Below are 131,993 nucleotides of genomic sequence, written 5' to 3'. Positions count from 1 at the left end.
TTGCATGGTACTTTTCTAAACAATATTTGAAACATGTGTTGTGTAACGTCTATTTCAATAGTGTTCTTTCGTGGATACTGGTTACTTTGATTTTTCTAGTAAAAATTGAAAGTTTTCACTGCTAAGGCAAATAATCGAGTTAAATTAGAGTTGACCCATTTGCAAATTTTCCTTTATTTGAATTAGCATTGTCCCTTTAATAATAATATTATTATTATTATAATTGGGACCAAATTTTAAATCAAAATCTAGGCAAAATCATTGGAACCGAATTTGAAATAGAAAAGGTAAATGAGAAGATTGGAAGAATTTAATGGAAGCGATATCAAACATTATATATATTTTTTCCAAAGTGTATCTCCAAATGCGAGATTATGTTTTCAATAAAAAATATAAAATTTGTTTTGAAGGACATAATGTAGTTAGTCTAGGGGTGAACAACGAGTCGATCTTTAAAGCTCGGCTCGTGAAGAAGTTCGATCTGAGTCATTTACTTAACTAGTCGAGCTCGAGTTCATGAGTCGACTCGTTTAAATAATCGAGTTGAGTTTAAGCTCAATACATAACTGCCAAGTCGAGCTCGAGCCTTAATCGAGTTTGTCGAGCCTTAATCAAGAAGTCGATATCTGCAAACGAGTTTACGAATTTGTCGAATCGTAATCGAGTCGAGCTCAACACGTAACCATGAATATCGATTCTATTCAAACGAGTTTGTCGAACTGTAATCGAGTTGAGTTCGAGTTCGACACGTAACGATGAATATCAATTATATTCAAACGAGTTTGTCGATCCTTAATCGAGTCGAACTCGAGCTCAACAAGTAACTGCAGAGTCGAGCTCGAGCTACTTCTGTCGAGCTATTCTCAAGCTCAAAGTCAAGTTCAGCTCGAGGTTTCATTAGTCGAGTTGAGTTCAAGTCGACTGAACTCGAGCTCGACTCGGCTTGTGTTCACGAGATGGCAGAACAAGATTCAACGCGTCATCTATTGAATTTTCATGGTTACTATTGGTCGGAATTACAAACAAACAATGAATGTGCGATCCTTACTTATGGATATCGCTCTTCTACTCTTGTCTTCAAGGAGCCCCTGAACCAGTAAATAAGAAGGAAAGAGAAAGAGGCTTCTTTCCTAAAAAAAGGAAAAACGTAAAACTTTTGTCATTCATCGTGCACTGACTTAACAAAATCTAAGCCTTATTATGGTATTAATAAAAGGTCGGTCCGTGATCGGGTATTTCTGGAAATCAATTTTCGCCGAAATCGAAGAAAGGGCTGTACGGGGCGACTGATGTGAACGGGTCCCATTGTCTATCCAAGCCTACGAGCCTAGTTGGATCGGATCGGGTATTGTTCATATTAAAACCGATAACGGATCCACCAACGACTCTTGGACCCATTTTGGATCGGACATGCGGATGGTTTGTCCCATTAAAAGAACCTTTTCGTACTGTACAAACGAGTCCTTTTCATACGTACACGGAATAAAGTCCAACTGATAATACCGATATTAATATCTGGATCCAGCCAACCAGAACCCGGATACATGGATCCAACCCGTTATAAGAAAATGTCCAATAATTGTGCACCACGCAACCCGCATCATGGGTTTAAAGTTTAAACCAATATCCGTATCGGTATGTATCGTATCGGATCGGCTTTGACATAAAGCGATACTGCTCACATTGGTTTGAAACCCGGGACGGCCATGAATATGATCGAATCATAGATTTGGCACGAAGTTTCGGACTTTGACCCTATCGGTCCAATCCGTTTCTTGACTAAATTACAGGGTTTGACAATTCAACACCGCCTGTAGGTGGCCTTGCTTGTTCACACTCCGAGGGTGTTTTGGTCATTTCGTAATGAACCGGTTCGGTATTAAATTTCATGCCAGCATTTGTGGATAGAGAACACTCACAAATATTTTTTTTTAATGTACTTATCCGGTTCGACCAGTTTGGCTGATTTAACGAATCGGTTGATTTAAAAAAAATGTTTTTTTATATTCATGTAAATATGGCATTTTTTTCATGTGCCAACCTTTGTCGAATTCTTATTAAAAAAATTGTCAATGTCTTTTTTTTTTTTATTTTTCACAGATGTTATATTGTTTCCCATCTTAGTGAGAGAAAACGTATTTCCTTTTTTTTAAAACAAAATATGATTTTTATATTCAGGATTTTTTTATTGCAATAAATCAATCAATTATTTGACCCATGTTCCATGGTCACCCAATAATTAAGGGGAAAAGGGAAAGATATATTAGTGTCAGGGCAGACCCCCAAGAATTGAGGTTTGTGTTCACCAAATACCCCTTAAATCGGCTGATACAGTGACAAATTAGTAATAAATAAATAAATAAATAAATAAATAATAAAAAATGTTATTTTAAACTTTTTTTATTAGTTTATAATGGTCTAATTTGGTTTTCTTTTTTTGTTTTTGGCTGAAAGTTTTTTAATGTAATTATAATTCCAATATATACAATCATAAATAATCCATGTCAATATTATAAAAATATGATGCTTTCGTTATACTTCAACTTGCATATTGGTACTTTTATTTTACAATACACGAAATTGATGTCTCAAAAATTTGAAATGAAAACTAACCGCATACAACTCTTGCTTGTTGATCATGTCAGTCATTCGGGGATTGAATAAATACGGTTGACAATGACTTTGTGAACTGAGCTGAGAAATTAGGGTTAGGCCACTTAGAGAGAGAAAGGTCAATAAATAATATACCCAGGCCTTATTTGACATGATCTGATAAGTCATAAGTCTCTCAACACTAAATTGACTGTTTAGAGAAAGAAAAAGACAATAATAATGAATACAATAAAAACATGGAAGTTTCTTCCATTTTTCTATAAAAATTCCAACTTGGTGGGTGCATTGGCATTCAATGGGTATGTGAGGGCTCTTTTTCCTGTTTTTTGTGGATTTTTTCGGGGTTATAGTTGACTGGGTGAGTAAGATAAATTATGCATTTAGATGTACATGAAAACTAAGTGAAAAATGAAGGCATATACAATGAAATATGCGTTTGACATTGCGCCAATCATGCCTTCTCTTTGCTTTAAGAATGTAAGGTTTTGAACCTCATATTATTATTCATTAAATCGTGAATTGTATCGAAGATCATGTGAACTCATTAAAAGTCATTCAATCAGCTTTATCATTGAATCATAATATGTGAAATCATTTTTTTATAAAGACAATAACACTTAGGCTCTGAAAAGATAACGTTATATATGCGAGAAATGAGAATGTGTATCACATTTCTTACATTGTTACATATTTTCTTTTTTGCAAGTGAAATGAGAACTAGTATTTAGTGAATCTAATATAATATGATGTGCAAATCTATTAGTTATAAAAGAATGGAAAACAAGTCACTTAAAAAATAAATATCTATCAATCTGGAACGTTTGCTTTAAGCTTGTTGAACATCATGAAAAGTCGAGATTAATGTGTGAAATGTTGTTGAAAAGTTGAAATCAGCGCAACAAATGTGTAAGTAACTGCATTATTTAATGACTGCTTCTTTCTACTACTGTGATTGCATCGCAAGCGAAGCGTGAACACCACGTATCACTGTGGTTCATACGGACCGACCAGAGATTTCTTCCACAAGACGAGCCATCAAAGCACAGCGCTTAAGACTCAAGAGCGTTCACATGGCGCAGTTACAGAGGTGCCCCTTTTGACGTAGGGGTGAAATGATGCGCCTCGTCAAGTCAATAACACGTTCGAGAGAGGGAGGGAGTCTTTTCTTTCTCTTTTTTGTTGGTGTTGTTAATGATTTAAATTTAATTTAATAGATTTTTTATTGGGAAATAATTTGGAGGAGGAGGGTGGGGGGAGAGGATGGCGTGACCTGTTTGCTTTGATTCGATTCTCTGAATGAACACCCCCCAACTGAGAAAGGAGTATTTAATTTGGCCATGCTTGCGGATTTGAGGTGGGTTGAATCGGGTAGCGCAGTTGCAGACGATGGGCGGATAGATGGTGCTGTTCCAATCGTGGGTGTCCGGCTTGCTGCACTCTGTGGTGGGCGAGAGCAGCTCCGTGATGGGGTGTTTCCCTTGTTTTGGCGCGAGGAAGGAGCAGTTCAGTGCTGGCAATGGCGAGGACGTGAGGAAGGAGCGAAACCCGTCGGTGGCATCTCAAGTTTCGAGGGCTTCTTCAGGTGGGGGCCGTTGAGATTGAGTACTTCCGGGGAATGACGATGGGTTTTAGCATTTTCGCCGAGGATCACGCTTTCTTGGGTGGAATTTTCAAATGGGTAGTGCTGAAATCGATTTCTTGTTTCTTGGTTCTTGGGTTTTAGACTTGAATTAGTTGTTTGTTTCCCCGTGTTATAGGTGGAAGTTTCAGGCTTGTAGGATTAAAATCGATTGCCTTTGGTTGGTTTCTGGTGGTTTTGTTCTGATCTTGCGTTCTTGGTTCGATCGAATTGCGTGAAAATATTGTTTTCTATCAGAGGTTGTCTGTGCAGAATGAATTTCAAATGGTTTTGTGTGTTTGATATGGATCAATGCATGGCCTGCCTGTTTGCATGGTGTTCTCATATGAATTCGAATGCATCTCTTATCGTCCATTTACGAAACTGAGTATGCGTTTTCTATGTGGATCAAAAGGACCGGAGAAAGTCAGGCCGAGACCCGCACCTGTGCCGGTAAGAGAAACTCCGGCGCCGCCCAGGGATGGCCCTGAAGTCAAAATCGCAGCTACCACCTTCACCTTTCGGGAGCTTGCAACTGCGACGAAGAATTTTAGACAGGAATGTCTTATAGGGGAAGGCGGATTTGGGAGGGTTTATAAAGGTCGCATAGAAACCACAGGCCAGGTATTCCCTGAACCGGATTGGTAATTTTTTTTCTGTCTGGTATCCTCCTTGATTAGGCATTGCATTGTTCAGAGATCAAGCATTAACATGGTTGTTTTAATTTTGATATTGGAAAAATTTTTCTTCTTCTTTTGTATTAGTTCCTTGATTGATGTCAGTGTTGGGCAGGTTGTCGCTGTAAAACAATTGGACAGGAATGGGCTGCAAGGGAACAGAGAGTTTCTGGTGGAGGTCCTCATGCTTAGCCTTTTGCATCATCCTAATCTTGTTAATTTGATCGGCTATTGTGCTGAAGGGGATCAGCGCCTTCTTGTGTACGAATTCATGCCTTTGGGGTCATTGGAAGATCATCTGCACGGTAAGACTCTCATACTTTCTTGTAAGCTTGAATGATCCTCCAAAGTCGAAAGTGTGTTACTCCTGCTGGATCTGCGCCCACACTTGGTTTTTATTTGTAATGGAATAAAAGCAGGAAATTTGGAGTAATTCTACTGCGTACAGTGTGTATTTTTTTATTAATCTTGTCAAAAGAGTTCTTTATTTTTGTTGGTTGAATCAAGTCTGCAAGCCAGTAAGACAAAGAGCTTCATTTGCTTTAAGTATTCTTTGAATTTGCCATCCTGTGGTGTGGGATAAAGATCCACCGTTTTCCTTTTTGCTGTCTTCTGAAATTTGGTCTCTTGGTGGGTAGTCTGAGATGAACTTTTTTTTTAAGTCTTACCTCTGTGTGACATAAATATGCCAGGAGAATGTCCTGTGGTTTACCTTCGCCAACCTTAAGAAAATGGTCACTTGATCTAGGCAAATTCATTTGTTGCTGTCTGCTTCAAATTACTGCAGGATTACACGGTTTATGATGAATCTAACTAAGACACAGATTGAATCTCTTATGCGTCCTCATTTGATTAGTGGTTCGGTTTCATTCCTTGACATCTTCATAAATTTCTATATCAGGGATTAAGGATCACAGTTCCATCATCTAATGCTTCTTTGTTTGCTTACGCCTTTTATTATGGTCTTCATTCACAAAGTGCAACGTCATAGTCAATGTTGTTTTTTTACATGTTTATTCTCATGAAAATGTAAGTTTCTCTGATGCTGTTTGCTATATGAGTTACCATACTCTGTTTGTTTCTTTTTCGTGCTGTTTGTATGGGATATTTAAGTTTGCTTTCACCCTTTCTAGATCATTTGAATGTGAATTAGATATGTGTGCTTTCTACATCTACAAAACTAGCGACAAGATAAGCAGGTTGTCTTTCTTCCTCTTCTACTTTTTCTTTTTTAATTGAAAATAATCTTCTTTACAAATTTACATGAGACTTCAGAAGTTTGAGGCTGGACAACTTTTTTTGTAGTTACTGGAATTTTTGTTTGGCTATCTGGAAGAAAGAAGCTGAGGAAGCTAACTTGAGTCCATGACCATCTTGATTGGAGATAAAGTATGATTCCTAAACAATTCAATTGTTACAACCTAGTTTTGAAATGTCACTGCAGTTTAAAAAATATTTGTAGCTCGTGGAGATTACAATTTGCAAATCTTTCCAAATAAAGTAGACCTACCAGCTATTATAAATGTTAGGCTAGCAACGATGTTGCATTTTCCTTCAGGGATGTGAGTTTCAAAAGGAAACTCATGTCTGGAAGAATATGTAAGATCTGCCTCCTCCAAGATCAAAGGAACAGAGAAACATGGTGGTGGTTCATTGTGAAGAGAAAAGAGGATAAGGTGTGGTCTGTCAGGGGGTTGATGGGCTTACCGTGCGTATGGATGCTCTTCATTGCAAATGGTCAGACTGACGAAACTGATGTCTATCTTAGTGGCTGATCTGACGAATCTAAGAAACAGATGGAGGTGGCATCCTAGTTTGCAACCAGTTCTGCTGACCAAGATTGTCACAGAGTTTACTTTGTTTCTAAAGGCACCTTGAAGTTCCTGTGCTGTTGCATCTATTGTAAGACAATAGTTTGAAACTCTTATACATGTGAAATCAATATATGTGAAATCATTGAAATGATTGTGATATATTTTTTAGGGACTAAAGGCAAACAGGTGATTGAAAGAACGGATGTGCAACTCCTTTACCTGATAGTAAAACCCATTTTACTTTAGAAAGATTAACATTGCTGGAGGGCAGAGTTGGCTAAGCTAAATGATATAAGGAGGGATTATCTCAAAAATGAAATATGTAAACTTGTCCTTATCTGAACATGTCTGCACATTTGCCTTGTTAAAATGCTTCCTAAGTTTTTTTTATTCTAAAATTAAAGGGGGTTCAGTACCAAATGACATAGTAAAAGCAATGTAATGGAGTGCTAAAAATGTCTGTTCTTTTTTAAGCCTCTCTGCATTTGCTTTGCATGATGTCTGTGTTCAAGAGAACACTTGGTTGCTGAGTCATCTATGCACTTTCTTGTTGCATCCATGCACTTTCTTGTTGATTATTGTTGGCTATTTTTGTGCACTTTTGGTTTTAGTGGTAAATGTCACCTCTATGTGAATGTGCTAAGAACTTGTGTGAAAGCTGTACTGAATAATTCTGGATGTCTTTTTGCACCTTACTTTTGTGGACTCTCGCGAAGTTTGCTTCTATTGCTATGTTTTGCTTGTTAGAATTTGGTGCTCAGCATCAGGATGCCAAAATTGGTTTGCTATTTCTTTATCAACCACAATGGTTATTTTTCTTTAATTGCTTGTATTTTATCCCCTTTGTTTGTGCAGACCTTCCTCCTGACAAAGAGCCACTAGACTGGACTACGAGGATGAAAATTGCAGCTGGTGCAGCAAGAGGGTTGGAGTACCTCCATCATAAAGCAAATCCTCCTGTTATATATCGAGATTTTAAGTCATCCAACATTCTACTGGACGAGGAGTTCCATCCAAAACTATCTGACTTTGGTCTTGCAAAACTTGGTCCTACAGGAGATAAGTCCCATGTGTCCACTAGGGTGATGGGCACGTATGGTTACTGTGCTCCAGAATATGCAATGACTGGACAACTTACTGTTAAATCTGATGTCTATAGTTTTGGTGTGGTTCTGCTTGAACTAATTACTGGAAGGAGAGCATTTGATTCTACTCGGTTGCAACATGAACAGAACCTTGTTGCATGGGTAACCACTTTTACAGTTTACCTTTTTTGTTCTTTGTGTCCCCTTTTCTGTCTTGAAAACGTCTGAAATTTTTCTTGATGTTTAATTCTTGGTCCCTAGATGCTTTCGGTCCATAACTTATATTATAAAGTGACCAGAGAGTTGTGAGACACAACAATAGATGCGTGGAATGCAATTTCTGTGGCTGTAGAGGATTCAAAACCACTCCAGGAATCTTGAACAATTTCAAATGTACTAACTAAATACTCGATAACTTGGATAATTATCTCCACAAGGGATTCTACCGTCTCCCGGGCATTGTACACTTATACTTTTTTTATGATACTGGGAAGTGGTGTCTATAGGATTTGGTTTTTAGCTGATAACCATTGCTGAAAGTTTGATGTGGATTGGACCTGCTCTGATAATGATGACCAGGGTGAGACTAATATTGCCCTGCTCATGGTTCTGTCAGTTACCGAACAAAATCTCTTAGACAATTTAAAAGCAGATTGAGTATCCTACTTATGGTTGCGCCACTCCTACAGAAAATCTTTCTTGCTCTGCATAGTTATTATGTGTATCTCTCTAAAGTTCTAAACAATGAAATTCACTTATTTTGTGACCTAGCATTTGTTTCTTTTCAACTCTTGCATACTTTTGCTTTTCTTCTTTTCTACCTTACATGGTAGGGAAACCATCACAAATCTCTTTGTTTCTTCTTTGGGGAGACACTGTCGAAAATCATGTCCCTGTTTGGGCAAGTTTCCTGTTTGAGCAAATCTTGTTTGCTTAACATTTATTGTTGATTACTAGGTTGATCAAAAGCAGGTATTGTTTTTGTTCTAATCTAATGAATTTTCCATGGAGATGATTGCTATCATCAATTACTCCAACAAAGACAGTTTTTGCTCTTTTTGTTTGGATCTTCTTATTGGTTTGCTTCCACGTGAATCCTTGCTCCATTCGTGAACTCATATTTTTATCATGAGTTTAAATGTTTTTATCACTGGGTTGATGCTAGTACTGTTTTTAGAAGTGGTCTTATCTGGTTGTCTGACATTCTTGCCCTTAACAAGCATTTATACGTTCTGGTTCTCCTTGAAGTATGTTAGCCTTGGACAGTGGTCTAGGATTCACTTCCTATTCTGTTTGATCTGCACTTTCCCTGTTTGCCGTTCCTGTTTTTGCATGTCAAAGCTGGTAACTTGTCTTGGCATTTCTCTTAATATTTGTTTGTTTTTGCCAAATGTTGGAGATACTGTGCACCAGTGTTCATTGTTGATAAGTTGGTGCCTACCTTCATAATTCTCTCTATCTCTCTCTCCCTTTCTCTCTCTACATGGCACCTGAGTGAAACCAATACGAGGATGTAGAGGAAAAGTTAGGTTTGCTATGGCTGTATCCTCACTATGGGAGTCAGTTGACTGTTGGACATAGCTTTGGTTGTGGTTTTTTAAGGCCGAACAAAAAAAAAAAGAGGAAAAATAAAGGAGAATGAGTAACCAGTGGCGGTAGCCATGGGACTTCTCCTGTTGCATATGGACATTCTATTGCATCTTCTTTACTGAGTACCTTTATTATACCACTGCTCTTGCATGTATGACTTTCTTCTCTCATATGTTGTTGGAACGGAAGATGGATTTTGTCTTCATTCTGCGGATCTTAAAACAATTTTATTGCCTGTTTTAACATGTACTCCTCAATCTTCTTGCAATTTATTGCATTGACATGAGCTAAGGCGTAAGTTGAAATTAAATCTGTGTAACAAAGAAGCCATAAACACACACAGAACACATATATGTTCTTTAGTCTTAAGGTACAACTCGCTTTTCATGCTTCTTACTGTAAAATCCAAGTATGTCTTCGACTTTTACATTGTCCATTATCAACATAAGTTCTGCTTTTAGCAGTTGTATGCTTCTCTATTTTCATTACGGATATCAACAATTAGATATATTCTATTTGCAGGCACGCCCACTGTTCAACGACCGTCGAAAGTTTCCAAAAATGGCTGATCCACGACTTCAGGGCAGGTTTCCAATGCGAGGCATGTTCCAAGCAATTGCAGTGGCTGCAATGTGTCTCCATGAACAGGCAGCTACTCGTCCACTGATTGGGGATGTGGTCACGGCTTTGTCTTATCTGTCAAACCAAGCTTATGATCCTAATGCTGCTCAAGGTAGCAGGGCTGGAAGAGATAAGGATGAGAGAAGCAGAGTTGCTGGTACCGCTGAAGATAGAGGTGGAAGGATAACAAGAAGTGAAGATAGTGGTGGCTCTGGTCGCAAATTGGAATCAGATGAGTCAGGAAGGGAAGATTCTCCCAAGTTACCCAAAAACCCCAACAGGGATTTGGATAGGGAACGAGCCGTTGCGGAGGCCAAAATGTGGGGAGAAAATTGGAGAGACAAGAAAAGGATGACTTTGCAGGCAAATACTGCCAACTCTAATGAGAAGAAGATTGACGATCCAAGTCCAACAAGTGAATCATGAGTTACGGACATAAGTTTTCTTGGGTTTATCCATCATCTGCTACGTGCAGACCAAGTTATTCTATCAGGTCAATATTTCCTGTGGACATGCATATAAACAACACAGGCTTTTAAACTCCTTTCCAGGAAGGATCTGTAGTTTTTCTCCGAGTTATTCTGCTGTAGCTTCTTTTCCTCTTTGTTTTTCTTTTTCTTTTTTCTTTGGCCTTTCATGCTGTTGGAAAAGAAAAGAAGCCGAGTTAGGAGAGTGTAAAGGTTCATACAATAGCTGTACTGTAACTATCATTGTTAGTTCAGCATCTTTTGGTCTTGCTTTAGTAAAGGTAAAAAAAAAAAGGAAAATTTTTGTGGCAGCACATGAAGTTGAGGCTTTGTTTCTAACTAACTGCATGCCTGGAAAGAGTCTGGAACTTTTTCCGATTCTTCTCTATTCAAACTTTCTCCCGTCTGAATTAATGCGAGGCATGTGCCTCTCTCCCTCTCCCTCTGTCTCTCCTCTCATATGAATTGACAACCTGGATATTGAGTCTTGATGCACTCAACAGCTAAAAGAAAGACAGTCGACAGTTACCAACAAACCAGCTTCTTCATTTCCGTAGTTTCTTTCTGTTCCTGCTTGACATTGCCGATGTAGTATTTGCTTCCTTGCTTCGTTCTGTGTACTGCGTGTCACATCCTTTTCATTTACTGATAACCGTAGAACAAATTCGTTGATAAACACGCGCTCTCCTAGTTGGCTGGCAAATGTACAAAAAGAATCGGATATATTATTGCATCACAGAATGGAGGTCATGGTGGTGGAATTTCAGTGATCAACTAGGACATAATGAGAATGTAGCAGAAATTGTGAGCTTACAAGTAATCATTTAAATCATCTTTCCTCTTCTTTCCAGATTTGGCTCTCAAATAGAGGGAGCTAAGGAACTAGGTGATTCGGTGAAGCTAGTGATGTAAACAGTTAGGATCGATGTTGGGTCCGAACTTAGTTTAAATTTTATGGAATCCGATTCAGATTCAACCATGGATCTTGACCCTATTTTTCAAAACTGAACTTGGATCCCATGAACATGAAATCTGACCTTTATACGTAATAAGGTTGCATCTCTATCAAATCCTGGTCAGTTATTGTACTTGGATCTGTTTTTTGTTATAAAACTGTTTTCAACTAGCAGCGCAGATGAGGTAATTAGATATATCTGTTCCATTTACATCATGGTGATGCTTCATATCCCCTTCTTTTTCTCTTAAAATCTCACATCCGAAACCTATACTGCAGAAGAAAGAATACAGAATATGAAAGGAAAAAACCAATTAATATCAGGCAACATTTACGGAATTAAAGCTCTGCCAATCTCAGTTTTCTGCATCACCATATCAGCTGCAGAATTAATCTTCTCCATGGTTTTCACCACTTTGAATTTCATTATGGTCTTACTTTTACATCTGTCCTGTACGTTATGGTCTGCAGGAAAAATGAAAATCTAGAACCATACTCTTCTGAAAAATTAAATGATAAGTCTTTCAATTCGGAAGATTCAATACTTCACATCAAGCATTTAGTTATTTTCCTGCTAAGTTGCCGCGATTGATGCTCCCTTTACAATTTTAGTTGTTCAGGTGGCGCAGTGGGGGACTCTCTTAGAGGTGAAACAACATTATAAATCAACATGAACCTTGGCTTGCTTTAGCTAACGAGACACTGGCAAGGTGCTTGTTGAGTCTGGTCCTAGTTGTGTTTCACCTTAGGAAGGTCACCAAGGGCTGCACACAAGTCGCCCGAGCTTGGCCAGTTCGAGTTTGACTCAGCACAAAAAACTCGAGCTCGAGTTCGGCTCGAACTCGAATCAAGCTCCTTATAGCAAGCTTGAGCTTGACTCGACTACACAAAATCGAGCTCGAACTTGACTCGTTTTAACCCATTTAACTCGTTTAGGCGTTAACTCATTTAGCATTAACTCGTGTAAACATTAACTCGTTTAACTCAAGTAGACATTAACTCGTTTAACTCTGTAACTTGTGAAAATCTGTATTTATCCTAAAAGTTAAAACGGTGAACCCGTTTTGACAGTGTTATATAGAGCACTGGTTTGCAAGTCGAGTTGAGTTTCTGAAACTCGAACTCGACTCATTTATCATTTCAAGTATCTTTGTAAGCTCAAACTCGGCTCACTTATAAACGAATAGAGCACGAGCCGAATTTTTTCGAATGAGTTCGAGTCAAGCTCGAGTTGGCTCAGCTTGTTGTGCAGCCCTACCCACCAGGTGACCTGATCTGCTCCCTGAGAAGCCTGGATATGTATCTCCTTCAAGTGACTGGGATACCAGTCAAGCAAAAAAGTAGCAAAACGTGGCCGGAAGTATACACTAGCCATGTACATAATAGATATATGGCGTTTTTCTTCTAATATACACTTTTTTTTTTTATTGAGTTTGGTATTGCAAGCGATATACGGTGAAGTTCATCACACGCATGATTATGATTTATCTATGTACGTACTCTTTAACTGAGTTGTGTATGACAAATGATTATGCATGATCATACACAAAACTAATATAATGTCGGATATTATCCTTGTGATCCAGCAGGGGCAACAAATGAAGCTAAAGTGTACCGGACCTAAATGTCGTTCGTGTTGTTATGTACTTGTGCTTACAATCAATCAAACAAATTTTTATAGACATAATTATAAGTTAAATCTTATTAGATAAACCAATGTCGTGAAGGGTTTAGATATTGTTCGTTTCATTATGCACATGCAATTGCAATCCATCAAATGAATCTCTATAGATGTCAATACAAGTTAATCTCATTAGACGAATTAGAATTGTGCAAATGAAGGACTTAGATTTGGTTCACATCATTATTTACTTGTCAATACAGCCAATCAAACAAACCTCTATTGATGCAATTACAAGTTAATTTTATTTGATGAACATGATTAGGAATTGTGAAATCTGGATTTGGAAATTCCTAATGAATTGATTAATCACGCTGGGCTTAAGTAGAGGTGCGAAAAGATTGGATACGGGTCAGATCCTGTTAGATCTGAATCCAAGTTAGAATGACTACCACCTGAACCAAATCCCAGATTTGGTTTGAAATGGATTCAACAAAGCGGAGTCCAATCAGAATTACTGAACCATTTATCTTGGTTATACTTTTCAAGACATTCTTAGGCACTATAGGAAGGACGTTTACATACACCGATTATCTTTAGGCATGTTTGTTTGGGCTGGACAGAGTGGCTGTTTGCAAGAGGCGAGACTACCCCCTTTCCCTTGTTGATCTAGGGTTGCATTGGAACTTGCGTGGTTTATGGTCGATGGCGTACCCACATGTAGGCAGTTGCCCACACAAGCTCTTTAAAATTCACTATATTTTTGTATTGACAAATTTAATATTTATTTTCATACATATATAAGTACCCATTCAAATATAAATGTTTCTAAACAGGTGACCCTTCTAATTTTTCTATTTCTACCATGGTTTATGGTGCATCCTTTAACTTGAGTGTCGCACATCCATCGTTACTGGAGTTATCTTTAACCATGTTTGTTTGGGCTGGACAGAGTGTCTCAAACACACAATGGAAGAGCTCAATCTATGGTGTAAACATTCACCACATGACTGTTTGAGTGTCAGCAATACTCGGCCTATTTTTTTGGAAAAATTAAAATGCGAGTTTTGAGTCACTATCTTACCACTTTAATTCAAATCGGCCAATTTCAGGACTGTTGCTCACTCATTTTGATAAATCTAGCTAATATTGTTCACTTCATTTTTTTTTTCTTTGTAACTTTATAATGTTTTTTATATTTTAATTATATTTATTCTCATATCATGAGATGTTTAATGTGTTATATCAAGGGGTTATAAGTTTTATGTCTCTCTCTTTCTATCTCTCGCCCATTTTATATGTTGACAACAATGATATAAATAAATCCGATTTGGATTTGATATCTGACTGAACCGTTTTGAAAAATTCAAACACAAATAAAAAATTTATTATCCGATTAAGCAATCAGATTGAATTTGGATGTGAATGAAAATGAAGTTACATGTTTGGAGACATGAAATGACCAAATCACCCTTGAGAAAACCCCTCTTCTATAAAGGCAAAAAGAAAAATGGGGGCAAGACTGTATCAGTAGTTGAATATTTGCGAGCATGTAGGGTCAAAAATAGCGGCGGAAATACATGGGGGTTTGTGTGGGCTACTGCCTACACCAGCTTATCAAAATTCCAATTAAAAGACTTCAAAATTAAATTAAGATGATTTAAAAATTACATGGGTGTCACTTCAGAAATGAACTTGTGACTCTAATGCCTTTCATCTAACAAATCTTGGCTCTGCCACTGGTCAAACATATGCACACACTCTGATATAAGATTCCTTTTATGTGGGACACATAAAGGAAGCAAACACCAGATTTCAGTACTATATAAAAAAGAAGATTTGAGAATGTTAGTATGTGAACAAAGCCTCAATTGAGCTCGGATTTTTTTTTTTTGGTTGTGTTGGAAGGAAGAGGATGGGTACAGGTGTTTGATTTCAAATCTTCTTATTTGAGATCTTTAGTGATATTAGATCACCTTAAGGTAGGCCATCCTATCCCACAACTAAGCTTGGGCATCGGACCAGCCCGCCTTACCTGACACCCGAAACCCAGGCCCAGCCTGACCATTAAAACCCAAGGTCGGGCTAGCGGGCTCGATAGATTATCAGGCCGGCTTGGTGTCCTTTTTTTTCAGGCCTTGGCCAGAGTGGAGCCGAGTATCGAGTATTCAGAGGTGGCCCAGCCCGGTGCCCAGGCTTACCCACAACCAATGCCCAAAACTTATGGGTTCTTCTCTTTCTCAATCAGCCGTTAAAAAAATAAGATATTTAAAAGAAAAAAGCTCCAAGAAAAAAAAAAACCCTTGCTCTATCGTATCACTCCTACAAACCAGGCAACCTTGACTTAAATTTCTAACTCCGCCACTGCGCCGCTAAAAAAAAAAAAAAAAAAAAACAAAGGGTTGTAAGCTGAACACATGCTTTTGAACACCAACTACAGTTCGTATATTCTATTCAAAAAAGACATTGCAGGCGTCTCCACTATATTGGGACAGCAGGATTCAAGTGAAGAAGAGTCGGTCCTTCTTTTTAGTGCCCGCTTGCATTATTGCATATGATGGAATATTCATATCCAATTAACATGGGCTTACGCAATCTTCCTCCTTAGTACTGTTGCCTTTCCAAACAAACAATCGTTTCCTTATCATGGACCAACATTCTCTATTTAATTCTAGAGAGAGAGAGAGAGAGTTGTCAGGATCATCGCGTCATCGCAATGTCAAGCAAGATAATCATGAAAATGCACGTAAATCGTCCCTACCATAATGACAAGTATTGACTAACAAAATCATAGTGATGAATGTGAATAAGAGTAAGAAGCCACATCTTTTGCACCAATGTTCTCTTGATCAAGACAAATTAGCAGCTGAAATTCAGAATTCAGCACTACCAACGAGTCCTAGAACAAGAGCGAGAAAAAGAGAGAGGCTTAGAGAGAGAAAGAGCGCTAATAACAAACAATCTTACGTTGGTAGTCATAATTCAGAGAAACTAGGGGACAGTGGAGATGAAGATAATGAAAATGGTGGGCATTAACTACCAACGAGTTGTAAAACAAGAGGGAGAAAGAGAGGAAGGCACAGAGAGAGAACGAGTGCTGATAACAAAAGATCTTACGTTGGTAGTCACAATTCAGAGAAACTAAGAAACAGTGGAGATGAAGATAATGAAAATGGTGGGCATTCACTAGCAACCAGTCATAGAACAAGAGGGTGAAAGAGAGAGAGAGTTTTAGAGAGCGAAAGAGTGCTAATAACAAAAAAAATCTTACGTTTGTAGTCACAATTCAGAGAAACTAGGATACAGCGGAGATGAAGATAATGAAAATGGTGGGCACACTTTGCATTTGGAAGGCAAAGTTGAACCGAAAAGCCTCTATATCAAGGCAAGCTTTTCCCGATCTATTTGATCCCTCGAGAAAGTTATCTGCAACTAGTGCTCGATCCGCACTCACTGATTGTTTGATTATTGGAGTGCCCAGTTCTCGTAGATAAGATTGGCAGCAGAACACTCTGAATTCTATCTGCAACAGCAAAGGCACATGCATTGTTACTGATTGTCTCCTAGCGCTGAGAAGAATGAAGGTTCTTGAGCTTGGTTTAATTAATTATCATGAGATGATGCTTTGGTGACATATTAAAACACAAGAAACAGCCCGATAATCTCCCATGCTCATTGACAGAGACAGGGAGAGAGGGTGGACGCCAAACTCCTTATCAAGTGTAAAATAATGGGGAGATGATAACGTTTGGCTACTCTTTGGGCTCAAGTGTAAATCTTAGACCCCCCCATCTCTCTCTTTATATATATATATGATCATAAATCTCAGGATATAAAGATTCATATTGAACTATGATGGGAACTTCTCCTCTGTTCATTGAGGCAGTGACAGGTCGATTGTTCTAGTCGCCACGCAGCCATAAAACACTATATAAATTCATCCTTTTCTGCACATAACCATTATGTGCATCCTATGAACTACAAAAATAAGGTTGTTTCCTTTTCATATACTCTCAATTACTATGTTCAATTTTTTTCATTTTGGTTGTTTATAATGGGTTACATGGATTATACCTATTTGCACAAATACTTCTACTATTCCTCAATGTTATATATATATATATATATATATATATATATATATATGGAGAGAGAGAGAGAGAGAGAGAGAGAGAGAGAGAGAGAGATATGTCGATTTGACAGGAACAAAAGCTGGAGGTACGGGTTTATTTGAAGAAAGGACGATATCTTGATAAGGTTGAAAACCACATCGGACTGAAAATTATATATTATGACAGCTTCTTCCTAAGTTGTGTCGCCTCAATGTTGGATGTTCCATAATATATAAACAAGTAAACAACTTGTTTTGGTGTCACTCTTCATTAAATGTGTAACGATGAACAACAACCTTTTTTTTTAATATCACTTTTTATTAAGTGTGTAACAATGAACATTAATATGAGAATTAACTGTTGAGGCACTGATCGTATACTTTCCGTCCTGTTTTGTGCACTTAATGATGTAATACACACACACTCACACAGCCGGCTACCTCTGTGCCTGATGATTTTTTTTTTTATTGCTAAAAGCTTCGAAAATGTGCACTCAATCGCTGCAAATGCATCCTTTGTAGTGGGTTTTAGGGACGCAAAGTTAAAAAAAAAACTCATCCAGCCATAGAGGAACAGATTTTTTTAAATTTATGTATATTTTAAAACTCCTATTTTTTCTTCTTTGCTTATGGGGGCTCAATCAACGAGTCTTGTGACCAATAAGTTGATACACACACACACACACATAAACACATTTAAAAACTCATATTTTTTTCCTTTTTGTTTAAGGGTTGATCCATGAGGATAAATCTAATATATGTTACCTTCTTCTGAACAATAATTAAATTGATAATAAAACTTTAAGAAATAAAAATAGAAAAAAATGATAATGAAATAAAAAGTCATGAATCAAGACGACCGAGTATGGCAGATGCACTCGTGATGCAAACCACTAAACATTTAAGAAAACGCATGGGGAGATAAGTTGGCAGCCCACCATTCTCTCTTTCCATGGTAGTAATATACGACCGAACTCTAAAAACTAGAACATCAATTTTTTTTTTAAACATTTATCTCTAGCTTAGTTTTCTCATAATGAATTTAGAAGTAACTGTCAATATCTTTAAATATAAATGCTTACATTTGAAAGATTACAAATAACTATCTAATTTTGCAAAATAATTCACAGACGCATGCTTAATGAAAGAAAATAATATTGATAAGACGTTTAAAAAACTATTTAATTTTCTGTTCATATAAATATAATTTCTTTAAATTTCAACCAAGATATTTTATTGTTCTGGTAATTCATAAATCCCCTTTTGAAAACGTACAAGTTGCAAGAAGAGGCATTTAAAAATTTTTCATGATGGAGGCTAAATTATGAATGTCATTTTCAAAAAATTTATATAGCGTAATTAAATTTTTTTAAAATTTACATGTAAATAAAAAAAAAATGGTTGAAGGGGAGAGGGGGATATGTAAGCCAATATACCGGATACAAGATACCTTCGTATTTTCCGATGCAATTGGGCTGGGGTAATTCCCTTTCCATTAATAGAACAAGTATGTACTTTTATATTTCATCTTTTTAAATCAGTTTAAGATATTCTAAATAAAAATGACCATCAGTATAAATTGATACATAACGATATCAAAATCATTTTATGGATTTCTCCATTTAAGTTTGAACAGAGAAATCCTTCTTGAACAATTATGATTGGATGGAGATCCAGGTTGGAGAATATATATGTATGTATGTATGTATGTATGTATGTATGTATGTATAAAATACAAAAAAATTTGTTTAGCGTCGCGGTACATGTGTTAAGTGCAGCCGAAATGACGTGTCCCGAAAAAAAAGTGTCCCTGTGACGTGGCAGCTTTGAGCCAAACCTACCACCATACAATCCTTAAAATACCATGAAGAAGCGTATGGGCATCTAACTCAAAAGTGGGTTTTGGCCGTGGAATTGACACTAGTGGGGATGTCATTGAGTTGGTATGATCAAATTTGAAACGAAACTCATTTAATTAAATTTCAAAGAAAAAAAAAAAACCAACCACATGAAAAACATATGATCAAGGTATTTGAATTTAAAATACGAGTCTGAAACACGTGAAAATCTCACTACCTGACACCGATGCAGCTCTGAACTTTAGGAGTAAGGGTCACTCAAATTTGAGGTAAAACCGAGGCGCATCACTTGTTGGTTGAATATCAAAGAACTTGGATCAGAGTTAGAACTCTGATCTTACCCATATCAAATTATAATTCAGTTGCAATAATGATTGAATCAAAACCCAATTAAACTGAACGTGGTAAGTTATGGATCCGACACGAGTCCGAACCGTTTGCACTTATAGGTGGTGGTGCTAGGAGGGACCCAAATGCAGAACTTTTCCCTTTTTTAGTGAGTGCTTCTGCAAAAAAGATTAGGGATAAGTGCACTTTAGAATTGTGTTCCAGGTTATTGTGATCAGTCAAATTTTGATTATGTAAATGTGGTTTAGATGATTTAGCAATAGCTGGTCAAGTTATATATCGGGTCGCATTCGATGATTGAATTCAACTTTGAACATTCATTAAAGAGATGGACATAGAAAAACTTATATGTTCGAAATGTATAATATATAGCTGATGGCAAACATTGATAGATTTCAAACAGATCTTAGACATCTTTCTTTTTATCTTTCCATGATTTTACTCATAAATGCGAATCTTTTAGATGGGCTTCTGTGTATAGCTTGAGTCTATAAGTTCTCTAAGCTCAAGAAGTTCTTTAAAACTACACCCATATAGATGAACAATTGGGAGCTTGAGCTTAATTTCAAGGGCCAGCATAATCAAGGAGAGCTCTAGCCAGTAGATTGCATGCTCAATACGAGTCCCGGCCCAACTCCAGCTATTAAGCGGTGGCGGAGCCAGAAATTTTAGGTTGACGGACACTAATTTAAACGATTTTAGATTCTTAGGAGCATGAATATATATGAAAGAGAAAATCATTGAAGTTATGAATATGTAAAATCAAGGAATTATGTGGGCTGGTGTAGAGAAAATCATTGAAGTTGCCTAAAGGTATGGAAGGTTAAACTAGTGCCCCCAATAATTATAGCAAAGATGATGTAATTGTAGATATAATAGGTTAAATTAATGTGTGCTAGTCTTCCACTCCAAATGTGCTTTATCTGTTTGAAAAAAAGAAAAACCACTACTTGTTTCCTTGAGTCACTAGTATAGATCACAGGGGAGCTTGCCACTTGTACAATTGTGTCAACAGTCATTTTCTTTTTTGACTTTCTGATGTCGAGGTCATTTTGTCCATTTCAAGCGCTCAAAGGCGGGTACTAATACAATGTTTCATGATTGAGACAAATTCATGGAACACTATGTTCTGAAATTATATGAATCTAAATGAAACAATCATTGGAACATATTTATGATCCTATTGTTAGATGCCCCCAAACACTTTTATTGTGTTCGGGACCGAAACCGATAGCTTGCCTTGCCTTTCACATAATGCAATGTTAGATCACATCAAATTGACACATCATGTTTTACATGTGCTTCAAGTATAAAAAGGATGTGTATATGATCATCATGTTTGGCAGTAGGGATACTTTGTAAGTGTTTTATAAATCTACCGCCAAAATTGAGACAGATTCATTGAACTAGTTCTGGTGTTTTATGAATTTGCTTCAATCTTTGGGATAGATTTATGAGACTCTTATAAAGTGTTCCAGCTTTCAAACAACTTCTGAAGACATGGAGAGACTATAATCCCTAAAACTCGGTCATCTACGTAAGCAAACATCCTCTGAGAAATACTGGAGACAATTAATCTTGGTCAAGAAAAATGACTTCATGGTAAAGCATATTTGTTGAAAATGCTCCCAATTATTCGACAATGTTGAAAAAAGATTTATGGATTCCATAATGTTTAAAATTTATGGTTCAGATCTAGTTATAAGGTAAATTGTAAAGAAATAATGGAAATGTTAAAAATGAATGGTATACTGACACTGATCCAAAACTTTGATTGCTTGAACAATCTCTTCCTCTCTATGCACACCAACACATACAAATACAGAGACAATTCGGCCGCGTTTGATTACTACGGATCACTCATCTGCGGATTTCAAGTTCGACACAACTGCTTGACACAACTATGGAGAACAGCTATCATGGATTTGAAATTCTTTTGGATCTAAGAACCGCAGAGAATCAAATGCAAGCTTAAATTTTTGATAGTCAAAATGAAAAGTCCAGTCAACCCATAGGGACCAATATGGTGGACCATTTAGAAGAATGCTCAGGTGCTGATGCTAGCAAAAAACACAATCATTGTTAGCAATTTGCCACTATATCATTAGTGATTGCTGTCTAATCTAGTGCAACAAGGGCGGACCAACCAAATAATTTAGTGGCAGGCAAGGGGAGGCTTGATCATCAGCTTGAATGATTGATACTGGAGAATTCAATCTCTTGCAAACACCTACGGAACCTATACGGCCCAATCATTTTTTGCTATATTAGGAAGGGCTTGTGGAACAATCATGTAGAAGAAGAAGAAGAAGAAGAAGAAGAAACAAACTCATAAGGAACACAACAAAAAATTAAGTTGATGAATAAACAAACTCATAGGAAACACAAGGAATTTACAATACTTATATGTAAATGAGCTGAAATCCTCCGGCCATCTTAAGTTTTATTGGACAATGCAATGCATCAGACAGTATGCTATGAGATGTCAGAGATTTCTTTGTCCTAACATGAATGGAGAAATCCACAAATCCTTATATATATAGCTTCATGTAAACACCGTGGCTAGGCAGTGGAGTGTTTAATCTTTCACAAACCCCTATGGGACCTATGTGGCCCAAAAGTTACAGTCGATTAATGGATTGGTGAATGAGGTATTGTTAAAATGGCGGAGCCAGAAATTTCAAGCTAAAAGGCGTTGATACTTCAAATTTTAAACGTTTTAAATGGCACTAATATGTAAACAAATAAATGACTATGAACTATTAATATATATTTATTAAGATAAATTTAACCAATTCGTGTAGATCTAGATGGTAAATTGTCCAACAACCATGGTGCACTCTCCAGACTTCGAAAAAAGAAGATGATGAAGAAGAAGCGAATTCATGAAAGGAACTAGCATTAACATATAGTAAAAAAAGATGATGATGAAGATCAAGAAGTAAACCCATAAGGCAAAGGAATAAACATTAATATATAGTCTGATCACATAAAGACACATATCCAAACATCACAATCACAAAACCAAAGTGATACAAAGCTTGTTGCATGGCTGCCAAGCTCTAACCTACAATGTAAATTATTTCATACATGCATTACCAACAATATGCACCCATCCCTCCAACACCATACAAACTTCACATCCAAGCCTCCCCAACTCTTCCCCCAAAAGGAAGAAGCCAGTTCTTCAGTTTTCTCTGCATGAACCTTGGTGTGGCCATCCCAAGGGACATGCATAGCCTGATGATCTACTGGTCTAGGCCACCGCCACTGCCCTGAGTGCAGGCACTGTCACCACCTCTAGTTCTCTAATGGGATGCAGAGCAGTAACCACCTCTACTTCCCTGAGTTGAGGCTGAGCTGCAATGCTCTCAAGATCAGGAGGAGCTTCTGTCTCCGGCCGTTCCACTTCGAGGCGGACCTCAGCGAGCTTCTCGGCTTCGTCAGCCTTGGTATTGACTGGATAAACTTCTGAGCCTCCCCTCAGATTCACGGACACAGCTTGTTCAGGCAGCTTCTCGTCTGTTACAATGGGAGACTTGTTCTTGTAGTACAGATACAAGGCCATCTGGGTTGTTCCAAAGGTCAGGCCCAGAACATTTGGGAGCTGCTTTACACAAGATAGGAGAATAAACTGGCATTAGATTTGCCATCAATGACCAGTAATACACACACACACACACACACACACACACACATATATATATATATAGTTGATATATATGTGTTTGTCATGAATCAGCAGTGCATGAAACCATTGGCAATTTAATCAGAAAAGATCAAGAGAAATACTATGTTAACTGGTATTGTTATTAGATGAAAAGATCATGTTATACCTGTTCTTTACACCTTCAGTTTGTTGGTAATAAATACATAAAAAAGTTATAGTATAGTCAATCACATTTTGTGTTCACTAGTTTAAGCACTATCCTTGGAGGTCCAGAATGGGGCCGAGTTGGGCTTGGTTGCGACCTGCAAGGACAAAGCCAGCCCAGTCTGTGTGGTCAGTGGTTTCAGTGTTGCAAAACATATGCTTGGGCCTGTATTAAAACTAAGCTTGACTAGGTCTAAGCGCAAACAAATGATCAAAACCAGACCGCCTTCGGGCGGCCGGGACCCGACCTGTTCTTTGTTGATGCAAGACAGCTGTTTTAGCAATAAGAAGTTGATTAATTAAGAAAAATATCAGAAGCACACAGAATACAATCATGTTGCTTTGTGATGCAAAGGGATACCCGACAAAGATGATCTAAGCAAGTTTACATGAAAATTTGTGGTTCTATAGTTGCACAAGCAAGAGCTTCTTATAGTGATTAACGATTCTTGAGACTTAGGTCTTTCTAACGTGAAATTATTAGTATTCCTTTTACGCAGGGCACCATAAAGGCATCTTTAACAAAATTGAGGTTAATAATGAAGAAACCCCACGTTTTCTTCCTTCCTTTTTTGTTTAATAAAAAATATCATGAATATCAACATCATTTGTGGAATTGATTTGCATATAAATAGCACACATAATGTGAGAAAACTTGGTAAAGCTTCACGTCATGCACAAATGGTACACTTAATCATAAGGCTTGTAGAATTATTCAAAAGGTTGGAAAGCTAAGAGTGCTTAATTATTTTTCCTCTTGAACGTGATATTTTGTTAAATACCTTGACTAACGACTGAAAACATCATTTTCAATGACGATAAAAATGTTTTTGGACATGAAATTAAAGGGACAGCTTGTCCAATGGATACAAGTAAAGGTGGTTCTTCTTGAACTTTTTGTCTGGGACACTGACGAACATCAGCCCTTCAAGATTACGTAGAACAAACACGCACTTTCTAAAAGAGAGAGCCTTTCCACTGCATGCGGCAGTGTTCTAGAAAGGCCAAGAAAGGCACGCCCTGTTCCTGTCGTTCCAACAGGATCGAGAGCCAAACAATCTCTAGATCTGTCCCGGTGAGACCCAAAAATTTTTGACTCCTTAGGGACTAGACTCCAAGCTTAACTCATTCTAGGCCAAGTGAATAGACAAGAGAACCAGTTCACATGGACAAATTGATGCACCAAACACCTATTATTAATTGACCTCAATGGTTTGTGGCGCACTGGGTGGCAAGAGCGTCCACCTTATAAAAGGGACTTGGGTTTAAATCCTAGAGTGATCACTGCCAATGGCCAAGTATGCTCCACCTTTAGTTTAGACTGTCATAAGCCCCGAAAGGAGTGGTGGCCATAAGAGAGGGAGGTCAGTGGCATCTCTTAGGGACAGTGGAAAAAACCACTCACCTTTTCCCTTAACAAAAGAAAGAGAAAAAAAAACTAATTAATTAGTAAATCAGCTGAATATTGGCTTTCACAGATCAAATTGATCAGTTCTCAACCCTGCCAATCAAAAAAGGCTCCTACCCAAGTGAAGAAATTGAAGATTTTCCTTTTTCAAGCTTTTTTCCATTGATATTTCAATGAAAATTACTCTGTAAAAATCATAATCTTGGATCTGATAACGTCTCTTGACCTGATAACTAAGGAAATAAAATTAAAGGTCAGTTCAGTGAAGTTTTACCGCAACAAATAGATCGTTGATGAGGAGGCCGTAGACGAGCCACACACCGGCACTCAATGTGAGGAAGAAGGACAGGAAGAAAGGCATGAATTCCACGCTTTTGGTGCGTATGACCAACCTCTGCCATTAAAAAGCAAAAGCAGAAAGAAGGCATCCATTTCGTGATTTGGAAAAACAAAAGAGAAAAGGAAAAACTTCTGCAAAGAAAGATAGATGAAAAGGAAACTAAACGAAGAAAAATCAGATGGAAAAAGAAAAAGAGTAAACTTTGGTGGCAGCAGATGATCGACCTCAACCTCCTATGCTCTGCATACCTAGTGAGATATAACAGCAACTAATCATAGAAAGGCGGTTGTCTCTTTCTTCCATTCCTCTTCAAGATTTTAACAAAATTTGAGATGATACGTGGCTGTACAACCACCTTTACAGAGATGGCTTTTAGCAGGAAGATGTTACTACTTACTACCACTAATCGTTTTCTATTAACATATCTAAATACTATATATATATATAGCGACGGTTAGGTCTCTATTCACTAGCAGTCTAGCATCATTTGAATGCACGCCCTACTCCATTACGCCCCACCTAACTCCATGGTTTACAGTTGGACTTTCTTTCTTAGTTCTAGACGATGCACGTTCTGGAAACGTACAAATTGTATGAGAGAGAGAGAGAGATTTGTTTTTGTTTTGTAAAGTTGATTAAGCAAGTGGAAGAGTTTGCTTCGAGGGCTTCTAGTAGGATGAAGCGTGCTAATTCTGAAATTTGCCAAATCGAGAAGGAAGAAGAAGGAAGGCTACCATGATGGACAGGGGAGCTGCAGAGACGCTGACGGCGAAGGCAGAGCAGACAAAACCCAAGATCCTCAGCCTCTTGCCCCCACTAGCGAAGAGCTGAGATGGAACAAGAATGGAGCAGAAGGCCCCTACATTCAGCAGCAACAGCAACCTCACTGTCTTGGCCTGCAACTCCACATACCCACATTCACAATCTGCTTATACATATATATATATATGTATATAAGATAGAGGAATTGAGTACCTTTGCTTTCTTTGGTGCATAAAGGATGTACATGAAGATGTAAGCGGATTCAATAAAGCAGCCCACTATGTTGACAGAGATGAGGAGAATAGCGTTGGCCTTGAGAATGGCGTAGTAAATCCACAGCATGGCACTGAAGAGAGCCACCACGTAAGGAACAGACTGAAAGCCATCGGTGGTCTTCTTCTTGAAAATCCTGTAGAAGGTTGGCCTGCATGATCACAGTTTAATCAACGCCATTATTCCTGTTTTGCTGGTCTCATTCAGCTTCTCAAGAAACCAACTGCTACGAATTCCTAAAAGAAAGAGGAAAACAAAAAGGAAAGAAAACGAGGAGAAGAAGATGGGTAGCTTACGCTGGAGCAAGGTAGACCATGAAGGACACTGCATTGCCTGATATATGACAATTAAGAAGGAAAAAAGTTATAAAAAAAAAACACAGTAGTGAGATGCAATAGGAGGTGTTGAATTTATATAAATATAGGAGAAAAACAAGAGATGACAACAAAAAAATCGATAACAGAGGCATTAGGACATTTGTTGTTGTCAGGTTAAAGTGGGACTAGGTCTCCTACTCAAAGAGTAAAAAAAATGTATATATATATGTATGTATATATGTACCTAAGAGGCCGAAAACAAAGGCAAGAGGATGGGCGACAACCATGGCTGCGACTCGAACGGTATGAAATATGAAGCCAAACCAGAAGCCAAAAAAGCACCTTAACTAGGACTGGTTATGGCAAAAAAGGGTCACACCCTAAGAGAACACAACACCACAAACAATGCCTTTGCTGAGGGCTTTGGCTTAGTGTGTGGCTCATGCTTTGTATTTATAGGCTCTCCTAAGTGGGAGATGACAATTGTGAGATTTCTCTCTCTCTCTCTCTCTCTTAGTGATGGGGCCCATGCCAAATTTCTTTGTTTTATGCAAAAATAAGAAGATTCATAGTGGCCAACCAGAGCTCCCCACACCTGGCTTAACGCGAGGTCAGATTCAGATATTCAAGTTGAAGGAGGTCAAGAGCTCAACATATTGTCACTAAAACATAATTTGGTAGGAGTCTGCCTAACCCCGGATATTTAAAAGTTAGAAGGAAAAGAAAAAGAAAAGCACATATAGTTGTATTGGAATCATCTTGAACATGTACAGTCGGTATGTCTGATCTGGATCTGCTCCACATTTCATTGTGTGGTGCTTAGTTGGATCTCGGAGCTGGATTTGGACTCTGACAGACATGGGTAGTTTAGAGTTTGGATCCGATGTGCACCAAATAGTTTAGTGGATGCATTGTTCATGCATAATTGGATTTCGGACGCATACTTCCACATGAGATCTGGATCCGGCATGAACTGTGGTGATATTTCGGGTCTGGATCTGATCGAACATCAGAACTTACTGCATGAAACAGACATCCCCTGCATGTGTCCGAAAATCGACCACCCCACCGAGAAGATAGTACAAAGGATTTGAAACCCTAAGATTTAAGATATAAGGCATTCAACCCGCAACTTAGGTCCATAAACCATCCCTCTGCATTCATTGTCTCAAAAAAGCTTGAACTTTAGATTTTCAGATATCCTCATCGTGTGTGAAATCCAGATCCTGATCAAATTAAGCTCGGTGGATCTGGAGATGCCCTAATTTAGATGCATTTGAAGTTACTTATCACAGCTCGCTTTAAGGTTTGGCATGATCCTGGCTCCTCCCAACCATATCCAAAGCCTATGTCCATCAAGTGGATTTGAAGATCTCCTTGTAGCAAGATCCAGATCCGATGTTGACTGAATAACTTTTGCTTAGGAGCATGACATTGAACTACTCTTTTGATGATCTGTAATTCATGTGTGTAGAATCTCATAGATAGCTGCAATTTTTATCCGTGGATAAATGTCGGACCTGTTTAGGAACAGTGCTTTTCCATGGATGTTTGTTTGCAAGGGGCCATTGTAGAGTGCGGATATTTCATCCGCTCGTGACGGAGTGCAGATCAGGAAGAGAAAGTTGCGAGTGCCAAAGGAGGGAAAGACATTTTGATAATTTATTAAAAAAAAATGTCTCTATAGTCCTTTTACTTTTTTTTTTTATTTCTATCTTTGTCACAAAAGGTTTTTTTCTTTAAAATGTAAACTAAGGGTATTTTAGTCATTAACCATACTGGCACACAAAAATTCGTGCACTAGTATGACGCATATAACCAGGTTTGCAGATCTCGGGGACATTGTTCTGCAGTCTACAGTAAAATCCGTGCTTATCAAATGTCCCCATAACCAGGTATTGAACTCTTGACCGCCTTCAACTTGAAGATATGAAGTTGAACTGCCTAGTAATGGGGATGGATCTCCTAGTAGCTTGTTTGCGGGGCACTTATCTGGTCGGGCCAAGGCCGGGCTAGGCCCGATCGCTACCTGTAATCTGGGCCTAGTTCACAATTGTTAATCACACTTGCATAGAATCCAAGCACAACCTAGGCCTGGCCGGATGCCCGCAAGCCCAGTGGGTACCAAGCTAACCTGATGTCCACACCTAGACTAGTTCACTTCTGAGAGGTGCAAAAGGTTGGGGGTGATCCAATGTTAGCCCTTCTAGGGCGTTTGATTTGGATGTAAGATCTTTAAAAAATATTTATAGTTTTTAGCATAATGTTGTCAAATGGGTAGTCGTGGTTCGATTCCCACGGACATCACTCCTTGTACCAGTTGAGGTTGTGGGTATACCTTTTAATATTAAGAAGGTTCTAGATCTAATATAAATATGTGTAGTTTGTGGGCTTTTTCTCAGTTGAATGTCTATATGTTGAGCCTAAACCCAGCTTGCTGATCAAAGAAAAAAGAGAAAGAAAACACATACGTCAATACAAAATCAGGCATTAATTGCTTCTCTAAGGAACAAGTAGTGAAGAAAGGAAGCCCATTAGCCAGAATTGGAGTTATAACTGCAAGGCTCTCATAATCAAACGGTAGGTGAACTGAACTCCTCTATTTCCTTTCTCCTAAAAGATAAATCCAAAGCCTTTAATTGCTTCCTGATGTCTGTTTGCTGATAAATAAGTCTCAGTTTTGTTGTATAAACGAAGTCCAAATTATTTCCTACTTAATTTAGACTTTGAAGCTAGCTTGTCATTTTCTAGGGCTATATTTTGCTTGATGTAGGAACATATCATTAGGAAAACTACCCAATTGATAATTTTAGTTTTTCATAAAAAATCGGTCACGTTTTGGGGCAAAATTAATGCAGGTTTAAGCATTTCTCTTTTCCTTTTTACTTAGCTGGTCGTGTTTGTATAGTAAGTAACTCACTCGTAAATTTGTTTTTTCTTACTTTTTTGGACAATAGATAACCATTCTTGGGGTGAAAGACCTTGTTGTACTGCTTTAACCTGTTCTATCTATAGTTCCTTTCTAATAATGTAAAACCCAAAGCAGAAAAGCTCCTCGGGCTCTAGGACTTTACTATGCCATGCTAGCTCGATCTGCAGGATACAATGAGATTTGAACCCAAGACCAATATCCCCTTACTGCAGCCTGTCTTCAGAGTCTGCGGCTGAAGCCGAGCAGGACCTTGGAGGAGAAGGGTGACCGCCGGCACCTGTCCGGCGACTGCCTCCCCCTTATCATCAAATCAACAAGGGGTCTACATTCCGACTTCCTAGAATGAAATTCTAGGTGAGCGGAGGAGACCCACCGCCCAGCATAGAGCAGAAGTTTCTGGCCAACTCTTTATCTCTTTAAGGTACATGGCTGTTTTCAATGCATCGAAGTGTTACCCCCACTATGCTTTAACCTGCACATCGTGACCCCCTCCTTTTTTGCAGCACAAGAGGTTGATGCTTCTGACACTCGAAATGAAGATTGACTACCTACCAGCCTTCTCCTCAAGCTGTTGCACCAACCCCTTTAGGGACCTTAGTATGAAATTGGACATGAAAAGTACGAAAATTGTTACATCCATCATTTTGAAAATTGGTTTAGATTTTATACGCAGGGTCAGCCATCCCTCCCTTAAACCCAATTATTGGCACATTTCAAAGGTCCACACTCCACATTGCTATTTTGAATACCCTAAATCACATTGTCCAAGAGGTTTAGAAGCTTTGCTCTCAATTTTGGTGGTGGATGTTGGTTGTTACGAGCATTAATGGCATACCTGTTTCATGGGTTCCATCACTTGGATTAGAAAATATTTGATGAGATCGGAATTTGTGGACGGTGATGCCAGATTCCTTTAAGAATGTGATTTTGGAAGAGGACCATGCATGGTGTGTCTCTATAGGCTTTCCTGCAAATAATGTGATTAATTAAGAGAACCAATTTTCATGGAAGAAAGGATATCAGTGTCTGATGCAGACTAATTTGGAGGATCTTCAAGCCCAACAAACATTGCACTACACTCACAAAGATCTTGTATTTGTTGTGATGACTTGCTTCAGATCAGATAAAGGATCGTTCTTTGCATTTTGCAAGAGACAATTGTTTCAGATGCCAATCATCTAACAGGTTGGAATTCAAACATGATCGAATTCGATACATCAGGGGAAAAAAGCCCGAAATTAATCCCAAAACCATATTCTAACCATTTATATCCTACTATAGAACTTCTCCTGCAATAGCCGTCAACAAGGAATTAAATTTCACGAGACAGACAGCTGTGTGCGTCTGTGTTAATTGAAGCTAAAGGATCTTGGATATCGTGATGCTGCTATAAGAAAAACTTTGTTATTTCTTGAAGAATTTTTTTTTCCTAAATCAACAGCATGGGATTTCTTCCTGACCCACAAACTCCACAGGTGACTTTCGGCATGCAGACAAGAATTCTGCACAAGATTCAAAATTTTCCTCATGAAGGAGATGTACCCACACTTTCCCCTTTGTCTTTCCCACTTTCTCTTTTTAACAAAGTTTTTGCAGCCAAGAAACATTGGTAAAAATGAAAGTGGGATCACACTTTGCATCCACCAAAAAGTTCTTGCCAAGTAGGAAAGGGATTCACAAAGAACAAAGAACAGAAGAGTGCCCAATCACATTTATTGGCACAAAAAAATGGTGAAAATTACTTTGTTCTTGGTCACATGGATACTCCAATTGGGCTCCAGCACAATGTTCCCTTATAGAGTAGTCCCCTTGTGAGTTCCACAAACATTATCAAATTAATCATATCTGCATCTGCATCAATGGGACCTAAAATTCTTCTTATTTGGGTGTGTACATGAATATCTTGTCCCACAGGGAGTTGTGATCTGTCTAAAAATATGGATGAACAGATGTAAATTGCAAACAAAGAACAAAGACAAAAACGAAAGTATGATGCATACAAAAAGGAAAAAGAAGTTAACATACAATTGTCAGATAGATTGTGTGGATGAGATTGATGCCCTGAGTTCTTGATTGAGATTATATTGGTTTCAACTTTTTGAATGGAACTGTAAGCCACATCAGCAAATATCAAGGCCCCTATCCATGGCCTGAAATTTCACATATTGGAATTCCTTAACAAGGAAAAATGATCTTAGTCACTTTATTCATGCTTGTCTGCAGAAAGCATGGCTGCATTGGAAAGTTGTCCATTGCCTCAAGGGCTTGGAACAAGTCTCTAAGTTGAAAGAGGTCCACAGTTTAGTACCCAAATGTATGCCCTTTGCTGCGCAACTTGTTGGCATGTAATAGCATCGGTGCAGGGAACTTTCTTCACTGCATTCAGTGCATCATGAACATGCATCTCCTGGTTTGGCAAACATGCATATACAAAAAGCTTGGTGGTTTTCCTTGTCTTTGAGAAAAGAATAGCCCAATTGCCCACTGATTTGTCAGCATTTTTATACCCCACCATCTACTGTTTCCATACAATCCTTTCTGTAGACTGAGATATGCATTAGACCCACATCAGTAACCCTCATGGGATCTTCAATTAGAAAGGTGGTCTGCTGTTGTTGCCAACTAGACAGTGACATAAAGAGATAACCAGAAAAAACTTATATTCTTGCATTCAAGTACAAAATGATGTTTCCTTAGATTGAAAAGTTGAGGTTGGGCAGCATACTAGCAAGTTGTCCCTGAGGCACACCCCAAGTACTACTGTACTTTCGACTTCCTTCAACATGAAGTTTTAATGCTGACCTCCTCGAAAAGTGGACTGGACGGGACGGGACTCTTGTTAGCAAACTTGCATGCTTTTGAAGAGACCAAAAGAATGATATTTTAGAGCCTGTGGAGGCTAACTTTATTTGTGATTCATATGAAGGCTAGCGTGCTTGCCATGAAGGACCTGCTAGTGATTTTACGTTGTTCACCGACGGTAATTGATTCCTACCAACTTTCTTTGCTTTCATTTTCTCGAAAATCTAGAGAGTTTGATGTTCATGTAGCCCAAAAAAAAAATCTTTGGGTCTCTGCAGACATGACTGCAGTGAAGGTCAGGACCACCAAACGGAGTCCACATTGCCAAGTTCTGATGTTGATAAGTAGTCTTTCATGGATATGCCTGTGCTGTAAGCAAGTGCGACATGAAGAATTTGGCTACCAAAACTTTCCAAGAATAAGTATTGCATGTTGAAAGCATTTCAACAGCCTTGACGGGCGTGGCATAGGTGGTCGGACTGGTGGGCCTGTGACACCTCGGTCAGCACTTTGGATGTCAACGTGGTTCAATGCCAAGCGAGCTGTCACCCTAAGGTAGGGTTCGATAGCTTCAGATCTCATATCAGAGGCAGCATTTGTAACAACCCGACCCACTCTTGGGTTCGGGCCCTTGGTTTGGCGGATTCCAACCCGCCCCCTAGCAGTTTCAGTTTCAACTCTAAAAAGGCTAGGAACCAAGACAACCATCTCATTAATGGCCCCTCTTTATAAGCCTTTGAAGATCTTTCACAATCTTCAATAAGGGACTAAACTTTTGGGGTGTTACAATCCACCCCTCTTATTAAGGCACACGTGTCCGTGTGTGGGACCCTAGGTCCGAGTGTTGAAACCGACTTTGATATCATTGTAACAACTCAACCTACTCCTGGGCTCGGACTCCTGGTTTGGCGGATCTCAACCTACCCCTAGTAGTTTCGGTCCTAACCCTAAAAAGACTAGGAACCAGGACAACTGTCTCATTAATGACCTCTTTTTTATAAGTCTTTAAAGATCTTTCATAATCTTCAATACGAGACCAGTTTAACTGATGATCTCAGTGGAGTGGACCTTAAATCAGCCTTTTAAGGTCAGATGGGAGGTGTCAATCTTAAATCCACTGATACAAGATACAGGTGATTTTAGATCACTGCAGTTCTCAGATTCACTGTCAAACAAAAACAAATGTTTAGGAGTATAACCCCTGGGACTGGTTTAGGGGCTTTGCTTCTAAACTTTCACCTGCCACAACACGGGTTGTACAGTCATTCCATAAGCTAAAGTTCCCAACTGTTTGAAGATTCTCCATGCCAAAGTTCTCAATTGTTTGAAGATTCTTCTTCCGAGCTTTAGGACGCGAGGACTTTCCTCATTTTTGCTCTGATTTTGCATTATTTTTTCTCTGAATCTGTCCGGAGGACTTACTGTGACCAAGTGGACTTGACTTAGGCTGAGCTCATCTATTAGAGGTGAAAACTACATGGCTCAGTAAAGACTGAGCTCAACCCACATGAGCCAAACACAAGAATAAGAAATTCCTCCTTGTTTCTATGGGAACTTGGTTTATGGCATTTCCTAACTTATCCCAAAGGGATTTAGAATTGAATCTAGGAATTTATTGCTGTTCTCAGGAGGGTTTAGGTTTGAGTTTCATTCAAAGCAGTCAGGGACATGGCAGCAGGAACTAAGTCAAGGAATCCATATCAAATCTAGTTACTAAATGAAAACAGTTTTCTCTTATTGAATTTGAATGCTTATACTGGGAATCAGTTAGATATCGACTCATATCGAATCTTACTGCTTAAATTCGAATTCAATAATCCAAATGATCAGAGTTTTTAAGAGACGCCAGTTCTAGGGTTGCATAGGATCTGAGTCGAGCTTGCGCTGGGCTAGCTCGAGCTCAAGATCAACTCCATTTAAAAAGCTCAACTCAAACTCGAGTCGAGCTTCATTGAACAAGCTTAGCTTGAGCTCAACTCAACTATATAGCGTCAAGACACACTCAAACTCGAGCTTAACTCCTTCATGTTAACCTGTCTTGTTTCTTTTAACTTGTGTCAACTAGTTTAATTCATGAACTCGTTTAACTTTTAACTAATTCAATTATGATAAACCACTTTTACATAATCAAGTCGAATCGAGTCTAAACGAATCTCGTTCTTACAACTCAAACTCAGTTCATTTAACATTTTATAAATTTGAACTTGAGCTCGATTCCAAGTCAAGTTTTTTCGAACAAGTTGGACTCAAATCCCAAGTTGACCGGATTAATTATGCAGCCCTAAATGCCACTGAATTGAAGCGTTCTCAGACTCTCAAGCAAACACGGATATGAAACGATGTGTGCTGGAGAAGGCTGTCCCCGGAACGTCAGGTACGGCTGTTCCTGCGTTCCAGGGAGAGCGACCAATCAGGTAACGCAACCTGCAAGATAGCGGGAGTCTATCCCGGACCTTTGGCCTCAACGGCCTCGCCCCAAACCGGCTGACCACGCCCTCCGATTCCGGCGGTCGCTATCCACCGCCGCCTCTTCTCACCACCAGCATCAGAGAGAGAGAGAGAGAGAGAGAGACGGAGCAGGAAGACGAGAGAAGGAAGGAAGGGATCTAGGAGAAGAAGGAAAGGAGAACCAAGCTACCAACCTCTTCTTGTCACGGAATCAATGGAGTTCAAAACCCTGAGGATCGTTCAGAAGGACCCAAGCTTAGGAGTGTTCCACCTCCTCCTCAACAACCCCTCCAGGAAGAACGCCCTGACCATGGACTTCTTCGACGAGTACCCCCGCGCCCTCTCCTCCCTCGACCAGAACCCCTCCGCCCGGGTCGTCATCCTCTCCTCTGATTCCGACCACTTCTGCTCCGGAATCGACATCTCCGCGCTCTCAACCATCACCCCGAACCCTCAAGCCGCGGGGGAGCAAGGGCGCACAAGGGAGGCCATGCGCCGGATGATCAAGCAGATGCAGGCGGCGGTCTCGGCGGCGGAGTCCTGCCGGAAACCGGTGATCGCGGCCGTCGACGGCGGGTGCATCGGCGGGGGGATCGACCTCATCACCGCCTGCGACCTCCGGGTGAGCACGGAAGGGGCCTTCTTCTCGGTGAAGGAGGTGGACCTGGCGCTCGCGGCCGACCTCGGGACGCTGCAGCGGCTGCCGGCGCTGGTCGGGTTCGGGAACGCCGCTGATCTCGCGCTCACCGGCCGCAGATTCTCCGGCGGGGAGGCGAAGGCGTTGGGGCTCGTCCAGAGGGTATTCCCGTCCAGAACCGCCATGGAGGACGGCGTCTGGAAGATGGCCGTCGGTAAATTCTCTCTTCCCGGCTTTTCCCTTTTCCTCATAACAGCGTGTTGCACTTAGAAAATAAGGCCCTCATTTTGCATTTGCCACGTTCAAGAATTTAAAGGTAAAATCCTCTCACCGAGAGTACGTCAATGATCAATCTCGAGTATGGCTCAAATTCATGAACTTCCAGTGCAGAAAGCGAGTCTAATTTGACATTTACAAAGATGCAATGTTATAAATTTGAGCATAAACTATGCTTTTTTCTTACAGAAGACTTCCAATACTTATTAGGAATGAATGATTTATAATTTTAAAATATAAGATTTTAAGATCTTAGATCACCAAAGAACTTAGATATGAAGTTATACTGTTTCTTTCCGCTGCTACAGGGATCAAATTCCTAAGAATGGGAAGCTTTTCTTTCATTTTTAACTACATGAATGACAGGGAATTCGAATTCCTCGGAATCGGAAGCACAGTTCACTAGGATTCTGGATTCTTAAATGTGAGTCTTATCCCAATATTACTTTATTGTAGGCGATCATTTGCTACGTTGTCTTTCCGTAAATCTATTAGCACTAAATAGGATTCATCAGGACACTTCCTGAACAGTTCATCATGTCACCAAACAGATAAGTTGATAACCCTTTTTTTGTGTTGATTTCATGTTCAAGAAACCCACTTCTCCAAAAGTTACTTACTTTTCATTTGCTTTCTACTGCACAATTATTTTCTCGATTCTCATTTCCGAAGGTAATATGATATACGTTTCAGAACTTGGCTTTCTTCCTGCTGCATTCTTCACGTACGCTTCCCTTACTTTTTTTCATTTACTGGCAACTATGGTTCAGATATTGCGGAGAAATCGCCACTTGCAGTAATGGGCACGAAGGCAGTCTTGCTACGAAGCAGGGAGCTAACTGTTGAGCAAGGATTGGACTACGTAGCTACATGGAACTCGGCCATGCTTCCTTCTGATGATCTGAAAGAAGCCATTGAAGCTTATGTTCATAAAAGGAAGCCTGTGTTTGCGAAACTGTAATTGGTAAATCGCTGAGTGTCGAATGAGATGTTCTTCTTTTGCTTTCTACTTCTCAACAATTGTTACATCCCTCATATTGCAAGAGAATGCCTGTTTTTCTGTATATTGTAGCAAATAAACAATCCTAAAGCAATAAAAATAGCAGCATTCCTCTCTTGTTTTAGCGTGGTAGAGGACCTAGGATACTGGTCTTATATATCTGCTGCAGTGTTGGAGACTAGGCACCTTCGTCTTCTTTTCTTCGTTTACACTGATTGCCAGAAAGCTGGTTCTGAGAATATAGAGTTGCCAAACTTAATTCTGATGCTAGCAGTTTAAACAGGCAGACTGTCATCACAAATTCTGATGGTATTAACTTGAAGTTCATGGCATCAGAATGCTGCCATATGAAGATATGTTCCTTAATGCTAAAGAATTGTGTCTGCATTTCTTCAGCTTCTTCTTCATGACAAACATAACTTCAGCACGGAAACCAATTCCCGATAATGTTCTTTGTTATTGGAGTGTACTGTGTAATAATGGTTACAAACAAGTATGAATGATCTCAACACTGATGCTAATTCCTAGTTCTTCAATGCTACCTGCATCAGTCTTTTGTGATTGGCCTTTTCTTCTTCTGGTCTTGTACTGTTAAATTTGCTAATGTGGTTGCCGTCAATCTCTGTTGGTGTTGCCTGAAATCCTGCTACATCCAAGACTCGGGAAAATGCAACCAAGTTAGCCTGAACTCTTGCGTTGAAAATTCCCATTTTTAACAAACTATGATTATCAGGAAGCTTCTAGCCAAGGCTTCTTTGCACACATATTTGATCTCTTCACAGGAGCATATCAAAAAATGAAAACTTTGAAGGAAACAGTTTCTCTACTTGGTCTTGCATCCTTGCATGTGAAAGAATGAGGGTGATTCTCTATAGATTGCTCTCTCTCTCTCTCTCTCTCTCTCTCTCTCTCTCTCTATATATATATATATATATATATATATATATATAGAGAGAGAGAGAGAGAGAGAGAGAGAGAGCCAACAAGATGGATATCTAATTACCGTCTAGGGTTATGGTCAAAAAATAAAAATTCATTAGTTGTCCTTTTAAAAATTTTGAAAAATATATTTAGTTCATGTAATTTTTTTACTTGAAAAAAGAAAATCATGGCTCCACCCTTGTGCTCATTTAAGATCGAATTTCTTTTTTTTTTTAATTTTTATATTTAGTTTATTTAGGTCCAAAGGAGCTCGGGACCACATGAGCAACAGCTAAGGAGGAGGGTTTCAACCTCTCAATCTGATGGCGGCGGTTTTCTCCTGCTCATCCAAAATCTTTCTATATAATCAGTTCCTTCAACCAGTAATTGATGCGCCTCGGTTGTACCTCACTAGGTCATTGCCCAAAAGATGTAACCAGCTCTTTCCAATAATGGCTGACTAGTATGACACTGCCTGCCTGAGGCAATGTCAATCTAACCTTTTCCAACAAAACATGTCATTCTTTCACGTGGGAGGGCCTCCATGGGCTTTGGCCTTGCCTCAAATTTTTTTTTCTTTTTTAAATTTTACATGTAAATTTTATTTGTCCTATATAAAAATTTTGAAAAATGATATTTCGATCCGTCTCAAAATTTAGAAACTTTAATTCGCCCCTCCTCATGAAAAATTTCTGACTCCGCCCCTGGACTCATGTGTCGTAAGTAAGGCATTTTGCCTGAGTTACTTGAGGCCGAACATCCACTCGCTTGACCTTGAGCCACTATGCATGGTTGTAGATACAACCTGTGCTTCTGCCGAGGGATATGGGTGGTTTTATAGGGCATTCTTCAACTCTAATGTCGCACATGTCACTGCTTGCAATAAAAGTAACATTTATAGGAATCAAACTTAAGATGCATCATCTACATACATCTTATGCTTTGGGAGACATCAAAGTTTTTCTCTTATTTTGCCTCTATGATTTCCAAATAATATAGTTATACATTCCTTTTCTTTTGATGCAAAGTTGGAATTGGACAGACCTCAAAGGTCAAAATTTTTTTCAGGTCCTCCATTATATATATATATATACGCGCTATTTTGAAAAGTCAAAAGACATATGCCATCCTGTGGGACAGGATCTGGTGCAACGCATTGAGACATATTTTAGCTCAATCTTTTTCGGACAATAAATTTTAGATTTACCTTTCTTAAAATTTCAACTGGCATAATTGAATTAAAATTTTCGTAAATGAATTCCCATTTTATGTTTTGAAAAATCTTAGTATCTAAAATCCTCAATGATCTCAAATCACGTAAGAAATAATATAACATTTCGTAGAAATTCAAAAATGTAAAGCGCGTATTTTTGTTGACGATTCCATATTGCGAGTGATTTGGTGAAAGAAATAGAGATGCAATAATTGGGTGACAAGGCTAGCCCACCTAACAACTGGGCTGAGCCTGGCTGTCAACTTGGCGCGATCCATAATTGCATTCTGATAGGTGTCCGCTTCACGTGGGTGAGCCCAGTTAGCTGTCTGGGTTCGTGGACAAAGGGTTTCGTGGGGAAAAAGAAATATCCCCCTTCCACTCACAAGTTTCCTTGGCAAAGCAGCAAGAGAGCAAAGGGCAATAGCCGGAAGTTTATAGCATGTGCCCGTGAGAAACGTGCCCAACAAGTTTCATCTGGGGCTTCTCATGTCTATTGGCAAGTTTTACTTTGCCAATGGCTTTACAATGCAATTTATTTTAAAATTTTTTAATAAAGAAACTAAATTTTAAGATAATATAAAACTGTATTTTGCCCTAAAAATAGGTAACTGGGCGATAAGGTGACTCATGAAAAAAGAGCGTGAGTTTTGAATCCCGTGGTTGCTGTCACATTCTCGTACACAACTCGCTATGACATAACCATAAATGCACCTAGGTCCGACTCAATCGAAATATAAAATCATATTTTTTTAAAATATAACATGAGTTTTAGAAGTAAAAAATTATTTTTTAGAATGTCACAAATTAGTTTAGATCTATATACATTCTTTTTTTTTTGCAATGTTTTAAAAGTAAATATCACATCAACAAGGTAGATTATGGAAAAAGAAAAAAAAGAAGGACGTAGTAAAATTAGTTCAAAAATATCCATTGTTGAGCGAATTTTAAATTTCTGTCTATCTGCTTCTTTGTTAATGCCGAATGCTGAAGTTCAATGAAAACAATAAAAAAAATAGGATTGGAGAAGTCAATAGCCAGTTTTCCCGCAAGAAAGAAAATTGAAATCAGTCATACTGAATGACTAAATATTTAAAACTTATTGTTAATGTTTGGATCTACTTTAAATTTTAACTTTCACCCCTGATTGATCTGAGTTTAATCTTCATCACATTAAATATTCAACGGCCTATAATTAATTAAAAGATAGACACTTATAAAAGTCAAATATTGTCCCCACAATTGATTTGTTAACGTTGAGCTTTTTTATTTCTTACCCTTTCCACCACCCAGTTTTTCCTCCCTGTTCTCTCTCTCTCTCTCTCTCTCTCTCTCTCTATATATATATATATATATATATATATATATATATATATATATATATATATATATATATATATATATATATATATATATATATATATATATATATAATCAACATGCTGCTTCTATGGCTATATATATATATATATATATAATCTCTCCCTTGATGTCGCATGCGAATGCTTCATGATTCCTAATTTCTTTCACTATTTCCTTTATAATAATTGGCAAAGGGACTATTTACAGTACGCAGTGAGATTATAAGGATGTGACGGGAGACAAAGACATTTAACAGCTGGGGCAAACTTTATGACAAATTTATAACTCAATTAAAAAATAAACAAACATTGTTTCCAAAACTAAACAACTAAGTACTGTGTCGGCACCTTGGTGAAACTAGTCATGTTCGTGCAAAAAACTTTTAAAATGAGGTTCAAGGTTCAAATCTCGTGGCCGCTGTCATGTTTTGTTGTGTTACTCTTCTGGGTTGCGAACGGTGACAAGTGTGACATTCGAGTTGAATGGTCTACCATAGGTCTATCCACATCTAAAAATAACCCTTGGACCAGTTTGATTGTTGTGGGCATCATCTCTCTCTCTCTCTCTCTCTCTCTCTATATATATATATATATATATATATATATATATATATATATATATATATATATATATATATATATATATATATATATATATATATATATATATATATATATATATATATAATACCACTTAAACTGTAGCATGATTTGTGATTCATGGAGTCTTATGAGAAATGAAAATGTCTAATGGAAAACTAAGTTAAAGATTTGCTTAATTACTGTACCAATCTGATTAAAAATTGATCGAAATTTCAAGTTTGACAAATTCCAACCCATAGCATTTTGAAACTTTAGAAAACTACCAATCGAGAGGCAAGGCAATACCAGGTTTAAATACCTTTTAATATCTCGAATACAAGGCCAGGAAACCTATAAGTTTCATAGATCAAAGTTTCATAGATCAAAATATTTAGTCTTCCAGTTTTTTTTTTTTAGTGTGAGTGGTTCATTCTATCTTCCTTAAGAGAAGCCATTGGCCCTCTGTGCCCGTCCTCCTGGGTTTTCACATAGCATGCTTCGGGACCTTTTACGGTCTAAAGGTATAGTGCATTGAAACGTGATAATGACCACTTCAATACTCGAACCTGAGTCATTAGAGACGCCGAACCACCTTGCCACCTAGTATGCTACCACATCTCGGGATAGTCTCCGAGTTGAATATGACTCAGATAGTAGTCACAATATATTTTTTCCAAAATCGACTTAAATATTTTTATTTGACAACTCAACCTCCTTAGTCAACTTTGAATAGAAGCCACAACTTAAAATGCACAATAAAGTTCGAGGAGCACAATATAGCTGGTGAAACTGTCAAACATATATTATTCATCTTCAATTTGGTTTTTTGTAACCATTATGCTCATGATCCAGATGGAAGGAGCAAAATAATAAGTCGAGGATATACTGACTCATTTAGGCCCCACGAAGCCCTGGACCTGGAGAGAAGGATTCAACTCTCATTAGGATGGTGCGCACTCCCCTGTATCTCGGTGAAACTAAAATATATGTGATTATTACTATATTTCAAGGTCTTAAGTATAAAATTATTCTCTAACCACTTTCATTCTCATGGTTAGATGTTATAGTTATGGTTTATAAAACTCCAAATTATACTTCTATCACCAGTGTTTCCACATTCTCAAATTTCAATATTTAAAACATAAATTTTGCCACTTATATGTGAGCTGATTTGACCCTCATAATTTTTTTTCAAATGGGTAGGTTGGAAAGCAAGAAAATGTGGCGTTTCTCTCTCTAGAATGTCTACCAACTGATGCCAACAGAAGTTGACCTATTGAGGGGGTTCATACTGTCATTATTGACTTGATTATGTTTACAAAACCAATTAGCATAAAGAACTTTGACAAAAATCTCATTAAAATAAAATAAAAAAATATAAGCCTACTTCTGCTATTCACACTAAGACGAATTAAAATTTTGAGAAAAGCCCATTAATTATTTTTTATAAAAAGGTAGTTTTTCATGCATAATCCTAATTTTCTAGCTCTAAGGACAGGTTTGGTTGCTTTAATAAGAAGTTTCAAGAAACATGTATGTCTTATACAAATACCATTCAAACACGACTAAAAAAATCTTAAAACATGTTCCCTAATTCCCATAACATGCATCAAATTATTGCAGTAAGACTTTGTGCAATCAAACATGCTCTAAGATTTTAAGTCCAGCCTTGATAATTCTAATAAAATGGTGGTTGGGGTTATCATAGAAGATAATCGAATCAGTGACCGGCTGCCTATTTGATCGAACGTAGAAGATAATCAAATCAGTGACTGGCCGCCTATTTGATCGGACATAAAAGATAATCGAATCAGTGACCAACCGATCGAACATAGAAGATAATCGAATCAGTGACCGGCCGCCTATTTGATCGGACATAGAAGATAATCGAATCAATGACCAGCCGATTGGACATAGAAGATAATCGAATCAGTAACCGGCTGCCTATTTGATCGGACCAACTAACTTATCTAAGTACAAATGAAATGAAATGATCAGTTCAGTCGTTGACTGAAACCGATACAAAGTGAAGCTCAAGTCAACCGAGTCGGTTATGTCGTCCGAAACCGATTCGATACGAATTATCCGTTATGACGTCGTTGAAGTCCGTTAAGGAAAAGTTAAAACAAAAAAAAAGTAAGAAATGGAAAAAGAAGAAAAACCGAGTAGCTTTCTTTGCAAGGTTATGGATTCGGCCACCTCCTCCTGTCTGTCGCCGTACGCCGGAGGTCGCCGATCGGATGGTCAACAGCTGATTGTTGGCGTGATCCAGTTGCCGGAACTCTAGAGCAGTCCTGCCGTCCTCCCCTCCCTCGCCCTCTGTTCCTCTGTCTTCTCCTTTTTAAGGAAAATTCTTCATCCGGGTTCCAGCGACTCTGCCTTGCGACTGCCGGCGCGGGATCGGAGATATGTACGCGCATCCTCCGCCTGTTCCTGAGAGGGATGGCAGTGGCGCTGATGCGAGCCACGCGCCGAGGGTTTACGAGGTCTGGAAAGGCAGCAACGTGAGTTCGGGTTCCGCTTATCTTCACTTTCTCGCGTTTTCATTTTTAGGGTTTTGATCTGTTGTTTTTATGATGCGAGCGTTGGAGATCTAGTTTTGGTTCGCGCTTTGGGGTTGTCCGGTTGGATTTTTGAATTTTTGTTCCTTCTTGCGGAATGTTGGGAGTTCGCTATCCATTCAGTTGATTGGATTTTGACTGAAGTTCTTAGCAACATGGAATGGGTACAGTATGGTTTTTGTCTCCTAACGTTTTTGCTCAGCGGGAAGCGACCAGTTCGGCTTTAGTCTGATTCCTTGTGGATTGAAGTGGTCTCTCAGTGCTTCAATTTGGGAATGGAGTGTCCTTCATTTTTATTTATACTGTTATGTACCTGTGTAGTGTTGGTGATATAGATTAATTTTTCTGAATATTGTTTAATAGATTAGTTTTTCTGAATATTATTTATGTGGTTAAATATAGCTTTCTCTCGATTTAATTAAGCTGGTGCTTCTTTAAACCACAACATAATTTTAAGGTCTTCTGATCTCGATGAATCAACTTCTTGCATAGGTCAAAGGGACTTGTATGTAGGTATTTGCGGCATGAATTGGAAATTTTCGAACGTGCAAAGATAGCTGAACTATGTACATCTGGAAGATCAGATATGTAGATGAATCAATATTAACTTGATATAAGTGGACTTTAGGCTTGCTGTATTCGTTTCAGAGACAAACATATTTCACGATCGTTTATTATTATCAGTTCTATATTTGGTGCTTATTGTGGAACCTGTTGGTGTTTGCTACCTGCTGTATTGTAGATATTCATTTATTGCGGATACATAATACTGCCCAGGTCTCAAAATTTACAGATAATGTTGGTGTAAGTTCCTCGCCTTTTTCATAACCAAAATGGTAAATAGAGAGTGTAGCACTCTAAGCTTTGTTGTCTTGGAGACATAAATATAATAATGCATCTTAAATAGACCAAGTGGCAATCATGCATCATAAGCTGTTATGGAGTGTCCTTGCTTGAATTTAGGTTGACACTTGACAGTGAGCTGAGTGACTAAACCAATGAAACTGTCAGGATCATCTTTTGTTGTATGCGCAAAACTCTGCCTCTGTTGTAGGGTACTCTAGATTGTTGAAGCCTTCTGTCATGTAGTGACTTGTAATCCAGTACGGTTGGGAAGAGTACACTTGTACGTGAGAGTGGGAAGATTAACAATGGCTATAAAAGTTTGTATAGAACAAAAGAGGGACAGATTAGAAGTGCACAATTAAGGACATCCATCTTGAAAGCCTAAAACACCCGTGGCAAATAACTTTAGTTCCAGTAAATAAGCATAGTCTTCACTGAGGCACAGTAGAACTATATTTAAGGAAGAAATAGCAGCATAAATGAAATGCTTACATAAGCAATCTCCTTGTCTTAGTCAGCATACCTTTTAGTTTATCCACATTGATTGTTTGTTAGATTGGTTGGTGTAGTTGGCGTTCACTTCCGGGAAGCATCACTAGTTCACTACCTATCATTTAAAATTCAATGTTATGGATTCTGGCTCACTCTGTTGCAGATTGGTATATCTGTGTTTCATGGGCAATTTCATAAGGGCACTATGCCATTGTCCACATTATACTGGAACTTGATTGGCGTGAGTCGTTTTGTTGGTAGACAGCATTTTTTTTTACTATGTTTTGTGAGTTGCAGGAAGAGATGCTTTGGTGCTTGGCACACTGTTATTACAAATGCATGCAGAGTTATGTGAAGTTGTGAATATATACAAGCACACAATGTACTTCTCCTCAGATGCATAAATGTGTGGTATCACTTAGGTCATCTAAATACTTTGAGGGAATCAGGTTGGCTTACACTGCATACCTTGCTGCACACATTTGTATGTGACTGACATGGGCTATTGCTGTTAAGCAACTTATAATTGGGTGCTTGTACCTCAAGATATGAGGATCATTGCTGATTCGCTGAAGCAGTTACTCAATATATGTTCAAGGAAAGAGTATCGATCATTGCTGATTCGCTGAAGCAGTTACTCAATATATGTTCAAGGAAAGAGTATCAAGAGATTCTTCATCTCTTAAAGATGGTATAGAATTGCTATTGGTATTCCATGCAACTAGACTAGGGCCTTAGAGAAGTCAATTCTTGTTCTCCCTTTCCCTATTATGATGAAAGCTTACTAGCAACTTGAATCCCTAACTTATATTGCTGGTCTATGGATAGCAGGTGAACCATTTTGGTTCATGGTTAAGAGTATGATAAGAAACAATCGCATCCAGAGGTAATTTTATTTGGTCAATTTAATTAATAACCGGTAGTCAATCCATCTTAGACAGTTACTTTGGTGAATATGCATCAGGTGCAGACGGTTATTGTTGACTAGACATTCTTTAGCTCTTGATTTGAGGCTAACAATGTGGGCACAATTGAATAGCAATTGATGCTGGCAGTTATGTGAGGTTTTGGAACAAAGTATTCTTTTTGTTCTTAATGTTTTCATGTTTATGTTGCATTGCCATTGTTACAGTGGTCTATTGTTTCTAACCTTTTAATTGGTTTTCTGTGTTAATCTTGTAATTATTTGCTACATGTGAAAGGGGACTTTTGCAGCTTGTTCTGTCTGTTGTAATTGTGCCTTTATCTGTTGGCTATCAAACGTGCTCATTTGGTCTAAACCAGTCATTATTTACATTTCTCCTATTTTGTAGGTATTTTGTCTTAATGGGATGTTCATCTTCGGACCCGATGCAAGATCTATATTCTTAACCATATTCCTCATTGCTGCTCCTGTGGCTATTTTCTGTGTTTTTGTTGCAAGACATTTAATGGATGATTTTAAAGGCCATTGGGGAATATCGATAATGGTGGCAGCTGTTGTATTCACATTATATGTGAGTGACCTTTTTTTCTTTTCATTTTATCTGGATTCTGTTCTCTTTTGTATACAAGATTATTGTTGCAAACGTGTTGTTGTACTTTTCTCAACCTTATCTTATGCGGTGCTATAATTGAATGAGTTACTGGTTCATTAAAAGGCTCTGACTTCTTTTCATGCATTCAGATTTCTGAGGCATAACGTGATGTGGCATTTTTAAGTTTTTTACAACTCTCCAGTGTGTATCTTTGCGTATATAAATGCAAAAGTAGGTGAAACAAGCATTGACAGCATGCCATTGTAATCAAATTTTACCTTGCAGATGCCTCGTTGTTGCCTGTTTGGAAAGGATGAGTTTTGATCTCAATCTTGTTCGAGCTTGTAACTGCATTCTTGGGTAGAAAAAGAATATTATTGAACACAAATCTATGTTCACTTCTGCTTTCTTTCGTGGCTGTACATTTTCTGATCCTCCATTTAAAATCCATGTTGATACCAGTTCTATTCTATCAGTGATGAAATAAAAATAGGAGCAAGTTTGGCATGTGTTGTTTACACATACATACAGGAGAGTGGAAGAAGAAAGGTGCCAATTTTATCTACTCGATCAAGTGGTCTGCTTTCTAAAACGTGTCAATCTTACCTACTCAATCAAGTGGGAGAAAAACCCAAAAATGGAAAAGGAGAACACTGCTAGTTTTGCGCAGCAACTGCTTGCTCGAGATTGTCCCTTGGTTCATAGGTCCTGACACAAGTTGACAATGCTAGCTCCTGCAAAGTGCTATCCCATTAATGGCTCCCACCCTTCTTTCCCTGAATTATTCTTAAAAAAAAAAAAACTCCAGACCATGCATTCAAAAATGATATTTACAGAGCATGACAGTTTATTGCTTGTTTTCTTCTGAAAAGAAGTTTTATATTGCTGTTAAACGAGCAGGCCTGTCATTGTTCATTCTGTTAAAACTTAAAAGAAATATATGAAATGACAGATGAACTTTCAAGAAATATCTCTGTAGTCTGTACCGTGTATTGAGGGTCCAAATTTTGATATTATGTCCTCATGGTGATGATTTTGAAGTTTGAATGGCTGTGTCCAAGCCACATGAAATTCTCATGTTTCTTTCTTATGTTCTGGTGTGTGTCAAGGAGCCGGTCAACTGGGAAGGGGGGAGCTGTTCTTTACTTGGCTCATCCCTCTCTCTCTCTCTCCAAATATCCTTGCTAGATCAGGGCAGATGCTGAATGCTAGATGTACCGCACTTCTAGATATGCTTAGGCAAGATAGCTTTTTATGCCATGTTACAAGGATAAGGGTACAGAATGACTGATGAGTCACAACTCAATTCAATTTACAACTTCAATTCTCTTTGGGGTTAGAAACAAGTGGGTGCATTTCCACAATCTATTTGTTAACAAGAAATTGTTTTCTGATTTTTTTAATATTTGAAAAACCATTGAAAGTGTTAAACATTTATATAAGATAAAAATGAATTCTTCCTTACAAGTAAGTCTGCAAGGTTTAGCTGTGTCACTAGGAACAAGCAAAAATGGCACGTCACTGCGACTCAACTTTTTGTGTGTTTTAGCCAAGCAACAATTCTATTATCTCCAACGATCAGTGGAATGGGTGCTTTTTTTTTTTCTCCTCCACCCATGATCATGTCTTGGAAGTGCAGCTCTCTGTGCCTTCAGTTTACTGTTTCTTTCGTCTAAATTGACTCTGCACTTTTATTTGCCCATAGACCTGTCCTTAACAGTCCTGTTGGCATGATCATTTCCTTCTAGAGAGTCTGTCTTCATGGTTCGTATGCTGTACTCGAGTTTTTTAGTTGGTAATTTAACCTTTTCTTGTTGTTGTAAGCTCTATGCTGTTGGTATGCTATTCTTGTAGTCTATACTTTATTTTTTAGTTTCATGGGTTGCTTTTCCCTTTTTCCAGATTTTTTGTCTTCTCCTTCTTACTTCTAGCAGAGATCCTGGCATAATACCTCGTAACACTCACCCTCCAGAACCAGAAGTCTTGGATACCAATGTTGATGTTGGAGCTGGTCTGACGCCACAATCACGCTTACCTCGTTTTAAGGATGTGGTTGTAAATGGAATCATTGTAAAGGTGAAGTACTGTGATACCTGTATGCTGTATCGGCCTCCTCGCTGCTCCCACTGTTCAATCTGCAATAATTGTGTGGAACGTTTCGACCACCATTGCCCTTGGGTTGGTCAATGCATTGGGCTGGTAAATATCCTGCTATATCTGTACACCTTATAATTCTACTGGATTTTTTGTGAATATGTGTTGTTCTATGCTAGTGCTACTCTATGTTATTGAAAACTTCATAAAGTACTCCTATCTTGGTCATGTCTGTGTGACTTTGGTGCCATTTTCTTCACTATGTCTATTCCTTGACTCGTGAATCCCAAGTCATGTGATCTCTGGCAGATGTTGTTCTGAGATGTTATATGCTTTTGTCTTGATAGTCGTCAACAAAATTTTATCTCAGAAGCATTATCTCTTACAGTTCTTTTCCTTTTTCTGATGCTGGAACCAAGATGACATAATAAATCATTTTTTGAGCCAAAATGACAAAAAGATGAAGAAATATTTGCCCTCAAAATTCTGCACAAAGGCTGATTGACAAAAACTGCTGAAATTTGGTTTCAAATTGCATCTCTGGACTCGTTCTGTAGAGGATATGTACTACCTGATGACAACTTCTACAGATTCAGTATTAAGAATTTAGCATCAGTATCATATATAAATCAAAATGTTGACTGAATATTGTGCAACTGTATGTGATGTCATGCAGAGAAACTACAGGTTTTTCTTCATGTTCGTTTTCTCAACAACCATGCTATGCATATATGTCTTTGGATTTTGCTGCGTCTACATTAAGAGGATCATGGATGTTGAGGAGACTAATGTTTGGAGGGCAATAGCTAAAACACCTGCTTCAATTGTGTTGATTGTCTATGCTTTTGTAGCTGTGTGGTTTGTTGGTGGCCTTAGCGTTTTCCATTTGTATCTTATTGGCACAAACCAGGTAATTTTCCTTGCACCGTTGTTTTTGTTTCTGTATAGAAAATGGTAGGAATTTTGTCTAAAGTCTGCTTCTCTTTGCTTTGTTCTTTCAGACTACTTACGAAAACTTTAGAGCTCGATATGATGCGCGAGCTAATCCTTACAATAGAGGGTTGGTGGAGAATTACAAGGAAGTCTTCTTCTCGAAAATACCTCCTTCTAAGAACAAATTTAGAGCAAGGGTGCATTTGGAAACAGGTTTACGGTCGGGGTCAGCTGAACCAGGTTTCATTAGTCCCAACATGGGGAAGTCTGTTGGTGACATTGAGATGGGTGGCAAGACTGTGTGGGATGATGTTGGTGGAGGGATCGCTGATATTGAAAGGAGGTATGGAACCGATGGTCTGCAGAGCAAGGATGCTGTTGGTGACATGTCATCTCCTGAATTTGGGCGAGCTGCACTTCCAGCAGAAGGCCTTGATGGACGGTTAGCAATCCATCCGAGACGTTCTAGCTGGGGACGAAAGAGTGGTAGTTGGGAGATATCACCTGACGTCTTAGCTTTGGCATCCAGGGTTAGTGAGTCAAACCGATCAAACCGTTCTTCTGCAGGGTTATAGAAAACGACCGTGCTGATTATTGATTATTCACTGGCCCAATGCTTTCTTGGGCTTGATGAGGTTACTGGTGATGTTTTTACGTGTCTATCTTGGTTGCTTACAAGGTTGGACTAGGATCTTGTAATGTCCAAATGGTGACACCACATCTTCAACTGTTTTGAATGTTATTGTACATCAATATCTGAGTTCTAGTGTGGTCAATCTGTGGAATGTTGTTATATTTGCTGATTTTTCTAATATATATTTTCGGTTTCTGAGTGCTGCTCTAGTTTGATCATTTCTCTGCTTTATTGATGTATGACACAGTTTGGGATTCTTCTAATGAATTATAACATTAACGTTGACTGACTCAAGGAGAGAGGGGGGACTTTGAAACTCATTCCGAGGCTTGGAGCTTAGAACCCTAAGTCTTGACTTGGCGAAGCTCTCCGATTGGATGATCGGAGTCCCTGCAGATGTGAGTTTTTCAGGCTGCCTCTGCTTTCAAATTTGGACTGCCCAATTAGTTGTTTCAATTGTTTTTGCTTTTCAGCCTTAACTTTAAGTCTTCCGCGTTTAATAATTTTGTTGCTAGTTGCTGCCATATTTGATATCTGACTTAGTGAATGTCAAATAAATAATTGGTAGAATCTTCCGTGTGAGTTTTGTCATTCGGGTTAAATATAATGCCGTAACTCTTGTGCTCTCCTTATCCCGGGAAGGGACTGTTTCTAGTTCTCAAGACACGGGTGCATGGCTATGATATTGGCAGAGATTTCCGTATTTTTCGAATGACACGGGTGCATGGCCATGAACTCTTGTTCGAAAGAATTTTCCCTCCTTCGAGATGAAGAGATTAGGAAAATCGTTAACTTCTCGCCAGCGTTTTCTTGTTACAAAGTGAACTTTCTATGTGTATAATTTCTCATGTGGGAGGTTGTCACTCAATCTTGTTCACATGGGAACTTTTCTCCTCCTCTGGTCAATGATATGTTATATTTTTAGACCATGTTCAACTTTAGACAACTCTGTTTAATCTGTAACGAATAATATAGTGCAGAATTTGACACGTTATGCGAACATTTCCATCATTTTCTATAGTCAGTCAATGCATAAATTTATTGTGGCCCTGCAACTATGCAGAATTTGATTTTTCTTTCTTGGGTGGCGAAGTCAATGGTGGCCGAGCATAATCATGTCATGCTTGGTCCCACCGGCATTATCCATGTTGAAGATGAAGGGCGTTCAAGCAAAGGGGTGGTTATGGTTGGTCGTCAAGAATTGCTCCATCTTCAATGTTTCTCACGTCACTGAGACGGACCAATGCTACAAAAGTATTTGGAATATCAATTGATCTTATCTCAAAAGAGTAAAGGTTCTTGTCTTCTTGAGTATGATCCTTTCTTCTTTGTTCTTTCGTAGCACTGGTTAGCCTCTCTTATCTATGGTTGCTTTACCAGGCAGTGTAAAATTGTGGGGTAGAAATGGGGGATATTTTGGATCTAATATCCGACCGGTCCGCTTTAAGTAAATCGGATATGAAAAATGCATTTAGTTTGGAAGTCGGATTTGTTTGGATTCGAATTTAGTTTTAAATAAACAGCCTATCAGATGATAAACATCAATACGTCCAGTTAAATTTTCTCGTATTCAATATCTATGCATTTCAAAAGTCGGTTCGTAACATATTGCAGTTATTTAAGAATTAGTAGCCAAATTAGAGTTCGAACCGGCATTGATCGTGAATTTAAAAGCGGATTTGGTAGACGATACATCGAATTCTAATCGGATATGTTGACATCCCTACATCGAATTCCAATCGGATATGTTGACATCCCTGGGTAGAAACCGCTCAAACCTGTTGCCCCAAACGAGATCATTTCTTTTTCATTCTTTTGTTGTAGCGGTAGTTGCCTATTTGACAATGAAAAACTTCGAGGAAGATGACACTTAAACCCATAGAATCTTTAACTAAGCGAGAAATTTGGCCTTAACTCCTTGAATTTGTTCGTTTTAGTTGTAAGTGGATGGTTTTGTAGGATCAGTTGTATGCCAACTGCCCCAACTATACAATAACAACAGTAGTGAATTTGATGATATTGGTTCATAGCTATGGAATCTCATATCGTAATGCTGCAATAAATTGTATATTTATGGTTGGACATGGTCCGGATCATCACTAGATCCAACTTGGAGGAATACGTGTTTGGTTTTTGATATATATAGGGCCACACAGTGTTTCATTATTTTCTCGTTTTTCTAGTTTTCGGAGATTTCTTCCTCCCTCTTTTGGGGACCCGGGCAATTTCGGGACTTGGGTGTGCATCTAGTGTCCGCAGGTTAAAAGAGTAGTGCATACAAAAATCAAACTGACGACCAGATTTTTACCACCTGTGACCAGTTACACTACTCCTTAAGCTAGAGAGAAAAGTATTAATGTATAACAAGCGGGTGGAGCTCGACTAGTATAAACTCGTGTCATTTGATTCTTCTTTTTTTCTTTAAATAAAAATGAAAATCATTAAAAGGATGTTACAATTAATTAAAAATTATCGACATGCCCCTAAAGATTAATAAGCAGGGAAGATACAATCGAGTTTAAATGAGTTGAGCTTGTGTAACTCAATTTGATTTGTTTACAACTAGAGTTTTAACTCAAGCTCGAGTTCTACTCGTTTATTAAACAAGTCAAGTTTATATGAACAAGTTCGAGTCGAGTCTACTCCATTCATGGTACATCCCGAGAGAGAAAGTGCACGTTTTTAACTCAAATCAAATGACATTTTACTGTTACTTTTCCTGGATAGATTCAAACAACAAAACCCCTTGATTATGATGGTGTGTCACTTTACTATCAATTCTAATGTGTTGTTAAAATCGGTCTCAATCGACCGATTCAAATTAAATTGGTGGTAAACCAATTTGGTTTTGCATTTATAATTTTAATATTTTAAGAAATTTATATCTTAATTTAATTTATATTTTTTGAAAAATATTTTTTTAGTAAAATTTGCTGATTCACGACCAATTCAACTGAATCATTAACTCGTTTAGTTTTCTTAATCTGCAGCTTCTAGATTTAGTTCAAGAATCGTTTTTGACAAGATTGGTTTAAATTTCATGCTAATTACATAGACTTTTGGATTGGGTGCATCATCTGCCATAAGACCAAATTAACAGAGAAATTTTTCTGTTAAATTTTTTTACCAAAAGCGGTAGCTAAATTGCATGATCAGGTTTCAATTTCTTTTACTTTACAGTTTGCATCACACGTGAAAAAGAAATTCAGTTCTCGATAGGTGTCGGCTTTCATTTCGAGCATTGGGGAGTCTAGGGGTGAACACGAGTTGAGCCCAAGTTAAGTCAGTTCGAGCTCGGCTCGACTGATGAAACCTCGAGCGAGAGAATAGCTAGACGGATGCAGCTCAAGCTCGACTCGGCAGTTACGTGTTGAGCTCGAGCTCTACTCGATTAAGACTTGCCAAACTCGTTTGAATAGAATTGATATTCATCGTCACTTGTTGACCTCGAGCTCGACTCGATTAAGGCTCGACAAACTCATTTTAATAGAATTGATATTCATCGTTACGTGTTGAACTCGAACTCGACCCAATTAAGGCTCGACAAACTCGTAATCTCGTTTAAATATATCGACTTGATTAAGACTCGACAAACTTGATTAAGCGCGAGTTCGACTCGGCAGTTACGTGTTGAGCTCGAACTCAACTCAATTATTTGAACGAGTCGACTCATGAATTCAAACTCGACTCGTTAAATAAATGACTCAGCTCGAACTCGTTCACGAGCTAAGCTTTAACAAGTGGAGCTCGAGTAGCTCGACTTATTGTTCACCCCTATCAGGAACATCAACCTCTAATGGAGGCGAGGGGGAGGGAGAGAGAGAAGGAGAGGGAGGGTCCCCAATGCACCACTTGAAGTATAGCGGGAGAGACGCCTGAGACATTGAAAGCAAACCTTATTATACCTGCGGACAACTTGGGTCTCCTCCGTTCACCCAAAATAAAAGAAATTCAAACGCCTTTTTGTAATTTGCTTTTGGCAGCATCACTTGATTGTTATATGCAAAGGGTCAACCAAAATAGAGCATGGTAACCAAAACCTGCTTTTTGCCAACTCCAACAAAAGATGCATTGAACAGGCGCTCACCTACTATATATGACATAATGCAATTAAGGGAGAGCATGCCTTCACCAAAAAAATATTATATTTTAAATAAAAAGTTAAATAAAAGAATTCGTTCAAAATTAATCAATTGATATGATATAGAAAGTGAGAATTTTTTTACACATTTTAAGTAAAAGACTTTTCTAGCTATATGACTTATAAAGCATGACTTGTTTTGCAAAAATAATACAATAGTGCTATCTTAAGAGTAAATTTTTAACTTTGGCTCGTTGGACATATTTTTGAGTAAGTTCAAGTTTGGAATAGAATAATTAATGGTCATAAAAACTCAATTTATATGTTGTAAGTTGAAAGAAGTTTGAAACTTGATATAAGATGTCCATGATCTATCAACACTCAACACTTACTAAATTGATCAGATGTCACTGGTTTGAATTTCTTGTGAAATAGTTTTCACAATTGACTCTGCAAAGGCAAATTCTTTTTTCTTCAAAATAAGTATAAACTATCCGTAAGTAGATGAATACTGTACAAAAAGGAAAACTTTTTAAAATATTTGAGATTCTTTGAATTTTCATAGATCAACACAAAAATTGTCTGTACTTTCTTTTGGGTATAAAGAATGGTTTTATGAATGTGAATAATGACTTTCTTTTATTTGTTCACAATGTTCTATGCTTTATCAATTTAAAACTTTTTATTACTATCTTTGAGACTAGATCTTCTTTCTAGTTGGTCATGAAGTTTACCAATTAGATTCAAACCATCTGCCATGTGTGGAATAGTTGCTGATTTCTAAAATTTAAAATTTATTACCAAAAGAACAATAAATCATTGCTAAAGTTAAAATAAGCACCATGAATAGTGATTGTTTTCCGGTAGCAAATTTTAAATTTTATACATCCGATAACATCCAATACATGGCATCATTGAAATTGAATGGAAATGCCCAGTTCACCCATGAGAGCCACCCTAAGAAAAACAAGAAAAAACAGGTGATAAAATATTTTCGTCAATGAGTATTCTTCACGATAGATTCAATGACTTTCATGAGTAAGCTGTGTGTGAGTGTGAATCTATAAAATTAAAGTCATTATTTACTCACTATATATATATATATATATATATATATATATATATATATATATATATGTGGTATGTGCTAGACACTTAAATGCTAAGTAGATAAGAGATAACATCAGCTCTTTTTTAGATAGGTGTTTAAGAGAAAAATAAATACAGAAAGGTGATGGAAAGTTAGTACTAATTCATATTTTTTCTCTAGATCACCAATCTAAAAATGATCAATGCATGAGATGGTTCCTTATCTACTACCTCTTTCTCTCTCTCTCTCTCTCTCTCTTCATATATATATATATATATATATATATATAATTGCACATGCAAACAGCAGTCATGCCCTTATGTCAGGAAAGAACAGACCTGCACGTCCAGTGAAGCAATTCAATTTACCCTGTGGACGACAAGATAACAAAGAAAAGAAAAGAATCCTGTAAATTCATGACTGATTTGTACCGAAACTGTGATTCGCAAGTCTTTCTAACGTTTTCACTTTTCTTGCAAATTTTGGTTCTTTGTTAATTTATGCACATCTTTCACTCCAGATTTTCAAATGGCAGGATCTGTGGTTGGTGCCAACTTCTGTTGCGTTTCTTCTGTTCTGCGTCCAGATCGACTGCATTTCTCTGCAACCGAAAAAAAAAATATATATGATGCTCGGAATAAAATGAATAATATTCATTTCTAAACAACTGGTTTCACTTTATTGAAAAAGAAACTCATATATTTTAATAGAAAAAGTTGGCTTATAATGAGAGAACCAATTTGTCAATATCGATGAAGTACGGTTGAAGATGTCAATAGTTAATAAAGTGGGGATGATTGTCGAGGAACAGTGAGGCAGAGACTGGGGACGGAAGGAAGCATGGAAGTCCTTGGGACGACCTTGTTTTTATTCGGTGAGGAGGTTTTCGCTTGGTATTAAGCTTTTATAGTTTCAGAGGACGCGGAAGGTGGGGGGAGGAAGTTAAGGAGGATGAAGGGGAGGGAGAAATCTCTCTCCGCCATCGGTGGCAGTCGGCGGTATGTTTAGGAAGAGGAAGGGTTCTTGGTAGGGAGAGGATTGAGCTGGCTCACTCTCTTTCTCTCTTCTTGTGGAGATGGGGAGTTGTTTGGAGAAAGCGAAGATCGAGGAGAATTCAGCCCAGGACAGCGCTCAATCCTCTGGTACTTCTTATTCTCCTTCTTCTTATATGTTTCGGGTCTTCGTTTTTTCTTGGTATTGTCTATTTGATGGTCGTTTTGGAGGCTTCGTGTTGGCTTCTGGTTTTGATTAGTTGCTGCGGCTGCTACTGTTGTTGTTGTCTGTGGAGTTCAGATGACATTCATTGTATTTGCAGATGGCGGTTGAGATGATCTTTGTCGCTTTCTTTCTTCAGTGTCTATGTTATTGTGGTTGTTTTTCTTTTTTCTTTTCTCCACCGAGGACTATATGATAGGGTCAGAAGGAAAGGCGATAATGAGCCATTAGAAAGTCAATACCAAGTCAAGTGTATAATGAAATTTCGTAGCCTATTAATTGACTCATCCTGTAATGTTCTCAACGGGATTCTTTGTTATTGATGATGGTAAACCCACTGAGGATGTTCTTTTTGCGATCCTATCTCTTAATGTCGTTGTCTTGGGCCGTGGAGCGATGTATAGTGAAATGGCGAGGTAGGGAGGACCGTCTTCTTCAGGATGCGATGTGGCAATAGCAGAAGGTAGCGTCAAAAATGGGTAAACTTTACCATGTGGCATTATATGGGGAATGCTCCCAGAAGAAATTGGAGGTAGCCTACTAAGCAGTTTGAAATAAACGTGAAATTTATAGCATCGTAGCGCCAGGCTTTACTAGAATAAGGAGTGTGATGTGCATTGAGACAGGTTATGGCATCACTGCCAACAAGGGGCTTGCTGTAGGCGGTTGGGCTTAAGCCTTTCAAGTTAAAGGAAACGAATAGAGCAAAATTTGCTAGTTATTTGCCTAACCTGGCTTGCCAAGCTTAAGAAGCAACAAGTTCTAGATAGTGGACACCTTGATATGCTAAGACTGCTGTTTGTACTTTGTACTAATGTTAAGTAGGTTTTGGAATGCACTTACCATGAGGAAGTAAGAACCAATTTATAGTGGAAATTAGGCACTTTTGACCTACGTCACATGGGATGTTGCCATCCTATGAATGAACATCATATGAGGAAAATGGAGAATATGGCTGACGAAGATGGTGCACTTTGATATCATGTTACTGTGACAGAATCTTAACAATAATAATGTTCAGAATGGCCTTTTAAGTGTATTGGACCTTGGACCTAGTTTCAGGCTTCCAGCAAAACCTAACTGATCCATGGTGCATATGCGCTGATTCTTGAGGTTAGTGCACTCATGTCGTGTTTAGAGAAGATTTCTTATGCCATACACTGATATAGTCACCATTAATGAATTGATATCTGTATTGAACTCTTTACCTTATTGGTATCCTCATATAACAATGTATTGCAAGTTGCAACACGGTCCTCCACCAACTGTTGATGGCAGCAAGTTAAAATATAATCAGCTTATTAAGGTTTCCTATTTTTGCTCATATTTCATAGGTTTGTGTTGCTCCATTTGTTTGTCATTGACAACATTGACAAAGGGATTCTGTGACTGCCTGGAAATTTACACCTTGAGGATAAGTGATTTCTCTAAATATAGTTGGATAGCAAAAATGTCCTGTCACTTTATGCCTATGTTTTAAGAAGGTTGCTTCATGTGTTGACCTTGGGATTTTGATGCTTTTGCTAACATAACGGATTATGGTTGTGGATCTTGTTAGCTGCTTAGTGTTCCACTTATGGTCTTCCTCTTTTCAGGGTTTATGTGGATGTGCATCTATTTGTTTACTTGCAGGTTGTTTGAATTTAAATAAGCTGTTGTTAGCCTTGGTTTTGAAGCATGAGATGGCTATATGGCTCTCTTTTTGTAGGAATGGTGGAAGATAGGCCAACAGCCAAAGAACCGACTAATGTTCATAGAATGTCATTCAGCACTTGCTGTAAACTGTTGCATGATACGACGAAAGAAACCATGTCATTTACGAGTTTGATCAAGCTTTATCAATTAGGGCATTTATTAACTATTGGAAAAGGACTGTGCTTATTTTTCATGTACAAAACTTAAGTAGTGTTCTGGAAACTTATTAATGCACTGATCACAAATGTGACTATTACAAATGAACAATGCCCTATTGTATGTATTATGATTTGTTTTATCATCCTTTTGCTTGTTTAGTTGCTATTCATGATCATCATAATTGCCTTTCCCTTCAGTTGTGTTGGTTAAGGTAAAAAACTCACATGCCATCAGCGTTGTCAATCACTAGCATTCCCAATCGTCACACAGACAAACACATTTGATGTGTAATATAAGGCAAATTTAAGAATGTGAATTTGCTTTCTGTTTGTGTAGTGTGATAGTGTTCTTTTTGTACTGGTGGCATATCTGTCAAGACAAGAAACTATAATGTGCAATCCTCTGTTTTGTTCTTATGCTTTAATGTAGCTGCAGTAACAAAAGCATTTCATGCAGCACTTCCAAGGTCCAGCAGTACAGAAGTCAAGTCTTCTGCTACCTCTACCCAAACTTTATCTTCTGTCAGTGATGGTACTTCATCAACAAACCTTCCAGAAGGACAGATACTCCATTCAAGTAATTTGAGGACTTTCACTTTTAATGAACTGAGAAGTGCAACTAGAAATTTCCGTCCTGATAGTCTTCTTGGAGAGGGTGGTTTTGGCTGTGTTTTCAAAGGCTGGATAGATGAACATGGACTGATTGGGTCCAAATCTGGTTCGGGTATGGCGGTGGCTATAAAGAAGATGAGCAACAAGGGTTTTCAAGGGCAAAAGGAATGGTTGGTAAGCACTGAGGAACTATTTGAGAATTCCAAGCACCAAAGCATCTTTGTGTTGGTTGATAGGCTAAGGGCGTGTCTTTATATTTTTCTGGTAAGGTATCCAAGTTTGAAGAAAGCAAGAACTCGTGTAACTTTTGATTGGCATTTGGATAGGCTGAAGTTAATTACCTGGGTAAACTGCACCATCCGAATCTGGTAAAGCTAATTGGTTATTGCTTCGAAGATGATCAGTATTTGTTGGTCTATGAGTACATGTCAAAAGGAAGCCTGGAAAACCATCTTTTCAGAAGTAAGTACATTAACCTTTTCTTACTTGCCTATGCTTGGGTAAATGGAATTCATCTGATCTTATCTTTGTTCCTTTGCCTAGTTCTATTCACATTTCACCCCATGCAACAAAAGCTAAGCTAGAATACTGGTGGTAATGACAGAACTTTCTGTTTGATTCTGCGTACTTTACATCCTAAGGTTATGATCCACCTGAATTTTCTGTTTTCCTCATTAATTTGGTTTTTGGTAGCATTGCTCCCATTAACTTTACATTTCCTTGATGCCATTGACATTGTTCTATAGCCTAATAGAAACACATATGCATGATCGTGGAAATGAAAATTCGAATGAACTGAATTTTGTGGCTATAAATTGCTCTCTGAACAATTGTACTTCTTTTACTTCCCATTGTAACCAATTTTATTTTATTCTATCACTCTTAGTGAATAGTGTACACTCGCAGCGAATACTAGCTCATTTTTCAATTTTCACTACATCCTGTTTTTGCTATGGTGTGTTGATTATGAGTCTCTTGACATTGATAATGCTTGTCCTGAATTTCATTTTCATATGTTTCAGTCAGTCTCACAACCAATGCTGCTACCCGAGTCAAATCATTAGACTGTTCTTTTATTGGTTATTGACTGTCCAATTTTTGATCATTTTCCTGTAGGAGTGGTCAGCCATCAACCACTTCAGTGGGCAATAAGAGTGAAAATAGCTCTTGGAGCTGCTAAGGGTCTTGCTTTTCTACACAATTTAGAAAGGCCAATAATATATCGTGACTTTAAGGCATCTAATATTTTGCTTGACTCGGTATGCCTCGTTCACACATTTCTCTGCCGTTCTTGAATAGGTATAGACGTTGATTGGTTGTTTCTTTAGTATTACATTTATGTCCTTGTACTAGCAGAACTTCTCAATGTTTCCTTTGAAGAAGCAAGTGACAAAAACTGATCAGTTTTTGTTTTTCACATGGTTTATACTGGTTTACATTTATTGTCAGCAGATGCAAAGTATAACATGTCTGTCAGATTAAAGTTCTAATTTTTTTCAAGTAAATGTAATACATCTGCTGGTGGATAGGCAGTGGTTTACTATGTAATCTGGCATCTATTGTAATTAGATTTTCTTTTATGTCAACTTTGCGTCTGAGAATTCTGCTTACGTGTTGACTCTGTAAGAAGTGAACTTTGATCTGATGTTGCATGATTGGATAGGCATTATCTTCTTAATTTTATTGAAATGTCTCTGAAGACTTTAGTTTGATCTTATTCACATGGCTTGAACCATTGGTTTAGCTTTCATGTCTTCTGTCAACCAGTGACACTTTCATGGATGCTAGTCGCATCATGTAATTCATGCATCCAAAACCTGTGGTGGTCATGGCCAACATCTTACCCCTAGTTTCTTTATTCTGTGCCTTCCCTATTTGAGTTTTATTATGTAGTTGCTTCCTTTAATGTCTACTTTTCGTGTCAGTTTGTTACTGAAGAATTTCAGTGTTCTAACATAGTGAAAAGTCTACTGTAACTCTAATTGATAGTAATAAGACTGACCTTATGGACCTTTATTAGTAGAGGGTCGTGACATCACATAATTTGAAATTAGAAGCTCTCTGTACTATGCGGCCTGACTTTATCATATAAATTGTGGATGATTGTTGGCATTTGGAGACACTATATGGGCCTAGCTTCGCTTCCCCATGGAAAGGACAAGAATGCAAGGCACCTAAATCTTATATTGACATTGATTCTTTGAAATTTGAATCTTTATCAAAGTTGAAAGTTGCAGGTGGTCTTTTCGTGGCTTTTCCAATGACAAAACATTATGGCCCTTGTGCGATTTAGAAATGGCAGATTGATACTGTTAGCGCTGATTCCTAGCCTATCTGTTTATAAAGAATGAGACAGTTGCGTTGTCAATTTAGATTTCTTGCTGGAAAAAAATTCTAACATGAAACCTGTGGCTTGTACATGGTTCTCTATGGCGTTCTTTTTTTGGGTTTGTTTGGGGGGGGGGGGGGGAGGCGTTGTCGTTATGCTGATGGTATCAGCCTGACTTCTTTGCATGTAATGTTGTTTGCTTGTACTTGAGGTAGAAATTATGTCTTGAAGAGTCTTTTGAACGAGAACCTGAACCACTATCTCCCGCTGTCTTCCAGAACTATAATCCAAAACTTGCAGACTTTGGCTTGGCAAAATATGGACCTACAGGTGATCAAACACATGTTTCTACGCGTGTTATTGGCACTTACGGTTATGCAGCTCCGGAATATATCGCAACAGGTATGGAGAGCATCCAGGTTTTTAGTTTTCTTTTATTAGTCCATGATCGTTTCTGGTATAATGTCAATCAAATTGCTTTTTTTTCTACTTTGTTGTTATTTCTTTACTAATTATAAGTCATGTATTGGTATTTTGTTGGCGAAGGCCATTTGACTGCAAAGAGTGATGTATACACCTATGGAGTAGTCCTTCTAGAACTGCTTTCTGGCCGGCGAGCTTTAGACAAGAACAGGCCTCCTGGGGAGCAGAACCTGGTGGAATGGGGTAGGCGTTACATGGGCGACAAGCACAAGGTATACCGAATCATGGACAATCGACTGGAAGGCCAATATCCACTGAAGGCCGCTTATATAGCAGCATCAACTGCTCTCCAGTGTCTCTCTTCGGATCCAAAGAGCAGACCTCACATGAATTCTGTTGTTGAGACAATGGCCCAATTACAGGATATAAAAGAACCTGAAAGACCATTGCCTCAGCTTGTAAAAGGCGATTCTCGGTCTGGAACCCGTTCACGCTCGAAGGGTCATACTGTCTAGTTTCTCACCTCTAGAGTTCTGGCCATCAAAAAATTATTGGTCGTGGAAACTCTGGCTATCTGCTTTCAGTGAGCTTCAGTTGATGCAGCCGTGATAATGAGAGCTGCATTGTTGTTGTCCCCAGTATCTGTGGCAGACTCGTGTTCAAGCTTCTCCAAACCTGTAAATTATGAGAACGCAGATATTCGTCTGCTTTATGTAAAGTGCTGCATTTGCCCTTTTCTTCTCAGGAATTGAAATCTTGCTTCACGCATTTCATATGTATTTTTTCGGAAATCTTAGAAAGCTTGTAAATTTTCAAGTACTGGGTAAGACAGAAGTGATCTCGCTTTCTCTCTCTCTCTCTCTCTCTCTCTCTCTCTCTCTCGCTATATATATATATATGCACGAGAAAGTGCATTAAATCCACATTAAGTTTACAGATGCGCATCCAAACAAATAAATAGATGAACACTTGGTAACCATCTGGCGCTTAGATTGGATGAAAACTGTGGAAATCGACACCAACCTGCGTGGTTAATGCTGAACCTGTTTTCTTGGCTAATTTAACCCTTGAAGAGTGCCAGTAATTAATAGGTTTTTAAGGCTTTAAGCTAATTTAATCCTTGAATGACGCCAGTAATTAGATTCTTTTTTTTTCACAGAAAACAGACACCATACCAATCACATATCATATAATCCAAAGTGGGATTGGTTGTGGAAGGACAAATCGCGGGACTTGGTCTCTTTTGCACATGATCAGTAGAACCCTTCCGAGCGCAGCTTGTGAACTATTCGTAAGAGAAGGGCCTCCAAATACTTCAGGCTGGAGTCTTGGACTATGATAGGGATGTAAATGGTTCTTACCTGTAAACGGCTTGCATCACCATTGATAAGCGGCAGGAGAATCCCACTGCCTGAGTGAAGGCCAACGCATCGCCCCCACCCCCAGAGAATTTTGGGCATAGGGAATTTTGGGCTGTGCTGGTGCTTAGGTGCGGCACCCATTCAATGCATGTCAGCTAGCATATTGGTGAACTTTCACCCCATTTGCGGCGCAAGTGTTGCTTGGGTGTTTGTTTACAGACTCACATGAAGGAGATGGTGTGTCTCAATTGTACTTTTGGAACGCTCTGTCTTCAAACAAATTACCTGCTGCTGAAGGAACTTTATGCTAGTGCAAAACAACGAAGAGCGTATATTTTATCATTGGGATTCCATCAACTATTTTGAAAACAGGTGTGGCCTCTTGTAATGTCGCAAGTCAATCATGGGTATGAAGATATAGACGATATAGATGAGAATAAGAGACAATGTGTGCCATGATTCTTTTCTCAACCTAATGAAAGGATATGATTTCATTGTCCCGAACACCTCTAGTTTCTGCTTAAGGATTCTTCTGATTTTGCATCTGTTGATTTATTTTGCAAATAGTGAGAAAATAAAAATATCAAAGTGTCTTGTGAAGTTGGTTTATTTTTTTTTAAAGGGTGAGCGGTTCATTCCATATCCCCCTAAAAGAGGCCACTGCCCCCCTTGCCCTCTCTCTGGGTTTTCTCATAGCATGTTTCAGGACCTTTTTACAATTTAGAAGTAGAGCGCACTGGAACGTGACAAACTCAAACCTGATTCTTAAGAGCAGCCGGACCACCTTGCCGCCCAGTACGCTATCACCCCTTTGCATTTGTTGATTTCATGTGAAAAATATGGCTCAAAATATTGAGAGTTTCTGAAAATTCTTGAACTTGAGGGTATGCTCTTCTTCCTTTTCTTTTTTCTTGTTTACTTTCATGGTTTTGCTTCAAAGGTGGGTGCGGGGCCTAGTTCTGGTACAAGCTGGCTCTGGCAGCCAAAGAAGGGTCCCAGCAGGACCGAGCCCAACTTCGGTGAGACTGGCCAGGCTCGATATGTATTATATAATCATATTTAATATATTTATATTTTTTTATTAAAATATCATATTTGCATATTAAATATAGATGTTATTTTTTATTTAAAATCAGATTGGCTAGGTTAGGCTGGGCCGCACCCAGGTCATGCACACAGGTTATGGGCCAGCCTAAGCCCGACTTCAAATGGGACCATGCTGGCCCAAACCCGACTCGAAATCGGACCGGGCTGCCCAATGCCAGTGGTAGTTTGGGTTCCAAATTTATGGCAAAAAAAAGATAACAAAGCCCACCTTTGCATACCTTTGCATATGGACGGAATTTCTGTTTCCCCAATCAGGCATTAGGTATGTCAACGGATCAGATTCAGATCGAATATATCCTTAATTATATCCGTTTTTTGGATATTCACATATTCATATTAGAATTCGAACAAAGAAAAGTCATATCCAAATCCGATTTTTATATTTTTATCCGAATCCAAATCTGAATTTTGAACCGGATTTTGCCAATTTTCAAAATTTAATAGCATTATATACAAGATAATTGTTTAAAAATGAACGAATCCGATCAGATATTTATGTATCTGAATCTGAATCCGATCGGATGCCATTTATTAAATCTGAATCTGATATGATTTCTTAATCGGATATTAATTTTTTTTTCCATATCCGGTTTTTTCAGATCGAAACGATCAGATATCCTATTCAAATATGATATATTGACAACCCTAGTTTGCATGGTAGGGTCATTCCTCTCAATGGGACAATGTCCCTCTACTCTGAATCTGTTTTTTTTCTGTATCTTGTGTCTCTTGGCATTGTAAATCATTTCATGATTGTTACCAGTTTTTCATATATAACATGAGAAGCATATACCAATCATTTATGACAAATTTTAGCAAATACAAAAAAAAAAAGAGTTTTTTCCCTTAAGTTCATTCTACTGGTAGGCAAGTGTTACTGCTAATTATACATGCATGAATGCATTTATGCATCTATAATAAAGTATTTGGACCTAATTCAGAAATTGAATTTGTTAATGAGATTCAATGAAATGCCCCAAGTACTGGAAATAGTTTTCCATTATGAAGCCACACTAGGCTACTAACCATGGTTAAACTAACAAAGAATGGCTGTTTTTTCAAAGTACATTAATGCTAAAGAAGACAAATCAAAAGTCTAATAGTCATTAATGCAGTGATTTTGTGCCAACAGAAATACTTAAAAGCTCTGATATTGAAGATGTGGCCTTTTCTAAACCTTGAAAGCTTTACTCCTGCTGACCATGGTCAAGCAGACTACAAGTAAAAAGGGCACACTGTAGTTAGTTGACACATGAACAGAAAGTTACAAGCAAATTGGTGTTTTTTTGAGTTGTGACATTAAGAGCAGTCAAGATTCAGATTGGGAACCATCCCTCTCTTCAGGGTAAGGAAGCTGCTACTGTTTTTTCTTTTTCTTTTTACAGAGAGAAAGAAAGAGAGATATTAGAGAGAGAGAGAAAGAGAGAATCCAAGGTCTTGACAGGCAGTGGACCATTGACTTTGGAGTGGAGGCTTTAAGGTGGGGAAGAGGAGCAATAGAATCTTGCAGTGCATTAAAGCTTCTGTTAAGACCCAAAACAATGGCCATTAAAACTGATAATTGGAAAGAGCAAAAGCCAAGTTAAATTAAAAGGAAGGCTATAAATGCCCATTAAAGGCAGTGGTGAGGGGGAGAATGGCTTCTGGGTTTGAGTTCACAGTACTGGAAAACTGTGCTCTGCTGGGAAAGCGTGCGTTTGAACTTGGCAGCGAACTCCTAAGAATCCAATTCTATCTGCATAGTAACAAAATCAAAGGGAGAAGAGAAATCCAGAGAAAGAGAGACGGCCTCAAATAAAAGGCCTCACAGACAGGAATCAGTCCCCCGCCCCCCCAGATATTTCACCTCCTTCTCTCTCTCTCTCTTTCTTTGTTTCTCTCTCTCTCTCTTTCTTTGTTTCTCTCTCTCTCTCTCATGCCTTAGTTTAGAAGAACCCCACAAAGGTTTTGCTGTTTGCAGTGGCTGAAACTCATGCAGTAGTGAAGCATCAAGTCGAGAAGGTAGACTTCCTTCTGCTTTGTTCTGTGATTGAGAGATTGGGGACCTTTTGCTTTCTTATGTTAGATTAATACTGTTCATCATGTCGGTTTCTCGTTTCTATTCTTCTGGGGTTGATATGTTTCATGTTTCTTATTTGATTTCTTTCATTGGGTTGGATTGGTAGGCATGTATAAGAACCAGCTGCAAGAACTAGCACAGAGGAGTTGCTTCAATCTTCCATCATATGCGTGTATCAGGGAAGGACCAGATCATGCGCCGAGGTTCAGAGCTTCTGTGAACTTCAATGGCGAGATCTTTGAAGGGCCGAGCTACTGCACAACTCTGAGGCAGGCTGAGCACGCTGCTGCTGAGGTAGCACTCAACACTCTCTCCACAAGAGGCCCCCCCAAGTCTCTGGCTGCAAAAGTGCTTGTGAGTCTTGAATGCCACCATGTTTTTCTCTGAAATATATAAATATATGACAACATTGACATGATTTTTCAAAAGTTCATACAATTTACTGGATTTTTCCACCCTTCCTGCTCCTGGTTTTTGTGAAACCTTACATCTTTCAGGATGAGACTGGAGTCTACAAGAACTTACTTCAAGAGACTGCTCACAGAGCAGGCCTAAACCTGCCTGTATACACCACTGTGAGATCAGGTCCAGGCCATATGCCTGTGTTCACTTGCACAGTGGAACTTGCTGGCATGACCTTCAATGGTGATCCGGCAAAAACCAAGAAACAAGCGGAGAAGAATGCTGCAATGGCTGCCTGGTCTGCTCTCAAACAATGTAGGTGGAGACTGACGTAGTCCCCTTTTCTCTTTGATGAGATGAATTTCCATTAATTTACTTCTCCGGTCTCTGTGTTGGGGAGTGCTTATACCTGGTTTTTTCATTTGTGTTTCAGTGCCAAATTTGAACTCTTTGTTTCAAATCAGCAAGGAGTCTGATAATGGTGAAGAGCAGGAACAAGTAATTGTGGCCCGGGCTCTCTCTTCTCTGAGACCCAAAGATGAGACCAACAAAGCAGTACGGCAGAGGGAACACCAACAGAATCTGGTCAGGAAAAGGATGATGATGAACTACAAGGATAAATACCTAATTCATTCTCAGACTTCTCTTCAATGTCAGCAATGGGGGTCACCAGATTTATTGTCAGAACTACCATCCTATGCTACTCAGCAGCAGCCACATCAACAAGGTGTTTTCGTATCCATCTCTGCTCCTCGAGCATGTTCGAAACTTCTACCACCTGTGAACATCTACCACCACCAACAACAAAAACCTAAAGAATCGCCATCTCAATCGAGCGGATCAGTTTGTTCAAAAGAAGCAGCAGCACCACCATCTCTTGCTCTAAATCAAACTAGAGCAATTCCTGTACAGATTAGGAGCAAACCCCAGGTCAGAGCAGAGGAGGTTCCTCCTCCAATTGAAGAACATCAGAGAGACGAAGAGGAATGGCTTAATGGTAGGAAGACAGAACAGCATGTTCCATCCAAAGCCATTGAAAAAGAAGCAAACCTCAGTTGCACGTCCAATGCTTTCAGGCCTAAACCCAATTTCTCTAAGCCGTTTTTGCCATTGAACCTCCAGCCTGAGCAGAACACTGAACCGACCTTGATAAGATCACTTAAAAATTTCAGGGTACCAGCTCCACCACCAATGGCTCATAGGTCTCCAATCCTTCCTCCAAGGATGTTCTGTGGTTCAGACTTCCCTTCTCATGCAATGGCTCCTGCTGTTCATATACGCTCCGTGATACCAGTGTGTGCTGCTCCACCAGTCAGGCCTCCTTCCCCTTCTCCTCCTCCTCCTCCTCCTCCAGAACAAGTACAGAAGCAAGAAGCATCTTGTTCAAATGCACAGGACATCTCACAGGCAGCTTCAAAGATGAACAGTCTCTCCATATAAACCACACCATACTGATGATGGTTTCACATCAGCGCCACTACCATCAAATGCTGCAACTGTGTTATGAGTATAAACCTATAAAATTGTGTTTAGATTTTGAAGACCCATTGTTCTTTCTTCTGAAACTCTTGGGTTTTCTTGTCTTGGAAAACTTTGTGAGAAAAGAAAAAATTTTGTGGGTTGGATATGAACCAAATTTACCGTAGGAAATCTTCAGTCCTTTTTCCCCTCTCCTTTGCTCTCCCTGAAAATAAAAACTAATAGTGAAGATCGGCGTAAATAACAATAATAGCAAAGCTGAATAATGGGGGTGGTGCAGGTCGTGATTAATTAGAGTGAGAAAAAAGAGAGCCACAGCAAGGGAGAGAGGGACAGAGAGGCGTGTTAATGGTGGGGAGGGGTGTGCAGGGGAGGGGCAGATGGGAGCATTTAATGGTGTCTGGGAAACGAACAGATGGGCTGATAAACGCAACGTTAAGTTGTGGGGAGTCCATTAATGAGCTGCCCTCCCTTCACTCTCCTCCATTAATGCTGGGGTCCGTATCAGAGTAACATTGGGAGCGAGCCATCACCTTCTTCTATCCTGCCCTTTCTGCTGTCCTCCCGGCCCTTTGCTCATACCAGCAGCACCTCCATCTCCGTAATTCCCCCAGGTTTAACCCACAATTGTCCCCTTTACATCGCCGCTCTTTTCTCTCTCTAGAACACAACCCGAAACATTCCCTCTCACGATGCAAACATATGAAGAATTGCTTCATCGTATTCCCAAGTTTTCTGCAGCAAAACCAGTTTGATATATCAATTTAATCTCTGTTTCACTCAATCAGATGTAAATGTAATCTATGATCCCCTATTATTTTAAGAAAATTGAGTGTTAATTTTCATTTTTTTTTATAAAACTCAATCTACACTTTCGCCTTTTATGATTTTTTATGCAAAAAAATTGAATATCTTGCATCGATTGTATGGTTAGAACTTGATAAAACTTCGGGAAAATGGCCAAACCAGAGGATGGTTTGAAAAGGTTGGACGCAATCAATTGCACCTCCCACTCATGGCTTGTCTCTTAGCCACCTAACTCTCAGGCACATTCAATGCTGTCTTTCACAAATCTAACCATATGGGTTGTTGCATATATCAAGAATTTAAAGAATTCAAAGGAAAACATGAAAATCGGTTGTCTAAATCAAATTTTATAAAGTTTTTAAAAAATCAACGGCCATCATTTTTTCACTGAAATTTAGACATTTTTATGGTATTTGTCATACTTATCTGCTTGGATAGAGACATATCTTGCGTAATATATAGAGAGAGAAAATAATCTCTGCCTTCGGTTTTTTTTTTTTTTTCAAAGGCAAAAAGACAGAAAGATTAAGTATAGGAGACTTGGCGGTATTCTGGCTAATAACCATCTCTGCCTTCAACCTTCATTATTATGTGTATTTGTGTGTTTTGATAAGAGAATTCTATGATTACTATGTGCTGGATCGCTAAAAAAATTAAAAGACTGTCACTAAAAGCATTATGAATAGTTGCTCAAAACACCATAGCTCTTAGTACGTCGTAAATTGTTGCTAATGCTTATATCATAACTGTTTTTAATTGTATATTTTTTTACTTTTGGTCATCCGGCAACCTTGTGAATATATATATATATATATACTGAATGATGACTCTAGCTTTTAAAGTTACTTAGCATTTAACTAGGGTCATTTGATCAACTATGATAGAGTCACCCAACTATCTATTCTAAGTCGTTTGATCCAACGTGATAGAGGTTAAAAAAACGAGGAGAAAAATGTTTTTGTAATCTAGTATTATGTTCATATATATATATATATATATGTGTGTGTGTGTACGTGTGCGTGCGCTAAACACCTACATGATAGATGGATAAGAAACAATCTCTCAGCTCTTGATAATAAGACATTTTCATCATTTAATATTATTTCACATTTTTTTTCTCATTGATTTCTCTCAACCATTGATGTGGAAAAAATTAAGTATTGACATTGTGCCTTATCAATTTGGCATATAAATGTCTGATGCTGGAAATTGCGGAAATTGAAAAACTATTGAACTATTGACAAGGAGCATTAGCGGCAACTTATGTTACAACAATAGTTCATGGCACTTTTAGTAACGGTACTGTCGATTAACACATTTTAATTTTCAGCCATTCGGACCTCCAGCAAAATTTGGCATATGACAATATATATATATATATATATATATATATATATATATATATATATATATATATATATATATATATATATATATATATATATATATATATATAATTTATTTATTTACTTATTTATTTCCATAAGCAAGAAAATCACTTTGGAGTGAAGGACTTGGCGTTGCTGATTTAACTTGTCATGCTTATATGGTCACCTTCTGGGCTTCTTCTCTCCAACATGAAACGAAGAAAGAAATGCCCTTTAGGATTGATTTGGGGAGAGACAATAGGCGTATGGGGAAAAGAGCTGATGAGGTTTGAACCCATGACCAGCTGCCTCATCGCCGAGGCCCTCTGAAGTTGCCCATCTCCTTGGGTTTTAACATAAAACATGGTAACAAATAAGCGCTACAGTTTAAAATTGTTGCATTTTTCACTCAAAAATAATTTAGTTTCAAAGAATTTTTTTCATAACATTTTTAAGAAAAAACTGCATTAATGATTAGCAAATAGCAAATACTGTTCAACTTTTAAAAGTTAATAAATAGACACTCATTATTTGCATATGAGATTATCAAAGGGTTGCCCATTAAATAGTAAACATCAAATTTTTTTGTGTAAAATAACACAAATATCCATCCTAAATGTGATATATCTTTCGTTAATCAAAGGAGTACAATATCTTTTTTTCATTATTGTATAAAAAATTACTGTCTTTTGTCGGTAGGAGGCCCTTTGTATATTGCTCTCAAAATTGGCTGTCCATTTATTATTTTTTTTAAAATTGAGCAGTGATTTAATACTTGCTCAAATGTTAATCGCCTTTTCATAATTGCTTCAGCCTTTAAATACTGCGAAAAATTATTTGTGTGATGATATCATTATATATTGTCATTTTTAGTTCAAATCACTTTTAGCGTGTTCTTTGTTTACCGCTCCATCTTTTGTTTATTTGGAAAAGTTTAAAAACTATTCCAACTCTTCATCAACATAAGAAAATTAGTCCACAACTCTTATTCTCCAAATTGTTTTGGTATATATATATATATATATATTGTGTGTGTGTGGAATTCCCAATATTTTCTGAAGAACAAAACTTTGCAAAAAAGTGTTGAGGAAAAGTTTTTATGATAGTACTCTAAGAACTATATTTGTGGATATGTTTGCAAAATCTATTTTTTGGCTGCCTATAATATGATAAATAATATGACTTTAAGGGGGCCTAGTATAACTGGTTTAAAAGGTAGGTGTATTGAAGGCACTTCGCCTATTCGATTCTCATGGGTACTATTTTCTTGGGCCGTAAAAGGTGAGATCATGACACTCAAGTTATACTCATTATCATAGACCGTAAAAGGTGAGATCACGACACTCAAGTTAAAGGGTGTACCGAGGTCCTGATGTAGGGGGGAATGAGGGGTCATCAGGTCTTCTTCAGGCAGTAGGTTATTAACCACTTGTTCTCTCGAAGATGATGAAGAAGAGAAAACAATGGATGGGCCTGCTGTGCCTTAAACACTGCTGCTAACCTTTCACTGTGGACCATAGACAAATTTTCTCTTTTTCCCCAATGCAATGCTTGTATGGGGGCCATGTTCCTTGCAGCAAAGGTAGGGGCCACACTTGGGCTGCTCAGCTCTGAAAGTTTGATGAGATGCTAAATGGGCAGCCCTCTCCTTTTGGTTACTGCTGAAAATTTTTCCTGTTAAAATAAGCTTTCCTCTGCTGGCACCATCAATGGCAGAAACTGGTGTCTGCACCATTTCAGTTGTTGTCAAATAACAGTTTCCATGCACACTGCCCAGCAGCAGTTTGGAACAGTTTGCAACAGCAAGCTGCATTTAGTAGAAAACCATGTGAAAGAACCGGTTCTTTTCGACTGACCCATGCCTTGAAAAGATTTGACATGAAATCGGATTAGAAACAGCTGGATCAGTTCACCATTTATTCAATTACAGTAGCGGATTTAGGCTGAATCGGAAGCAGCTCCCACTTATCCGACACCTTTTGAGCCACTTCACAATTTTGGACGAGCTAAGCACAACCGCGCCTTGTTTCCCTGCCGATTTTTTCAAAGCCTAAATATGATCTCTTTCTTACAGGATAGTAGACAGGGACAAAAGAATCACATTCAAACTTCCGCCAAGTACAGGCAGTTATGGGCAAAATTTCTCTTTTGTATTATCGACTATTACCCAATTTAATCAGTTAACCTTCAAGATGAAAACAAGGAAATGCAGTAGTTGTGGCTATGACCATTATGAAGATATAAACACTAATCGTCATTGTCAATACCAACATGTTTATGATTACTAATTAAGCACAGAAGATACTTTAAGTCAAGTTGTTTTCATGAACAATAATCTTTTAAGCCTTGTGGGCGCTTGATTAGATGGATTAATTGGGAGGACAGAGAACATCCACATCTGACACTGCTGGTATTTCGGTTGTGGGTTTTGACCAGAGATCAAGCTTCAGATGCCGTTTTACTAGTATGAAAATGTTGTTTCAGTTTTTTAGTACTTTTACAGTGGATATGAGACGCAGTCAAGCTTATGTGATCTCTTCTTATCTGTATTGCTCTGTCTGTGTGTGTGCCCTTTTTTTCAAAGAAGTGCTACTGTTTTTGGCAATCACAGAGAGACACAGGAACATAGGTAGTTTGGTGGGATTTTCTTTACCCACAGCCTCATGGACAATGAAAGACGTGTAGTTCCCCTGTACTGCTCGACAATGATGCAACGAAGTATGACAATTTTTTGGCCTCTTCTCAGCTGATGCTCCCCATCTTCCCCACACAGATTTGAATCCACCAACACAGGTTGCAGAAGTAGCTTTCTGCAACTAAATGAGCAGATGAACTTGCAGTCTTACGAATGGCATGCTGGTGGCAGAACTAAAGTTCCACATGCTCAAAGGGTGTGAAAACTATTTTGTTCTCTTTGCTTTCTCAACAAGTTTGAGAAGAAATGCATACCTAGCGGGTCTTTGAAGGAGCAGAAAGTTACCCCCAGTCTCAGGTTGTGTTACTTAAAATTGTATAAGGTGTGATGCTTTCTGTTGGAACCATGACTGCCCATGACACTCACAGTCTGCACCATTATGCCAATCGCTTCGTGTCTGCAACTGTTAAAAGGTAAGGATTTGTATCAGTAAGTAGAGTCGTTGAAGTGCACTTTCAACAACTCCTATAGATGCACGGGGGCATAGATTGCTTGGAGCATAGCGTTCAGTTATATGAGCAACTCAATCCTCTAGAAAATGACTCAGCCAAGAAGGATGGAGGAGGATGCAAGGCAACAAATAACCAAGAAGACAGAGATAGGATCTCAGTGGAAGCCATATCTGCATAAGATAGGGCTGCGCCCTAGCTACCTGAGAAATCTAGGTAGGGAATAGAAAATTGAATAATAAAATGATATCAATGAGCTGATGTTTTTCTTACAACTAGAGATACCCAGCCTTGCTGTACCTTTTGCCGCCTCCCAACAGTGTAAAAGTCCAAAGGGAAGCCCCTTTGAACCCCAGTATCAGCTGAAGTCGATTGAGCATAAAATGGCAATGCATGTAAGCTTAGTACATGATAGATTAAAAGGATGACAGCATGTTATGGCCACAGTGAACAAGTTTTAAAAGGACACCAAGCTCTATAGCACTTTCAAGAGGTTAAACTGTCAAAAACTGCCCAGTTACATTTATCTAGAGTGGAATTCTAAACATTTACATGGAAATTTGGTAACTTAAAGAAGTTACTCCTTGGACAAGCACAAGCAAGTCATTGCATTGACTGGAAACGCTGCATAATGATTTTACTCATGTCTAAATACCTCTGAGCACAATTGGTGAGACAAGATACTTCACTAGAGCTGAATTTGCTGCCTGGAGTACCGGTTATGCACTTATCCCAGCATATACTTGTGAGCTTCCCCACCATTTCGTTCACCATAGCCCTTCCTTTTTCTTGCTGCAAGGTAGTTGGTAATTTCAGAGTGCTAACATAACCAAAAAGCTGTAGAATGCAGAGAAATGCCAACAGAAGTACCTCCACTGCCAGTTGTTTTCAACTACTACACTTTGTTTATTGACATTAATTATTGTTTTTAGATACGAGTAACCACAGATACCTGATTAGAACAGCAACTCTGAATTCTAAAAAGGCAAGAAACATCCACAGCATGTTGAGAATGCACAAGTGATGCCTGGACTTGCTGAAATTGCATAAGAGAAGCCAGAACCTTCCTCAGTGCAGACAATGAACTGGACATTGTACAAGTCGCAGTTCATATTTATGTGAATATAATTAGTGTTTTTACTTCCAAATTCTGTTTGTGTGAATGGAATTGATGCTTTACTCCCAAATTCTGAGTAACGTAATTGTTATTTACTCAAGAGTGTCTTAGTTCCTAGGTCCAGCCAAAGCGGAACCAGTCTCAGCAATTATGGACATGGTTCACCTCAGGATTGAAGAACAATAAAAAAACAAGGCCCAAGTCTGATAGTGCAGTGCATTAAACAATACGATGAAGAATACTGCCATGATAGCCTTCCAACTAGACAAGAGAAAACCCAAAGCTTAAACGCATTTTAAATTCACATAAAAGAAAAATTCAGCAGCAAACATAAGAATTAATAAACCCTCAAGTATGCTGCCATAGACCACACAACAATCTGTGGAGAAAAAACTACATGGGTTGTTTATGCTACAAACTACAAAGAAGTCACAGAAAGAAGCAAAGTAATCAAACACCAAAGGGAAACAAAAACATAAATCCAACTATGTTAGATGACATCCTCGCTTTTCATAACCTATAATATTACGAGACTTAACCAAAATGATGATACCAAACACTAATGTCCCTGCTTTGAGTCAGAACAACGGCACCTCATAAAATTTCTTCAATAAACATATTAGCTGTAGCAAGGGGAAGTCATCCAACCTCTATAATACAGACACTTATACGAAAATTTCCTTCGAGAACTAGAAATGAATGACGTGACGGTGGATAAATCTGAATTTTGTTCAAAAAAGAAGCAACGGAAACAAAATCAGGAAGCACAGGGAGAGAAGAAACACATTCAACAGAGAGAAACTGCTTGCCTCGAGGAACCTCTGAAACTCGGACGAGTCGACCGAAGAAGAGTCCATCTCTCTCTCTCTCTCTCTCTAAAACCCTGAACCGTTAAACCCTTCGAACCTCCGAGTATCAGATAGACGGATATGGTCTCAATTTTCGATCCTGAATCATTAAAACAGGTAGGTCCAAATCCAACTACTGGACGACAGATTATCTAAAATGTCGAACAAGAACAACTCTTTAGCAGCAAGTCAATTTCAAAAACTAAGACAAAGAAAAGCAACAATGTAATAACTTCACTATTTTCTCAATTAAAGTGCAGTAGAAATTAGAATACAATAAAATAACATTTTTTCTTATTTACTCGAATAATTTCTTTTTTTTTATGACACACCTGCAAGAGAAATAAATAATGCTAAAATGAAACACTGGATAGCCTAATTTGTTCTTTAAATTTTTCCTTCCACACTAATTGAGTCTTTTTTAAATTGAGGGAATAAATTGTTCGAGAAAAGTTACGTGGCATCTTTTATTTTATTTGCTTTGTACATGACATAATTTTATTAATGCAAGTATTCATAGTGTCACGGGCCGACTCCTTCAACCCGTGCAGCGCGGCAAACTCTCGCCAGTTAGCCGCAAGCCTTCGCTTTCGTTCAAGTGGGCGCAGATCACTTGAATGCTTTCTCGAAAACAAAGAACACAAATTTGCACAAAGAGTGTGGAAAGAAAACTCGCAATATATTTCACTTCAAATAGAAGAGTACATCACGAGGGAAAGCAAGTAAGCTATTACACTTTACTTACAAGGATGGCCGAAGCCGCTTACAAAATTCTCGATGCCGACCATCCAAAACAAGGAATCTCAATATCACACTTAGGGAGCCGTTTTGGGAGGGTACTCCGACATAAGTGAACAAACTAGCTTACACCAAGACTCAACATAAGCAAAGCAAATACAGCAAAAGCAAAGGACTTTACAAACTCTAGACGCAGGGGAACACATAGTGCTTTTAATTTTAATTGGATGCTTTTAATTTTAATTGGATGATATTGGCCTAAAGGAGGGAGCAAAGAGAATAGATTGAGCTTTTTGGGTCTTATATCGAAGCGATAGGTAGATTTAGGCTTCGGGCCGAGCTCAAGAGCAAAGAGAATAGACGGAGGCCTTGGGTCTCATTTTGAAGCAATAGGTAGACCTGGGATAGGGTCGGCCCGACGCCTGAAATCCGAGCTCTAGTCTAGGCTCGATACTAAAACCCGGGACAGGTCCGACCCTATTAAAATAAAAAAACATTTTTAAAAAATATAAAATAAAGATTATTGAATATAAATATATTTATAATAGTAAAACATATATTATTATTAAATAAAAAATTAAAAATTAAAAAAATTAATTGAGCCTACCCGTTGCTCAGGCTTAGTGATAAAGTTGGATTTGATTTAAATATAACAAAGAGAAAATGACAAAGGCCACATTACTTTATAATTCTAGTGGACAACTGAGCATCGTGCCCATGACAAAAAAAAAATGCCAAAGTGACTTTATACCAAACTTTCCACTTAATAAGCATCTGCTTTTGAATTTTAATGAGAATGTGATTCTCATAAAACTTTGCCAACATTTTATAATAATATGTTGAAGATTTTTTGCATAAGTATGCACTATATAATAATATGTGATGAAGGTAGATTATATAGGTTAAAAAATTTCATTTAACCTATATAAAAATTTTGACAAATTATATTTAAAATTTTGAAACTATAGTTTGATCCCTACAATAAAAAAATTCCTAATTCTACTGTTGTCAATGACAAACTAAACTGATTTAAGAGTGTCACATGCTTATTTTAAAATATACCTTTAATATTTTTGTATTTTCTTATCTTAATTAGTTTTAAAAAAAAATTGTTTTCTTAGAAAAGTAAATCTAAATATATATTTATTATCTTTACATTTTTTAATCTTAAGTATATTTTAAATATTTTTTTGTTTAAGGGGACACATCATCGAACATTGCGTCGATTCAACCCGGCGCGAAATTGACAAGTTTCACGTCTTTTGGCATGTGTTCATGCATCATGGGATGGTGAGGACAGCTCGTTCAGGGAAAATTATCTTGGAATCTTTTTACTTCGCAAAGGATACAATTTGAGGCTTTTTACATTCCTTTTCCCTAGTTTTGTTTTCCAAGCTCTAGACAAGGAATAAACATTATGAGGGTGTTTGGATGAGACATCAAAACCAATTTTTAGAGGTAAAAAAATGATTTTGCTTTCGAAATGCCATTTAGGAGCGTTTGGATGACAGAATAATAAGTTTTCCCAAGAAATGTTTTTCATCAAATGATCAAGTTGGGATTTAACAAGAAGCTTTATGACTCTTTTCAAATTAAATTCAACCCTTCTTAAGCTTCTTTAATATATGTGTATCTATATAAGTGATATCAAGAACAAACCGTGGTGCTTTTAGTGACAAGTTTAACTTTTAACCAACTGCTAACATGTTGCATATGAAAGTGGAGAATTCTTTTACATATATATATAAAGAGAGAGAGAGTCGATAAAATGGAAATATATAACAAAATTTAAGGACAAGAAGTCCCCTAAATACAAAAACAAACTACAGAAACAAAATATAAGAGAATATACAAGTTAGTAGCACAATAAAACATAATAAGAGAGGTGAAGATAGAGTGGACAGTAAAGTAACCTAGCAGTAAACGAAGGACGGCGTCGTAGCCGAATAGCAAAGTTGACATCTTCCTGCACAAGGCGTGCCACAGATTCCAACGATGAGAAGGTGTCTCTGAAGATCTTGTTGTTGCGCTCCTCCCAAATGCGCCACCAAGAAGAAATGAGCCACAACCTCCAGACACGACCCCAAATAAAAGAGAGGTGGGATGAAGGTGAAAGAGAGGAAAAAAAAAAAGAGAGAAAAAAAAAAAAGTATCTCCCTACATTGATCGGAATCCAAATGGGCCAAGAAGTTCCCTAAATAAAAAATATAATGGTTGTATGTAGACAGATTCCTATGGGAATCCAAGCTCTCTTTGTCTCTCTCTCCTCCTCTCTCTGTTACAAATGGGCCACACAAGTTCCCAAATAAGAGCGACAGCAGTTGTTAGCTGATTTGGATTCTTCTTCTCTCTTTTTCACTCTCTCTTCCTTCTCTCTCACATATATATATATATATATATATATATATATATATATATATATATATATATATATAAAAGAGAAGGAAGAGAGAGAGGGAGAGGATAATCACTTTTTCAAGAAATACAATTTTTAAAATAAATTAAGAATTTTACAAGAAAAAAAAGTTCAAAGTCAAAGATCATGAGTTCCATTTTCCTTTACAATTTATTCCGTCAAGAACAGTTCTCTTGCCCTTGCATGCATTGCCGCGTCAAATGGCACGTCGTTTGATGAAGACTCCCAACTAAGATGTTTCAAAGGCAAATCCCAACAACTATGTGAAATTGAGAAGAGTCTGATATGCATGCTTAAGAAATTAAGAACAGTTTGTATATTTGAAGAATCTCCAAAAGTTGCCTTTGGTTCAAAGTTTTTTTAAGGACTCCTGTCTAATATTCATCTATTTTGGGAGTCGAGTCTAGTATTCGGTAATACAATGCAGATAGATTTTTTTCATATCTAAACATGTGAACCCCAATAAGGTGGATATAATAAAGAGTGCATTCAAATTGATTCAACTGGATCAATTATAAATTTGGCAATCTGCAAACAGATAAATGAAAAAAAGTAAAAATAAAATTTTTGTTTAAATATCTTGAATACTTAATATGAAGAAAAAAAATAATATACGAATATAAAAACTTTTGATTTCCCGATGTTTTAAAAGCGCACATGCAAAGGGCCGACGGCTTTATGAAATCCAAACCAAAGCAAGCCAAGCGAAGCCAAGAAGGTGACGAGGATACACGTCTGATCCCCGCCCTTCTTTGCCACCGCATTCCCACTCATTGCCTTCTTGGATCTGACGAGGCGATTTGGATCGGGCGACGTCAAAATCGACCAGCGCCTTTTTCCCTTCTTGACATTTTCCTTTTTAAAAAAAAAAGGCGCAGAAATTGGATGGGGTTCTCATTGCCAAAAATATAGAGTTGGATGTCGGATCTGATAGCAATGCGATTTGGATTTGAAACAAATTTGGATCTCGAAACGGTTAAACCAAAGGATGCGGAACCGAGAGCGAGAATTTTCTGGATTTGGCGTCAACAACAGGTAGCGGACAAAAAAAAGGAATCGAGAACAACGGGTGGGGACAGCCCGCAGTTTTATCCGGATATTCCGCGCGTCTTCGGAATCATTTCTGGATATTCCGCTCCCTCTCCCTGTCTAAAATGTTTGGAAATATTGATATTTAAGGGGAGGGAATCAGAAATAGGGAGGTCACGGAAGGAGAGCGGTTAACGGCGTTCCATTCCGTCGGCTCCCGTTAGGAATCCATAGGGAACATTCCGGCGGTTCCCCCTTCCAGAAGGATGGGCGGAGGGCGTGGTCGTTGTACGGGGAATATGCCAAGGACGGAACGGATCTTCCAGAGTAACGGCGCCAGACGGAATATTCCCGTCCGTCATCTTCCACCTTCCTCTCCCGTCTCTCTCTGAGTACTCCTCCCCCTGCGAGTCTGCGACCATCCATAAATCTTCTCCTCGTCGAGCAGGTGGAGCGGCCATCCGATCGCAAGCTTCTCGGCCGCCGACTCGGTTTTGTGCCGGATCGACTCGGTCCCGCCTTTTTCACCGACACCTCGCACCTGTCATGGCGCTCAAGGCGGTTCACGTCTCCGACGTCCCGAATCTCGACCAGGTGCAGGAGAGCGCCGCGCTTGCTATCTCCTCCAGCCGACTTCTCAAAGGTGAGCTCCCCGCCCGGCGGCCCTCTCCGCTTCTCTTCCTTTTTGTCTTTTCGGGGTGTGCCTTTGCATCCGGCTTCCCTCCGCTGGAACGATGAAGTTCTGTCGGGACGTGGCAGGAAACTGTCCTGGTTTTATGTGTCTTCTTTTTTTGTTCCGTTGCCGGAAAAGTCAGATTCCGGACGGTGTTGTCTTGTGAACTGCGTCACGTTCTATTTTTGTTTCTACGGTTTCTTCCTGTAGAGGAGAATGCCGTTGGTAAAGGAATCGGTTCTTCTGGTTATTTTCTCGTTTTTAGTGCATTCCTCTTGCTGAGGAGATGGTCGATTGGTTCTGTCGCCGAAAAATTGATTATCCGGCGTGGTTCTGAAAGTTAAAGGATGAAGAACCGACGTCTCTTCGGTCATGTACGTTCTTCGTCTGTTAGTATCGTACTTCCTCTCGATGAAAGCCGAGTAACTCATTGACCGGATGATGTCTCTTATTTTTCTCTGGCATTGTCGGATTCGCTGCCGGGAGAATCGTCTTTTCCGGCGCGTTAACTTCGCGGAAGTTATGCTTCCCTCGCATCGTTTTCTTGCAATTCTGTTTCTCGTTTTTGTTTCTTGTTTATTGCTTTCTGACACAAGCATCTGAGAACTGACTTTCCGGCTATGAGCAGGACCCGAGGAGCAGAGAACCGCGTTCAAGCCGCCGAAGTTCATGGTGATCGGCCACCGGGGGAGCGGCATGAACGCCCTCTCCTCGCCGGACGGGAGGATGAAGGCGATCAAGGAGAACTCGCTCCTCTCCTTCAACACCGCCGCAAAACTCGGCGTCGAGTTCGTGGAATTCGACGTTCAGGTAGCTTGCCGGAGTTCTCTCACCACCTTCCAATCAAAAAAATTTCCCCGATCAGGTGGCGCTTTCTGGTCGCCGCGTCCGTTCTCTATGCCTCTTCGCGCCAGTGTCTGAGGTCTCGGCCGCGCTGCTTAGTGCCGAATTACTCGGCGATTCGTGCCGATTCTTTTCTTCGCCCATGGTTTTCCGCGTACTGTGGGCTCCTAAAATGACTCAAATGCCCTAAAGAGAAACAATCATATTCTCAGTAGGATTCCTCTCATATTTATCGAGTTGCCCTCGGAGTAATTACAAATGACATTTGGTATCCTTTGGGCTCTGGAGGGAAGGGCGGCGAATCCAGAAGCAAGTACCCAAATATCGTCATATTGTTGGCAGTCTGCAAGTTAAAAGAATGGTTTCAAGTTTTTCTCACACAAAGAGTACAAATTTTCTTGTCATTTTTTTTTGCTCCTTGCAATCAAAGGAATTTCAGAAAACCGTAAACAAAGTTGGAGAAAAAGAATTATGGAGTTCTTGAGCCTTCTCACAAGTTTTGCTGGAAAAACGGAGAATATCTGTTCCTGGGCATATTCTATTTTTGGATTTATACGAAATGATTAATCTTGTCTTTTCACGTTGAATCGAGTTTCGTTCTTGGTCGGAGCAGACCTGTTGGTAGTCTCTTCATCTCTTAAAAATACTCTGTTAATTCTTTTCCGGTATCATCTTTGATCTTCGAGGCTGCGGCTTCTGTGCTCGAATTTTCTTCGTTCCTCTAACAAAGACCATTTCTGGGTTTGTCTTGTGTGCTTCCAAAGTTGATATCACAGTGATCGATTCTGGTTTATATGTTCTTTTTTGTTCCTTTGTATTCCTCTGTTTTGGGATTAATGGTGATGGAAAACTGATTCTCATTGTACAGGTAACTAGAGACGGCTGCCCCATAATTTTCCACGACAACTTAATCCTCACAGAAGAAGAGGTAAGCTTCCCTGTTTCTCTCCCTCCCCACCCCTCCGCCTCCCCTCTAGTCTCTCTCTTGCAAACTCTTGGTCTTACTCCTGTGAACTGCAGGGAATCATATCGGAGAAGCGAACCACAGAACTGACGCTTGCGGAGTTCCTCTGCTACGGCCCCCAAAGAGAACCCACAATTGTAAACCCTGAATCTTTTCTTTCTCTTGCTCTTTTGGCGTGTTTGGACTTGGTCTAATTTTGATGGGTATGGAAAATTAGGTCGGAAAATCGCTGTTAAGAAAATCAACGGACGGAAGGGTCCTCAGTTGGAAGGTGGAAAACGACGACGCTCTCTGCACGCTTCAGGAAGCGTTTCAGAAGGTTGAATCCTCTTTGGGGTTCAACATCGAACTCAAGTTCGACGATGGCTTGACGTATTCAGAAGAAGAGCTATTGAAGACTCTACAGAATATTCTGAAGGCACGTCAATAATAACTCATCTTTTGTTGGAAACCTCTTCTATTCTTATCTTGATACAGCGTAGTTTAGGATGCGTGGGTGTCCTGATCAGAAACCTTTCCTTGTCAATTGTTGCAGGTTGTGTTTGAATACTCACAAGGTAGATCGATAATCTTCTCAAGTTTCCAACCAGATGCAGCCCTGTTAGTCAGGAAATTACAGAACTCTTACCCTGTAAGTGTTTCTCTCATCATTTTTTGCTACATTTTAGATAAGTTATTTTGGCTATTGGCTTAATTTAATTAGCTCGTGGACACCAATGAAGAGTCCATTCCATACCTGGGATGCTTCTTTTCACTAGATTGCTAGCCTAATTAGCTCGTCAAGCGTTCTAAACTCTGCTCGCGTTTGGTCAGGTCTTCTTCCTTACAAATGGAGGGTCTGACATATATAACGACGTCCGAAGAAACTCTCTTGAGGAAGCCATTAAACTATGCGTTGCTGGAGGACTGCAGGGGATTGTGTCCGAAGTTAAAGCCATCTTCCGGAATCCTGCTGCTATTCCCAAGATAAAAGAAGCCAATCTTGGAATTTTAACCTACGGCCAATTGAAGTAAGCAATCTTTCCTTTCTGCAGCTCCATCAGAGCCATTCCATTTTTATGTAGTTTGCATTGTAACACAGAGAGTTGTTCCTCCACTTGAAAATTTGACTACCCAATTGATGTCTGTTTATATTGTTTTTAAAATTCAATCTGATCCTCTTGAATTGGACGACTTAACTCAAATCATTCCATATAAGTTCTGGTACCACGACTCTTTTTTTTTTCCAACTATTTTGCTCACTTCTTATTTATCAAATTACTGACTTATTTTAGAGTGAACAAACTTCATAAATGGTTACACTCTTCATTTCCTTAATCTTTTAGACAATAATTTTACATCCTTAGAGATTTTTAGGAGTTTCAATTTCAACTTTTAGACTTCTGTGTCACTGGAAACCGTTCAAAAAGTTTCCAATGCAGCAATTCAAAAAGTTTCCAAACAAATCTTGTCATGCCACAAACCCGCTCGCAGACAACAATTTTCTGTTTTTCTTTTCTCATCCTCTCGCTACGTCATAGCTTTGTTGCGTCCTTCGTCGATCAACGAAGCTGGTGAGGATGTCACAGTTTTTTGGTGATAATCTTTCTATGGGATTCTGCAATGCAGCAACGTGTCGGAAGCCGTCTACATGCAGCACTTGATGGACGTGGATGGCGTGATTGTGGATTTCGTTGGGGAGATTGCAGAATCTGTTTCACAGTTCGTGAAGCCTGCCGGAGAGGAATCACAGGGCGCCGTCGCCGGAGAGGAAGAGGGGATGGCGCAGTCGCAGGGGAAGGTGGCGAGTCACCCCAAGTTTTCTCAGGGGGCCTTATCGTTCTTACTGAAATTGATTCCCAACTTGGTACAGTAAAGCTATATGCCCCCACTGAGCTCGAGCCGCAGATTCACCCTCCCAGTCTATTATTTCCGCTGGGGGGAGAAGGGGGTTGCCTTTTGCTTCCATTTTCTCAATACAAAGTGCTCAGAATGAAAGCTTTTCTGTATATATTGCCTGTGCATTGTGATCCCTAGATCGCTTCATGCCAATTAAATGAAAACAAAAGGAAGTTTGTCTCTCTTTCTCTTTGTCATTCTCTGCTTGAAACAAATGGAAACTGTACATTAGATTGATACTTCATTGAGAATACCTTGATGAGTTTCATCACAATCACAGTCCTCCAATGACAGATTGGAGCGAAGAACAGAACACCATTGCTTCTTCGTTCCGGCGTTCTGCCAGGTTTGATAGAACTGTGTGGAAAGTGGAAACTGTCTCATGTTTGCATGGCTCACCAGAAATGGGTGCAGGCATCCGAATACCCTATGTAAAAATTTACAAGGACAAGAAAATGATGTTTATTTCATTTGAAACTCTGTTTCTACCTGTTTATGGAACAAAGTTGTCCATGTCATTGTATATCAACCCTACGGATGTAAATGCTTCGGATTTGGATCGATCCAGATTTTATAGAACTCGATTTATTGGGATTCTATGTAATTATATTTGGATTTGGAGTTTCGTAGCCTATTTTCAAATCTGATTTCAGATAATATTTTATATAGTTGGACCGGATTTTTAGTAGATACCGAAAAGTCAGACTTGGGTTTGAATTTCAGTTTAAAACTAAGGACTGTATCCGAGTCCATTTAGGAACCTGATGGAGATTTCTTCACCAAATCCTACTAAACAGATCTGAAATTCAAATCAAGTCTGAATCTGACATTCAAAATTCTTTCACAAAATGGGATTGAAACTGGATCCACAATTGGGTATATCCGATCTATTTAAGTCTCTAATCTGCCCATATTAGCTGATAAACATCGTATCCTTGTAAAACAGAATGAACAGTAGTTCCAAATGACCCCTTCTGAATCTAGGCTGCTATATAAATAAAATTATATTATAAGATGTATCTTGTTCTTTAATATGAATAATAATTTAAAAACGCTGGCAAACTATATTGACAACATTTGTATGGAGGTCTAATCTTGGCGGTTTTGATCCTGGTTTCTGGTGCTGGATCTGTTCTTTCAAGTTTGGATCCTTGAAATAGAAACCGAGTGCATTTTGGATCGCATATGGATTTTCAGAATTGGATCTAGTTTGGACTACGGACGGTTCCTGCATGTTGGATTTGGTTTCAGATCTGCGTTACAGTTTGATTTGCGATGAAACATTTACAGGTGATGCGCACATCTTTTTGCCGCTAAGTCTTTTGTTCCAATTAGATCAGCTAACTAGATTTCAAATTTGGAGTTTAATATGATGATATCGAATGATGGGCTTGTAGTCAGGGGGCGGAGGTAGAATTTTTTTCAGGGGTGAGCCAAACCATCGTGGGTCGGGCCAAGAGGAGCGACGAGTCGAGTCAAACTAAAAAAATTTAATTTTTTACATATAAAAAAAAAATCTGGGATCACCCGGGCCATGGTGCCGCATCGGTCATGCTTTAGCTTGTCAGTGACCCCTCATTTGCAGCACAGAGCGTTGATGCCATAGAGATCAGAAATTGAAACCAGCCACCTACCGACCTATGCCCCGACCGTCATGCCAACCCCCTTGGGTGTCTCCATCATTTGCATTCAACTGCAGATGCCAATGCTGCTTTGCTTCATCTGAATCCTTTGATTATCTTTACCAGAAGCGCAGGTCCATATCCATTAAAGTTAGACATGCATTTGGTTCAAATATAGATCGTCCTCAACTTTACCGAAGTAGACTAATCGGAATGTATATATATGATTGGATTTGGATCTCGCCTTCTAGAAGCCAAATCCGGATCTGGCTAGCATAAGTTTTGACATTTATATTGTAATATGGTCAAGTTTCTATCGAATCTCAGTTCAATACCTGACTCGAATTTGGATTCAGTTATGAACATAGATTTAGATTCTGAATCCTATAGGATTTAGGTCAGTAAATGAATCCAATCCATTAACGTTATGGAAACCCTAATCCGATATTGATGTCCAAGATCTGGCAATCTTGCCTAGCTAGTTTCTTCAGTGACAAATTTTGAAATGACATGTCTAAAGGCCATATCTTGAACTTTGCTTTTGTGTTTACTTACATCAAACTTGCACAATAATTTTTTGCTAAAGTATAATACTTCCTCTTGATAATTATCACATCCCTTTCTGATTCTTCAGGATTGAGATGACTAATTCGAAATCTTTGTAGTTACCTCTCGGAAAGAAATCAACAAAACCATACACATTATTTTGCCTAAGATTATCCGGTAAATGTGAGGAGTTCTTGGTTGTAAATAGGAGAGGTTATGAGCTCAAAAACCAACAAATAATACCTAAATCAAATTTTTGTAATGTGCATACAATTAACTAAATAAAAAGTTTAAATAGCAAGTTAAAGCTCTATATATATATATATATGTGTGTGTGTGTGTAGGGGGGGGGATTTACACCTTGGGTCTTGGATTACATATATAAAGCAGAAATTTTGGATTTTGGGTTCTTAGTTTTGGATCTCCACTGGTTTTTCTTCCTTCTTTGCTTTAATTCTAATTTCCTTAAATTCTTCTCGAGCTAAGGGCACAACATAGCCGGCCAGGCTGGTGCAAGTCCAGTAACAATTCAATTCCGCCAGCACTACCTTTTTCCGGACTTCAAATGGTGGGTGCATGAAGCATAGTTGACGGCATGAATTGCACGTTATTCACATCCAATCAGATGCAAGGTATGGTAAATTTTAGAAAATTTCACTTGTTTTATATAGGAAATTTAAAAAACTATATTTGAGTTCTTGTTAAAATTTAAAAACTTTAATTCGATTTGGCTAATAAAAAATTTCTAGCACCGGCCCTGAGTTGAGTAATGAAGCTGTAGACACTCCTTTAATTACACTACTTAATAGAAAGTACTCTTCTTCTATAAAATCCTCAGCAGTTACATCCACTGCTTGATTGTAGGCTCCATCCAACACTCTTGACCGGGAGGACCTGCCGGAGTTCGCCGGAAACTGGACCAAACAGTTAACGGAAACGCAACCCTTTGTAATCAATTGATGAGCCTTCCAAAGTAGAAGTAAAAACTCCGGGCAGGTGATCCACAACCACCATGCTTTATCAAGGAAACACCATAAAAAGCCCTCAAAGAAGTGATGAAAACACTCTTACGGAAAACTTTAGCAAAACGGAAAAAAAAAAAGGCTACATTACTAAGAGTGCATCATCCGTCTTTTCTGATTTCTTTCCATGAGAGGGTTGTTGCTTGGAGCAGTGGTAAAGAATTCAAGACAAGAACATGCAGAAGACGACGGATTCCGAGCTCCTCACGGCAGCCGTTCCTTGCTAAAAGATAGAAAGTGTTAAAATTCATCCTCATTCTCGCTACCCTCAACTCAACGATGTAAGATCACTGGGCGCTTTTGCCTTTCTTTTGTCTCCTTTGCCGTGTCTTTAGCGGTAGAGGTAAAAAATTTTTAATTGAGGGCTTAATAGTATTTAAAAAAATTATAAAAGTCAAATAATATTTCTTAAACACTTTTAATACAAGTAAACAAAAAAAAATCAAGAAGCCATCTGAAATGGCCCTTCATAGGAATGTCAATTGATCCAATATGATACCATTATTCCCTTTTTTGGTCACATGTTTGCATTCAAATATGAACCAACAAAAAAATAAATCTGATTCTGAATCTGAAATCTGATTTTTAAATTCACATACAAATCCGAATCTGAATTTTGAACCAAATCTGGCTAATTTTCAAATCGTAAGGGCGTTTGATATAGGATATTTATTTAAAACTAAATCTGATCCGTATCTGATCGCATATTTATGTATATCCGAAATTCATCCAATTATTAAAATCAAAACGGCTCGATCGGATATCTGATCCAAATCAAAGATACGAAGTCCTTACCTCTTCAGAGTATCAGCTAGATGCCAAACGTGTCAAATTGGCCTTATAAGCCAATACTGCTTCGTATTGACCGATAGAGAAGCGTGGCACATGCAGGCTTGTGTGTGCACTTGCCCACATAGAGCTACACAAATTAGTTGTTTTATAAATTAGCACTTCATAGTCATTCACATATTTACATATTGGTTGCCGCATAAAAGTTACAATTGAAAGTATTAGTGCCCCTCAGCTAAAAATTTCTAGCTGTGCATGCCATTGCGACCGGTGACCCGATTCACGATGCGAGATGGAAACCAATATTTACAACATTGATGAAGATTAAACGAGGGCCGATAGAATCTACCATCCCTTGTTTCATAGATCTAAAGATCTTCATAGATCTAGAGATCTTCATAGATGTTTCTTATAGACAGGTATTTTCTTATATTGAAGGTTGAGTGCATGAAAGTTCTTTGTTTGTGCCACACTCTTCTTGCCTTTCTTTTCTATCACTGACGTCCACACTTCCCAAACCTACAACTTTAGATTCGATCGAGCACCACCTTTTGACATTTCCCCCAAGAAAGGGCAATTGGGTTTTTGCTTACCCCAACCTATTGTGCCTGGTGTTTGATTCTGGCACACAATGTAGGAATCTCCCTATATATTACAATTCTTTCTCTATCTTTGTAGAAATCTTAAGCCAAGGAACGTGATAATGTGCAAGGTTGGATAAATGAATAAATTAGATCTCAATTTAGTGATTCAAAAATTAAATTGTCGAAAATGCATCAATATTTTTAATAGTTAAAAAATAAAAAACTCAAATAGAGAGCAATCTTATGGGTTTTTTTTGAAATGTTGGACTATTTAATCAACAAAAAATAACTTCATATGTACGTATCTAGCTAGGGTTTGCCCACCCTACAAACTGTCTATTATTGTTTGGTTTGGTCCTTTCCTATGAAATGCAAATACTTGATTGGCACACAAAGTTATTTATTAACTTTTTTTACCAAGCCTTAGTGAATTATGTGCCTATGTTTGACTGCTATACAAGCATTACCCAACTTGCAGGTTTTTCATCTTAGGCTCATTGATGTAACAATGGCAGAGCAGATTCATTTCTGTTGGCTATCCAGGGTGGTTTGACAACAATAACAGATGAATCTATTTTTAAAAAATGGAGCAGATTTCGATAATACTTTTCACTTTGTTCTGCGAATCTGCACCATTTTTTCGGACCCATGGGATACTAAGGTAGTGCTACTATTTTATAAATCTATTCCAAAGATTGAGTTAGGTTCATGGAACACTGTATTACAATATTTTATGAATATGTCGCAATCTTCAGGATAGATTCATGGAACAGTGAAAGCCCATTACTATTGTCAGCTTCTAAAGTCAAATATATGTATATATATCATGGGATTTGCTTTTTCTATTGATTCATATTGGCAATTGGATGAAAAGAAATAATTATTGAATGTGGTAGTCAACTCCATGGATGACAAGGAAAAGAGCTCTTTATTGGTTCTATCTCATATTTTTTTAATGAAGTGAATGAATCTTTTTATTGAAAAATCAAAACAAAAAATGAGTTTAGATCTCCTGCAGGAATGGCTTTCAAGATCCGCTGGTCACAAAATAATGGAGTCATTCAATCAATATAGATTGATTAGAAAGCATATTCAAATCCAATATAGTTTAGATTCTACTGAATTTGAATAAAACAATCAAGCAACCAAACAATCCCAAAACCATGGAGCCAATCAATCAATATAGATTGATTAGAAACCATATTCAAAACCAATATAGTTTAGATTCTACTGAATTTGAATAAAACAATCAAACAACCAAACAATCCCAAAACCATACTCTTTAACTACTTACATCTGTGATCTTGGTATTGCCATGTTCATTCATTTCTAAGGGATAATGAAAGGCTTCACTCTAAGTATCTTGTTTTCTACACAACATCGTCAAGGCAATGGTCCAAAGACTTGATGCATGGTACAACAGGGGTCGTTGTCATATAATGATCCCAACAGAGCCATGGAAATCTTCACAACTCATCAATGGATCAACACCTACCCATTTTCACCCTAACGTGAAGGGATGTCCAAGTTATTCAGATATTGATAAGTTTGGCCCAAAATTGGATCCAAACTTGATTTGGAAACTGCAAAACCATATTGAAAGTTTTACATAGAACCAAATTTGGGTATCCATGAAAATATATATCTAGTGGATTCAGAAACAAAAACTACCCAATTAATGTAAGTTTTCTTATTCAATCCTACGGTTTGGATTTGGATCGTTCTATTAGATCCAAACCATTCTCATCCTTACTAACTTGCACTGGCTGGGAAGAAGGCCAAATTGTTGGACGTTGAGTGCCTAAATGAAGGGGAAAAGGAGAAAGTTTCTCCTCATAAATAGGCAAGTAACTGGTTTCATCCAGAGTTCAAAAAAATTTGGTGTTCATGAGAAAAAGAAAAGTTCTTACCCACAACAGAAGGGCAAGAAGACAAAAGGGCATTTTAACATGAAGAAGCAAAGGCCATGTCCAAAACTTGAAGCAAATAAACTTGAATTTCAAGTCTATATCAGATTACCAAAAAGCACGCGAAATCGGCGAATTCAATCCCTGTTTTTGTCCTCTTTTGCATGCTTCCTTTCCTCCCATCAGGGGTAGGACTGTCAATTGTCTGGATTTGAATCTCTTGTCGAACTTGTCCCGATCCAAATTCACAACCCATGCATAACCACATTTGTGATCTGGATCCAGATTTGGTCTTTTAATAGTTCATGATCTCCAGTTTGAAAGTTTTACAGCAAGAGTAGGTAACTTAATTACATGGAGCTTTGCAAGGCATGATCCCTTTCTAACTGCCCAACTCTAGAATCCAAATCCACATTGGTCCAAGTTTGGATCCAATATACAGTCCATGGTTGGTGGAGAAATTCTCAATCACTGAAAAGAATGTCCAAGTGTGCAACCCAAGTAAGCCCCAAAGCAAGAAGTAATCACAAATAGTGGCTGTCCTTTGATCCCAAGCAATATCCAATAGCATAATTAGTACTTGTCATTGTATGAGGTTCAACAAACACCTTCTCACTAATCACCTGTTCAAATAAGAAAGTAGATGAGACTTCTTAACAACTCCTTACTTAATTAGACTTTCCATTTTCTCGCCACTGTTGCGCATAATCGATGTCGATCATGGTATAATTATAACTAAACACGCCTTCATTTAAGCTAACAGCATCTATAAATCCTAATTTGTTGCTGGCAACAAAAGAGGTATTAGCAGCTTCTTTCCTTTGGTTTGAGGAGATAAGTTATCGAAGTCTTGTCGGCCTAAGAGGTGCATGCTTATATGCGGAACTCTCCACTAACCCAGCCCGCTTAGCCCACTTGAAAAGTCTTCCAATTGCTTTAGCTTTGCGCCGAGGAATCTGGACTTATGTCAACCTTCAACCTACCTAACTGGGACCGGTTCCGGCCCCGGCCGGACCTTTGCGGTTATATATCACATGGCAGCATAATCCAAACTTAGTCAGGATTACATACACATCTGTTAGGTATGGACCTAACCGGCCGAGTCGCTGACCCATGCCCAAGTGACTAAATCTTATATAATTGCAGATTAGCCTAATCAAATTCGGATCCAAATTATAATCAGCTCGAAAAAGCTAGCCATGTGATACACCTTCTAAAACTATGATGGTAAGCAAATTCATGTTATATTTGGAGTCTCATAAGAAGAAAGATGTCAGATTGTTAATCAACTTTGATTAGTTAAGTCAAGCCATGGTAAGAGGGCCCCATGTCTCATTTGCTTAGTCCTTGGGGTTTTCTCACATTTGACATAGAATACATACTTGCCCTCATCTCTCTCTCTCTCTCTCTCTTGTGGGGACAAAGAAAAGTGAACCTTCTCTGTCTCACGGCCTAACAAGAGAGAGATCTAGAGAGAGAAACTTGGTGGACATCACTATTTCTTTCTCTATCCATATAAAGGGTTTACTTGTAGATAGGTGGTACTAAAGTGAACTCATGATGCTTGAATGTGGAAGCCATGTGCATGAAGTTGCTTGGAGATTTTGACTTGTTTCTCTCTCTCTCTCTCTCTCTCTATATATATATATATATATATATATATATATATATATATATATATATATATATATATATATATATATATAGAGAGAGAGAGAGAGAGAGAGTTGCGTGACAATACACAATGGGTTTGCATAATTAATAAATGTAATCCATCAGTTGGGGGTTGTTGTTGTCTTTGATGGATGGGTCCCATGGGACCTTTTAAATACCATACGTTAGGGAAACGTATTTGTGCTCTCTCGACCAGAGGGGCCATGACCATGACAACACCACGCCGACCTGGTTGTTGGGGCCTTCTCTATCTTTTACTTTTCAACTCAACTTAATATTTTCTACTTCATTTAATTAACCTCTTTTTTATTTATATATCCCCAAAGGAGTTGGCGCAACGGCGTAGAGGCTGGTTCCCATTTCGAATCCATTTGGCATCAATCTTAGCAACTGACGTGCACGCTGAAGCACAGTGAGGACGGCATCCTGAGGCACCAAAAGTAGGTCATGTATCCTAAGAAAATAAAGGTTGAGTGGGGGCTTCGGCCTTCTTCTGAGCAGTAGGAAACCCTACTTACCCAGAATATCTTTGCCAACATGCACATGCATTTTTTTTTTTTTTTTTTGAAGATTTTGGGTTCATCTCTTTCATCAGGGAGAACAATAAAATAATGTAATGTTTTCCATCTCAATTTCCCTTAACTTGCAACTTTGGACAATATGGTTGTTAAAATAAGATTCTAATGTCTTTTTGTATAGAATTCTTTGGGAGTTAATGTTATGGGCCCAATTTTAAACTTCCCCAACTAAGTGGTCAACCATGGATCTTATATCATTTCTCCCAAAGATTGTGTCGATGACTAACCTATACATATATATGTTGACATGAGCATTGACACATAAAGATAACTTATAGCTGTTTATGTTGAAAATTTAACATTAAAAATTTACTAATTTTTGAAAATTGGTGCTTTTTGTGTCCCGCACTCCAGAAGAAGAACAGAATATGAATTTGAGAGTCTGATATGTCCTTGATGCGTAGGGATTTTTTGTTTCTTTCCTATGAAAAATGGTGTTTGTTTACCTCGGATTTGATGTCCAAAGTGATATAAAATTGTTGAGAATCTCATATATATATATATATATATATATCCGAGGATAAGAGGTCAGATTACTTTCTCGTATATAAGTTCAAATATGAGATTTTGGTAACATAGTGATGATAAAATTTGGTTTTTGTTTACTTTGTAAATCCCTCCTAAAAGGGATTTCAAATCTGAGGTTTTTATTACTATCAAACACACAATCTTAGGTGTGCTTGTTTCATGATGGATTTGAGATCCCCTTTGACATTAAATCTTTGTTGTGTAAGACTTATTGTTTAAACAAATACTAAATCTCTACAGCAATGGCAACGTGCGTTTGAGAACCATTTTTTCCCCGTAAACTTTTGAGATGTGGTCCAATTTTTCAGCGAGAGGGATGTTGGACCTTTGGTCTATGGATTTGAGATCCCCCCCTTAAAGATCTCATATCACGAAGGCTTAATTTAATGAACATAGTCTTAGGACGTGTTTGATATCATTGGATATCATATCCGAGTCTAATTTGAAATCCCTTTCATGTGGGGCCCATGCGCCGGATTTCATATCTATAGAAAACACGGATTTGAGATCCTCAATATACGGCGAAAACCACACATTTAAGGTCGGATAGGAGGGGGTCTGACCTTAAGTCGTCGGATCTAAGATCCTTAATCATCTTATATCACCTCAAATCCTAAATATGAGGTAAACAAATGATCAAATTTGAGTGCCCCATAAGATTTTAGCATGTTGACACCATGATCCTATAGATTTCTCTCTCTCCCTCTCTCTCTCTCTCTCTAAATTGGACTTCTCCTAGTGTTGTCAAATTGCACTTTTAAAATTTAGGGTTTCCTTGCCTTCTTTGACAACATGTGATAATTTTGGCTTGTTAGGCGTTGCGGTTCACACTTTCATTATTATGTTCCTTTCCATGACTTTTTGTTGGGCCCCTAGATCAGATCAGCCTTAGCACAAACCCCAGGCGTAGCCAACCCAAGCCGAGTCGACCTGACCCGACCGGACCCAAACCCGATATATCGATCGGCATTTTGGCGAATTCTATTCAATTTTCGATTGGCAGCTGAGCACAGACTTGCCTCACTCTTTGTCAAGGCGACTGGGCTGCAGTCTTTGAGACTTTCATTCGATGAGGTCGATCCAATTTACGTTTCGCAACTTCGTCTTTACTTTATTTGACCGATTAGCGGTCGCCAGACAGCGGCCCGATGTCCACCCTTAAATTGAAGGAGGCAAGGAGGCAGGGATTCAAATGGTGACTAAGACTACCAGCACCTGTCAACCTTGTGATTTAGACACACACATGCCTTTATGAACTTACTTTTAGGACTCAATGCCCTAAAGGTCTACCTCAAACCCTAATTCAAGGCTCCACATTGTCCTTTGAACTTCTATTGCAACACACAACCTAGAGACCTAGCCCTTGACTCAAACCACGCCAACCAGACCTGGGTTAGGTCTAAATCACTGTCCATAGGTGTTTGCCCTACTCATACTTTCTTAATTCGGAAACCAAACATGGGTAAGAAAGATCCTAAGGACCAGGCTGAATTCGGCATGCTAGCGTCTTGACTGCACCCTCTCCAGACCCACCAAGTCAAGTCGAATCCAAACTTTCATTTCTCGAAATCTTTCGAAAGCGATCGCATTATTGAGCGGCAAAAACACTTCCTTTCTCGGTAAAAAAGACGGCCTCAGACGTGGCCCGGAATAGAATCACAGGACAAGCAAAATATAAACTTGTCTTAGCTATAAAAAGGTTGCAAAGAAGCTTACAAGTGCAAAGAACCGTGATCGTGATTATGTGACAAAGTCCATAGTTAGGGGAGTTCAGTTGTGTTAAGCCTACTCGCGGATTGACTCGAACCAAGTCTTAAGATGAACCTAGGCTCGCTAGCTTGAGCCAACCCTAGCCTAACACAACCAAACCTATCAAACCAAATATGAAAAGAAAAGGTTTAAAGTGTAGCTCAAGTTCTTAGACATGCCAACCTTGACCGAACCCAGTCTAATCACTAAGTCAAGCCAAAAGTTGAGGTCCTAATTGAGCCCATACCAATATGATGGGACTTTGGTCCAAACTCAATAATGCACCAAACTTTGAAGCACGAGAGCCTGTGCTCCAAGCTTGTAATGAAGGAACAAACTTCAAGAGGTTATTTTCGTCCATGGTCAAGTCAAAGGGTATGTTACGTCATTTTCTCTCAGAGTGGAGGATCATTTTCGTCCTTGACCGAGTCTTCGGTCTTGCGGTCCATCACGGTACGCAAAGGGGGACAGGTGGGGGCCCACCGCCTTTTGTCGAGCTCTCACGAAATCTCAGCCGTCCGAGATTCGCGTGCCGTTATTCGCCACCGTCCTTTGTCCTTCTAGAGCTTTGACCCTCCGACCGTCGAAAATTACGTCAGATGGGACCCGCTCCAAAAAGGCCTCCCCGACTCGGCGGAGATCAACGTTTCGTGTCCTCCTCACCGCACTTTCTCGTTTTACCAAAATAGCCCTTCTGAAAGACGTTAAGTTGGTCTGAGCTTCGTGGGTATTTTGGTCAATAAGACCATCGTCCCATGCTGTTGTATCCGGTTGTCGTGCTTAGCAACAAATTAAATTTATTCTGCTCAACTAAGTTAGTTGAGATGAGCACGTTGCTTGTTAGATTTTATAAGTGTTGTTTTTTTAGAACATAAAAAGATATTTACCGAAACTAGATACAGTTTAAGACCTTACATGTATGAGAATGAATGCATTTCGGAGTCTTCTTAGTAGGGCTGCACATGTGCCGAGTCGAGCTCGAGCTTGGTCAGCCTGAACTTGACTCAGTTCAAGAAACTCGAACTCGAACTAGAACTCGACTCGAGCTTCTTATAGTAAGCTCGAGCTCGAACTCGACTCGAGCTTCTTATAGTAAGCTAAAGCTCGACTCGACTTGACTACATAAAAATAGAGCTCGATTCGACTACTCAAAATCGAGCTCAAACTCGACTCGTTTAACCCATTTAACTCGTTTAGGCATTAACTCGTGTAAGCGTGTAACTCGTATAACTTGTGAAACCTATTTTGGCAATACTATATAAAGTATCGGTTCGTGAGTCCAGTCGAGCATAAACGAGTCGAGTTCCTGAAACTCGACTCGACTCATTTATCGTTTTGAGTATCATTATAAGCTCGAACTTTGCTCGTCTATAAAAGAGTCGAACACGAGCCGAGTTTTTTCGAGCGAGTTCGAGTCTAGCCCGAGTGGCTCGGCTTGTTGTGCAGCTCTACTTTTTAGCAATAGTAGGTTGTTGACATCTTGGCAAAGATTCGAATATGTAGAGGGTTAAAAGTTAAAAATTGGTTTGTTAATGTACTAAAAAGTGTTGTTAATACTGATGTGGCACTATTTTTGAATAGCAGATTTTTTAATTTTTAGCTATCTGATAATGCCTGAAATCAGTTATATTTGAATTTCTATGTATCCAAATAATAATTTTTTCATTTCTCGAAAAGCTAGAGTTTTTGAACAACTATAAATCGCGACAAAATTTATCTTCTGGTGTTAGAAACCTAATTGCATTGTTAGCAAACTTTGGCTTACCTGAAGAATGTTTTTATTAAAAAATAATATTTTGAATCAAAACTTTTGATTATTTCTACATGCATTTCCATTCGTAAGGGTTGTTTGTCAAGTGTCTCATGAATTTGAACTAAAATTAAGGCGGACTAGTGTTTCATAAATCTACCTCAATTTTTGAGGCAGATTCATAAGATCTTCACAAAATGTCCTTGATACCAAATGGCCCCTAATGGATCTTTTTTTAGTTCGTAACAATGTAATACAAAACTGACAATGTAATGCTTTGTTGGATATCTCTTAGATGACAAACAAGATCAAGGGTCTCTTTTGTTCTATAGGGTTTTTTAAGTTAAAGAAACTTAGTCTTAAGTCTCATATATGAGAGTTGTAATAGAATCTCTTAAAGTCCCCCCCAACTTGAGGAGTTACACCTAACTTTGGCTTCTTCTGGTAGAAATGCACTATTGTACATAGAAATTAAACTATGATTGACTGTTTGACAATAAGTTATACACATTCTCATAGTAGGAAGCATATGTTATTAAGCAGTGTTTGTTAGATTAGTGAAGAACTCGTATCCATAAATATTGATGACAGGGGCGGAGCTAGGGGTGGTCAAGGGCCTTGGCCGCCCTCCACCTCCCACCTCCACCATGCGCACCCCCCCCCCCCCCTTGAAAAAATTGCGTCCCTCAAAAAAAAAAAATGTTTAAAAAATTATATTTCGTCTTTTGTTAAAATTTTGAAACTATAATTTGGTTCTCCTCATGAAAAATTCATGGCTCTTGCCCTTGGGTTAGACAAAGTATTGGAGCCAAAATATCTTTCCTTTAGAAGGCCAAGAAAATTTTTCACATGGGACAGTTGTATTTTCAAAAGTTTACAAGGTTTAGCATGTAAAATTTTGTTTCCCAACATGAACATGTTTCCTAGCGGACACTTGGTTCAGCCCTTGGTCGGGTCTCAAATCCACAATCATTGGCAAGCAACATATAAGGCCGCATCAACTAGAGTGTCATGCATCCACTATTTGCAGTTTAGATGAATAACACTTAAAGAAAACGAAACAGCTATGTTATGGCCCTCGAGGCATTGATCACATTATGTTCCACTGTTTGTTTGTTTGTTTAGCAAAGGATATAACATATAAGGGGACCCAACAAGAAAATTATATAAGAGGAGTCAAATAGAAGGCCTTTGGATCAAGTCTCAATTTCTAATTTCATAGTTTGAACATTCTTACATGTTGATCTTCACGTAAGGGTTTTCCTTCTTGGCAAGCTTTCACGCAAGTAGTGGACAAAGTACGCTATCTTAAGTAAGATGAAGTACGATAGGAGGGATATGCTTTTGAGATGGAAATTTTATCACATGTATGCTTGATTTAGGGACAAGTTATTGTCATAAATGTGATGGAATTACTTCTAAGGGAAAAAAAAATCATCTTAACACATGTACGTTTGATTTGGGGACAAGTTATTGTCATAAATGTGACGGAATTACTTCTAAGGAAAAAAATTTCCTCCATTCAAACACCTAAGCGAAAATGATTGATCCAACAAAGAGATAATATTTGACACGATTTAAAGTCTTCCACTTTCCACTCCAATGAATGTAATCCAATTCTAGCTTTTAGTAATGCTTCAAGGAGCAGTCGTATTAGCGGCATGTAAAAAGGTAGGTTTGTAGTTTGATTCTCGTAGGCGATGTGTCTATGTGGTCATAAACGGTCAGACGCAGTGTCTAAGCTAAAGGGTGCACCACTATCATCGTTAACATCAATGCAACCCAAGACCCTCTTTCTAACTTTTTTTTTTTTTTGAATGATAGATTGTTAGCACCCAAAATAAGGATTGAATTAGACTTTTGATCTACAAAATTTTTAGAAAATGTTCTTTTTGACTTTTTTTTTTGCCTTTTTTGCATTACATGAGCTGTTCATTTCTTGCTTGCTTAGAAAACAAGTTTTAAGAGTGAGAATTATCAAAGTAATTTCTACTTAATTAACAAAACAGCAAATTTGTGCTAAAACAATGGCTGAATGTTCCAAGAATGATGCCCATTATAATTTTGAAATAAAAGAAAGAGCATCCGCTCGTCATCTATCAAATCCAAGGGTCTTTTTCTCATAATCTCCCTGCCCCGATATATCAAACAGGTTCCGAGACCACAAAAATTCAAAGCACGGACAAATAATTAAAAAAATTTAAGAAGATGGTCCACAAAGATTTGTCCACCAACATAAGCACATGTTTGAATCACATCTACACATTTCTTGGATTTATCTTATACTACTCAATGTATCATGTGTTGTGTTTAATCACATCTACCCATACATTAAGGGGCAGAGTTAAAAAATTTTCAAAAGGAGAGCTGAATTAAAGTTTCTAAATTTTGATTGGAGCCGAAACATCATTTTTTCAATTTTTTATATAAAACAAGTGAAATTTTCTAAAATTTACATATATTCTTTTTTAAAAAACTAAAGTGGAGCGAGGGCCCATCGAACCCTACCCTAGCTGCCCCATGAATACATTGCATGGAATGGCCGTAATTGGATGAAGCACAAGATAGCCACAGTGGATGTGATTGGTGTAAATTGTATACAAACATATATTGGTGTATCCAACTTCTCAAACCAGCCCCTAAAAATTGCTTTACTTATTTATATACCGGTGCCCCAGTGCGCTTTGTAGCCATCTGAATTTGCTAGATTTAGATATACTCTTTTAGGCCATCAAAAATTTAATCACTCTTATAAAGATGCAAGTTTGGTAGCAAAAAATATTAAGATATTTCATACAATCAATGGAATTAAAAGCATATTTGTATTAAACTAGTAGTCATACTTTAATATGTAAAGATCATATGAAAAGTTTCTTTAAACTTGAATTTCAGATTGTATAATTTTGGATATCTAAGTAAGTTGGTTCCTTTAAAAAGTAAGTGGTTGATCTCTCTCTCTCCCCAAGTTGGTTCCTTAAGTAAGACGGTAAGAAATACTCTTTCTTTCTCTCTCTCTTTTCTGAGTGAACAGCATCAGTTTAGAGAGAGAAAGTAACCATCCCCAGCGCAGCACGCAAGCCCAATTAGCCCAAGATTGACTGGTGAAGGACGCACACCAAATTCTGCAAAACACACTCCATCCCCACATACATGATAATTTAGTGAGAGAAAGCGTACACTCACACCCCTCTTCTTCTTCTTCTTCTTCTTCTTCTTCTTCTTCTTCTTCCCCCTTTCTCTATCTTCCTACCATTGGAAACGTCCCCCTCTTAGCTTCTCTCTCCCCTTTTGTCCACGCATGTCAAGTGGGTAGATTTTCATGCACCATGAAGACGGCGTGCAATAATTTCCTGTCTCCAATTCTTGAGTTGATAGGCAACGTTTACCCTTCAGACACGGAAGATGGCAAGCAGAGACATGGACTTCGAGAGAGAGGGATAGATGTGACAGAGAGAGAGAAAAAGTAGAGAGAGAAGCGTTGCCCTTGCTTTACCCTAAATGTTTTTGGTTTCTCTCTCTAGCTTGGATTGAGTCTCATGGCTGGCGCTTAGTTCCGAGCCAGCGATTCTCTTTTTCAAATTGGGAGTCACGGCCCCATGAGTGACCACAAAGTGTTTGATAACAGGCGTCAACGAGAGTTGGAGTGTCTCTTACGGCAAGTCGTGTGCTGGGGGCGCCGGGGGGAAGGATGCAACCACAAAGCGGAGTGGGAGATATAAAGCCACCATCCTCCTCCCCTTTCTGTGCCACAACCACCCATTTATGGGCGTATCGTGTTGCCGCCTCTGTTGATCTCCCCTTTTTTCTTCTTTGCCAGGGATACAGATAATTATTCTCTGTTCTTTCCCCACCCTCTGTCCTCCCTTTTGCTCTCTACCTTCTTTGTGAAGATGGGGAGCCAAGGCGGTTGCTTGAAGCTGCCCCCTGGTTTCAGATTCCATCCCACAGACGAGGAGCTGGTGGTTCAGTACCTCAGGCGCAGAGTGTTCTCCTTTCCGTTGCCTGCTTCCGTGATCTCTGACATAGACATATGCAAGTATGACCCCTGGGATTTGCCTGGTGAGTGTCTGGGAGGCTCTCCTCTTGCCTGATTGGAGTTGGGTTTTGTAGGCTGCGACGAAAAACTGATGAATTTGCCTTTTTTTGGTGTATCAGGTGATGGGGAGAGTGACAAGTACTTCTTCACCAGGAAGGAGGCAAAATACCCAAATGGGAACAGGTCTAACAGGACCGGTGCGTCTGGCTATTGGAAGGCAACTGGGAAGGACAGGGCGGTTCATGCGTCCAGGTGCAACCAAGTTGTTGGGATGAAGAAAAGTTTGGTTTTTTACAGGGGGAAGGCCCCCAAGGGATTCAAGACTGAGTGGATCATGCATGAGTACAGACTGACTGATGCTGGGGCACAACCTTTCTCGTCCCTGCACCGAAAGAGCTCGAGCCAAGTGAGTTCTTCACCCTTTGGTTAATGGAATCAAAACATGTGTTTTCTATTGGAACGCCATTGAGATAAAAATATGCTAAAAATCACTCTGGGAGTGGAATGAGAAGGAAAACAGTATAGTTTGTTGTTGTTGTAAAAGATGTTCATTTGTTTGATTAGATGGAAGACACCCAAAACTCTGCTTTGTCTTGTAAGATGCTCTGTTTTTTAATTTCCCTTTCACCTGTTTTTAATGGAGCAGATTCCGATGGAAGATTGGGTCCTTTGCCGCATATTTCTTAAAAGAACATCTCAAAGGAGTCATATAACAAGGCTGCAATATGTGGAGAGTCCCTGGGACATGGCAAGGCCAAGAAATCCAGTTGTGGGTAGGCCAACCTACATTGACTTCATGATGGAAAACCAGAGAAATCCTGATGCATCGGAAACCAGCAGCATCACAGAAGTTTCTTCTTCCGACGCATGTGATTCTGAGGAAGGCATCTGCAGCAGCAAGCCTTTTTCCCTGTGAGAAGATGGGCAAGAGATGGCCTGCGGGCTGGTTCCTTACAGCAGAGTTTGGGTAGGAGAACAGCATGACTGTTAAATACAATTAACTAAAGAGAGCACTTCGTTAACCCGTTGCCGACTTCCCTGCCTCACTCTCTCTATCTTTCTGCAGTTTCTTAATAGTTTTTTGTACTATGAAATTTCTAGAAATGAACGAGCGGAAGCAGAAGCAGCCATTAACATGTAGTTGGAAGAATGCTGAGTCTGTGAATAGAAATCTGGAATTTTAATCAAGACTACAGATGCTTTCTTTTCCTTTTCCATTTGCTGAAACCACTAGAGAGCATGATTGGTGCAGAGTTCATTCAATCTTTAAAAACTGAATTGAGGTATCTACATCCAAGCAAATCACAGGACATGCCTTTTAACCCACAAATCCAACTGCTTGAAGAACAATGAAGCTTCTACAATATCAATGAAGTTCAATCTTGCAAGAAATTGGTTGGCCTTCAAGCAAGATTGTTGTGGCATTCACATGACAATGCAAAAAGGAAAAAGTGATTAGAAAAATGGCAACTTCATCAAACAAGAAATACGATAAATTAGGTATTCTGCAAAAACTATTGCGGCCATGCATTTGGAGAGAGAGAGAGAGAGAGAGAGAGAGATATGCAAGTTGGTACGGTGGTTCTTGCCTTCAGAAGAGCAATCACGGGTTACAGTTTGACTTGAGGACCACCCATTGTATCGTTTTCTATTGAGTGTAATCTATCTTCGTAGGTTGATTGTACCGCTTAATTGCGGAACTGACTTGTAAGTTTTTTACTGTTCTCCCCGTGAAGATTGTGGACTGAAATTTGTTCTTTTTGATCATCAAAAAGAGAAGAGAAAGAAAGAAAAGTCGATTGAGCGGTATGGATGGTTCCCCGAGAAGAGAAAGAAAAGTCCACAAGGAACCCCACTTGCATCCATTCACCAACAATGGGTGGTCCCCTGTATGGATGCATGTTGTTCAATTTCATTTCACTCGCGTTTGAGTGCCCCAACTAAAGAAACTACAATCAAATGCGTAATTGATCTTTGAAATGAATGTGGCCGTTCGATTCTTTTATTGATACCCACAAAGAAGGAAAACTAGAACCTGATAAGTTTCCCTTTTCTTCTCTCTGTTTACACAGGTAAAATCCTGAAAGGGATTTGAGTCCTACAAGAAATGAGATGGGTGATCTTCTCAAGCAACCTCATTAAGAATTCTAATGAGAATCGGCGCCATAACGCTAATAAATTAATGTGAACAACCACCAATAATTCTCTCTGCCTTTGTCAAATTCCTCGTTATTAAATTCACATTCCCTTCCATCCTCAACCATTATTATAAAATTGATGTCCTCTGGTTTCTTGAGATTCACAAGGACTGTGACTGCGTAGAAGTCAGGGTGAACATGGCAAGTAAATAGAATAAAAAAATAAGATCAAAGAAGAACGTATTGGGCAGAAACGGTGTTGCCGTCCCGAGGGTGGGAGGAGGTTGGAAGAGGTGTCATGACGTTGGCATGTGGCGGTGGCGGTGGCGGGTGGTGGTGGTAGTGGTGATGGTGGCGGCGATGGGCAGGTGGTGCCATTGGTGGTGGTCCAGGCAGGTCGAAGTATCCCTCCCGTACTGGTATCATATTCGATCCCATCTTTTCTAGTAACCCAACAAACCAGTAAACTTGGAAGTACAGATGGGGAGTTCCAAAAGCAGGAAGCATGTCTCTATTACTTCAACAGAGGACAGAAAGATGTATTAGTGAGTGGACATAGACATGGACTCCTCATGCTTTAAGTTAACTTTTTCAAGAAATCAACCCTTCTCTCTCTCTCTCTCTCTCTCTCTCTCTCTCTCTATATATATATATATATATATATATATATATATATATATATATATCTTTTGCGATTGTTCTTTGCTAAGGAAGATAAATAAAAATGCATCTGAAAACTAAAGGTAGCCAGCAGATTTCAATCTCTCTCCCTCTCTTTACATACATGTACATATATATACTTGTGTGTAGAGAGAGAATCATTTGATTGTATATATTGAGAGAGAGAGAGTATTAATTAATATACAAAAGCAACTGAAATGTTGACATGAAAAATCACAAGGTACGAGGTGTACAAACTCAATCCAACATAAATGCGCTTTACATTGGACAATTTACTTTGGAACAAAGAATGGATCTTTTCTTCCTAATGTAAGAAATAGGTTTAGTTGAACCATTAAAGGTCTCAAGCATGATAAGGTTCATTCTTGATGCCTCCAAAAAGACCACTACGCTTGTTGGAATCACAGGATTGAAACTTACATCCTGCTAAACAGAATGTTCCAATCACATTTTCAAACTAATCTAAGGAAAAATTGGTTTCAATTCAATGGTCTCGTATTCAATTCATCTTTTTCTTTAATTGATAATATTGCAAACGAAAATAAATTATTTTTCAAAAAAAAAAGACAGAGAGAGAGAATCAGCCTTGTTGGCCATAATGAGACAGCCTTTATCAGCATTTTTTCTACATTTTTTAAACTCATAAACGTAACATTGATTATTAGTTTGTTCAATAACGTACCAATATGGTATGAATTGCTTGGTTCTGTCAATTCAATTTAAAGAATTAGCTGTATCAGCCCCTCCGGCTAATGATAATAGCATTGATTTTTTTAAAATGGACTTGTACTTTTCATCACGTGCTTCTAAACAAGATCTAGCTAAACAAATCATTATTTTTTATGCCCTTGAAAAATCTTTCTTGTACATCATCAACACTATTATTTAAAACATTCATTTACTAGACAAATTGCGTAAGTCAGATGAATAGGACTTGGTTTGAGTACACACTGAGCAGGTCGGCTGGTTTTGGATTCGGGCACACACCCTATGACTTCTGGACAGAAGCTTCTACACTGCTTGACTCCTGAAAGTTATTAAAAAATGGGCTTATCTTTAATTTTGATAGCTTCTCCGCTGCAATGACTATGACTTCTTAAAAGAAAGAGGCACTTAAAAATCAATCTCAGCTTTTTGACTTTCACATTTCCATCAAGGAAAATACAAGTTCTGCACATACCAAGGACAGATCTTTGAAAACTAAAGATTGGGCATTTAATGAGGCCCATTCATCCTTCATTGGGGTTAGGACTGAAGGAGTGAAGGTCTTTAAGTCGAACAATGCCAAGATTTCAATACCTCCTTCAGCATGGTCTGGTTCTTGTGTGTTTCATTTGGTATTGAATTAGTTGTTAATCTAAGGCTTTAAAACAAGGAAATAGACGAAGATTTTTAAGTTAATTTTGTGTTTATAAATGAATTCGGCCTCGTGAAGATGGAGTATGAGAAAGGCGGTATGAGCAGTGCCTTTAATGCTTTGAGGAAACTGTGGAGAAGGTGGCCTCAAACATAGAAAAAAACCAAGAAAGAAATGGGTACTCCAATAAAATAAAGAGGGCCTTCTTTTCGAAAGAGACTGAGTCATGTCTTCTTCTCAAGTTGCTTTTCTTTGGCTAAAGTTCCACTTTGCAAGCTGTGTTTGCAGCAAAGGTTAGGAATCATAGGGGTGCAGCAGACAGGAAAGGAAGAAACCTAACCCCCATCATGTCCCATGAACCATCCAAAAAAGCAGACAATTCTTATTCTTTTTATAAAGAAAACCTGGTCACACATTTCCAATCATCATTTGTGGGTTTTTCCATTGCAAAGAATCCCCAAAAGGCAATTGGGTCATGAATAATTCCAGTGACTGCAATGGCCGCTTGTGAAAGTAGTAAAGAAGAAAAGTCTAGTCCTTTGATCTTTTACAGACATGCACAGAATAAAGCAATTGAAAGCATCTGTACAATGTCAAACTCAAAGACCACACAGAGAAGCAACCATATCTGATAAGACAATGGCCCAGCTCTGATAAATATCTTCCCTAATATTCCTTACAAAAATGCTGTCTTTTCATGCAGAAAGAATCATAACAGATTGAAGTAAAACCGTTCACTCCTATTGGTAATATGTCAGATAATGGAATCACCCTGTACAAGTGAAGAGAAAATTTAGAACCCAACTAAAGGTTCAACACCAGGTTTCACCAGAGGGGGATTTTGTAACTCAACCACCACAGTGGTTAAACTTTTCATGAGACTAAAGAGGCAATGGCCCACGTTCAAATCAATAGTGAACATGTTCAGAAGAAGTTTGCACAAACGAGTTCAAAGGGAAAATATTTCAGCATCCTATGCATTAGAGGATTTACCTCATCATGTTTTTACTTTAACTGTTCAACGGTAAAATATCAAACTTGTAGGATAAGGATGAATTGAACAATACTGTTTCTCACAAAGAAGAGACAACGATACTGCCTAACCTATCCTCCTATTCTACTGAAGAAAAAAAATTCTGACAAGAAAAGAAAAGGATTCCTCCACGAAGTTACCAAGTACCGGCCAGCTTTAGAGATAAGTATAGAAAGTCCGTATGAGGAAACAAAGCACATTTGTAAGAAATGATACTGCCCCTAAATCACATATTGCAAAGGCAAAGACGCCTAAAGCCGTATGATCGAAAAGCGGTTATATGAGAGACTCCATTTAGACAAACAGTGTTCACATGGGGCACACCTCAACATCTAAGTATGTTGATGCGGTGAAGCCCTTCTATGCAGATCTTAAGTGCACCTCATAAGGCCCACTCTAAAATTGCTTTTCGAAAACAGCAGAGGAGAGATACTTGTCAAAGTTCAAATACTAACTCCGTCAACAAGGTGGATAACCAATTTAATACAACCCCAGAAGAAATTTGGCTCCTATGAACATGACAGAGATCATTAACTTCTTGCACATAGCAGGCCATCTTGAAGGTCAAAACGGTGGCTGCAGCTCCTTCAAGGTTGTTTCCTATTATTTTCTGTTTTAAGATTTCTTAATGTTCCTTTCCACGATTTTTGCAATATCTGGAGTATATACTTCGGGAGGAGGTTCAGAACAAGCCCTCAGTACTGCTTCATTCTGCCAAGAAGGAAAAAGGCGAGGAAATGGTTAGATGTTCTGTGAAGAGAAACTATACCGGCCATGACAAGCATATTGAATAGACCTGTTATCCACATAGAATAAATCTACTATCAAAAGAGATCTGTTCTCACCCCATGCTAAGCATGTTACATTACAAGCTCAACAAACATACTCACAAAAATCAGATGCTGCGTTTGTTAACACATCATTGTGATGTAATTCTTTTCTTATCTCCTATTCTTGCTCACATTTATATTCTCATTCTCAAGGTGGAGGGAATTAACATAAAAATCCTTGCCACTAACGGCACTTCCTCTTCTAAGAGAATATGGTAAAACTGCTAAGATCATGCTACGTGACAGCTTTGACTCTTGGAACTATGGATAAGGTCATGAAACAAGGTCATGAAACAAGGTAGGCCATTTCATACTACGAACAATCAGTGCGCTGTAAGGTGAGTTGTCATAAATTACCTAAGGTACACCTGGCAGAACGAGTTGTTCACTAGGAACATCACCAGCACATCAAGAGCAGATGTTTTTTTAACGAATTTTTTAACATTTTTGCATAGCTTCAAGTTCATGTAGTGAAAAGGACATGACTATCCCTCACCATAGGGTTTTCAACATCTCAAGATATACATTTTCTGTGTTCATGCACTAACGGAATTCTGAGATCCTGTATGACATGATGGCAAACATCTTTGAAACATTGATGCTTATGAAGGTAGCCATATGGAATTTTCGATAAACTGGAGAAAAGGTAATTCAAGTTGGCAATTTCTCATAGAGGCAGATATGTGCAGGAAAAAATTTCTTTCCATGTGACTAAGCTTAAACATGCTTTATGCATAATTTTAAATATCCACCGGGTGTGCATAACTTACAAAGCCATGTAGTAGATAACAAAAGCACGTGAAGAGATTGTTAATTAAAATGGACATTGCCTATGAGAAGGTGAAGATGATCAAAGCCAGACACATAATTCTACATTGAGAAAAGTACAAATCATCCTGAGTCTCTGGAAGTTGGAAGCTGCACGAATCGGAAGATTGGAGAAGCTTCTCAAACATATATGAAAGATAAAAGAGAAATCATGACAAGTGGCAACAGTGATATTCACAAAAAGAACAACCACAGGACACTAACAACAAAATACAGATACTTATTAGCCTTTTGGCCTATAAATTTTTCTGCCTTTTATAATTATCGTTTTATCATGTTCAGTTGTATCATTTAAACGGTGTACCTAATCATCTGCTGCCCAATGTATCTATAACTTTTAAGTGATCCATTATACAAGAGTTTACTAACAAATTGTTTCTTCCATTGACAGCATCTGTTTTTTTTAGTCTATTTTACAGATCCATTGATCCCTCCAGTTCCACACACTTTAATATCATACCATACCTTGCTCATGCCTACGTTGTCCTGTTCTTTGCAATCAGCATGTCTAATATAGTTATAATTTTTTTATTTCAAGAGAGAACGTTTATAATATTTTACAATGGGCATAACGAATTTGTATCTTACATACATGAAGAGTAAGAGTACAAATAAAAAACGTGCTAACTATGACATTCTCATCAGCCAATCCAGATTATGCCATGTTGAGTTCTTTCAACTACTATTTGCAGATTACTAAGCCCTTACTATTACATTATAGGCTCTCTAAACAACATCATAAAATCGATCAAGGCTCTTCAACTTAAATAAATGTTGTAAAATCAGCTGATTCAAATTGAATAGACAGAAGTTTGATTCCATTTGCTGGCCTGAATTGCCGGAGTGTCCAAAAAACAGCCTATTTGCACTTCAATCAACTGAATCGTGGTTGAACTGATCAGTGTGCTCTGAATACAGCCTATTCTATCTATTAATTCTTGTTTTCGATTTCTCTTCTATAGCTTTTCTTTTAAGGACCTAATTCTTCAACCAACCTGATGCACAGACAATTCCAATTCGTTTCAGTCAATTCACATGATTTTTTGCTGGCCAATCCAATTTGAAACCAATTTGCTACAACTGACCAGTGGAGTTAATGGATTCACAAGCATGTCATTAATCAAACATCTGAAGCAAAGAAAAGGGACGAATGTTACGGAAGGATTGATGTCACCTTCAGGTCACTTTCAGAATTCAAGTGACTCATATTTTTGGAAAAATTACCACTGGGAAAAGCTAAAGAGGAAAACAGAATCTTAACCAAAGGGATGCATCTTGCAGGACATAGTGGCAAATTCAAATACTTAGGTCATGCAACATACGTAACCCTACATAAAGCCCATGAAAATAGTCACAAGGGGGAGAATATTTGTTCGACAAGCACAAAAAAGGGAAAAAGACTTCTTGTCCAAAGAAAAGGAATCTGTGCTGCCTACTTAGGAGAAAAATGCATCCATCCAGAAGGCAGGTATTGCATCATTGATCAGCAACAAACACTGACATATTGTTAAATGCACATTCAGAAGATTGATAGTTTTATTGAAGCTTAAGTACATATGAAATTGCAGTACGTATTTTCAACACTAACAACTTGCAGAAACTCAAAACCCTCAAGAAGAATCTCAGCAAATATATGTGCGATGATCAAATAAGACACATACTGAGACCAACATGAAGGAACCACATGTAAATGACAATAGAAGAACATACACGTAAAGCAGAGAAAAGCAGCAAGTAAAGCAGATAATTGAACAAAATGTAGCTGCAGGCTAGAGGACCCAATTTCAATGATAGACCTTAGAGTCCATAATCAGAGTGTGAAAAGGTTTCAAACGTATTCTTAACATATTCCGTTTCAAGTTCCATAATCTACCATGCCCCACTACCCTTTTTCATCCAACCCTTCACTCTGGAACTGAACTACACCTTGGCATTGAAAAGTAAATAGAACTCAAATACAGAAATACGTACAAAGCATCTGATTAGGCCCGAGGGACAACCTAATGAAAAGTGAAATTATGTCTCCACAAGAAGCAACATTTCACTAAACTGAGAAGGAAACAGTATATCTGAAGAAACCAGTTGACAAAAGAAAAACATACTGAAACCCTAAGTGAATTTCACTGACGCAAGGCCCAGAAAGCGAGATATCATTAGACTTCAACAACCACCAACATCACTGGATCATATATTCATGACGGAAAGACACCAAACGCGAACTATAAACCCTCGACCATTTCCATAGACTAGATTGAACTCAAACAGCAACCGTATGCTTACAAAAATATCGTATACCCACATGGGCAGGTCAGTAAACCGCTGTACCGTGACCAAAGTGGAACAAAATATACCATCCGCATTGCAGAAGAACGATCTAATCACAAACACCAACATTGTAGCAAATTATTGTATTCCACCAAACTTACAGTAAACAAAGCAACAACAACAGAACCCCTTAACTACGTACCACTAAGCACACAATTTCTCTTCAAAAAGAGAGAGAGAGAGAGAGAGAGAGAGAGAACCTGCCAGACGCGGCGGAGCCTCTTCTTGGCGTTAGCTTTGCGGGTAGAGGTGAGCTTGATCCTCTTCCACACTAGCCCTCCCGAGTCGTGCTTCTTCACGATCTCCATCACCCTCGTCGCCACGAAGAAACCAAACCCACCCATCTCTCCCTCTTCCTCTCTTTCCCTCCCTGCCTCGTCGCAGAGGCTCTGTCACGCGGATTTGGGCCTCGCAGGGCTTCATTTTGAGCAGCGGCAGCCAAAGCCCGCCGACTCCATCCCCTGCATTGACCGGTTAGGGCTCAATGCGACCGCAGAGTGCTGAGCCCCCGTGGCTCGCCTCCAGCTTGATATCTGAAATTCAAACACCAGACTCGGTTAGGGACCCCAACCTATAATTTATTTGTTTCTTTCAATTATGGTTTTTCAATTAAGCTTAATAAATACAAACTAAGTTTTTAAAAGGATAATATAATTTTAATAATAATAAATATCAATAGAACTGAATCACCTCAGTTCTTTTAGAATCTGCACGAGGTTCGTTTGTCCTTAGCAATGTTGATTTCGGCGGCGTTTGGCAACAATAACAATATGTTATTATTCAATCTTTAAAGCAAATACGTGACATGTTGTTCTACACAAAAGCTGGTGAATATTTGGTAGTCAGTTCGATTTATATGATTACTATGTTTCTGAACTACAAATAGTTGAATTGAAGAGTGTTCCGTAGGTCGGTCCATGGACATTCGAAAGCAATCCTTGAGGGAGAACGAAAAGAAGGGTAGCTTTCACCTCTCTTGTTTACCTGAATTTCATTTAGTATGATTTGAAATGCATGTTAATTAGAGTACAAGATCATGCAAAGATTATGCTCAATTATATATGAATTTTCAATATCATGCTACTTGTATCTAAATTTTGGTTTTAAGATGATGGCACTTAAAACTTAGTACTACGCAGTATTCATTTAAAAATTAATTGTATCGGGATTTGATTTTAGAAAGATGGGAGTCAACTGGACTACAATTTAGAAACTCAATCCTAGATAGCACAAATATTATAAGACTATGTCAATTTTGATTTGTTTGCAAAGCGAGAAAGTTTTTCACAAACTGGGTAGGCAGTTGCCCACACAAGCTCCATGGTAACTCCACTACTATCAAACCAGGTCGGACAACCATCATAATAATTAATGAGCTGAGTTTAGGACGGGCTTAAACTCAATTGAGCTTGGCTCAGTCTAAGGAAGTTAACTAATCGGATTCAAATCGATCAATCAGATGTACCATTTACCATATACAAATTTATTGGAAGTTTACATATTCATATTTGAATTCAGCAAAAAAAAAAAAAATTGGACTTTTAAATCTGTAGTCCAGATTTGATTTGAATCCCCTCTTTTTGATTCTTATTGAAATTCAGACTTTTAAATAAAGATCCAAATTTAAACAGTATTATGATGTGTTAAGAACCAACCTTTAACATGTATGAATATTAGATATAAGGATACTTATTCACAAATAGAATTTGAATATGAAGCCAACTGAGTATTTATTTAAAATCCAAACCCAATTGGATGTAATTTTTTAAATCTGAATCAAATCGAATTTTTTAATTGAATGTTAAGACTTTTTTAAAACATTTTGGTCAAATATCTAATCTGAATCTGATCCATTGACATTTATAAGATTCATTAACTATTTATACACTACCAATGATGAGGACAAGAACAAAGCAAATCATGAACATAGGAAAAAAAAATCTAAACATTTTATCTGTCTTGAAATAAAACAAATGGAAAAGCAGCAGATAAATGCTAATTACACAGCGAGTGGTAACAGATAAAACCCTAAATTAAGGATTATTCCCTACTTTTCCCCGTTGTCTTGTTGTTACACAACCTGGTTAACACTTCGCATCACCTAAAACCAGTGATACCGAATCTGCACCATACACGTGTTCGTCATCAACGTCTCACATAAATAATACTGTATTTTATTTTATAAAAAGCATTAAAGCATTCCATATTACCAATTCCTGGTAATATTGCATGTCACCTCCTCGCTGCCTTTCTCTCTCTATCTCGATCTCTTTTTTTCTCTCTCTTAAATATAGTAAAGCCATGCAACGGTCTCAACGTCTTCGCCCATAGCAATCCCCAGAAAGAACGAATCTTATCTCATCAACGGCAAGTTTCCGACGCCATTACCACCACCACCACCACCGCTCATCTGCCACCACCACCGTTCTCTCTCTTTCGCCGCCACCACCACCACCCTCTCTTTCTGTATCTCTTTTGCTACCGCCACCACCGTTCTCTCTCCCTCTCCTGTCTCCCATCGTTTGCTCCCTCAGATGGGAATGGGTGGGTCGAAGAACGCAGCAGAGGAGACGACATTGGCCGGCCAACGACGCCCGCTCTTCAGGCTGCGGCGGAGGCGGCGCATAATCAAGACGCTCAGCACCATCTCCACGCAGGAGCTCCTCGTCGTGACCGACACCGGCAGCCTCAAGGACTACGCCTCCTCCCCATCCCACTCCTTGATCGACCCCCTCGACAGGAGCCTCTCCATGCCGACCGTATCACCACCGATGGAAGCCGCACAGGCGTGCTCCGCAGGGGAGATCAAGGATGAAACGCGGACGCCGGAGACGAAGGAAATGGAAGGCCGGGAGTCTGCCGTGAGAAGAAACGATAGTGAAGGTGATCGTGATCAGATCGTCGGCAAGGGGGGGCCGATAAGGGAATCATGCGGCGATGGAAAGGAGATGCTGTCTCCTGATCACCGCCATGACAAGGAAGCGAGGGAGAAGGAGGAGGAAGCACAGAAAGAGGAGGAGGAAGAGGAAGAGGAAGAGCAAGAGGAAGGTGGATGGGTGCTTGGGTTAGGTGATCTGCCTGGTTCTCCCAGCTTTAGAGAGTACTGCCGTTTCTCAATTCCCGACCCCGACGACAGCAGTGAAGATGGTGAGCTCAATTTTCTCCCCACATTTTACTTTCTTTGTTCAATATGAGCCATGCCAGTCACCATATATATATATATATATATATATATATATATATATATATATATATATATATATATATATATATATATATATATATATATATATATATTATATATTCTGTTTCCGGTGCTAAAAATGATATTGGAGATGCACTTTACTATGACAGCCATGAAATGTACCATTATGGTTTTTAGCATCACAAGATAAAAAGAATCATCTGTTCATAAAATAGCTCACTGATTTCAAATTTTTATGATAATATATATATATATATATATATTAATTATATGATTTGTAGATTTCTTCATCTAAGTTTAAATAAAAAAAATGACTTCGATAACATTTGATGCATTGATATGTTTAATCACACTGATCTGATGCATCAAGTAGTTATGATTAGACAAGCTCGTACCAAAACTCAAGATAGCCACAAGATTTCAGTTTATTTATATCTATGTGTGCGTATGTATGAGACGAATTTTTTTCTTTATTTTTATCTCAACCATTCATGCTAAAAAGATATTGTTTTTCACAAAATTTACATATTTTAAATATAATTTAGCTTCTGTAATGTGATCTTTTTGATCAGCTAGTTATTCGTATGTTGATTTACAGGAAAATATAGCCTTGACGATGCAGAGCCATCTGTGACCAATGGAAGCATTAATTCGGCAGCATCCGACGCTACGGTACGTTCTTCGTTGAGATATATTTTTCCTTTTATTTTTCTATGTTTTTGAAAAATAAAAAACATGCATGCTCACTAATTTAAAACAAAATAACAAGACTTGTAGTCTGGACCAAGCTAGATCCAAATTCTGAAAGCAAACTTTACCGGAGCCGACTTGGACTTAGTTACCAGATCCATCAAATCTGGACCCAACTTGTGACTGGTCTAAGTCTGGTCGGACAGAAAGATTATAGGTTATAACATAAATGATTTATGAAAACATGCTTAATTTTGAAGTTCTTATTATGATATCTTTATTTATATACACTTTCAATGAAATCAAACTCGATGTTTATGGAAATATGTACATACAAAGGGGAACTCAATATGGATCTGGGTATATTATACTTTATTATATTAATAGTCTCATAGTTTTTTATCAAAGTTGACCAATGCGATGCACAGTGGCAAAAAATTTTCGATAAAGGGCATTTTAAGTTTAAGTTCATATATATATATATATATATATATATATATATATATATATATATATATATATATATATATATATATATATATATATAATGAACTTTTTTTTTGTAAATATTATAAATTTTCGTAATCGCCCACACTAGCTACAAAGTGGCTCCGATACACTAGTGGCAGAGCCAAAAATTTTTTGTTATGAGGCATTGTTATAGAAATTCTCATTCATGGAGGAGCACAACATATATAAATAAGTAAAATATTATAAGAAATCTATGTAAAAACAAATAAAAATTTTGTTGCTGGTGTGGGCAGTTGCCCACACCAGCCTATATGTAGCTACGCTACAGTGTTACATTATCCAACCATATATTTATTTAAAACTAAACCAAATCCAATCACATGACATGTTTGAATGAGATGACAATTTAATTTTTTAATCAGACATTAATTATTTTTTCATATCTGATTTTTTTTTTTTTGGATGAACGGTGGACATGCAGAGCCCGGCGAAGCCATCGAATCGGTCGGTCAAGGAAAGGTTTAGGAGGCTTCGGATCCTGGCGAGAGGACCTATCGCCATCTCGAACCTACTGAGCATGAGCATGAGTTCTTGCTACAACCACACCCCGAGGACGAGTGGCGAAGTCCGCCTCCTTTCCATCAAGTCCGGCTCTTAGATGCTCCCACGTAAGCAAAGAAGGGTTATTTCGGGAAACCTGCTTGCATCAGGCAAAAGAACAAAAAAGGTCCTACACTTTGCGGGATTTGCAGATGCCTGCCCATTTGACATTAATTTTCTGTCGACTTAGAAAACGCCCTTTTGCGGGTAATTTCTTGGTACCCGGACATTCAGGTAGGTTTTTGCACTTTGCCCCCTCAATGTATACGGACAGAAAGAAAAGATGGTTCCCCTTCTCTTCGTCTTAGTCGGTCGGATGTATAACTTGTGTATCTAAATTTGTTTAACCTAAAAAAATTGTATCAAGGTAGACTAAGTCCTTATGTACTAAAGAATTGTATGTAAGTGGACCAAGTCTTTGTGCCCTCTCTCTCTCTCTCTCTCTATATATATATATATATATATATATATATATATATATATGTGTGTGTGTATATATATACATATGTGTGTGTATTGTGTGTGTGATATTTTGTAATTTTGAACTTAAGATCACTTACTTTGCAAGTGGTATGGGACCTTTAATAAACCCCCAAATGAAATGATTCTCTAAGTTTAGAGAATCCAATTAACATCTTGTTTGGGTCAAGAAGTTAGGTGGGAAATTAGGTAGAGAAGTTAGGTGGGAAATGTTTTCCTTTTCCGCCAGCGGCCACCGCAATGTATTTTGTTCATTAATTCAAATGGAAGTCCAAAAGTGATTTACCCATTTTGCTGTGTGAAAAGTTATATAGCTTTCGAGTCCTGTTTGGATGACACCAAAAACCAGGTTTTTTTTACTAATAAATTATTACATTCTAATTTCCTTTCCAATCTTGTTGGGATGATTCCAATGTCAGGGTTTTCTTTTCCCAAGAAATTATCGCTTTTGGAATTTTGTTCGGATGACGCCAAAAAATTTTGGTCATATCAATTTGTAATATAGTTCCATATCTTATCTTTTCGAGAAAGCGAATTGCTAAAATAAACAAAATTTTGAGGACCACTTTTTATTAAAAGGTTGCAATTTGTATTTTTGCCAAAAAGTTATTTTACGAGGACATTCTATTTCTCTTCAGCCGTCGATCCCGTTTTGCTTATTATAAAAATGGCTAAATATTGAACTTTTATTTTCAAATTATTGCCTCTTCATATATAGTTTTAATCAATTAATCAGGAGAAAATGCAAATCGTTATCAAACTTTTAAGGGGGAAATGTTATATGAAAATCAATGGCGTATGGGTAAATTGACGACAGTTCATAACACCATAGTGACAAAAAAAACACATTTTTTTCACAAAAAAATGTGATAAATTAAATGATCGTTTAAAACTAAAAAACATGTTTTAAAAAAAAATTAAAAAACACGTTTTGTTCATTTTTTTTTTAATGCCAAACCTTTTTTTATTTTTTATTTTTATTTGTTGCAAATCTACCTATGTTTTGATGTTTGTGTTATTAGTTTCTCACTTATTTTATTTTTCTTTATTTTTAATTTTTCAAAATTTTTAAATATTTACCATATTTTTTTATTTTTTACCAAGCTTACTGTATTATAAAAACTCCTAAACTTTATTAACATATGAATTGGATAATAAAACTGTTGTCATTAATACGCAAATCGAGGTGAAAAGTTTTTTAAAAAGTTAACAAGAATCAGCCTACATTATCCATATTTTTTTTGTTTGGTTAGATATGATCGTGTTTGATGCATGAGAAAAATACAGCGCAGTCCGAACATTTTATTGGCTCATCCCACGCGTCATCAAACGCGGAAGAATTTACCCCGCTGGGAAACTTTTTCGCGGGTTGGATTTTTTTTCCCAGAAAAAATCTTTTGAGGGCTTTATCTCTCCTCCCGTCTTCCTTGTTGCATCGTTGCAGCGGCAGCTTCCTCGGGCATTCTTCCTCAGCATCTCGCCATCCTCGGCAGAGTCGCTTCCTCAGCAGTTCATCCTCTGCTGGTAAAAGGTGAGGGCTTCAGCCTTCAGGCATGCTTCTCTGCGCATATTGTCTTCCTTCTTCCTGGCAGCAACTCGCAAATTTCAAACGTTAAATCTGGGGTTTTATCTCCATTAATATTGGGATCTTGTTCTAAATAATCTTAGGGTCGAGTTTAGCACGGGAAGGAATCAAGAATCGAGCGAAAAACTGAAAAGCTCGCTAGGATTTTGAAGAGAGCCCCAAATCTGCTACCGCTAGATGAGGTTTCTGAAAATCCGGCGACAAACTTGAACTTTCCGGCATTATTTTCGTTGATTCGTGGTCATTTTCTTTTCGTTTAGGTGTCTAGAGTAATCTAGAACATAGAATCGTGAGTTTTCGTCCAAAAATTTACATTTTTGTCGGTCGGTTTCTGTTGGATCCTGTTAGACACTGGCTGCTCGTGGATTTCCCTACTGTTGCCTACGATCGTTTCTGTAGCATTTTACTCAGCAATCGTAGTAGGTATTCTCCATTACTGTTTGACAAGCAACTGATGTCCATAACCAACAAACAAGATTGGCCTTTTGTTTTTACGTCCAATAAGCATAAATAATGGCTATGAACTTGCTCTTGATCATAGCTAATGGATAGGCGGATTTGTAGGAATTTTGACAGTTCGATTAAAAAGAGCAAGCAGATCCTTTTCTGAATTTTTTTCCTCAGTTTTCATGTTTTTTGATGGACAACCATTGCCTTCATTTTGTATTTTGATGCACAGGCAGTTTTCGTTTCGTTGTTTCTGTTATGCAAGCAGTGGATCATCAATGGTCAAGGATGCAATCAATCGTCTCAATTTTTTTCTCCGAAGAAAATTCTTCAATTCCAGCAAACAAGGAGAACTTCATTTTTTTTCCAGTCAATCAAACATGCCTTAGACTACTTTTGAAAGATGTCTACTTTCTATTCATTTTTGTTAGGGAAAATATTTCTGGGCCATCAAACAAGACCTAATAAACTCCTTTGGCTGCGCCTTTCCAACCTTGTCGGTATCGACATGAATCGGCTTATCCGATTCAAGTCGGTGGTGCGAGTATTTGATCTAGTGGGAACGTGCTAATTTTGAAATACATTTAAAAAAAAAAAAACTCACTTAAAAGACACTGCATCGGCCAATTCAGGCCAATAATAACTTATATTCACATTAATAAAACTTCCATACCAAATTAGTGAAGTTTTATTGCCTTAGTGTTTTGGTACATTTAGTCCCTGTCACCATAGTGCAGGGTGCCGTGCCAGAATGGCACATCTTAAAAACTTTAGGTGCGACGATGATGATATTTTATTATTTTTTTTAATTTATTATATATATAACAGAATAAACATATTATTACAATTTAGTTATTAATGTATAAAGAAAGTGCTTTGCCTTACCAAGATGCAAGGAATAATTGACCTTATTCTAACATACTTGAATAAGAAAATATCAAAACAACATATATTATATAAATAATTATGACATTTTAACTGAGCTCGGGTGTAAGTCGAAGCCGCATCCATGTCCAGTGTTCACCCCACACCCCACTCGATGCGAACTCCAGTAAAATAAAAGAACGCACAGCTGAAGTAAGCAACAAAGTCTTTCTCCCCAAAGTATTTTCACCCAAATTAACAAAAGGATGATAGTTACAAAAAGGGGTGTTTGGTAACTCCAATGCTGCATTATTCAATATATTAAAGGAAATAGTGTTTCTGTTACCAAATGCCCTCTAAAGCTGTCTTACTATGACTTCATTAGTGGAAGACCCACTTTGTGGCTCTGGTGGGACACATGAGTCACGGGTGATCATTGGTCCGATTTTTGGGGAGAAATCAATTCTTGGAGTGTGACAGATGGCGCAGAAAGGGCCCAGGTAGATATTGATTTCAAGTCTCACTATCAAACCTGACCCGTTTGCATACCTGTAACTCAATCAGCTACCCATTCTCAAACAAGACTCGTCTTCCTCGTGGGGCCATATTGTTCAGGGCCATGCTCTTTGCCAATGGATGAATGGAAGCTGACAGATGCATGCACATGGAAGAACCAGTAACCCTTAAGATCTTTCTGGCCATCTTGGCCTCATAAGAATGGATTTCCTTTTCATGGTTGAATTCAATATCTTTGGAGATTCACCCATATAAGATATTTCGTACCATATGGGTCCCGTGGTTTTTATTGGTGAATGTCCATACATTAGAAAGGATGTGGGTATGGATTGGACCAAGTTTTGGTCTAGACCCACCTGCTAGGTCCGGCAGGCCTGCGCCGAGCTATGCTCAGACGCAGACTTTGACCTAGACCCTGTTTGAGCTTTTCTATTCCAGGACTGTACTGTGTGAAGTTGGGAGAAAATTCTAGGTTCAGATGGCAGTTGGATATAGATCTGGATCTTGAGATCCATAAAAATCAGTAAATGGCTTTGAGAGTTTCGAGATTCCACGATGCTGGCTGCATGTTTATATGCCACGATTGAGAATAAATAAGTCGATAAAAAGAACTCACCAACGCCAAAGTTTCAAAATTCAAGGTGACCTACTTTTTTCATCAGCTTCTTTTAAATATGTTAGGTCTTTTGTTTGAAAGTTGGTGTACGTGGGATCCAATTACTTTGCTAACCATCCCATAATCATGGGATTATCAATAAATCTATATTAAGAAAATCCTAAGCCCAAAGTCAATAATCAGACCAAAATAAAAGAAGGGGGCCATTTTATTTAGCAAAATTTATGCACATCTCACACAATTTGCTAGTTTTATGTTTTTTTAAAAGAAAGTAGTCAAATGAGCAGAATTTAACACATCATTCTCTCTCTCTCTCTCTCTCTCTACATATATATCCTCCTCTGGAAACTTTGACGAAATTCAAATTCGTGTATTTTCCAAAAATGACTTTTAGGCCGCCCACCCTCATCTGCAAAAACCAATTTGTTTCAGGGTCCCTCTTGATATAAAAGAAGACACTTATGAATAATCACCCAACCTTTAACATATTTAATAACAAACGACTACTTAATTTTATAAAATAATCCCCAAGCACACGCTTCATGAATGAAAAAGTATTAAAAATATATTTAAAAGGTCATTTTACCCTTAATAAAAAAGAAAGTATCTTTAAACAAAGAATTTCTTATTACTTGCATGTTTATTTTTTACTCTTCTTTTGTGTGGTCTTCTACGCAAGAGAGAGAGAGAGAGAGACGTTAAATCATTGAAAATTTGACGACAAAAACCAGAGTTTAGATCCTTCGTTTTAAAGGTTAAGACTTAAGAGCCGCAGACTTGTCTAAAGAAATAAAGTAGGTGCCGTCAAACCTGACCTGGGCCGAGGCAAAGCCTCCTTTAGAATCACGAAGCATGCATTAAATTCTTTACGAAACTTTATATATAGTTATAGTAATTCGTATGAAAAAAGTTCAGAATCGGTTGTGAGTCGGCCGAAAATATTATAGGAATCAATGAAAAATTTGTATAAAAATATTTACAAATAAAGATATTTTAAAGTGCAACGACTAGATCGATCACAGCTTCCATACAATTAAACTTCAAGCTCGTGGATGGATTTTCTTTTTCTACGGTGATATTTGGCTGCACCTTATCTGCTACGTTTCAAACACGAGGCCAAGTGGGTAGATGCAATCGCACGCATCAAGGGAAGAGGCAGGTGAGCCGAATGTCCCCAACAGTCAAAAGGGCCTTAGATTCCACTTGCATGTTAATCAATAACTTAATTTTTAGATGCACTCTCAGTAATCACTCGTCGTTAGCTCTCAGTAATCACTCGTCGTTAGTAACTTAATTTTTAGATACGCACTCGCTAATCGCTCGTCATTAAAGAATGGAACCAATGATGTTGCTCCATCCAAGATGATGAATAAGATGAAGGAATATTTAAAAGAATTTGACTAATTTTTACGGCTTCGGAGTCACGAACCGTTCATTAATTAAAGATAAAAGAATAAAAAACGTAAGTAGATCGCAATTATTGTGATATAATAACCAGAAAAATGGAAAAAAAGGAAGAAGGCCGGAGGCCCGGAGAGCTCAAAGGCAAGAGTCTACTTACAGCGTCCTTTTTTCTGGGCATCTCCGTCGCTGTCTCCCTTCGACACCCATATCGATTTTTTGTTCGAGGACGCGAGTCGCCTTCGTCGATTGGGCATTATTTCTTGGTGATTTTTATTTACCCCGAGGGAGTTGTGTTCGCTTGGTGATTTTCTGTGTATCTGTGAGTTGGGTAGTTTTTTGGTTGTGTCATGTGTTTCATGTTTGTGTGAAAATTGTTATTTTTTTTCTTGATCTGTAGCGTCTGTGATGGTGGGTTCGTGCTAATTAAGCAGAAGTATGGTGGATTTGGTGGCGTCTTGATAAGTTCGTCCTTGAACCATTTAGGTGTTTAGTAGGTCGATTTTTCTTGTTGGGGTTGGCTTTGCTGTTGGAACTAAGCGGGTTTTATGAGATTGGTGGCGATTTTAATCGCTTAAAATTTTTGTGTTTCTCGTCGAGTTTCTGTTTTTCCGGGAAATTTTCGTCTAGTTTGTGATTTTTTTCTGTTAATGGTTTGTATTAATCATGGATCAAGAATAATGGGTGAAGTTTTCTAGGCGAGTAAATGGACGGTCGCCGGTTTCAAAAATCCGGTTTACCGAATTGGGTAGTTGTAACGCTTTTCAAAAGTAGCGTGTTGAATTTTTTCTTGGCATTCGGTTCGTGGGTGGAATCAGAAACTTAGTGCTCTTGATGTGAAGCTGGAGTTGATTGTTCTGTTTGTGTGGCATTGTCATTATGTCCTGATCTCTTTTTGAATGATTCAAATTTCAAAGTGACAATATGCTTTATCTTCCCTTATTGGTTGAGCACTAAATTTAATAGTTCGGATGACATGATGGCATATGAAGTCATGGTATTGTTCTATTTCTTTTCCGTCTAACTTCTGTGTGAAATTTCAGAGAGAGATAAGATCTGTTCTTTCCTATTTGTTGTGCTGGATCAGCAAACTGACAGTATTGCTTAGCTGAAAATGGAATAGCTGCAAATTGTTATTGCTCTTATATGATGTGTAGTTGCTACAAACTTTTCTCCCCTTTTATCTGCTTGTTGCTAAATAGCCTATTCAAAGCCTTCACTGAGATGCTTTCCTTGTTCTATGCGCTGGTAGAGTTTGAAAGAAGAAAATGTTTGGTGCTATTCAAAAGGTTGGGCGCAATGGATTTGCTGCTGCTGCATCCAGCTTGGTAATGTCTACTGCCCTTTAAGCAAATTAGATGAATAAGATCTGCTATTCTTCAAGCTTGCATTTGAAGCCCTCATAGCTATTCTAATAGTGAGGTTGCATCAGCTCTTATCATAACATGCATCTTTGTGCTAATGCATCTGACTAATCTTGCAGGCCCCTAGACAGTCTTTGCACAGGATTTTTCCTGCGTTATCTATGCTACAAAAGAATTTTTCAAGTGCTGCAAAAGAGGTGCAGTTATTATCATGCTTGTGTTTCAATTTGTTTTTTGCATATGTAATTTTGTGAGCCATGTGATTCAATAATATGAAACGACATTATCATATTCATGCTGGATCAAGCCTGCAGGCCTTCATACAAGTGCAATGGGTGTTTTTAGATAGCAAATGATGCACATGGGAGTGTGCTCAAGAAAATCACATCTCCCATTTAAATCCTGTGGCTGAAGTTCTGCAAAAAATGGATGAAACGAGGAACTCTTTTAAGAATGATGAAGTATGAACTGAGAGGCTTTCTTCTGTAGATGTTGATATATTTAAGAACACAGTTCTATTTTATCTTTATATGAATCAAACATTTTCAAAGGACTGATGTTATGCAATATTGTGTTGGTCATGTCAAGATAGTTTGCTGGTACAGGACTAATATTACCAACCAGACAGTAACTGAGGAGGTTAGCCTGTTTAAATTATAGTCTGGTCGTCATTGTTAACTGTTGACTAGAAACGTTTCTGCTGATCCTTGAATGAGTTTTTTGAGCTTCAAGCCTTCAATCGATTGGGGGGAAAACAAGCAAAAGACTTTTTAAGGCTACATATTGACTGTTGAAAAGATGAACCTTGAAAGAAGATACTATTTGGTCTAACAATAGAAAGACTAGTGTCTGATTGTTGAAAGAAGAGGTTCTCTCCTTCCCTTGTTCAGCTGTTGAATGCATGTCTTTGAAACTATTCAGTTGTTGCTTAGCAAGTTCTTCAATAATCATGCTTGGATATGTGGAAATTTATAACTCGATAACCAGGATATGGTTAACAATGGTCCCCATAAATTGCATTCAAACCCTCCAAATTTGTCAAATTATAGAGATTATAAACAGATTCTGCACTTTATAGGGAGACTTGGGATTCAATTTTGATTGAGTTTGTCTTTTTAGGGTCAAATGTCCGTACGCTATCATCATTGTGCTTTGGAATCTCATGTTACAACTTAGTTTTGTTTCTTTCCTGTTTTTTCATATGGAAGGCAAGAATGCCTCCACTTTGGATATTCTTCTGATTTCTGTACATTTTCTCCTTTTTTTTTCTAAAACCTTTGTAGGATCATATACAATATTCTTTTAGCTTCAGCCTGTGGTGAGATATGATCTTTAAGATGGGCATGTTGTTTGTTACAGATGACAGTTCGTGATGCTCTAAATTCAGCTCTTGATGAGGAGATGGCTGCAGATCCAAAGGTTTTTGTGATGGGAGAGGAGGTATCTACCACATGCAATCAGTTGAAACTTGAAAGTTTATTCCATGTTTTCTTTCCTAATCTTCAATTTAACATTAGAATTTTATGGCAGGTTGGTGAATATCAAGGTGCTTACAAGGTTAGACAGGATTTTAATATCTGTAGGTAGATGAGTTGTTCTTATACATTTAAGTCTAAAATTTACCATAAGATGGTTTCATTTGTAGGTTACTAGAGGTCTTCTTGATAAATATGGTCCCAACAGGGTTCTTGATACCCCCATCACAGAGGTAATTCATGAGACATGTGATTTAAGTGTAGCTTCGTTTATTAATGCTGGCCTTTATAGTATGCAACAGAGTAATTACACAATGCATGTGCAAGAAAATTTTTTCTTCTAATAAGTCTGTTGTTAAGGTACTTATCGATACCTTCATGTATGTAGGCTGGTTTTGCGGGAATTGGAGTTGGTGCAGCCTACTACGGCCTCCGTCCTGTAGTGGAGTTTATGACCTTTAATTTCTCGATGCAGGTTGGACTCACTTATTTTTATTATATTGAGCATCCTTCCATCTTTCTTTTAGATAAGTGCATGAAATATGGAACTATATTAATGTAAACAATTGGTCTATTAGATTTTGTGAAAGGGACAAAAAAGTAAATGGAATAGAAGCTTCAGTTTATGAGTCTGATTCTTAACAGGTTTAATAGTCAAAACAAAGCAGGGGTTTGACAATAATTTTGAATTTGAAAACTTGAGGTTCTAAAACTATGCGGTAAACACTGAAAATTTGAAATTGGATGGCAAAATGATGCATTTAAATTTTAAAGCAACATTTAATTGCTGAAAATAATAGTTTGGCGTTCCATGGCTTAAATGTCCATCTCCAATACTTTGTAGGTACTGCAAATCTAGCAGGAAGCAGTTAATGTTTTCTTGGTTTATTGGTCTTTTGGTGGTGTATGAGCTCTCTGACAGCATATGGTAAATCTTGAGACTTTGTGAAGGTGTTTAGAAGCTTTGGTGGTGAATTTTTAATGAAGCTTTTGTTAGTCACTGGGTCTCGGATCATGGCTGCCTTATAGGTTGGGTCCTAAACATAGACCCAGCGTCGGCCTTATAAATAAGCAGGTGGTGTGTCCAAGGGGATCTTTTCGCAGAGTTCAGTTGTAGAGCCCTCTGGGAGGAATTACCCTAGTTTGGGATTAGGGTTGTTAGGGCCCGGGTGTGCGCGTTTTTGCAAGGGTTTAGTTCTTTTGAGTGTGATACCTGTTAGCGGTGGCTAGCAGCTTTATACTTTCACCTTCTAGGAGGCCTTCCCATTCTTCTCCCATCCTTTTTTTGTCAATTTTGTATTGGTGCATATTGTTTTCACTAAAACAAGAAAAGAAGAAAGATCAAAGAATAATGTACTAAAACATGCTTGTAACTCCCTTCAACGTACTACATGTATCCCTATGACTGACGAGTCTCTTGGAAACATGATGTATGAGGTGCAAGATATGCGTATTTGATAGATCTTGTATCACCTCAGTAAATTTGCTATTCTGACACTTGAATTAGGATGTCCGGGCACAAAATGCATGAAGTTTAAATGCTTATATTGAAAATCCTACTTTTTTAATGGATTCTTTAATAAAGCCTTAGAATTTTGTGTATCATTCAGCATTAGTTCATTAAATTGTTTAATCATCAGGAGCAGTTGAAATTGAACCAATCTGACCTTATGTGCTTGTACAAGAAATTTCTGTCGATTGCTTTGATAGACCGAAGTCTGGCATTGCAAGATCTAGTGTCCGAAATGGCCAAATCCATAGGGTCTGCAAATGAAGCAACCCAATTGACATGTATAGTTTGTATGTTGAGTTTGTTGGACCTTTTTTTTCTCTAGTTGAAATGAAGGATGTATTCAGGGACCTGTGAGCATGTTATCACTATATTCGCAAAAGCTTAGATCTTGATCAAACTATGCGCTTGCTCATGTTGCATGTTTGTGAGTTTGATGCTTAATTCCTGTTTCTGCGTCAAATTTCTCATAAGGAGACCTAAATAATGTAGGCTCTTTTCTTGAACTTGACTTCTCCCCTTATTAAATAGTTAAGTGGGAATTCAATCCATTTTTGTTTGTTCCGCCGAACACACATATATCTGATGGTATCTGATGGTTGGGTTGTTAGTGAGCAAGAACATTGTTAACTTGTATGGGTTTTGCTTAGTTTCTGGACATGCTTCTAATAATGTAACTATGTGCTGGTTCTATTTATGGTCTCTCCGAAGTGATATTACATGAATAATGGTCCTTACGTGTCTAATCTTTTTTTCCTTTGTCCTTTCTCTTAACAGGCTATTGATCACATTATCAATTCTGCTGGAAAATCATTTTATATGTCTGGTGGACAGATATCTGTACCTATTGTTTTCAGGGGTCCTAATGGAGCTGCAGCAGGAGTTGGTGCTCAACATTCCCAGGTTTGCTGCTGCTGTCTTATTTTATCACTATTGTGATGGATTGATCATTTAGCATGGTTGTGATTTCAATTCGACTATTCAAGAAATCAGCAATTTGGAGGTGTTGATTCTAGATTGATATCCTTGGCCTGGCACTAGTTCAACATTGCTTTGTCTCGTAGGTTCTCTGTGTGATTATCTAACTGGCTATTACTTGTTATTATCATGTTATGGTTGCGATTTTTATTATAGCGAATTGGCATTTCTATATATAGGATAACTGTCATTCACAGTACAGTTGTAGCAAAAGTTAGCCATTTTCTGTTCAATTGTTTATTTAGTTTGGCTCATGACAGTTGGATGAACAAGCTTTTCACATGTATCTTGTCATGCTATCTGCCCATGGGAAAGAAAATAAGAGTGGTGCTTCTCCAATTTTTGTTTGCAGTGTTATGCTGGATGGTATGGGACTTGTCCAGGTCTTAAAGTGCTCTCTCCTTACTCATCAGAAGATGCTCGAGGGCTGCTTAAAGCAGCTATCAGAGATCCAGACCCTGTTGTCTTTCTTGAAAATGAATTATTGTATGTCTTAGGTTAATACATTGGTTCATATTAAGGGGGAAAACATCCCTTGCATATCTGAAATTTCTGTTGTTAATGCAGATATGGTGAAGCTTTTCCTGTTTCTGAGGAGGCTCTTGACTCTAATTTCTGTCTTCCAATTGGAAAGGCTAAGGTGTGGTTTTTTGTGAATCCGTCATAGCAATAAAAGTAATTTTATTTTCATATCTAACATTCAATTTTGGCAGATAGAACGGTCTGGAAGTGATGCAACTATTACAGCTTTCTCTAAGATGGTTGGTTATGCACTTCAGGTTAGCCTGGTTTATCCTGGACGATAGGGTTCAGGTTTGCTTTCTGTAGAAAATATAATCAGTTCTATAGTATATCAATATTGATTAAGTGTTGCAATTTTATAATTTATATGATCTACAGTTGGTGCATCAAATAACTTCAGGCATATATGCAGATTTTTTTGTGTTCCATTTTACAGTTTATTTAACTACTCTGGAGTATTATTTAAAATCTCATTTTCCTTTTCAAATCATTGTGCAGAAAACATGAAATTATCTTTCTAATGAGCCTTGTGCTCAAATCTATATTGCTTCTTTGTAAATTTGTTTCTTCAATTTGGTATTTTTTGCACATAAAATCTCTAGCTGCATCAGCAGCAGGTTCAAAGAATGTTAGGCTAGAAGTTAGTAAGGAAACCCTCAGTCATATTCTTTATTTGGTCTCATTATGGATTTTCTCCTAAATGAGTTTTTGATTAAGTTTTTGTTAATTTTTTAAGAGCTTTAGTAGTGGGAAATGAACCTGACATATAGTCTTCAAAAATGAAAATGTTAATAATTCTTGAAATTCAGTAATTAGTTTGTTTTATCTGTTCTATATCTGTTCAAAATTAAAATTGTCCAATGAATTTTAATTTTTCACCAGTAAAATTCTCAGACGGGGAGAGTGATGCCACGCTTGTGTGTACGAGTATATGCATGTTGCTTCATGTGATATTTAGCAGCACCATTTATAATATATGTACTTGCTGACTTTTACTTTCTTGACCAAATTCATAGGCTGCAGAAAAACTTGCAAAAGAAGGGATCAGTTTGGAGGTAAATCCAAGTTATTATTAGATTGAATAAAAGGTTCAAATCCACCACAAAGTTTAGCATCATGTTTCTGCAGGTCATAAATCTACGAACAATAAGGCCCCTTGATAGAGAAACCATCTTTGCTTCGGTCAAGAAGACCAATCGGCTTATTGCCCTTGAAGAAGGTTTTCCCCAAAATGGTGTTGCTGCCGAAATTGGGTTCGTAGTCTTCTGCATTTGAAAGATGTTTGTCAATTTGCATACCTCATCTGACAAGTTTTTAAAAATAAATCAGTCATATGATTCTTCAATGTAGTGCGTGTTCTAACTTCCCTTTCTCTTGGACAGTCAATCGGTGATGGAGGAGTGTTTTGATTACCTTGATGCGCCGGTATGTAGAGTTTCTGGAGCTGATGTACCCATGCCTTATGCAGCCAACCTAGAAAGGATGGCCGTTCCACAGGTATGATACTCCATTGTTAATGGTGGTATGATTTGCTTTCTACATAGGCAATAAGTTTGCCAAAAATCTGGTTTGTTTCTTTATTTGTGGCTGGTGGTCTTTTAAAAAGTTGGAATTAACTTTTACTGTATGAATGTTGCTGGGCCAATCAAGGAAATTCTCAGAGAAAGTAGTGCGATCATTAACAAACATAAAAACTGATCACATGACTGGCAAATCCAGTTGGGAAAGGAGATGGAACAGATTCTGTTCTCTTCTGCAGGGACATGTCTAATTTTCTGTGGAAGTCTTTTTTACCGTTTTAAAAATTTCATGTATAACTAGCCAAAGGTAGGAAGCTTTACGTCTGTCTTCTGGCCTATCAAAATGCATGTACATATTTATCAAAACACATGAACATATTTGGCTACAAATTGCTTAATTGATTTCAGTAAGGGTCTCCTTGTCTCATTGTGAGGGAGAACGACTTTGATTGGGAGTCGGGAGAGGACTAGTGCTGGGAATAGATGACTTTTTGCTAGAAAAGTTTAACCATAAGGGTGAAGGTGTGATTATACTTTGCCAAGAAATGGAGTTGAAAAAAAAAAATTATGAGTGCTGTATGGTGCAGTTCTTGGGGATGAAACTTTTGATGTTTGTTTCATCCGACCAAGAAAAATCACTGTTTTCCTGACAAAACAGTATGTTTTCATGTCAAACTAGATGTTTCTCTCTCTCTCTCTCTCTCTCTCTCTCTCTCTATGATATTTCATGCTCATCATGGTTGGTGGTAAAATGTATATTGCTTGTCCAAATTCATGCTTCCAAACTCATTGTACTCATCTTTTTCGATTTGCCAATGAACGTTGTTGAATGTCCTGGGCAAACACACAAAAAGGGTATTATCTACTTAAATTACAATTTCTGGACAAAGGAGGTAGCTAAGTGTTGTTTATGTTGTCTATGCAGCTAAATTGGAGAATTGCCTCACAGGTTACATGTGGAATTTTCCCATCTCTTTTATTGGTCCACACAAATTCCTTGATAATCTAGTTCTCAGCTGACTTCTTATATTAGTTATATTCAAGTACACGCTTTTAAAAGAATGTCAGCCTAAAATATAGAATACATCATATTTTCAATTTGGCGTTGGTTGTCTTAAAAATATGTCGAGTTACAGGTACACATGTTGCACAATGTAGATTGCATTAACTATAACGAAAATAAAAAAAAGAGGAATTGCAGCTACAATCAAGACAGCACTTTTTAAATGATACCAAGTTTTTTGCTTCAGTAATGTTTAGCTTTTTGTTCATGCTACTTTATGGTATCTCAGGTCAGCTCTAAGTTTACGTTACTCCTAACAAACTGTATGCAGGTTGATGACATTGTTCGTGCCGTGAAAAGGTCGCTGCATTCTGTTCCGCTTGCTGCTGTTGCCTAGAGCTTTTTGGTCGGACCATCGATTCTTCGGATTTGAGAAGGCTGGCTTTCCGGATGTAAAGCTGCAAACTGTAGTTGAGGAAATGATAAAAATTCTCCCCTACGAAATCTCTATCTGTATTTTGTTTTACATTCTTCCTCTTTGAAGGCTTTGGTGAGCCAAATTTGTGGAATAAGCTGATGAAAATGAAGAATTTCACGTGATCCTCCCAAGTATTTGGACCATCTTCTTCGTAGATCTGGTTTAAGGCGAAAACTTGCTTATTTGCAAACACAGTTACACAGTGGCCTTAGTCTGCAGCATGCTTGCCTCTACGAGCTTGCCTGTGCCTGTGATTCTGCACTCTGTACCTGTGTGTATCTATATGAGAGAGAGAGAGAGAGAGAGAGAGAGAGCATGATTCTCAGGATCCCCTTCCAGTCTATTTGGGTTTACATGCGTGAGCATATTTCTGCATTCCGTTGATATCTTTTGTTAGCCAGATTTGAGGATATCAAGTTTACGGGTCATTTTTGTTTTGCAAGTTTTTGATTTTGATATTTCCTTTCTGTTCGCTACCATTGATATGAAGAGAAAAATATTTCCGAGAGTTTCTGGGGTTAAGGGGCCTCTTTTAAGAGTTGGAAATTATTGGGCTGTTGGCTCTTAGTATGGCAGGTTAAACCAGTGAGATGGTTGGATCATATTGTAAAACCCATACCTTGCAGATTTCAAATTTTGGGTTCTTTACAAACAGTTTGATGGAGCTTAATAAGAAACTATTGTATTCTTGAAGCATATGTTTCAAAAGTAAAATGTTTGTGTTTTAGGAAAGATGGCATGAGTAAGTCTGACATGTGATGGTTGAATGTAGCAAGAACATTCCTAATCACATGAGCATTTTGTTTTGAAATATGTATTGCATTTCAAAAACACAATATTTTGTCTAAAGGGGCATAACACAATTGGGTGGCAAGCTGTGGTTTGAATCTTGTGGTTACTGTCATGTTTCAGTGCGTTGTTTCTCTTGTCTATGAATGGTGACAAACTCGACACTCAAGTTGGAGGATGTAAAATGACACCATTTTTAAGAGTGGATTTTCCACTTATATCCAAAAGAGAGCATCAGTGTTTAGTAGTGCGATTTGTTGTTCAAGAATTCAAAGATCAAACATACCGTGATGATATTTTACTTCTTCCTCACACATGAAATGAGAAACAAGCTTAATATTTGGCAGTGGAATTTGAGAGCTGTTAGATACTGTCCCAAGATGAGGCCCTCAAGTTGGTGTTCAGGTGACTTTGTCCTCCCTCCTGCTGAAACTTCTCCAAAGCTCCATGTTCAAGGTAAAAGCATCCAGAGATGCAAACGTAGCAGACTCGAACACAATAAGAAATAAGATGAATTCAGTACATCTAAGAAACCAAAAATGCAGAGGAAACTCATCTTCATATGGTTTTGTAAATGCAGTTACTACAAGAAGAAGGCCTTTCAGATAATGTTCAAGACTCATTCCTGCTGCAGTAGCAAGAACAGAGTCGCATAGCACTTTAGTTGTTATCCACCTTGATTTCATAAGGTAAAGACGTCATGACCTGGGGAGAAAGCATGTTGCCTACCTAAAACCAAGTTGGATTTACAATGAAATAAGGGGGAAAAGGGCCTCTCGATCCTCTCTTTAAGTTCGTATGGCAGAATATTTCTACACCAAGAGCCAATTGGTGTTTAAATTTTGCAGTGAAAGGAAAGCTGTTAACACACGATAGACTTCAAAAGTTTGGTATTAAATGCTAACAGATGTAACATGTGTGTGCAGCTGAAGAGGAAACTATCACTCATTTGTTTATTTCCTGCCCAAAGGCGAAGGAAATATGGCGATTCTTGGGATTACTCTTTGATGCTAAAATTAAACAATGGGAGTGCATACAAGCGGCAGTATCATGGGGGTGGAGATGCAAGTTCAGATAGAGATGGTGACCACTGACCAAATGTTGGCGTGTTTGCCTTCAGAAACACCATAGCACATGATAAACATCAGCGTCGTGGTGGTCACAGAGGGAAAAACTGGGAAGCTATTAAAGATCTACTTGCAGGTTTTACTTGAAAGCATCATGACAGATTTGTCATCTCTCTTTGGTGGGCACTGGGGATCCGGCCACACTCATGGCCTTCATTTGCGGATAGTGGTTTGATGGTTCACTCAGTTTGCTTAAAATGGCAGACAGAAGATGGCCTATTTGGTTGAGAAAGGTGATGACACTACGGTTTCTCTCAAGGGCATAGTATAGTTGGTCCGACATGCGGTTGTATAGAAGGTGTATTGTTGGTTTGATTCCTACAGGTATTACTTTCTTGGACTAAGATCGCAATACTTTAATTGACCGGTGTATCGTATCTCACCCAAATCTCAATTGTTAACCTCATGTTCACCCCGATAACATTATAGTTTCGATAGGAATCAGATTTTTTCAAGATGAAGTGTTTGTAGAGAATTTTTTGTTAAATTTATAAAGAGCACCAATATGTAAACGAAGAAATTTTTTCTGAAATATCAATATGAAAATAGGATTTTTTTATAGATATGTATGGGCAATCGCCCACACAGTGCCCACACCTACCTCCCAACAATATTTTGCATCGCAAGCAAAGACACTTATCTTGGTCCCCTAGCCTTTGCTATAATGAAATTGCCACCATGGTAAGTAAAAATGATGAAGCACTGCCTATACAAGGTACATAACACATGATGGAAAGTGACCAATAGTGATGCAGCCATAGCAAGTAAAAATGATGAACATTCAACATAAAGCACATGCCACATGATAGAATGCGAGCGCCGCTGTTGAATTTGATCAGAAAACACCGATGAAGGTGCTCCTTGGAGGTTTGAGTTGAAAAGAACATGAGAACGGATTTTGTCAAGATCTTAAAATAAGCAGTTGAAGATGCTATGTT

At 38.3% G+C, this 131,993-nt stretch overlaps 12 protein-coding genes across 19 annotated transcripts; 9 read left to right on the top strand and 3 right to left on the bottom strand.

Moving 5' to 3' along the window:
* The first annotated feature begins 3,701 nt into the window (after positions 1 to 3,701).
* LOC116257867 (serine/threonine-protein kinase PBS1-like) lies at positions 3,702 to 10,796 on the top strand. Its single transcript, XM_031634873.2, has 5 exons — positions 3,702 to 4,195; positions 4,647 to 4,855; positions 5,024 to 5,213; positions 7,578 to 7,969; positions 9,920 to 10,796. The coding sequence occupies exons 1-5, from the start codon at positions 4,012 to 4,014 to the stop codon at positions 10,442 to 10,444; spliced, it is 1,500 nt and encodes a 499-aa protein (XP_031490733.1). The 5' UTR covers positions 3,702 to 4,011; the 3' UTR covers positions 10,445 to 10,796.
* An 11,556-nt stretch (positions 10,797 to 22,352) lies between these two features.
* Positions 22,353 to 26,762, bottom strand: LOC116257775 (bidirectional sugar transporter SWEET14-like). Of its 2 annotated transcripts, XM_031634752.1 has the most exons (6): positions 26,598 to 26,762; positions 26,333 to 26,369; positions 25,977 to 26,187; positions 25,736 to 25,897; positions 24,936 to 25,055; positions 22,353 to 22,986 (listed from the first exon to the last, which is right to left on the bottom strand). In XM_031634752.1, exons 1-6 carry the CDS (start codon positions 26,638 to 26,640, stop codon positions 22,636 to 22,638), a joined length of 924 nt encoding a protein of 307 aa, XP_031490612.1. In that variant the 5' UTR covers positions 26,641 to 26,762; the 3' UTR covers positions 22,353 to 22,635. The 2 variants fall into 2 exon arrangements, with proteins under 2 accessions (XP_031490612.1, XP_031490613.1); XM_031634753.1 differs by lacking the exon at positions 24,936 to 25,055.
* A 7,628-nt stretch (positions 26,763 to 34,390) lies between these two features.
* On the top strand, positions 34,391 to 36,565 carry LOC116258087 (delta(3,5)-Delta(2,4)-dienoyl-CoA isomerase, peroxisomal). Its single transcript, XM_031635191.1, has 2 exons — positions 34,391 to 35,386; positions 36,219 to 36,565. The coding sequence occupies exons 1-2, from the start codon at positions 34,750 to 34,752 to the stop codon at positions 36,407 to 36,409; spliced, it is 828 nt and encodes a 275-aa protein (XP_031491051.1). The 5' UTR covers positions 34,391 to 34,749; the 3' UTR covers positions 36,410 to 36,565.
* A 6,108-nt stretch (positions 36,566 to 42,673) lies between these two features.
* On the top strand, positions 42,674 to 49,811 carry LOC116257463 (probable protein S-acyltransferase 7). Its single transcript, XM_031634239.2, has 5 exons — positions 42,674 to 43,029; positions 45,738 to 45,920; positions 47,844 to 48,140; positions 48,712 to 48,945; positions 49,037 to 49,811. Exons 1-5 carry the CDS (start codon positions 42,934 to 42,936, stop codon positions 49,541 to 49,543), a joined length of 1,317 nt encoding a protein of 438 aa, XP_031490099.1. The 5' UTR covers positions 42,674 to 42,933; the 3' UTR covers positions 49,544 to 49,811.
* A 5,828-nt stretch (positions 49,812 to 55,639) lies between these two features.
* Positions 55,640 to 62,061, top strand: LOC116257381 (probable serine/threonine-protein kinase PBL3). 2 transcript variants are annotated; one of them, XM_031634070.2, is made up of 6 exons: positions 55,640 to 55,915; positions 58,272 to 58,627; positions 58,780 to 58,915; positions 59,570 to 59,712; positions 61,061 to 61,184; positions 61,329 to 62,061. In XM_031634070.2, exons 1-6 carry the CDS (start codon positions 55,849 to 55,851, stop codon positions 61,718 to 61,720), a joined length of 1,218 nt encoding a protein of 405 aa, XP_031489930.1. In that variant the 5' UTR covers positions 55,640 to 55,848; the 3' UTR covers positions 61,721 to 62,061. The 2 variants fall into 2 exon arrangements, with proteins under 2 accessions (XP_031489930.1, XP_031489931.1); XM_031634071.2 differs by having other exon boundaries at positions 55,642 to 55,915; positions 58,299 to 58,627.
* A 3,238-nt stretch (positions 62,062 to 65,299) lies between these two features.
* Positions 65,300 to 67,681, top strand: LOC116258080 (double-stranded RNA-binding protein 3). Its single transcript, XM_031635182.2, has 4 exons — positions 65,300 to 65,674; positions 65,839 to 66,086; positions 66,230 to 66,449; positions 66,568 to 67,681. Exons 2-4 carry the CDS (start codon positions 65,841 to 65,843, stop codon positions 67,572 to 67,574), a joined length of 1,473 nt encoding a protein of 490 aa, XP_031491042.1. The 5' UTR covers positions 65,300 to 65,674; positions 65,839 to 65,840; the 3' UTR covers positions 67,575 to 67,681.
* A 4,537-nt stretch (positions 67,682 to 72,218) lies between these two features.
* Positions 72,219 to 74,993, bottom strand: LOC116257992 (mitochondrial import inner membrane translocase subunit TIM8-like). Its single transcript, XM_031635040.2, has 3 exons — positions 74,858 to 74,993; positions 73,587 to 73,723; positions 72,219 to 72,885 (listed from the first exon to the last, which is right to left on the bottom strand). The coding sequence occupies exons 1-3, from the start codon at positions 74,903 to 74,905 to the stop codon at positions 72,786 to 72,788; spliced, it is 285 nt and encodes a 94-aa protein (XP_031490900.1). The 5' UTR covers positions 74,906 to 74,993; the 3' UTR covers positions 72,219 to 72,785.
* A 4,252-nt stretch (positions 74,994 to 79,245) lies between these two features.
* LOC116258115 (glycerophosphodiester phosphodiesterase GDPD1, chloroplastic-like) lies at positions 79,246 to 83,621 on the top strand. The gene is made up of 8 exons (XM_031635241.2): positions 79,246 to 79,722; positions 80,381 to 80,562; positions 81,464 to 81,523; positions 81,616 to 81,696; positions 81,777 to 81,977; positions 82,095 to 82,190; positions 82,373 to 82,569; positions 83,168 to 83,621. Exons 1-8 carry the CDS (start codon positions 79,626 to 79,628, stop codon positions 83,412 to 83,414), a joined length of 1,161 nt encoding a protein of 386 aa, XP_031491101.1. The 5' UTR covers positions 79,246 to 79,625; the 3' UTR covers positions 83,415 to 83,621.
* Positions 83,622 to 99,356: 15,735 nt separating this feature from the next.
* LOC116258155 (NAC domain-containing protein 83-like) lies at positions 99,357 to 101,410 on the top strand. Its single transcript, XM_031635304.2, has 3 exons — positions 99,357 to 100,245; positions 100,342 to 100,628; positions 100,869 to 101,410. Exons 1-3 carry the CDS (start codon positions 100,077 to 100,079, stop codon positions 101,136 to 101,138), a joined length of 726 nt encoding a protein of 241 aa, XP_031491164.1. The 5' UTR covers positions 99,357 to 100,076; the 3' UTR covers positions 101,139 to 101,410.
* Positions 101,411 to 105,693: 4,283 nt separating this feature from the next.
* LOC116257278 (uncharacterized) lies at positions 105,694 to 109,888 on the bottom strand. The gene is made up of 2 exons (XM_031633894.2): positions 109,615 to 109,888; positions 105,694 to 106,142 (listed from the first exon to the last, which is right to left on the bottom strand). The coding sequence occupies exons 1-2, from the start codon at positions 109,756 to 109,758 to the stop codon at positions 106,047 to 106,049; spliced, it is 240 nt and encodes a 79-aa protein (XP_031489754.1). The 5' UTR covers positions 109,759 to 109,888; the 3' UTR covers positions 105,694 to 106,046.
* Positions 109,889 to 111,785: 1,897 nt separating this feature from the next.
* Positions 111,786 to 114,741, top strand: LOC116258009 (uncharacterized). Its single transcript, XM_031635063.1, has 3 exons — positions 111,786 to 112,561; positions 113,218 to 113,291; positions 114,262 to 114,741. Exons 1-3 carry the CDS (start codon positions 111,949 to 111,951, stop codon positions 114,436 to 114,438), a joined length of 864 nt encoding a protein of 287 aa, XP_031490923.1. The 5' UTR covers positions 111,786 to 111,948; the 3' UTR covers positions 114,439 to 114,741.
* Positions 114,742 to 116,240: 1,499 nt separating this feature from the next.
* Positions 116,241 to 129,273, top strand: LOC116257549 (pyruvate dehydrogenase E1 component subunit beta-1, mitochondrial-like). 6 transcript variants are annotated; one of them, XM_031634410.2, is made up of 15 exons: positions 116,241 to 116,391; positions 121,542 to 121,617; positions 121,773 to 121,850; positions 123,013 to 123,093; positions 123,184 to 123,210; positions 123,299 to 123,361; positions 123,517 to 123,603; positions 125,416 to 125,541; positions 125,969 to 126,102; positions 126,184 to 126,256; positions 126,330 to 126,395; positions 127,155 to 127,193; positions 127,267 to 127,391; positions 127,521 to 127,635; positions 128,993 to 129,273. In XM_031634410.2, exons 2-15 carry the CDS (start codon positions 121,558 to 121,560, stop codon positions 129,056 to 129,058), a joined length of 1,140 nt encoding a protein of 379 aa, XP_031490270.1. In that variant the 5' UTR covers positions 116,241 to 116,391; positions 121,542 to 121,557; the 3' UTR covers positions 129,059 to 129,273. The 6 variants fall into 6 exon arrangements, with proteins under 6 accessions (XP_031490270.1, XP_031490272.1, XP_049934696.1 ...); XM_031634412.2 differs by lacking the exon at positions 116,241 to 116,391 and adding an exon at positions 120,397 to 120,593 and having other exon boundaries at positions 121,544 to 121,617; XM_050078739.1 differs by lacking the exon at positions 116,241 to 116,391 and adding an exon at positions 120,397 to 120,611 and having other exon boundaries at positions 121,544 to 121,617.
* The last annotated feature ends 2,720 nt before the right edge of the window (positions 129,274 to 131,993 follow it).

The sequence above is a fragment of the Nymphaea colorata genome, chromosome 7 (genome assembly GCF_008831285.2).
Source record: "Nymphaea colorata isolate Beijing-Zhang1983 chromosome 7, ASM883128v2, whole genome shotgun sequence".
NCBI classification, from domain to species: domain Eukaryota; kingdom Viridiplantae; phylum Streptophyta; class Magnoliopsida; order Nymphaeales; family Nymphaeaceae; genus Nymphaea; species Nymphaea colorata.
Note: the sequence above shows the minus strand (reverse complement) of the source record. Positions and strands in the feature narration are given on the sequence as shown.

Coding starts and splice junctions, on each gene's coding strand:
- LOC116257867 (XM_031634873.2), top strand. CDS start 4,012: ATGGTGCTGTTCCAATCGTGGGTGTCCGGCTTGCTGCACTCTGTGGTG. Junction 4,856..5,023: donor GCATAGAAACCACAGGCCAG/GTATTCCCTGAA, acceptor AGTGTTGGGCAG/GTTGTCGCTGTAAAACAATT. Junction 7,970..9,919: donor AACAGAACCTTGTTGCATGG/GTAACCACTTTT, acceptor TTCTATTTGCAG/GCACGCCCACTGTTCAACGA.
- LOC116257381 (XM_031634070.2), top strand. CDS start 55,849: ATGGGGAGTTGTTTGGAGAAAGCGAAGATCGAGGAGAATTCAGCCCAG. Junction 58,628..58,779: donor AAGGGCAAAAGGAATGGTTG/GTAAGCACTGAG, acceptor GCATTTGGATAG/GCTGAAGTTAATTACCTGGG. Junction 58,916..59,569: donor GGAAAACCATCTTTTCAGAA/GTAAGTACATTA, acceptor ATTTTCCTGTAG/GAGTGGTCAGCCATCAACCA.
- LOC116257463 (XM_031634239.2), top strand. CDS start 42,934: ATGTACGCGCATCCTCCGCCTGTTCCTGAGAGGGATGGCAGTGGCGCT. Junction 45,921..47,843: donor CTGTTGTATTCACATTATAT/GTGAGTGACCTT, acceptor CCCTTTTTCCAG/ATTTTTTGTCTTCTCCTTCT. Junction 48,141..48,711: donor TTGGTCAATGCATTGGGCTG/GTAAATATCCTG, acceptor GATGTCATGCAG/AGAAACTACAGGTTTTTCTT.
- LOC116258080 (XM_031635182.2), top strand. CDS start 65,841: ATGTATAAGAACCAGCTGCAAGAACTAGCACAGAGGAGTTGCTTCAAT. Junction 66,087..66,229: donor CTCTGGCTGCAAAAGTGCTT/GTGAGTCTTGAA, acceptor TACATCTTTCAG/GATGAGACTGGAGTCTACAA. Junction 66,450..66,567: donor CTGGTCTGCTCTCAAACAAT/GTAGGTGGAGAC, acceptor TTTGTGTTTCAG/TGCCAAATTTGAACTCTTTG.
- LOC116258115 (XM_031635241.2), top strand. CDS start 79,626: ATGGCGCTCAAGGCGGTTCACGTCTCCGACGTCCCGAATCTCGACCAG. Junction 81,524..81,615: donor TAATCCTCACAGAAGAAGAG/GTAAGCTTCCCT, acceptor TGTGAACTGCAG/GGAATCATATCGGAGAAGCG. Junction 82,191..82,372: donor AATTACAGAACTCTTACCCT/GTAAGTGTTTCT, acceptor GCGTTTGGTCAG/GTCTTCTTCCTTACAAATGG.
- LOC116257549 (XM_031634410.2), top strand. CDS start 121,558: ATGTTTGGTGCTATTCAAAAGGTTGGGCGCAATGGATTTGCTGCTGCT. Junction 123,094..123,183: donor TTTTTGTGATGGGAGAGGAG/GTATCTACCACA, acceptor ATTTTATGGCAG/GTTGGTGAATATCAAGGTGC. Junction 126,257..126,329: donor TTCCAATTGGAAAGGCTAAG/GTGTGGTTTTTT, acceptor CAATTTTGGCAG/ATAGAACGGTCTGGAAGTGA.
- LOC116257278 (XM_031633894.2), bottom strand. CDS start 109,758: ATGGGTGGGTTTGGTTTCTTCGTGGCGACGAGGGTGATGGAGATCGTG. Junction 106,143..109,614: donor GGCTCCGCCGCGTCTGGCAG/GTTCTCTCTCTC, acceptor CCTTCTTGGCAG/AATGAAGCAGTACTGAGGGC.
- LOC116257775 (XM_031634752.1), bottom strand. CDS start 26,640: ATGGTTGTCGCCCATCCTCTTGCCTTTGTTTTCGGCCTCTTAG. Junction 25,898..25,976: donor ATGCACCAAAGAAAGCAAAG/GTACTCAATTCC, acceptor GTGGAGTTGCAG/GCCAAGACAGTGAGGTTGCT. Junction 25,056..25,735: donor CAGCTCCCCTGTCCATCATG/GTAGCCTTCCTT, acceptor TTTTAATGGCAG/AGGTTGGTCATACGCACCAA.
- LOC116257992 (XM_031635040.2), bottom strand. CDS start 74,905: ATGGACTCTTCTTCGGTCGACTCGTCCGAGTTTCAGAGGTTCCTCGAG. Junction 73,724..74,857: donor AGTTTCAGAGGTTCCTCGAG/GCAAGCAGTTTC, acceptor ACTACCTTGCAG/CAAGAAAAAGGAAGGGCTAT. Junction 72,886..73,586: donor CTCACCAATTGTGCTCAGAG/GTATTTAGACAT, acceptor ACCTTTTAACAG/TTGCAGACACGAAGCGATTG.
- LOC116258155 (XM_031635304.2), top strand. CDS start 100,077: ATGGGGAGCCAAGGCGGTTGCTTGAAGCTGCCCCCTGGTTTCAGATTC. Junction 100,246..100,341: donor TGACCCCTGGGATTTGCCTG/GTGAGTGTCTGG, acceptor TTGGTGTATCAG/GTGATGGGGAGAGTGACAAG. Junction 100,629..100,868: donor ACCGAAAGAGCTCGAGCCAA/GTGAGTTCTTCA, acceptor TTAATGGAGCAG/ATTCCGATGGAAGATTGGGT.
- LOC116258087 (XM_031635191.1), top strand. CDS start 34,750: ATGGAGTTCAAAACCCTGAGGATCGTTCAGAAGGACCCAAGCTTAGGA. Junction 35,387..36,218: donor CGTCTGGAAGATGGCCGTCG/GTAAATTCTCTC, acceptor ACTATGGTTCAG/ATATTGCGGAGAAATCGCCA.
- LOC116258009 (XM_031635063.1), top strand. CDS start 111,949: ATGGGAATGGGTGGGTCGAAGAACGCAGCAGAGGAGACGACATTGGCC. Junction 112,562..113,217: donor CGACGACAGCAGTGAAGATG/GTGAGCTCAATT, acceptor GTTGATTTACAG/GAAAATATAGCCTTGACGAT. Junction 113,292..114,261: donor CGGCAGCATCCGACGCTACG/GTACGTTCTTCG, acceptor GTGGACATGCAG/AGCCCGGCGAAGCCATCGAA.